The sequence below is a fragment of the Molothrus ater genome, chromosome 2, assembly GCF_012460135.2.
Source record: "Molothrus ater isolate BHLD 08-10-18 breed brown headed cowbird chromosome 2, BPBGC_Mater_1.1, whole genome shotgun sequence".
NCBI classification, from domain to species: Eukaryota; Metazoa; Chordata; class Aves; order Passeriformes; family Icteridae; genus Molothrus; species Molothrus ater.
The window spans coordinates 3221482-3365660 of record NC_050479.2 but is presented as its reverse complement, the minus strand read 5'-3'; the positions used below and the strand labels follow the sequence as shown (position 1 = coordinate 3365660).

Genomic DNA, 144179 nt, shown 5'->3' with positions numbered 1-144179 from the left:
GGGGAATCCTATATTTTCTGGTTTAAATTTGAAAGGTGTTTGGGATATGATGACATTTACAGCCAAAGCACATCACCTCTAATATTGTCTCCTTCTCTTGATGCAAGTCAGGTGATCTCAACAGGCAGGAAAAGGGAAGAAAAGCCCAGCAGGCCTGTGGGACACACAGGATTGTCGCTAACCCTGCACCGAATGGCCCTGGGGATGCTCCTCCCTGCTCAGCCCCACTTGTGTTGTCTGAAGGGAAACTTTAAACTCCAGTGTTTGAGTAGAGCTGGTTTAGAATTTTCTGTGCTACAGAAACACAGAATCATTAGGGTTGGAAACCTCCAAAATCATCAAGTCCAAACTGACTGATGCCCACCTTGTTACCAGCCCAGAGCTCTGAGTGCCACCTCCAGGGGACACCTCCAGGGATGGGCACTGCAAAGCTCCCTGGGCAGCCTCGTTCAATGCTTAACAACACTTTCCTTGTATAATATTTTCCTGATGTCCAAGCTGAGCCTGCCCTGGCCCAGCCTGAGGCTGTTCCCTCTGCTCCTGTCCCTGTTCCCTGGGAGCAGAGCCCGACCCCCCCGGCTGTGCCCTCCTGGCAGGGACTTGTGCAGAGCCACAAGGGCCCCCTGAGCCTCCTTTGCTCCAGCCTCAGCCCCTGCCCAGCTCCCTCAGCCCCTCCTGGGGCTCCAGCCCCTGCCCAGCTCCGTTCCCTGCCCTGGACACGCTCCAGCCCCTCCAGGGCTCTCCTGCAGGAGCAGAACTGGGCCCAGCCCTGAGGGGCTCTCAGAGCCAGCACAGAGGGACAATCCCTGCCCTGCTCCTGCTGGACACACAATTCCTCATCCAAGAACACAGGGAATGAATGAGGCACTTGGCTTCTAAGTGAACTAAATGTTACTATTGTAGTGCTGTAATTACAATGGTTTTGAATTAGGTATTGACAGCAGTTGAGAGCTGGTTCTCCACTGTGCTGCTGGCAAGCACTGAGATGTTTACCAGCTCCTAAGGGGAGCAGGCTGTGAGAATAATAACTCATTAACCAGTTACTCCACGGTGCTCTTACTCCACATATGGTGTGAGGGCTGCTGGGGGTCTGGAAGACATTAAGATGTGGTCTGAGAAAGGGCTGCACAGGAAAGGCAACAAATAACCCCAGAGAGGCAGATCCCCATTCCCACACCGCTGCCAGGTACGTGCCCGTGTCACCCTGAGCTGTGCTGGGATCCAATTCCCTCTCCCTCCTGGGGAGAGCCCAGACAGGTGAACTGTGAGTAATTGCAGCTGAGGGGAACCTTTGCTTGGCTCTTGTATTTGTGGGGTTCCCAGACAAAGGAAGGAATGATGAATCTGACTCCATGTTCTTAGAAGGCTAATTTATTATTTTAAGATACTATATTATATTAAAGAATACTAAGCTGAACTATACTAAAGAATACAGAAAGGATTCTTACAGAAGGCTAAAAAGATAATAATGAAAACTTGTGACTCTTTCCAGAGTCCAGACACGGCTTGGCACTGATTGGTCAATAAACAAAACAATTTACATGAAACCAATGAAACAATCACCTGTTGGATAAACAATCTCCAGACACATTCCTCCATGTGAGCACAACACAGGAGAAGCAAATGAGATAAGAATTTGTTTTCCTTTTTCTCTGAGGCTCCTCAGCTTCCCAGGAGAAAAATCCTGGACCAAGGGATTTTTCAGAAAATACGACTGCCACACTTGGCCACATGCACATGGAGCAAGTCCTTTAGTGTTCAGGAGGGTGAATATTTGCCTGTTCTCCCATGTGCTTTTGCTGCATGGGATGGGCTGAGGGATGCTGTTACACATCCGTGTTTCCAGAGGTAATGAATGCTACGGGGAAGCGGACGGCGGTGAGCCCATTTCCTTCTCAGTGGGAGGAAAGCAGTAATTCAGGAGACCATTAAACATTCAAAATACCTTCTGCAAGGTCCCTACAAAGACACACTCCATTTAGATTAAAGTCCCGTAGGGCCAATTACCTGGGAAGAACATAAGAACTTCAACAAAAGCTGAGTTAGGTATGCTGCCCACCAATGGCTTCGAGCAAGAATGGATGTAGTGAGGAAACGCTCGTGTGTGTTGTGAAAGTGAGAACACTGAGAGTAGGGCTGTGTAATAACCCACTTTTACTGTTCCCCCAGGATCAGCATGCACAGGAAATATCTGTGGCATGCTTGCTTTTCCTGGAGATGACAGCAACCCTTTGGCAACCACTTTGTTTGATACTTTTCGAAACGTTGGGCTGTTGTTTTATGAATGTGCTCTGATTTTTTGGATGCCAGAGCCTTTTGTGCTTGGCTTTCTACCCTTCCTAAAGTTGCCATTCTCATTCCAGCCCTGGATAATTCTCCATGAGTGCCCTTAGGTAGCTGTGACGATGCCTCTGTTTTTCTCCATGTTGGGATGGGGCTTGAAAAAAACAGGGAAGCCAACAAAAGTCCCTTATGATCCTTGTGTGAAAATAACCTGTCTCTGTGGATGGCTCTAGACTCCTGGAGATGGAGGGTTAAGGCAAATAATTTTGAAATTTCACTTTGTTTCTGTGAATGTTTTCTAAGAGTGGGCTGAGTATTTTGCACAAGGTTACAAGGCAGAGTTTGATCCCAACACTGGGGTTGAAACCTGCCTTTGCTTCAGGTGCTAGAACCTGATTTTTTTTGAACATTTAGCTAGTTAGATGCACTAGAATGCACTAACTAAATGCTAGTTAGTGCACCAGAATGCACTGATCCTTCAGGCAAGGGATTTTGAAACTGAGTCAGTTTTAAGACACTGGAGCAACATGTTCCTTAAAGTGTTTACTGATGCAAATTGCTGCCTGGTCTTGAAATGGCCTCCTCCCTTTAACATCATAAAAGAACTCTCTTAAGAGAAGACACAATAAACAGTCTGAGGTCTAATAAGTGAACAAGCAAGGCTGAAAGGTTTTAAAATACTGCTTGCTTAAATAAGAGTCATTAACATTGTAACTGATAATGAGAAAAATGCTCATGCCATTAGTGGTTTACCACTTTGGTTCTGAGAGGATAAAAACAGCTTCGTAACCGCAGACTGTCCATTTTCAGCCTCAGCGCAGGGCAAACGCTTCAGGAAAAATACAAACCCCATAATTTAAAACAATAATTCAGTATTTGTGTTTGGAAAGCGTGCTCAAAATGCCTTTTGAACGCAGGAGAGCGTGGTGGTGTGTGAGCCCCAGCACTGGGTGTCCTTGCCTTGGTGCCACGGTGGGACATTGGCTCATCCACCTGCTGGGAGCAGTGCAGGAGCAGCCTCTGCCTTCCTCTGCTATCCCCATCTCCATGGAGAAAGCTGAATTTGCATTTTGCACATAGTGGCCCTGGGCCCAGTAGGTACCTGAGGCCATCCTGGGATCCTTCCTGCTGTGGCCTTGCTGTTTCCTGCTGCAGGACTAGGGAATTTTTTGGCAAATGGTGAAATTCCAGCTTCCCAGCTTGGCTTGCTGGTGGAGGGAATGAAAAGTGCTGGGTGTGGGAGGCACTCGGTGCCTCAGGGCACTGCTGGGAGTTGGTGGCTGAGGAGCAGTGACAGTGGGATGTTGTTTAATTTGGCCACTGGAACAGGTGATCTCTTCTTTAAGGATGGTTCCTTCTTCTTCCGCACCTCTTCCTCCTCTGGGAATGGTTTGGGTTGGAAGGGACCTTAAAAATCATCCAGTTCCACCCTGTGCCATGACAGGGACCTGGGCCCTGTCTCCTGCTCAGTGTGTGGGGCCTTGTGATGACCTCAGCCAGGACTTTGACCATCACAGAATGAATGAGTTGAGTTGGAGGGAACCTTAGAGATCATCTTGTTCCAAACCCAAGGAAACCTGGTGTTTGGTCTGGGCAGAGCAAGGTCTGGGACTCAGCGTGCTGCACTCCTTGTCTTTAGTAAAGAACTAGAAAGGAGGCCAGGAGGAGGCTGCAGTGTGTTCTCAGACTATCTCTGGTTGTAAATCCAACTGCCCTGGGTTTTACTGCTGCCTCCTGCAGCCCCGCTGCATCGACCACAGGCTTTGCTCTTATGTAAGGATGGAAAGTTCCCCCAGCTCCCCCCATGGAAATGACTGCTGTGCCTTATTCAAAATGAGAACTCAATCAAGGCAGGAACACAGCTGGGCGAATGACAAGAGAAACAGAGCCCTGCCAGGGTGAATTTTTATGGAAATGCTCTCTGAATAGTATTTCCATGAAAAGGCAACTCACTTGCAGATGGAGGCTGCATTGCATGAGGGAGAGTGTGTTGTACCACACCCTGAATCTGTCAAGGTCTATAAACTTTTCACATATTTTAAGTTCAGGCAACAGAGAGGCAATATTTAAGACACAAAGGTTTTCTTCTTTATGTCAATGTAATTATGTTATCCCCAAAGGAAGAAAATGTAAGCCAGGGGAACATAAAAAGGGAAGTTTGTAGAAGGAACATTTCAAATATAAAGTAAAGGTCAAATATAATTTGAACTAGAAAGTAAATTGATCTATGAGAAAGGACACTTTTCAGGATCATGGAAAGATCCTAATTTGACATTTCAACAGCATCCTAGAGATAGCAATGATAGGTCTTTGTCAGGGGGTGTGGTGGTCCTTTTAGTGGAGGAGCATGAGTGGCTTAAAATCTGCAAAAACTTCTCCCTGTTGATGGCAATGGCACTTTTCTTATTTAAGTCACCAGAAAAAAAGATGAGAGGAACTGTATGAAAAGCAAGAAATGAAGGATGGTTGATATTCAAAAGGTGGAAGAGGGGGAAAAAACCTGAGCCCGATCTTGAAACTGCCACACTTGGATTTTTACTAAAACACCTTCTTTTTTGAGTTGTTGTAGTCTTCTCAGTGGGTTGGTTTCCAAACTGCCTGACTGATTTCACTGCAGATTAAGTGGCTATCAGCAGAGCTTCTCCAAAAGGTGATTTTTGAAATGAGTTTATTTTCCATTGTTTCTGGGACTTTTTCATGTCGTACCAATCAAGTTTGAAATGTGCTGAGAGAGAAGTTCTTGAGACAGCTTTGCTTTTTTTTTTCAGCCTTTTCCTGCGTGTAGCTTTCTGAAATAAATGGGAATGCATTTTTTAATTTATGATAGCTTATAACTTGATGTCAGGGCTGTTGTAAGAATAATAATCAAGGGTTGTTATACTGACTTGATTGTTTACATTTCCTTTTGGCACTGCCAGTGATATGCCAGAGGTAATAACACTAAACATACTCCTCTGTCATCCTCTCAGACTTGTCACCACGGATGAGAGGATGACTGTGCATGTGTTTTAAAGCTGCAGGCATTTGTCAGATCCCATAATGGCCTCATAAAGGTCTGCAGTGGAGATGCCATTACAAGGAAAACTTTGGAATGGGCAGGCCTTGGCTCTGGGAGTTGGGAGTAGAGATGAGTGACAGCCTTTCTAAAACTGCTGGATTTGAGACATGGAGAAAACAAACTAAGAATGAATCTCAGCAGGGGATGGTGAGTTTGTGGGTGGATTTGGTGGTGGCACTGCAGAGTCAGGAGATGGGCTCTGTCAGGGGTTGCTGGGGCTGCTGCTCCCTCATTCCCATGCCAGTCTGTTCCCTGCATCCCAGTCAGATATGGAGTTGGGCATCCACATTTTTTGAGGAATTGACAGTGAAATGACTGGGAATCACCTGCCAGCAGCACCTGGGAGTGCATCCCCCTTCCTCAGAGACAGTGGGACGTGTCCTTGCTGCTCTCCCTGAGCCCCCCCAAACCCATCCCATAAGTGATAAATACAACAAGCCAGGCACAGGCATCAGTAGCAAGAGCTGACACCCCTGGGGATGGAGCAGGGGATCCTGTTACCCCCGGTCCAGCTGCACAGAACGGATGTTAACCCTTTCAGAGCTCTCCTGGTGAACAGAGAAAGGCAGGAAAGTGCTGCTGACGTTCCTGAGGTTTGGCTTTAAAAGGTTTGTGTCAGCACAGAAGGGCCACAGGGGCTCAGCAGGTCTTGGGGGTGGCCAAGGGTGGTGAGGACAGGGCTGGGTTCAATCTGCCAAGGGCAAAAAGTGTTGGGGCTGTGCTTTCATGCCCTTGCAGCCTTGATTTCCAGCCTGCTCTTTATCTGGGGCTCTCCATCATCTCTCATGTCCTTACAGGCACATCTCTTTGCAAGAAGCAACCCAGTTCTGCTCCTAAAAAGAAGAAAAATCAGTTTGCATCAGTGCAGGACTGCCTTCTGTCTCTGCTGAACCCCACACACCCACAAACGTTGTCATGCACCACTTACTTTGCACAAGAAAAGGGGATATTACATCTCCAGGTTATTTCCCCAGTACTTTTTATTGTTCAGCCCACTACAGGAAGGGTTCAGGGAGTATATCCAGAAAGATGTTTTTGTTCCCCCACCATGGGTTTCAGTCCCAAGACTGCCAATTAAATTATCCCATAAATCCTCCATTATAGGTAGTAAAACCTAATTTTAGATTTCCTGCCCGCTCTAGTGTCCTGCCTGATTGCTACCAGTTGGAGAGAGGCTCAACTTGTTAAGCAGACAATTGCAGTGAATTGGCTGTTTCTTTCTGTGCCACATGTGGAGAACTTTTTAATATCTGGCATTTGGTCATAATTCTCCCTGGTTATTTTCTACCTTTTAGTAGCTCAAATGTTGGAGGTTTTTTTTGTTGGGTCGTTTTTTCTGCTTTTTGGGGATTTTTTTGGGTTGAAAAATCGACATCTGCAATTTATTCTTTGGTCAAAATGTTTGTGAGAGAAAAGCTTGCTATGCTGTAGATAAGGAACAATGTTATTCTGATTTCACCACTAAAATATTAATAGTTTAAAATAATTTTTTATGTAATTCTGTCTAAAAGCACTGTGTTAATAGAACTAACACACTTCTGTAAGCTGAAAATGTCCCAGATTATCTGAATATTTTTTCATTCTTGTTCAAATACAAATACATTATTTAGTTGCGGTGCTGATTTTCTTGAGGGCAACTTCTGCTAATCAAATTCTTATGAAAGAGCATTCATTTTAAATACAGTCTTACTAAAAATTCCTGTTTTATTCTGTGTATAAATGACCTCTTCTCTTGGTATTTTTCTTCCTAAGATTTACTGAGGGCACCTGATAGATAAATTTGTCACAAAAAGTGGATTTATCTTGTGAATAACGAGTAGGTGCCTTGGTCTTTGGACAGAGAGATATTTGTGTTTGAAATCCCTTTGTCTTTGAGATTGAAATAGATTGACGAATCTGTGAGGAAAGCTGGAGCCTAAAACAGTACAAGAAATTTAAAAAGTTTTTTTTTTTTTTTTTTGTTGTTTCTTTGCTAGACTTGTTGTTCTTAACCTGGCAAAATTCCTGGCCAAATCACAGATTTGGATACTGTGGAGGCACCTGTGGATATCTTGTACCTACACAAAGCACTGGCTGTGTTTCCCGCTTGGATAACCTGGTGATGTTTTACCAATTCTGTGTCAGACCAGGAAGGTGTGTGACAGTCAGGAAGGGACCTTTCCACCTCCCGAGCATGGTGGCAGGAAGATTATTGACAATACTGGGTGTGTATAATCTTAGAGGTATTTGCAAAAGGGAAAAGTGCTGCTAAGAGACATCATAAGAGCAAATGCTGCTTCTCATGGAATCATGGAATGGTTTGGGTTGGAAGGGACCTTTAAAATCCTCCAATTCCACCCCTGCCATGGCAGGGACACCTCCCACTGTCCCAGGCTGCTCCAGCCCCAGTGTCCAACCTGGCCTTGGGCACTGCCAGGGATCCAGGGGCAGCCCCAGCTGCTCTGGGCATCCTGTGCCTCCTCACCCTCACAGGCACAATTTTTTCCTAATATCCAAAGTAACCCTACTCTCTGTCAGCTTAAAGCCATTAATACAATCTCACACTAAAGTAACAGAGAGGCTGGACCAGGAATTCGCTTGAGATCCAGCTTTATTGGTCCATCAGCCTTAGAATCATAGGATAATTAAGGTTGGATAAGATCTCCAAGATCAAGTCCAGCACCTCAAAGCCAAGTGCCACCTCCACTACCTTGCTGAACACTTCTAAGGATAGTTGTTCCACCATCCATGCCTGACAACCTTTTCAGTGAAGAATTTTATTTCCTAATATCCAGTCTAAACCTTTGCAGTGCAACTTGAGGCCTTTTCCTCTTGTCCTGCTTAAGTCCTTGCCTTGCCCAAGTAAATTTCAGCTGAACCTGCTGGTGACAGCCCCAGCATGTGGTGGTGGTGTCACCCTGTTCTTCTAAGTTCTTCTAAGCCTTCTGATGTTTACATTCTTGTAATGGAGTTTCTCACACACTTTTATGTAAATAATTATCGTTTTTACATTCCTCTCTGGAGGATGAGAAATTTAATGGACTGTTGGTTTGTCCAGTGTCATTAGAGAGGTAGCACTTTTCATCCTCCAATCCACTGTCACTTTTACAAGTCTATAAATGTTAGAGTCAAAAAATAAACTTCCCTTCTTCTTACCTTGCAATTCCAGCGTCTGCATCGTTTTATTTCGTGTCCTATTGCGACAGTGGTGGTGCTCAGAGGGTGGCAGGGACTTGTCACTTAGGAAGTGTCTGTCCTTGCTGATGGGCAGGACTGGGGTCACTGACAGGGTTTTGTTCAGATGTTTTCTAGTGATTTGTGAGCTGCAAAAGGAATCAGCCCCTTTCAGCAGTGCTGCCCTGTGTGGATTCTCTGATGTGCTTCATTTTAGTTTGCCCCTCAGCAGGGCACCGACTCTATTTCCTCGCCTCACCCAGCTTTTTGCTCCCCTCAGTCTTGATGGAATATAATCTTTTCAAGTGTGTATTAAACCCTGTTAAATTTGGGCAAAACCAGGCAATGATTCCTAAGCTGGTCGAAGAAAAGGTCGAGGAACACTCCTTTGTGCACAGTGTGGTATCTCAAGTCCCATTCCTTGAAGAATTGAGGCTAAAAATGGAACCCTTGTGTTCTCCTTGCTAAAGGGATCTTCTCCACCTCACTTTGTTTACTGTGCTGTGTCTCAGTGTGGGGAGATTATCATTTCTTGAGTGGTGCCTGAAGCACTGTATAAAAAATAAAACAGACACAAAACCAACAAAGAATGGAAGAAAGGAATTTAGGCCTCCCAGTCACAGCACTGTGCTTTAATGGTTGATGAAATATTACATGCATGTTTTCAGTTGTGTTATTTGTCCAGTTTAGGAATCTGGAAATATGAGGAAGGATCACATCAGTGCTCAGGATGGAGATGAGGCAGAAAGTAGGAAATAATCTGTTTTCTGTACAAGTTAAGTGCAAGAGTGACAGGCAGGGCCTTTTGGGGTGCAGAAATGCTGCTAGGTTGGTTGTAGTTGACTTTAGGAATCAGCAGAATTGTGCTGAATAATTAAAATTTCAGATCCCCAAAGACAGTGACTATAAAAGAAGCCTTGAAATGTAATCCAGTGACTTCAATGCTTGTTTGTTGTACTCTAAAATTCCAATTTAGACGCAGCAAGAACTCTAGGATCATGGAATGGTTAGGGTTGGAAGAAACCTTATAGACCATCTCATCCTACCCCTTCATGGGGTAGGGACATGGCAGGGACACTTCCCACTGTCCCAGGCTGCTCCAGCCCCAGTGTCCAACCTGGCCTTGGGCACTGCCAGGGATCCAGGGGCAGCCCCAGCTGCTCTGGGAATTCCATCCCAGCCCCTGCTCACCCTGACAGGGAGGAATTCCTCCCAATATCTGACCCAAATTTCCCCTGTTTCAGTTTGAAGCCATTTCCCCTTGTCCTTTCATTCCAGTTCCTGATGAATTGTCCCTCTCCAGCTTCCCCGTGGCCCCTTCAGACCCTGGAGGTTGCTCTGAGGTCTCCACACAACCTTCTCTTCTCCAGGATGAGCAGCCCCAACTTTCCCATCCTGTCTCCATAGGGGAGCTGCTCCTTATCAGCCCCTTATCAACCTCATGGCCCTTTTTAGGATTTGTTCCAACAGTTCCATGTCCTTATGAAGGACACAAGAATGACCCTTCTTATGAAAGACATGGAAAAAATGAACACAATTTGATACCCGTCCCAGTAAGGCTGAGAGCTCTCCACTGATTGATTGCACTGGGCACTTTCCTACTTATCTCATTTAAAAATATTTGCTTTTTACACCGAGCTGAGAATTTTGCTGAATATCCAATATCATGCACGGGAATGCTCTTAATTCCAGGTATCCGGCTTCAGAATTTGAACAAGGCTTGTGTCAAGCCTGTGCTGTCTTGAATATGCTACTGTTACCAGAAAAAAAGTCTCTCTGGTATGCTAAGAACAGGGGGACGTGCTGGGGTTTGCAATTTTAGCATTACAGGTTCTTTATTATTAATAGATTAGCAGGGATTTTTCCAAAGACTCCTATGAGTCAGAAGAGTTCCTGTTACTAAATTTCATATATTCATTTATTTATACAACTATACATGAGGTCTTATGGTCTTTTCAGCCCCGAAAGAGCCAATGTACTGTAAGTGTAAATGCAGTTTATTGAGTCCTGGAAATCATAAATATCTACTTTAACATCTGATTTATCTTGAACTATGTGCATTGAAAGAAGTGTCTCAGCGTTAGCAAAGAAGGGGCATTTGCTGCTCTTTTGGACAAACCTGTGTATTCATACCCAGAGCAGAACTTTGGCAGAGAGTGGTTAGAATTAAGCTGTCACCACCAGGCCAATTTTGCTTTATATTCTGTGAGGTTATATGAGTTTTATGGGTTCATTTATTTTCCTGATTAACAGTCTAGTCCTGCTCCTGACAACGTCTCCCATTTTTTTTCCCATTCCTGTGGCTTCCCCAAGATGAGCAGAAGAGATAAAGCCTTGGGCAGAGGGAAATGTGAGGAGAGGAATTTCAAGGGAGGAAATTTGCTCTCCCAGCATAAATTTGTCTGGACTTTTTGACAACGTTCTGGGTTTGTACCACGGAGAAATCATCCAGACAGATCTCAGCAATGCAAGACCTCAATGTACAAGGGAGCCAGCTCCAGATATTGCCTTGTGGAGCCTCTGCCATGCTGGTAAATCATGGAATTATGGAAAGGGTTGGGTTGGAAGGACCTTCAAGATCCTCCAGTTCCACCCCCTTTGCCAAGGCCAGGGGCACCTTCACTAGACCAGGTTGCTCAGAGCCTCATGCAACCAGTATTATACTGAAAAAATCAGTATAATACTGATATTATCTTTGCCTTTCCTTGCTGTCTCACCACTGCTGAAGCAGAATAACTGGTAGATACTGTTTTCTTGGAAACTAAAGCTGATTAGAGAATGCCTCTATTTTATTTCCTTCAACAACAATAAAATAGAGAGAATTGAGAACATTTTCTCAATAATTGAATGACTGTAATAGAGTGTTCTCAACAAAATTATATGCTGTGCTTCATTTTCCAGAAATGAAGGTGGTACGTCAAGACATGCAGGTGATGGGGATACAGCTGAGGAGAATTGTACCATAAAAGTGCAAAATGCAATGACAATATTAAAAAAAATCAGATGAAAAAATATTTTGGGTTAAAATTATCAACTAGCCTGGGCCTGCCATAAAATATTCCAAGATCAGAGAGGATTTAAAAGGTCATAGTGGTCATAATACCTTTGGGTAACCTGGGCATCCCAGACTGTGTTTGCTGCTGTTACTTTATTCCCAAGGCTGCAGTAAACTGAAGACTGGAACAAAGCAGGATATTAGTTATACTCCTTGATTTTCTGACAAAACATAATGCTTTATTCTGCTTTATTTTTGCCTTTTTCTCTTATTCTTTCCCGTAGAAAGCAGCATTTCAGAAACAAGCTCTGTTCTTGCCTGTGCATTCCTTCATATATATACCTATATATAATTTATATATATAATTTATATATTCATATTCATATTTATATTTATATTTTCCTTCTTTTTGCCTTTTACCTGATGACTGTGTTATAGGGAATGTGTCCTGAGGGAATGTTAGATGAGCAGGGAATCTGCCTATGAAATTAGGCTCCCAGAATGACTTTTTTCCCTCAGTGATTATGGAAAATAACATCTTTGCATGCTGGATGCACTGATTACCTGTTAATTTGTATGAGTGTGTGCAGGAAGAGCTTTTTTGGCTGGTGGGGCATCACCTATGCTGGTTTGCAACAAGGTTATGGCACCCCAGGTCTTGCTTTAGACCTGGAGTTCTGAATATTTTGACACTCAGTTACCACAAGTGTCCCATTTTTCCATAGTTGAGATGAGAAGGGGGAATATTTACAAGTGGAAGGGATTCTTTGTAAATAGTCCTTACTCCTAAGCCCAAATTATTATTTTTAAATCACTTTCATTTGTTTCACAGACACTGTGGTATCCACAATTGTGCTTTAAAACACTTAGAGTAGTAGGTTTTTGGGGTTGTTTTTTTTTTTGGTTTTTTGTTTGTTTGTTTGTTTGTTTGTTTTTATTTTTGGGGGTTGTTTTTGTTTGTTTGTGTGTGTTTGGTTTTTGGTGGTTTTTTTGTTTTGTTTTGTTTTCTTTGTTTGTTTTTTTAATAAAGCCTTTAATCATAAGTTGGAAAAATCTGTAGCTCCATGGTGGAAATAGCTGTGAAACAGGATGCATCCATTCTAATCTCTGCCAGGATTTTAACATCATCTGCTTCCATCTTGCTCACTTTTGATTTCAGAGGATGGGAGTGTGCTTGCAGTTTTTAGGTAAATATCTTTGGTTGGATTGTCCTGCCTCAAAGCCAAACCCCAGCAAGAATTCCTTGGGCTCTGCAGGAGTGATCCCACAGCTTGCAATGGAAGATTTGCTGTTTATCCCCATGGAAGGGGTTTTAAGCTAAGGCAATGCAAACTAAGCTGCAGAACAATTGCAGCTCCCAAGAAACTTTTATGTTGAGGCCAGTGCCCATTTTCAGCCCTGGTGTGAGGAACAAAAGGCATCAATTAAATTAACTTTACTTAGGGCTGAAAGTTCATGTGCAGACCTTTCCTCTAGTTAACAGCATGACTGGGGAGAAGAAAGTATACTTTGCAGCTATACATTAAATATTTATCTCCTTAAATGCCACTTCATTTTTCCCTTATATTCCATGGCAAGAATTCCACGGGGAGAGAGTTTTCTACATTAGGGAGAGAAGCTGCCCAAATGCAGCTATGAAGATGCCTGATCCAAGCTGGGGATTTGGTTACTGTTTTAAAATTCTTTTTCTCCCCCCGTTGAGTAGCTGTGATCCTGGCAGGGCCGTGGGGTTTTGTGGCAGATGGTTGTTATACACACTGGAAGGACTGTATACTTCCAATATGCTCCATAAGCCATTAAACGCTGGAAAAGCCTGGCAGACTTTATAGTTTGCATCCTGCCATTAGAGTTCCCTCTGAAGTCTGTCAGAGGGATGTAATTCCACTCTAATTAAAGCTATTCCCCTTTTCCAAATGTGAAGCTGGCCTAATTAATGACTAATTGTTCCACAAATATAAATGAGGCCTAATTGTTCCTTACCCCCGACTACCTGCCCTGCTTGCTCCCAGAGCTGCTGTGAAGGGTGTTTTATCTCCATTAAACCCCCTCTGTGGCCAGTGCAAAAGGGAAGATATTTGGGGCACGTTATGTTTCTGTGGATGGTGACCCTCATGGTGTCCTTGAGGGGGGGATTTTTGTGGGTCCCCAGCTGCCCTGCAGGCCTCAGAAGCGGGATGGAGATTGTCAAATCCTTTGTTTTGTGCAATTCTGGAAATACCAGCTCATCTCCTCCCACCTTTCTGCAAGGAGAGGGGGGAAGAGGATGTTGGGAGCAGCAAGATGGAATTAATGGAGGGTCTGTATATCTGACTCAGGTGCCTGCTCAAGCAGTTCTGTCAGGTGAGAGCTGCTTGGAGAGGAAGCACATGAATTATACACTCTTACAAGTGAACTTCGAACTTCCTTTGTAACAAAATGATGCCACATTGCAACTGCAATCATCAGGCAGTGAGTGGAAGTGACAGTGCTGATTTGTTCTTATCATCCCAACTCTATTTCATTAGCACAAGGACAAGTCAAAGCTTGGAGTGCTGAGGACAGTTAATTTACTTTTTTGTTTCTACTGAAAAGGTAGTCAGTGCTGTTAGAGATTGGGGACTGACTTTTATACACACCTGGAACATAAAAAAGTGGGAGAAATTTGATCTGCATTTAAAGGAAATATTTTGCATCACTGAGTTAAATTGTTTGAACTTGGAGCTTGCTTTATTCCTTCTTTTAGGGTTATATTTGTTTAAGGGACAGCAAGAATGATGTAAAAGAAAACATAAATCTTTATCTACATGCTAACATGCCTAATAAAAGATCTTTAATACTGACATACCTGAGTTTCTCTAATAGTTAATAACTTCAGGGAACCCAAAATGAAGTTTTAGAGCTGCACCAGGGCTTTGAATCTGCTAAAGCTGTGATCATACAGCTTTGACATGTCAAGGCAGTGGTGTGAAGAATTGATGAGGCCACCATGGCTATGTGCCAGTTTATTTTAATGTACTGGTGGATGGCAAAAAGATATTTTAACATGTAGTCAATAGGAGTGCCTGTTTGGGCCTCAGAAATGGAACAGAGCCTAATTATCTATTAGGCTATTATATTATCAATTATCTATTTTAATGGTTCATATGCACTTGAAATAATGTTCACTTGTAACACCCCACACACATGCAGATGTACCCACAGAGAGGGACATTCAATCTCTTTTTTAGCTGTGCTCAATTTCTACAATAGTCAGGTAGTAGCCAGTGTAGCAGTGAGGAAAGAGGTCAAAAGCATGAATGAAAAAAGTCCAAAGATTGCCGAATAGACAAAAAAAATTACAATTATTACCATCCTGGCTATGTAATGGGGAGGTGCAGAGAAGACAGAGCTACACTTCTCTCAGAGGAGTGCAGCAAAGTCCAGAGGGTTGCAGTTTAACTTACAACAGTGGAAACTGTGACTAAGAATAAGAATAAAAACCAGATTGCTCTGAGGGTGGCCACAAGTGGAACAGGTGGCCAGAGCAGTGGTGTAATTCATGGAATCATCATAAAATCATGGAATGGTTTGGGTTGGAAGAGACCTTAAAAATCATCCAGTGCCACCCCTGCCATGGCAGGGACACCTTCCACTGTGCCAGGCTGCTCCAAGCTCCAGTGTCCAACCTGGCCTTGGAATTCCACTCCAGGGTCTCCCAACCCTCCCAGGGAGGAATTTCTTCCTAATTACCCATCCAACCTCCCTTTCTGTCAGCTTGAAGCCATTCCCCCTTGTTCTATCACTACCATTTTGGAATGAGCACAGAGGGTGTGGGTTTGTAGGAGCTTTCATTCCAATAAGAAGGGTTTTGGAATAAAAAAAATGCCGAATCATTTTTGGGTGAAACATTCCAGTTTGGGTGAAACATTCCAGTGAGACCTGGAAATTGAGAATCAAAAGTGAAAAAAAACAAGTAAGCAGTTCCTAGGTAACAATGGGAACTGGGGAAATCTCCTTCCTAGGTGTAGTGGGAGCTGGGGAAATAGCCAAGTGAGGGCAACAGGAAAAAAGAATGAGTTACTTGTAGTATTAAAACATACTGATTGATCTTGCTTACAGTTGCATCTTTGGGGAAGAGGGGCTGAAACACAACAACAAAAAAAATGTATGGAAGTATACATAAAAATTTATTCTGAACTCAGACTCTGCAGTCAGGTTTAGAAGCACCATAAAATCTCATTATTATGTGTCTATGTCTCATATTTTTTTTAGCAGGAGAATTTGAGATGGGATCTGTGGCTTTGGAGGGAGAGAACAAAGGAAACATGTTGATTATGAAAGTACTGGAAGAATCTAAACAATTTCAGGTTGGGTCTCTTGTGACAAGGAATCCAATATATGGCTGGACCAAAAAAAAGGGTGGATGGCCAGCTTGGGGTGCAGTGTCTTACATTCCTTTGGCAAAATTCCCTCAGTGTCACAGCCCTCAAACACCATCCCAAATACACCAGTTTAATGGGGCAAGGCATTAATTGTCTTTCCCCTGCTAAAGGAACAATTGGAATTATTCCTGTCTCTAAAACACCCTCTATTTCTGCTGGTCCTGGGAATTAGAGATTTCCTGCAGCTGAACTCCTGGCTGGAAGAATTTCTACTTCCTTCCAGGCATGAGCCCCTTCAGAAGTGGGTGAAACACATGTGTGTGCCCGTGCAGTGGTTGGAGCCTTAGTGGCTGAAATCTGTGCTAGTTTTGGTCTTGGACAGCAGTGGGATGGAGCCTTGTGCTTGTTGGGTGTTTTTGAGAGCCCTCATGGAAGGCATTTATTGTCATAAATGGAGAAAGACCATAAACTCTGGCCCTGTTTCTGCAGCAATGGATCAGCCCATCTGTAGGCCTTATGTCAATAAAAACAACTAATTACAGAATAACTAAAATTAAAAGGCCCCACTGCTTAAGAAAACCCTCCTGTACCCCATTCCTGAGCTTCCTATTACATCTATGGAAAGTCTGGATAGTATTTGTTCCATTAAACCCTGATTTTGAATGCAAGCTAAGCAAGAAGGAAACTGCAGCTTTTTCCTTGAAGTTCTGTTCATTCTTGCACAGAGAATTTGGAGAAGCTGTGGATATTCCATCCCTGGTAGTGCCCAAGGCCAGGTTGGACAGGGCTTGGAGCAGCCTGGGACAGTGGAAGGTGTCCCTGCCATGGCAGGGGTGGAATGGGATGAACTTTAAGGTCCTTCCAGCCCAAACCTGTGGCATTCACATTCTCTGAAGAAATCCGCTTGCCCAGGATTTTTCTCCTGGGAAGCTGAGAAGCCTCAGAGAAAAGAAAATCAATTCTTATCTCATTTGCTTCTCCTGTGTTGTGCTCACATGTGGAATGTAGTTGGAGATTGTTTACCCACAGGTGATTGTTCCATTGGATTCTGCTGTGAGTTGTTTTCACTCTTTGGCCGATCAGGGCCAAGCTGTGTCAGGACTCTGGACGAGAGTCAGAGTTTTCATTATTATCTTTTTAGCCTTCTGTAAGCATCTTTTCTGTATTCTTTAGTATAGTATAGTATTCTTTAATATAATATAGTATAATAAAGTAATAAATTAGCCTCTGAGAACATGTAGTGAAATTCACCATTCCTTACTTAGTCAGGGCTTTCCTTGCAAATACAATACAAACCATTCTGGGATTCTGTGATGATTCCATGTCTTTAGACTTTACAGCTATTTCTATTTTTTGGGGGGGAACTGCTTCCAAAGTGGTTACATCTATATCTCTTTTCGATGCTGGGGCCTTCCCAGGTTCTGCTGGAAAAGGGGGACTGAAATCTGCCTTAACCCTGGAATTACTTTTCTTTTTGGATCAACTTTAAGGTCCTTCCAGCCTAAACCATTGTGGGATTCTGTGATGATTCCGTGTTTTTAGACATTACAACTATTCCCATTATTTTGGGGGAGAACTGCTTCCAAAGTGGTTGCATATTGTATTTGTGGGGTTCCCAGACTAAGGAAGAAATGATGAATCTGACTCCATGTTCTCAGAAGGCTAATTTATTATTTTATGATACTATATTATATTAAAGAATGCTATACTAAATGATACTAAAGAATACAGAAAGGATTCTTACAGAAGGCTAAAAAGATAATAATGAAAACTCGTGACTCTCCAGAGTCCTGACACAGCTTGGACTGATTGGCCAATAAGTGAAAACAATTCACATGAAACCAATGAAACAACCACGTGTTGGTAAATAATCTCCAAGCACATTCCAAAGCAGCAAAACACAGGAGAAGCAAATGAGATAATTATTGTTTTTCTTTTTCTCTGAGGCTGCTCAGCTTCCCAGGAGCAAAATCCTGGGCAAAGAGATCTTTCCAGGAAACATGAATGTGACAGTTGCATCTATATCTCTTTTCCATGCTGGGACCTTCCCGGGTTCTGCTGGAAAAGAGGGACTGAAGCCTGCCTTAACCCTGGAATCACTTTTCTCCTCCAGCTGGAAATAAAACACATAGAAATTATAGTTAATAAAAGTTAATATTTCTTTTTCACTTATCCACGTGCAAAACCTTCCGTGCTGGTTTTGCTGCCGTATTTTTTTTGCTTCACTTTTTTTGCCTGCTGTCAATTCAGGTTGGGTGAACTAAATACATTCCTCTTCCTTCTTTTTTTAGTTTCTGAGGAGGAACAAAGGCATTTCCCTTGTCATATATATAGAAATAATGAGGGGTTTTTTCCATGTGAAATTAGTTTCTTTGAATTTCTAAGTCAAACTTGCATTTTTGCTTAAAAACTTGCTTCTCAGGTTCCGTAATGTATTATGATTTTAATACTACTGCTTTACACTCACTGTTAGCAAATACATTTAGATCCTTAAAATATTATTTTTCCAAACACTGGACTTTACAGTTTCACAGATGACAGATCCATGTTTCATCTAGCAAAGTACTTCAAAACCCATATGCTGAAAAAATGAACCTAAAATTATGCATTCAATCAGTATAAGCTATTTATTGACATTCTTCAAATGCATTTGAAATAAAAAAAGTATAAACAAATCTGTGAAGATCACAAATCAAAGCATTATTTGGGATGATTTATATCCTTCCAAGGTACTTTCTTGCTAAGGATGTGGCATATTTCCATTTCTGTAAAGCATTAACATTTCTATTGATAAAGTGAGATTCAAGCTGCAGTGGAGGTGCCAGTCTTTCTGATCTGTGTATTTCAACAGTTTTTGCACTGCAGGTCAACACTTAATGGAAGTCACTCATTTCTTAAATACCTTGTGTTTATACAGCTGTTTTGGTTTTTTTTTTCCTTCTGCTTTACAGCATCAGAACTGAAAGTGCCACAAGTAGAAAGATAAATTTAAAAAAAAAGTATTTTGTGCCAAAGATGTACAAAAGGAGTAAAAAAGCATTTAGTAATAGAAAGGAGGATTAGTCTGAAGAACTTCAGAGGGTGTTTAGTTTTGTTCTGTGGTCAGATGATTATTTCCACTGGAAGCTGGCTGTATTTACCAATATTCTGAAGAAGGATCACCACAAGTATTTACACTTCATCTTAAGAATACTTTAAGGGAAAAAAAAATGGTGTTGCCAGTCATGTTGTTTGTGTTGATGTTCCCTGTGAAGGGTGGAGCTTCAAAGCAACAGAAGAACCCTGCAGAGGGATTGTGAAGGCACCTTCCAGGCTTCTTGTCTTGTTAATCCTTCCACAGAGGACTCTTCATCCCTCCTGATACCCCACAAACCATCCCCATCCTTCTGCCAGTGCAGGGGACACCCTGGAGAAGGGAATCAGGTGCCACAAAATAAAGCTGTGCTGGAGGACACTCCAGTTGAGAGTTGTTCCACTGAGTGTCCTCAGCTGTGCTGATGCCTCAGGTTTTGGCTTTTCTGTTTTTCAGAGTCTGTGCTGCTTTAGTGTGTGGGTCTGAGCTTCATATTATGGGATGGTGAGCTCTGTGCACAGAGCAGAGAGACAAAATAATTCCTTCTCTTGCTGGGGACTGTGGTATTTTCTGGGTACCCTGTCGTTGGGAGGAATGCTGAATCTGACTCCATGTTCTTAGAAGGCTAATTTATTATTTTATGATACTATATTATATTAAAGAATGCTATACTAAACTGTACTAAAGAATAGAGAAAGGATACAGACAGAAGGCTAAAAGGTAATAATGAAAAACTTGTGACTCTCTCCAGAGTCCTGACACAGCTTGGCTGTCATTGGCCAATACGTAAAAACAATTCACCTGTTGGATAAACAATCTCCAACCACATTCCAAAGCAGCAAAACACAGGAGAAGCAATTGCGATAATATTGTTTTCCTTTTTCTTTGAGGCTTCTCAGCTTCCCAGGAGAGAAATCCTGGGCAAAGAGATTTTTCAAAAAAAATGATGGTGACAGGGGACCAAGGACAAATGATCCAAATCTCAGCCCCAGAGCACAAACCCCGTGGGCTGGAGAGAGAAAAACAAGCAGGGTGGGACTGCAGGGGCTAAAGCTGGAATGGGACAATGAACTGCAAGATGCAAATGGAGCAGAACTGATCCCAGGGACAGACCCCGTGCCCGGCCGTGCATTTTGGGGCCATTTTGGTTCATCTTGGGTGCAGCCCTGGCTGGGCTCTGGTGCTGCCCAAGGTGCATCCATGGAGGCCATTTAACAAATCCCTGCTTTATTCTGTAACTCTGCTCTAGGTCAGCCTGCACAAAGCATCAGTGCCAGGATTCTTTTTGGGCAAGTTTCCTTTTTTGGGTCAATTTTCACACTCCCTGGAGCACCTTAAGTCCTGCTTAATTTTTTTTCATTTAGGTCATGGCTGAGGTGTGCAGGTCAAGGCTGGGAAACAACATCAGTTTATCATGGAACCTTGGAAAGGTGTGGGTTGGAAGGGACCTTAAAGATCACCCTGTTCCAACACCCTGCCATGGGCAGGCTCCAAGCCCCTGGCCTTGAACACTTTCAGAAATGGACTTTTTTTGGGATAGATTCCATGGTGTTCACTGGAGCTGCCTCATGGGTCACTCCCCCAGGACAGGCTCTGCACTTTGCAGAGGGGAAAAAAAAAAATAATATATATATATATATATATATATATATAAATATATATATTTTCATTAAAACAGTGATTTTCCTCATTAGAATGAGAAGCATCCCCAGAAACCAGCGGGGAGAAAAAGGAGGACAACTTTCCAGGGCAGATTACAGAAACATTTGTTGCATCCCTAAAAGTGAGTGTGCTTGCATGCAACAGATTCAGTGCCAGTACATTCTGTTCCTGAACAACATATACGTTTCTAGAATATGACAATTGAAGAAATTTATTGAAAGCAGAGAAAATGTTAACTGGGTTTTTTTTTTCTTGCTCATGTATTTCTAAACTGTCATTATTCTTTAGATCTCCCTAAAATGAATTGAAGATTCTCCAATTTTTAGATGTTGTTTTTCATTGTAACAGCTCAGGACTTTTCTGGGTTTGACAGAACTGTTGGATGATCTGCAGTAAATAATATACAGTCTAGTGTACTCAGCAATTACTGAAAGTACATGGTGTATGTAAATTCTGATTATGCAGATTTAGTCAAGTAGTTATCCTTGAAAATGCTGTGAGGTGTTCACAAAGTTATTCATGACTTTTACTAATTACTACTGTTTGTTTATAAAGTCTGTGCCATCAATTTATACTCCATGCTTAAATGTGGTTGAAAGTATGAATTGCTGCATATGCTGAGAAAGTTGTCCTGATTCTGTACTCCCATTTTCCATGGGATTATTAGAAGCAGATCTCCTGAACAAAATTAAAACTAGAGGCAGAGGTATCTGACAGCTAGAGAGCCCCTAGAGGATCCAGTCCAATCCTCTGTACATCAGCTGTGTTTTGGGTTCACAGAGAAACCTTCCTGGTCTGGAAAATTCAGGAATCAGAAGTGAGTGCACAATGCCTGTGTTGGCCATTCTTTCTTTAAAAAATGGCCCTAAAGTCCAAGAAGCACAAGCCAAGGAAGTTTGAAGGAGCTGATAACACCCACCATGGGATGGAGATCAGAGACCCCACCTGCAGAGCTGCCCCAGGCCTGGGGTGTCCCAGCCCAGGGAGGAGCTGGAGCTGCTGCAGAGAGCCCAGAGGAGGCTCCAGGATGAGCAGAGGGATGGAGCAGCTCTGCTGGGAGGAAAGGCTGGCACAGCTGGGATTGTTCACCTGCACAGGAGAAGCTTTGGGCTGAGCTCAGGGTGGCCTTGCAGGGCCTGGAGGAGCCCCAGGAAAGCTGGAGAGAGACAATTTCCAGGGCATGCAGGGACAGCACCCAGGGAATGGCTTCACACTGAAAAATTACAGGTTCAGATCAGACACTAGGAAGAAATTCTTCCTTGTGAGGGTGGGCAGGCCCTGGCACAGGGTGCCCAGAGCAGCTGTGGCTGCCCCTGGATCCCTGGCAGTGCCCAAGGCCAGGTTGGACACTGGGGCTTGGAGCAGCCTGGGACAGTGGAAGGTGTCCCTGCCATGGTACGGAGTTGGAACTGGATGATTTTTCAGATCCCTTCCAACCCCAACCATTCTGTGATTCCATGAGTCTATCTGTAATTTGTTATTATTGAATTGGATCTTGTTTTTTCACTTTCTAAAACATTTTTATTTGCTTTTGTCTTTCAAAAGAAAGTATGAGTTTCCCTTATCTCAAGGTAGTCATTCATTATTTTGCAAACAGTTTGTGTATTTTTCCTCAGATGTGATTTTAAGTTAAAATGCTTGAAACAGCACCAGTTAAAATGTTTGAAACAGGCTTGGGCTTTAACCAGGGGAATGAATGTAAATTAGAAACTGCTCTTTGTCACTGTGTATCTCTCCTGATTTCATCCTGCTTTTCCACAATGCAGTAATTTTCTTTGCAAAGTTGTATTTCTGTAGAGAACCAAGGTCCATAATTAGAACCTGCAGTTAGTGGTGGTTACTCCATGGTCTGACTGGTGCACACCTTCAGCTAAGCTGGGACTTGAGCTGAGTTTGAATAATTAAACACAGAAATCTGCCAGGGCAGCTCTAGCATGGGACAGAAAGGTGGGAAATTTGATTGGATCTCACAACTTTGCTGGTGACTTCTGTGATTTTGCACTTGGAAGGGCACAAAATCTTGAATTCCTGCCTTAGCTCTCCCCTTGGCATCCCATGTGTGTGTCCAACCAAATATCCTGCAACAGGATAAGCATCAGGGAGTAATCATTATCAAACACCCCTGCCTGGAATTAAGACACACAGTCAAAAACCTTGAGCTGTGGAAAGTGCTTGGTGCAGTTAAATGTGTCAGACGTGACTCAAAAGTCTCCTTCCTTTCTGAAGATATTACTTCATTCATGTTAACCACATTTGTAAGTGGCCTGGGCTAAAGAGATAGTGTTTGGGGAATTCCAACCTCTTTTATATGCAGTTGGGAGTTTCAGGAATGGCTGCTCTGCATTCCACATTGATATATAATCCTCATTATGGCTTTGAATAAGAACATGGTAATTCGCCAGAAAAATAAATAAAACAAGTTATTGGTCAGAGGCGTACTATATAGGGAGTACTAATAAAACCAGATATTTTTGGCTGTAGTTTAAAGTTCCTACTGTAAATGAGCTAATTTAGGGCTGTATCCTCCCCTGAGATCATGGGCTGGAATGTGAGATAAGCAGTAGCTGCACAGACACTTTTGGGTGGCAGCACAGAAATGTGCCTTCTCCATCCTTCAAACGGGAGGAGAGGGAGTTTCTGTAGGAGAACTCACCCTTCCAAGGAAAATGTACCCAGGAGAAAATCCATGTTCAGTGTTGGTGAACTCCAGGAGGGCACAGCTGGCAGAGACATGTTCTAAGATTGCTGCATCCCTTTGTCCCCACAGATTCAGGGACATGGAGTAGTGCTGTGAGTCCAGAGCCAGCTAAACCCTGGAAAAACACCCTCTGTGCTTTTCCAGCAGGTGCTGACAGTGCTCCCTCAGTTACTGACGTGCTTAGGGTGATATTCCAGTTGTGGTGTCATGGTCAGCTTGAGCCCACGGCTGCTTCAACAGGGGCAGGTCTTACCTGCAGCACTGAGCTGGGACTGCCCCCTCCTGCCTTGTCCTGAGGTCTCCAGGGCCACCAGGAATCTCTGCATTCCAGCTGGAAGGGAATCCCATCAGAAAAGGAGGTTTGCTGCCAGTTAGACCAGCAATGGTGACCTGAGTGACAGAAATTAATATTAACCTTGTGGGAGGGAGAGAACTTGTCAGCATGGCCATGAAACCAAATCCTTGGGAGGCTTTGCAGGAGGAGGGCTGGGTGGGGGAGTTTTTCTTATTTCCAGAAAAAACAAATTTAAAAAAAATTAAAAAAGAAAAAAAAAAGGAAAAGGAGATTTAGAATCTCTCCTGTGAAGATGCACTGAGAAAGTTAGGGCTGTTCAGCCTGGAGAAGGGAAAACTCCAGGGCAGCCTTAAGAGCACTTAAAGGAGCTCCAGGAGAGATGCAGAGGGACTTTTCACAAGGGCATTGGAGGACAGGACACAGGGAATGGCTTCCCACTGCCAGAGAGCAGGGTTAGATGTGATATCAGGAAAAAATTCCTCCCTGGCAGGGTGGGCAGGCCCTGGCACAGGATGCCCAGAGCAGCTGGGGCTGCCTCTGGATCCCTGGCAGTGCCCAAGGTTGGACACTAGGGCTTGGAGCAGCCTGGGACAGTAGGAGGTGTCCCTGCCATGGCAGGGGTGGCACTGGATGATTTTTAGGGTCCCTTCCAACCCCAACCATTCTATAAGCCCATGATTAACTTCTGGAGGTGTTTTCTTGAAAGTGAAAAATCTGGCAATTTTTTTGCTGCCAGAATTGAGACCAGCCCCACTCAGCTTTTATGTCTCCCACTGTATTTTTTATAACAAATAATGCCATATAATAATAATAAAAAAACCAAACCTTATCTAAACTATCAGGAGATGTCATTAGAAAATTGTCAATGAGTTATACTTCTGTTTAAATTTCTCTTTAAGAACTAAGCACATCACACAGTGCACAACACAACCAGGGAGTTCTGTCCTGTGAGGTCAGGGTGAGTACAGAAAGTTATGGAAAACTGAAGAAACTTCCTGGCTTAGCACATCTTTTCTGTATTTTGGTTTTCTTGTCCTTTACTGTTTTATTTGTGGTATTCACCTGCAATCACATCTTACCCTAACAGCAAATGCTGACTGCACGTGAACAGCCTTGGCAATAGCATTTCTTGAGGGTGCAGATCTTTCCTCAAGGTTTTATTGTTGAGGCTCTTAAAACACTGAGAGGTTACAGTGAAACAAGAAATAAAAAAACAACCCCAAAACTGAAGCAGTTATACCCAACCACAAGTTAAACATAAAAGCTTTGAGCTCGTGTCATGCAGCTCTGCTGTATCATAACTCCCTGCCAGTGGAAGAGTTGTGGTGTTTCACACTTACCTGCTTTACAAATGTGAATTATAAACATTTCTGTGGCCTTTCTTCACTGGACACTGATGGAGTTTGCACTTGGAGCCATTTTCTCCAGAAATCCATGGAATTCTGCAGGCACCCAGGGGCTGGGGGCTGCCTCAGCCCCTCCTGGAGCACCCCTTGACTTCTTGGCAAGCCCCAGGTGCCAGCAGGAGCTGCAGCACCTTCTTCTAAACCTGGAAATATTAGAGAAGGGAAGGCACAAACTTACAGTACCATGCTGGGCATGGGAAAGTGATTTTGTTTGCTTAGCAGTTCCCAAATTGCAGGCTTGTAAGGATCTTCTGCTCCTGAGTTTTGCCCACATCAAGAAAGGCAGGGTGGGTGAGTTTCTGGGCTGGTTCAAACAGTTTACTACAGTAGATGAGGATTTCACCTCTTACTTCTTACTCCTGTTAAAGGACTTTATTTAAAAAAATTAATAACAATGTAATAATTTCAGTAAAGCCCTGTGGTATGAATAAAGCAGCAGCACAGGGGAATAAATGCACTCTGGTTTTCTCTCAGTGCATCTTGGATGTGTAGGCTGCTTCTAAAGTGCAGCAAACCTAAATTTGGCTTAAATTCACAACATGAGGGCTCCCATCATAACTGGAATTATTTTAGGGGTCCAGAAAGGCTGAAAATCACATGTAGCATATTTGTCTACCTAAAAAGTGCAGCTCTAACCTGCAGGAACAGGAGTTTAAGCTGTTTCTGCACATCACTGAGAGCAGGTTTATAGTGCTCTGCCTTTGGAATTTCCCAGCCTTTCCCTCTCGTACACACTGACCAGTGCTGGTGGGACCCAGGCACACAAATAGAGATTTCCTGGCAAAACAATCCAGCAAGGGCCATCTCAAAAGTTTTCCAACAGCTGAAAAACATCAGTTCTTTAAAAATATGTGACCAGTCCAGTTGCATGACAGTGAGGGGGTCTGAAAGTCCTGCTGGCACAGACTTGGGATATTCTGCATAGCTGCTCAGGGATTCACCTCCTGTGAGTAATGGTAAACATCCTGAGTCATGCTGGTAGAAATTTGGTGTGATACCAGTGTGGTTATTCACCACAGCAGAGTGTGCACCCCTCTGTGTGTGTGTGTGCCAGTGCTGGGTGCCTGCCACAGGAAAGGGGGGGCGGTTATGTTTAATTATTCTGTCAGTGCCATTCAGAGCTGTTCTGCTGTGTGATATGCACATCTCAGGCAGCAGGGACACAGGATTCCTTGGAGAGAGCCTGTAGGCAGAGCAGTTCTCCCAGGCAGCCTGTGCTTGGATCACCATTTCACATCATCCTTGCTTTCAGAGCACCAGGAGTCAGGCCCAGCCACTCTGGCACCTCCTTTGCTGTTGATTAAACATCAGCCAGAATTGGCTACAACTGTGGTTCTGTTCTGAATATTATTTCCTGTTGTCTTGATTTGTAAAGCCAGGTGTCTGCTAAGGAAGGCAGGAGCCTCCCTTGAAATGAAAATATAAACCCCCCCTTCCTCTGAATTATTATAATTTTGAAATTAAGAGGCTCTTGGGCAAAGATATGGGAGTAGGAATGACAGTTATTTATTAGGGAAGAAAATAAAAGTAAAATTAAAAAATGCCGTGATACAAACAAACCACTGCCAGAGTGAGAGCAGTCCCTGTTCCCCTGTGTGCCAGGGGGGTGGCACAGCCCCATCCCATGGGGGCTCAGCCCTCCTGCAGTGCCAGCTGTGGCTCTGCTGGAGCAGGGATCCTGCACAAGGGGGGAGTTTTCCTCTGCAGCTCCAGGGCTGCTGGAGATGGGCCTGGGCTCCCTCTGGCAATGCAGGGCAGCAGAAGCTGCTCCTCTGGCAATGCACTGGGCAAAGGCTGCTGGGCTGTCCCAGCACCTCAGATTGGATCCAGGTAGGAATGCTTGGCTCCTCCCCTGGGCGCAGCATCTCCCCATGGGATGATGGGATTGGATCAGCCCTGCAGGGACACTCAGTGGCCATGGACAGCAGAGATCTCCTGCAGGGAGGATTGGCTGTGGGAGAGAGAAAGAAAAAACTGCCCCATGGACAGCAGAGAACTGCTCCAGCTCTGACAGATGGAATAGAACACACAGCCCCAAACCACAGCTTGGAACCCAGGTCACCTGTGCAGACAAATCCTTTTAGCCTGGAGAAAAAAAGGCTAAATAGGGTAGAAAGAGGCTCATGGGAGTCTCTACAAGTCCCTGCCAGGAGGGTGCAGCCAGAGCAGGGTCGGGCTCTGCTCCCAGGGAACAGGGACAGGAGCAGAGGGAACGGCCTCAGGCTGGGCCAGGGCAGGCTCAGCTTGGACAGCAGCAGCAATTTGCCCATGGAAAGGGATGGTCAGACCTTGGAAAGAGCTGCCCAGGGAGCTTTGCAGTGCCCATCCCTGCAGGTGTCCCCTGCAGGAGGCACTGAGTGCTCTGGGCTGGGACAAGGTGCCCATGGGGCACAGCTTGGCCTCGATGACCTTGCAGGGCTTTTCCAGCCTCAGTGACCCTGTTAATTGTGCTTTGGGCCCTGTTCATTCCTGGCACAGAGCAGCACAGGCCCTGGTTCTGTTGGCTGCAGTCCCCTCTGCTCCCCGTGTGTGTCACCCTGCCACAGCTTGGCCTGGAGCCCTTTTGTGTCAGCCTCGCTCACTGCCTGGCCATGCTGCTCTGCAGCCCCTTGCTGCAGGGTCCAGGACACTTCAGGAGGAACCTGCTGGGCTTTGTAGGTGAGCACAGCATGCCAAGTTACTGAAAATGCACCTGAGGTGAGAAAATGCACAAGAGAGGTTTGTGTTCAGCCCCTGTATAAAGGGGATGTTCAGCCTCAGTAAGTTGGCAATACGTGTCCATTAAAAGTTTGATCCTCTTGATGCATCTACAGAAAAAAAAGATCAATGCAATCACATCTGGTGAGCTCTAGATGTGTACATGATTCACCACCCTTTGATGTACTTACATAACTCCCCAAATGTGTGCACAGAAACACAACAGGTCCCAGAGCTTATCTGTCTCCTCCTGCATGGGGTAGCACTGGCACACCCAGCTCTGGCTGGTCTTGTACAAGAACTTGTTTCTGTCTTGATATTTTAATCTCTCCTGAGCATCAGAGGGGAATTCAGATCTCCTGCCTCAAGTATTGCTGCTTCTCACTAGTGCCATCCTTCTGTGTGACACTTTGGATGTGACACAGGATGGAAACCAGTCCTAAAAACCTGTGCTGCTAAAGCTGGATTAGTAAATTAGTCAATTAGTCTTGACTCAGGATGCCAGGAAGTATAAGAAAACCTGCTCTGTGGCTACAAATTTATCCTTCTATAGAATCACAGAATGGTTTGGGTTGGAAGGGATCACCTCATTCCACCCCTGTTATGTGCAGGGACATCTCCTGCCTCAAGTATTGCTGCTTCTCACTAATGCCATCCTTCTGTGACACTTCGGATGTGACAGAGGAGGGATACCAGTCCCAAAAACCTGTGCAGCTAAAGCTGGATTAGTAAATGCTAGTGTGGACTCAGGATGGCAGGAAGAAAACCTGCTCTGTGGCTACGAATTTATCCTTTTATAGAATCACAGAAAGGTTTGGGTTGGAAGGGATCAACTCAACCCTGTCATGTGCAGGGACACCTTCCACTATCCCAGGTTGCTCAGAGGGTTATCCAGAATAACCAGAATATCCAGGATATCCTTCCAGGATAACCCTAAATCAGGAAGGCTGTTAAGCAAGTGTTTAACTTTCAGTTTGTATTATAATAACCTTGTTTCAGTTTCCTGGAGAGAGTTGTCTTGCTAAACCAGGTCTCAGTGTCAGTTTTGGCTCTGTCCTTAGAGTGCTGCTCATTTAGGGGATGCAGGGCAAACCCTGTAGGCACAAGCAGAGCCTGTCACAGACCATCAAGCACAGACCTGACCAGCATGAAATTTGGGCTGGGGGTGGAGGAGGGTCTGGCAATAGATACCATCTGCTTCAGAAAGTTAGTACCAAATGTCTGGAAGCTTCCAATTCCAGCCTGCAAACCTGTAAAGGTGGAGCTGAAATAATGAAAATTGTATTTCTGTTTGGGACAAGCAAGAAAAGCTGTCACAGCTTTTTTTTTTTTTTTTTTTTTTTTTTTTTTTTTTTTTTTTTCCCTAGCCATGATTTGCAGAGGTGAAAAGATAAAAATTGTGTATTTTGCAGACAAGGACTTGTCCCACTTTAGAGTAGCAAGACTGGAATATCCAGGTGACAAAGAAGAATACACTGCCAAAGGTTGAGTTTAAAGCAGAATTCTCACTTTTAAGTTCATAACAGTACAAGGGAAAAGTCAAATGTCCAGAACAGTTGCATGCTCATTTTTCCAAATCATATTGGACAGCATTTGCTTGTCTTTGATTCCCATTCCTTGTGGTGCAGAGTTGCCAACTGGTTTGCAAATGTTCTCTGTCATCTTCTCTTCCATAAAGGATCCATCATTTTGGGGAAAAGATGTGAAATGAGTGGCCTGGAATAGCTCAAACAACTTCTCTTTAACCCTGAGAGCTTCAAGACTGAGCTTTGAGAGGAAGATCTGGCTTGAGGGACACAGGGCATTTTTGGGGATTAGCTCAAGATGTATTTTCTAAGCTTAGGTGCTGTTGGAACTTGAGCAAAGGCTTTAGAGGGACCAAAATAAATCTGGGTGTGGCACAAATCCCCTTTCCTGGGTGGGCTTCTGTAACTGGGGGTGAGGTGCAGTGCTGGGAATATGAAAACACTGAAAACATGATCTAACACTGGATTCAAATATACTTTTCTGTCCACTTTATGTGAAACTTTGCAGTTTCCAGATCCTGTGTTGATGCTTCAAAAGCTTAAAATATGAATCCCATAAATCCAGTGAGGATGTGGCAAGCATGGATTTACTGGGGAAGGGAGGGAGGGAGGGAATTAAAAGCACATCAGTGCTGTTGGTGTTTCTGTCTGACTTCAATCTGAACAAAGTTGCTGGTGAAATTTTGCTTTTACTGAAAAAGCATCTCTTGCTTTTGAAGTTCTGTGGAAAGAAAAATCTTCCTTTAAAACCATGATGTCATTATGCCATTTGATCATCTACAGATAGCTGGGAAAAGTGGACAAAATGGGAATTTGGCTTGTTTAGGGGTTTCTTTAATAGGCCTTCAAATGAATTATTTTTGTGGATTTGAAGTGGGAAAGTTGGCTGCTTTAAGTAGTAAGGGGGAGGTGTGCAAAGATCTAAATGGTCATAACTTTAATTGCTCTTTTTAGTGCAATTTATGCAAATGAGGTTTGAATAGTTCATAGATGGTCCCCTCACTTCACTCTCTCTGGGGGAAGCTACAGCTCAGTGTTAGCCAGGCAATATTTACCTAAATCAATAGGTAGAAATGCAATTTGATTTTCAAGTTTGTGTAAATGTGAGAGCAGATAATGAAATTTTAAAAAAAGCTGATGCTGAGGAAAATTACTGTTTCCCTGATAGTGCCTTGCTGCTTTAAAAGATGAGTTCAAGATCATGGGCAGAAGGAAACCTCTTGTGTGAAAAATGGGCATTTCCAGTCTTTTAAGGGACAACTGAGAACAAGACAAGATTACTTTAAATCATGTCCATGTTCCCACATTTTTCCACATTTTCTAATTTTTTGTTTTATTTATCCCAATTTATGAGCAGTTATTTGGTGTTCAAGTTACTGAGTAGTACTCCACATTATTTACATTAAAAGCTGTTGTTATTTTAAAGAGCTTTAATGGTTTTCCACCCCCTACACATGCAGACAAATGCACCCCACCTGCCCCAGCCCCTCTGCACTCCATTACTGGACATGGATAAAGGATTCCAGAACATCCCTGCTCTGAAGTGCTGTTAATTGAGGGTCTGGACCAGATTTGCAGCTCTTGTAAAGGGGCACAGCTTCAGTGAAATGGTGCTTTTTTCCTATCAGCTGCAGATCTGTCCCAGTCCTGCTGTATGTTTCTAAATTGGGAAGAATGGCTTGTGGAAATCTCTGATATCTTGGGTGAATAATGGGGCTGGGCAGGGCAGAGCATGTCCCAAGTTCTTATTTTGGGAAAACTGTACATTGCAAATAAAAATCATTTTTTCCATGAAAATTTCAGGGCTGAGTGTTTTCTCCTGCATGAAATAAATCCTCAGCAGACCCTAAGGAGGCAGAAGTGTCTCAGAGGTTCAGCTGTGCTGAGCCTCGAGGAGGTCTGGGGAAGGAAAGATGCTTATCAGTCTATAAAAAGAGATTTCTATTGAAAATAAACATTTAAAGTATAATGATATGCCTTTTGTTTCTCTGGTTATGCAGCTGCCTTGGGATCTGAGCTCCTGGTAAACACGCTGGCCTGGTAAAGGACATGATTCAGACTGTCCCCGATCCAGCAGCTCACATCAAGGTTAGTTTCCTGTTTATTGTGAGTCCTCAGATGTTTGGAGAGCCATAAAATCAGAGAATATGTACACATACCACAGCTTTTCTTGCATGTTTACAAATTGTGCTACTGCCCAATATGGGCTTTTTTATTCCTCAATATTTACGTGCTCTTGTCTGAGTCAGCCCTGCAGTCTTTGTTGCTGACACCTGTGTGATCTGCTCTGAAGCACGTGGATATTTTAAAGATAACTTTTCCTAAAATTAACCCTCCTTGATCATCCTTTAATATTTGGTGTGTTTGATAAAATATACTTCCTTGAGAAACACTGGATTTCTATGGCCCTGATTCTGCTCCATGACATCCAGTGGCAAACAGAAGGAAAACGAACATAATGCAAAAATTCAGATCCAAACAAGCATCTCTTACATATTTTCATTGCAATGTTTAAAACACCTTAAAACCAGCGGTGGTTTGCTGTGTTTCAGAAGGAACTGTTTGTTTTTACTGTATTATGACTATTATTATTAATATTATTACTGGTGGTTTTCTTATCCTTCTGTATGGAATCTGTGGGACCTGGCAGATGCAGCTGTTGCAGAGAACAAGTAATTTTGGTGTATTGCACACAAATTTCATCAGGAACTGGAGTGATAGGACAAGTAGCAATTAATTCAGACTGAAAGAAAGGAAATTTAGGTTGGATTTTGGGAAGAAATTCCTTCCTGTGAAGGTGGGCAGGCCCTGGCACAGGTGCCCAGAGCAGCTGGGGCTGCCCCTGGATCCCTGGCAGTGCCCAAGGCCAGGTTGGACACTGGGGCTGGGAGCATGCTGGGACAGTGGAAGGTGTCCCTGCTGTGGCAGAGGAGGCACTGAATGAATTTTAAGGACTCTTTCATTCTTTCTGACTACTTTTCTATCTGTTTTTTTTTTTAAGTTATATTTTCTGCAAATTCTTTCATGGAGTTTCTCCTCAGCTGGCTGCCATCTACCAGTCAGCAGCTCTCTCTAGAAAAAGCTCCACTGTACAACTTATTTTTAACTGAAGCATAGAATAAAAATGAAATATTATTTTAAACAACTCCCTTTTTCTGTAAAACTCAGTGAATGAAAGAGTCTCTCTCTCTCTCTCTGTATCCCTCTGTGTTGTTTTTGGGTCGTGTTTAGTTACTAGGATGAGTTGCAGTAGTGGGAGAGCTTGTTCTTCCCCCCTCTCCAGGTTTTCCAGACCCAGCACTTCCACAGCTTTCTGGTCCTCAGTTGTTTTTATGGAAAGAGCAGAAAAACAAATCCTCCTCCCCTCAAAAAATTGAAGTTTTGCCTCAACATGGGTTACAACCAGTAAGACTCGAAAACATTGAAGGGGATTTAATACCTCTTCATGCTGTTTACAGCAGCAGAAATAACATAAAGAATAACTCAGTCCCGTGCTTTCTGCCAAAACTGGTGCCCAAAGAAGGTTTTTGTAACCACAGGAGTTAGTGGGAGAGGGCAAGGCTGGGTATGAAAGTATCTTATTACAGCAAGGGAGCTGCATAAAAATCTCTGTGATGGTGTGTTCAAGGGAATTGCAGGAGCCTGTTCTCAGCAGAGCATCACCCCAAAGTTGCTGTTTTATTGAAAAAGGGTGTGAGGAAGGCAATTACTTTAATGCTGTGTTTGGGGTAGGAAAGCTGGCCAACTCCACTTCAAATCCTTCTGATTTCTGTTTATGTCATTAGGGCCTGCTGTGGTCTAAACACATTCTTTGGAAAGCAGCCATGGATGCTCGGGTCATTTCGGCTTTAAAAGTGGACATAGCTGCATTCTTTAAAATAAAAAAGGGATTAAAGTGGTGTAGGGGATGTGGGAAAGCCTTTTTGGTGTGCTGGGCTTTTCTGTCTGCCCTGGTCACAGCTCTGGTGCCCCCAGCATGAGAAGGACATGGAGACAAGTCCAGAGAAGGTCACAAAGTTGATAACAGAGACTGGAGCACCTGTGGAGACAGGATGAGAGGGTTGGGATTTTCCAGCTTGGAGAAGAAAAGGTTTTGTGGAGCCTTCACTGCACCCTCCAGTGTCTGAAGGGGCTACAGGAATCCAGAGAGGGACAATTCATCACGAGCTGGAGTGACAGGACAAGGGGAACCGCTCCAAACTGGGCCAGAGGAAATTTGGGTGAAGATATTGGGAAAAAATCATCCCTGTGAGGGTGGGCAGGGGCTGGGATGGAATTCCCAGAGCAGCTGGGGCTGCCCCTGGATCCCTGGCAGTGCCCAAGGCCAGGTTGGACACTGGGGCTGGAGCAGCCTGGGACAGTGGGAGGTGTCCCTGCCATGGCAGGGTGGCACTGGGTGATTTTTAGGGTCCCTTCCAACCCAAACCATTCCATGATTTTGTGATTCTGTGATCTCTCATTGCTGTTGTAACACAGAAGAGACAAACTGGGTTCACTACAATCATCCTTGATAAGGTTTTGTTTAATTAACTGCATTCTGTCACATGATGGTGTTTCTTTACGAGCAGACACAGCCTCATCCATGCACATTTAGAGCTGGAACTTTGAAAATTCACCTTCTGGAAAGTGTCTGGATTCTTAAGATTTGGCAGATGGCAAAATTTAAGTTTTCTGCCTGAACATATGCAGAAAAAGAATGCAAAATATACAAGAATATGGCAAGATGAATACTTAGAGATTTCTTTCTTTCAGAAATGGGAATTTCATGTGCGTCGTGTGAGTTTCGTGTGTTCTGGTTTGAAATCAGCCTTTTCTGGTACCAGAAGGAAAATGTAACAAATCTCAGTGTTCATGTGCTCCATCCCTGAATGGGATAAGAGCTGGATTCTTACCCAGGATTACCCATTCTGCACCCAGGCAGATCCTGTCCAATTTTGGGAATGTTTGGAAAGCCTCAAAGTGTGTGTCCTCCTTCTGTTTGGGCAGCTTCATTCCAGAGATACTGAAGATTAAGCTTTACATTTTTCAGCTTGAATGAAGCATCTGACATTGATCTGGTCACCCTGTGGCTCCCTAATGTGTAATTTCACTTGAGTCATGACCTTGTGTTTGGTCCAAGCAGAAAGGAAAGAAACATTTGATGTGGACAAGGAAAAGGGTGGATGGTTTTGGATTTTCATTTCCAGTTCAGCAAAATCAGGGGAATTCTGACCCTGATATTTTTCACACATTGAGTGCCTGTAAGAGAAGTGAAATAAATAAACCTCCTCACACTGATAAAATTGTGGCTTTGTATAAGCAAGACTGCCATTTACACACACTTTCATGTGATATTTTTGTTGTTCTGTTACCATTAAACTCCAGTTCTTACAACCATAGTCACAGAAAAACTCCAAAATGCTGCCTGAGATTTACATATTTTGTTTTTTGGGATTTATGGTTTGTAAATACTGACCTTTAAATAAACCTTGTATTTTTTAAGGGTTAAATTCTGCTTTTGAAAGAGGTCAAATGTTTCTTTCACTTCAGTTAGCTTGTGCCGTCACTGTGAGGGGATTTTGTGGAACCAATTCTAAAAAAACCAAATTACTGCTCTTCCTTTGGGACTCACTGGTGTAGGTAAAAAAAATGACTGTATTTATCAGTGATGGTGTGTATCCTGGGATAATGGGTGTGATTTTCATTGGATCAAGACTGCTGGAAGATTTGGTCAGTTCACATTTATCTGGTCTGATTTTTCTGTTCCTTGGTGATGATTTTGAGATGTGGGATGAAGAGGTGGGCAGCAGCTTGTGGTGGCACACTCTGGTTTTTCATTGCAGAAGGTGAAGAATGGGAACAATTTATACCCCAGACAGCTTAATTAAAGAAGACATTCTTGATAAAAAATACTCCAAGGGCATCAAACATTTCAAGCCCAGCTCAGCTGGTCTGTGTCTGTATAACCTCATTTGTTCTGTGGATGTAACTGAGGTTGTTGCCTCTCAATCTGTCAGATTTGAGTTATCAAATCTGGAAGCTGTTCCTGATACCACAGTGAATGAAAACCTGGTTTCTTAGAAGGAATAAAAGAATTATTCCATAGCAGTTTCTGAAAACCTCTCCTGAATTTAGCGCTTCTCTGTCTGGGTTGTGGTGGTAAATCCACATTTCCAGGCACAGCATCCCATATTGTTGCTGGAAGTCTCACAAAACCTGACCTCAGAACTCCTTTTTTGGGCAAAGAATATTGGATTTCAAATTGTGGCAGTGTAGAGATGCTGCTGGATGTACCTAATCTCTTGTGTTATAGTTAAATCTGATTTTTAAAAAAAATTTATTTTTGAAGTGGTATTATTTGTTAAGGAGTATATTCTGGGTCTGATATAATCTGTTATTTTTCCTAGAATTGTAGAATAGGATCCAAGACTTTGTTATGCTGGGAGTTTTGGATGCACAATACAGTCTCTGCCTGAACAGGCAGGGGGACAAGAAGGGAAGGACAATAACAACAGCAACAACAACAACAACAACAACAACAACATCTTCTTCTTCTTCTTCTTCTTCTTCTTCTTCTTCTTCTTCTTCTTCTTCTTATTATTATTATTATTATTGTCCTTCAGGATAAGGAGGATAAAGCCAGGCTTTTACCCTCACCTCTTTTTGGGGCTTGCCTGAGCCAGAAGCTTGATCCTTGTGGATTCTTTGCATGGCTAAAGCACTTCTTTCACTGCTTATGAAGTGATATTTGGGCAGCTCAGCTGGGAGTGAGAGCATGGAAATCAGAGCCAAGGATACAAAGAGCTTGGCCCAAAGCCCCAGGTGAGGTAAACTGAGACCCACTGCAGCCTGGATGAGGAGGTGATCCATGTGGAGCAAGGAGTTCTGCTGGATCACAGCCTGCCACCAGGTGATAACATGCTCCTATCCCTTCCAGAAAATGTGGAATATCTGCTCCTGAGCAATGAGCCAGCCCTCCTGCAGGTATGAATGGGTGGTGAGCCCTTGGGCAGAAGTGCTGCAGTGGCCTCTCACTGGGAGAAGGTGCCTTTAGCCCCAGGGCATGGAGGTGAACGAGCTCCTGGACGTTTCCTGGGCTGCAGACTGGTGCCTGGCAGCTCAGGGGTAACTGCTGCCTGCTTCATGAGAGATGTGAAAAGGTTTTGGTATCAGCAGCCCCCAAAGCTGAACAGTTGTAGCTCCATTCCCTTTTCTTACCTCTCACTCTGGACTTTATTCATTATTCTGGTGAAACTTCAAAAGCTCTTCCCCTGTTGTAGTACTGACAGGGTAAAGCCACAGTTTGAGTTTCACTGTTCTTCTTTCTCATTGTGCTGGATTAGAGCCCCTAAATCTTGTTTGAATGATCACCACAGCTCACTCTGTGTCCTCAGAAAGTAAAGTTTGCCATGGATGAGTTTATAAAGAGAATTTACCATGGATGTGGGTGGCACTCCTCCCTCTCCTCCCGTGCTCATTCAGAGCTCCCACACTGCCAGGATTCAGATTTGCTGTTCCATTTCCCTCCTGTGTCAGCACACATCAGTTACCTGTAATAATGCCAGAATCACTACTGGATTTGAACTCTAGAATCCCCTCCTAGGCAGAAATTGTGATTCACTTCTCAGCAGCTTAAAATTCTGGATGGTAACCAAATGATTGCCATAGAGTTCCAGTGAGTAAATTCTTCCTGCTTTTTATTTTTTTTTTCTTTGCTCTTGACCCTCTACCTCTTCTGTCTGCCTGAGCAAATACCTCCTTGCTAAAGGAAAAGAGAGATAATGGCTTCTGTGTGCTATAATTGATGAACTTTCAGCAATTCGGAGCAAATCCAAGTTTGCTGCCAACAACCAGATGGAAAACAGTGTTAATGACATGTTCAAAGAGGAGTATGTTATTTTGATAGGGATGGTCTAGAGACTTTAATCTCTATTGTTATAGGGACTAATGGCATGGATAATTCCTTAAGTGGGGCCATTTTTAAACAAAAATTATCTTCTTCATAAGCAGGAAAGAGCAAACTAAAGAGTACCAAATGCATTTTCAGAGCTCTGGCTGATAGATGTGCTTTACACAAACCCTTTGTTACATGGAGTCAGACGTGTTTAAATCTCATTTCTGCAGTCTGCCAGACACTTAAAAGTCTGGACATTTCCACTGGTGATGGGTAGAGATCATAAAATGGATGGTTTTGGAAAGCAGAGCCAGGGTGGGAAGCTGAGGGTGGGGAGAAGCTACGAGAAGAAGTTGGGAAAGATGGACAAGACAAACTGGATCAGGGACAAAACCAGTTCTACTTTGGGGACACTGAGAAAGAAGAACCTCCTATTCCTATTGCTCTGCTCTGGAGTGGCACTGAGGGCTCCCAAATCTCAGCCTGTAAAGGTCTCTCAAGCCCACTGTCAGAATACTTGTCCCCTCTTCCTTAGGTCCTGCCCACGCTGGCATGTGGGGTCAGCAAATCCAAAATTCTCCAAGGGCATCAAACATTTCAAGCCAAGCTTGGCTGGTCTGTGACTGTACAACCTCATTTGTTCTGTGGATGTAACTGAGGTTGTTGCCTCTCAATCTGTCAGTTTTGGGTAATCAAATCTGCAAGCTGTTCTGATACCACAATGAATGAAAACCTGGTTTCTTAGAAGGAATAAAAGAATTATTCCATAGCAGTTTCTGAAAACCCAATGAGCCCAAGTGTCCAATGCTGTTTTGTGCCTCCAAGGCTGTCATTTTTGTGTGTGGCTTCATTGAGATCACTGAAGGGAAGGGGTGCAAGGAAGTCTGGCTCTGGAGCAGCCTCGGGACTCTCTAAAGGACTGTGTCCTTCTTCCTTGAAAACTGGTACAGAAACCACCTGCCCTGGACTATCCTCACACAGATCTGCAGGGCAAATGCTGAAGATGTGTGGGGATCATCTCTGAGCAAGTCAGAGATTATTTACTTATTTACAGAGATTACATACTTACTGTATGTTTAATATACACTGCATTTGTATTTTGCCTTCATCTGGCCACAAATATCCCAAGCAAGGGCTGATTTTTCACCTTTCCTGAGGGATGATTCCCCATGACTTGTTATTGTGAAGCATTTGCTCATATTCAGCTACTCAGTAGGGATTCAAACTCCTTAATTTCATACTGACTTTGCTCTTTCTCACCTTCCTAAAGAGGGAGATTTATAGGGGGAGCTGAGGGGAGGTTGCCAAGCACATCAGTTCTGCTCAGGTCTGTTTTGGGTGGTGGGGATCAGGCAGCTTCGCCCCTCAGCTCTGCATCCAGCCCTGCTTTCAGCTGTCCTGCTTGTTTGGTCACAAATGGGGTCATAAATGACCACTTTGTTACACTTCTGCTAATGCCTTGTAGGCCTGAAAGGCATTTTGCAGGAGCTGCTGCTCCAGCAGCCCAGACAGGGATAAATGATTCTCTTGGACTTGGTGATGTGCTTCATCTGTTCCAAAATTCATTTCTTCTCTCTCTCACTATCCCTGCTCCTCCTCTCTCTCTTCTCTCCCATTTTAGAAAATCTCATGTTTCAACTTGTTCTAAGCCCCATCCTCTTCAAATCTGAATTTTTACTTCATTATTTCCTCCCCTTGTTCTTATCTCCTCAAGACCCTTTTGGATTATTTCCCCAATCCTGTTGGTGTCCCAGAGTTGTCTTTGGGGTGCAGTATCTTTGGCTGATGTGTTGTTTTATCCCCTTCTTTAGATTATTAATACAGACATTACCTCATAAACAGTTATGGGCATTTGATTAGATACCTTTCACCAACTTGCTATTTTATCATTTGCCATAAGTCTTTCCCTGTTGTTCTGTGGGATATTTTCAGACTCCCAGTGTTCTTTCCCAAGAAAATTCAAATTCTTGTTGTGGAAAATCTTCCTTGGCTCAAGTCAGTAGGGAATATTTGGATATTTCCATACATGTTTAATTAGAAAGAGAAACTGATTCTGTACAATAAGTGTTTTCCTGGTGCAATTTTGTTTATTTATCAAAAAAGTATATATTTTGCTCACCTAGAAGAGCAGGAAGGGTAACTGCTGTGCCCCTAAAATTCCATGTCTGTGTGGCCAGTGAGTTCTGTTTCCCAGAGGCCCTATACTGCTTTCTTCACTACCACGTCCTCCTCAGAAATTCAGCTTTTTGCTGCCTAACAACCTGTAAACCCCAAATGTTGCCCTCCAGATTTACAGCAATATTTAAATTCAAATAATATGGTTGACTTTTACTGTGAGATATAAAATACCAGAATGTTTTGGGTTGGAAAGGACCTTAAAATTTATCCAGTGCCACCCCTGCCATGGCAGGGACACCTCCCACTGTCCCAGGCTGCTTCCAGCCCCAGTGTCCAACCTGGCCTTGGGCACTGCCAGGGATCCAGGGGCAGCCCCAGCTGCTCTGGGCACCCTGTGCCAGGGCCTGCCCATCCTCACAGGAAATTATTTTTTTCTAATATCCCATCTAACCCTACTCTTCTACACCTCTAGGCCCACGCTTCTGTTGCTTTCAGTGTTTTGGGTTATTTTTTTTGTGACATGGAAGGGATCAATTGTTTCTGCTGCTGAGGCTTAAAAGAGTGTTTGGCATGTGTGTTGTATATTCCATATCATCTGTGATTGCCTTGGATCAAAGAGATAAACTTGCTGGCAGTCATTATCACCTCCTGGAGCAGCAGTAAATGTTTGGTAGGACACTGTAACCTGCTATTGCAAATTCAAATTACATTGGGAAGGAGGGAGGTAAATCTGAGGTGTGCTGTGAGCCTTCCAGGGTGGGCTGACACTGGTTTCTGTCTTGGTCACATAGAGAGATTTTCCAAGATCCCAGAAAGCTGCCATGTCAAGACTGTGAATAATAGGGCAGAAACCCTGGCACAGCTTGCCCAGAGAAGCTGTGGCTGCCCAATTCTTGGACATATTCAATGCCAGGTTGGATCTTGGAGCAGCTGGGACAGTGAAACGTGTCCCTGCCCATGGTTGGAACTGAATGGGCTTCAAGGTCCCTTCCTCCCCAGGTAATTCAATTGCTTTCAGCACTATCTGGGATCCCTTTTAAAAAAAGGGGGAGACCTGTATTAGGAAGGGGTTAATTTTCCTTGGGAAGCACCTGTGTCCTTCCCCTCTTTCCATGAAGATTTGGTGTAGTTGCATTAAGCACAGGGGAGATTGGTGTTTAGCTCTTTGTTAGAGGGAGAGTTCAGCCTGGAGAGGAGCCTCAGCTGAGAGTGGCCCTGGTGTCCCTGTGCCTGTCCCTGTGTCTGTCCCTGGCTGTCCCTGTGTCTGTCCCTGTGCCTGTCCCTGTGTCTGTCCCTGGCTGTCCCTGTGGGTGTCCCTGGCTGTCCTCGGGTGTCCCTATCTGTCCCTGTGTCTGTCCCTGTGTCTGTCCCTGTGTGCAGAGGTCAGAGCAGGCCCAGGCTCTGCTCCAGGCCCAGCAATGGCCCCAGAGCCACGGGCAGGGCCTGAGCCCAGCAATTCCCCTGCACAGGAGGCACAACTTCTGCCCTGGGCAGTGCCCAGCCCTGAGCAGAGCCCAGAGGGGCTCTGGGGGCTCCTCCTGGGGACATTCCAGAGCCATCTGGACCCAGCCCTGTGCCCTGTGCTCTGGGATGGCCCTGCTGGAGCAGGGAGGTGGCACCAGGGACCCTCTGTGGTCCCTGCCATCCTCACCCATCCTGTGTGACAGAGCTGGCACACATGTCCATGTCTGGGACAACAGATCTTCCCTAAAAGGCTCTCAAAATGAACTGAGAATGAACAAAAAATTGTTTTAAAACCCCAAAAAATTGTTTAAAACCTCAGCTGAGGACTGAGTTAAGGGGAGCCACTGTCTCCTAAGTTAAAGCTTCAGAAAATCTCTCCAGTTCCCCCAGAGCTGTCCCAGAGCTGCAGGCAGCCAGCTCACAGCGCCTCAGCCATGGCAGAGATGTTATTAACTGAGACAGAGGAAAATATACTTTCAGTTATTACATGCTAATAAAGCAGAAACTAAACAAATTTAGGCAACGGGAGCAATTATGCCATTAAACATTTAACTGCAAGATTGATTTTTAAATGACTAATAATCTAAACCAAAGTGTGCACACACACAAAGAGGAGGGGGGAGGGAGGGGGAGGAAGGTAATTTTACCAATTGAATCTAATCAGGCCCTCAGTTCAAATGCATGGCTATAAATGTCAAAATACGTAAGATCTGATGCAAGAGCAGAAGTGGAACCAGGATGGATGAGCTTTCCTCACTTGACCAGATTCTTCTGGCTGGGAGGAAGTCTAACACATGGGGTGGGGAAAATTGGGGAGCTGGGTTATCTCCAGAGCTTCCTTTGGATACTGGTCTGTGTTCCTTTTGGAATGGGCAGGGAGCAGAAAACTGAGGCACAAACTGTGGGCTCAGCCTCGGGTTTGCCTGAGCCCTTCCACATTCTGTTGGATCACTCCTGAACTGGGAGGGAATGGAAAAATTCCCATCTTCACCTGAAAAAAACCCTGTTTTTTGTTCCTGGGCTGCAGCAGAAGGTGGGTTTGGAGATCAGGGTGGGACAGTCTCTCAGCTCCAGGGTTGTATTTGTTGTCAGAGTTTGTGGCAGGGCTGCTCCCTTCGAAAAAGTATAAATCTTAATCAAATAAAACTGATGTGCTGCCATATTTACCCAGTCTCACTGGTTGTCCTACATCATGTTTTAGCATATAAGTTACATGACAGAGTTATCCAGGGGTTGCCAGCTGACACAGAAACAAACCCTCATGTTAAATTGCCTGCAGATGTCCTCTTCTAACTCCTGTAAGGAACTTCTACCAGTTCTCTCTCTCCCCTCTCTCCCCCCCCCCCCTTTTTTTTTTTTGTGTGTGTGTTAAATAAAAGCAGCAGAAGAAGGGGAAAACAATCTCAGTTGAATCTCTGTGCTGGTGCCTCTGTTTGCAGGACAGGAAGCCTTTAGAAGACAATGCAATTTATAGGCAGGCACAACAAAAAATCCCTGTAAGGATTTCCATGAGCCTTAGTGGACCAAACAGTCGTGGCTCTTTTGAAGGCTGGAGCTGAGTGAATAATGCCAAGTCTAAGGCTGCCAAGGTGGGCTTTTCAGAAGATTCAAACCTGAGGAGGTGAGAAGATCTTTATGTTCTGTTGGCTGTAAATTATCTGATACTAGAATTTATGGTTAGAGTTTCAACCAGGCATGCCTTTTGTTTGGATATTAATCTAAAGAAATCAAGATTTTATCTGATGGATTTAAATTCTTGCTCCGTTTGGCAGAAATCCCCACGTAAGGTTGTGACATTCTTGAAAACATTCACTGTTTTCATCTGCATAATTAGGAATCTTTGTTTTGTTTTCATTGTATGAATTTAGTGGAGTTGGTGAACTTTTTGCCTGGCTGTCTCCCTTGGTCGGGGAAATCACAGAATGTTGTTTCTTCTCCCTGGCTGGAGGAGTATGGGCTATTTATGCTTAGTTTTAAAATAGACTTTTCTGTGAGTGCTTGCACCGCTCTTTGAGATATTTCTGGAGGATCAGCCTGGCCAAAAGCAATTGTGAAAGGTTAGTGGAGAGCAGGGCTTCCATTTAAACACCTACGTGGAGGAGCAGCCCTTCAAAAGCTGGGAGTGCCAAACAACTCCCACTTGGAACAATGGGATGCTGCTGAGTGCCGACAGCTTCTGAAAATCTGGCCTCATGTGGCTTCAAAAGGAGATTAATTAGCAAGTCCAGCAATTTTTTATTTTATTTTTTTAGTCTTGCTTAATTCTGCATGGTGAATATTGCATTGAAGTGTGGTCAGCAGTGGCAGGTGGTGGGAAGGTGGAGTTCCAGGTGGGTTAGGAGGCAGGCAGGGAGCTGGGCAGGTGTTTCCAGAGTTTTTTTCAGGAGAACTTCGGCCAGGATCATTGAATTTTGCTGGGCAGCTAGAAGGAAAGCCCTGGGGAGCTCCCTCTGTAACAACCCCACATGGATTTTTTTTTTTTTTTTGTAGTTTTCCCGTTTGTCTTAAACTGCTTCGGAAGTGAAATAAATGAAACCAGAAAAGGCCTCTCTGGCATTACTGAAATAGGGATGTCCAGATGGGAAATTACAGTAATATCACTTGTGCATTCAGACTTCACGTCCTGTGCAACTTCCATGTGTGGGCAAAGGAGATAAATTTGCTCTCTGGAGCTACACGTGCGCTTCTCTCTTTTGATTAAGCCTGAAACACATTTCTCTTCCCTTTCTGTGATCATGGAGTGAGGTCTGCAGGAAAAATAGGATTAGAAATTAATGTTTTGGGGGCTGTATTTCCAAACTAAGTTATCCTTGTGGCTTTCTGTAATGTCTTTTTTTTTTTTAATTCTATTTATCACAAATCACCAGCCATTTTTTTTCATTAATGCAGACCAAGAGCAGTAATACTGTGCTAAAATGAAGGAGGATTACTTCTGAAAATCAAATAATGAGTTGTGGTTATTGTTGCTTTTCAAACATGGCAAGCAGGTTGGCGACCAATATGTTTGCAAACGACCTAAGTCTTCCCTTCCAGTGGTAATCCTTATTCTTTTGAAAAGCTAATAAAAGTGGTGTATGAAAGAAATTCCTGGGGCACTGCAGAACTCACCCTCCTAGGGAGAGAGCCAGATGTGCTGGTTAATAACCTTGCAGGCATTCAAAGCCAGGGCAGTAACTTGGTATCACCTAAGCCAGACGTTGTGTGTTGGTGCAAGGCAATATCACATCCTGGTCACATTCGCAGCAGAGAGCTGCAAGACATGTGGAGCCTTATTAAAGGAAGGGTGAAAAAAAAATAAAAATGAGGGAAAGAAAAGGAGGGGACAGACAGAAGGAGAGGGAGACAATGTGTCTGTCCTGAGAAGCAGCAAAGGAGCAAACACTGCTCCACATGTGCGTTAGTCTGTCAGCCTGGATTCTGCTCTCCAGATGTTGGGGTGGATCCTATGGCAGGACTACGGAGGAAAAAAGGATTTAAAAAGAAATCACATTTCAGGGGTGAAATTAACCTCTCCAGGTTTTGCAAAATGCAGCCTCTCTGTGCGATTTTTCAGAATGCTTTAGCGAAATAACAAATTTTAGATTTAATGGTTTTTACAGGCTTGCTTGGCAGCGCCTCCTCCAAACATAAATGTTTGTGTGTGAAACTTGTCAGTGGCTTTTAGAACCAACATGCCTCAGAGTAAAAAGCACATTAAAGTTGTTCTCAGACCAGTCCTACTGAACTGAAAATTGTTTGTGGCGGGGGTCCCAAAATCTGATGGATCTCTCTCAATGCTCAATCTCTCTGAATCCAACCCTCTGAGAGCTTTGGCCATCACATCAAAACGGTGCTTGTGCATAACAAAAACATCTATATTTGCAGTGGCAATCAGAATACATCAGCGTCAACTTAAGATTTTTTAAAAAAATGCCAAATTTGCTTTCCCAGGCGCGGCAGAAAAATAAATCACTTATGGCATTTATGGTATATTTGTAACCCGAAACTGGTGGCTTCGTGTTACCGGGCACGACGTGTGCGGCACATAAACAAACACCGCACGAAAAAAAAAGACAAGTCCCAGCTTTGTCTGCCTGACACTTCACCTCTGTGACCAGCATCCCACAACCAGGGCCACATGTGCCTTTCTGCTGAGCTCGTGTTTGGGTTGAGGCTGGGCTGGTCCTTGTGGCTGGACTTGGGTGTTCCATGGGACACCGGGGATGAGGTTTGTGCCTGGCCAGCCCTGGCCGTTGTGAAGGGAAAGGGAGAATATCTGTGGATAGCTATTTATGGGAATGCATTAAACAATATGATTCTTCTTGCCTGAAGATCTTTCATGAGGCCCAGGAATGCAACACTGATGTGAAAAGATGGTGATACACAAATATTGCCAAATTTCACGTTCATGATCTGGAGTCACTGCTTTCAGCTGTTGCAGGAGTGTGGGTACATGAAAACTCCAATCATGGATTTGCAATCACATTGCAAATAGAAATGAGGCAATTTTATGTCAATATTAGGACAGAGCACTCTGGAAGCAGTCTGGATGTTTTCATACATAATCATGGCTTCAGTAAACTTGTACATTTACAGAGACAGCTGGTGTGCCTTTTCCTGAATTGGAATAGGATCAGCTGAGTAGGGCTTGTGAGAAATCTCAGTTTGTAGTTTTGGTAAAAGCCAGAATCACAGATAGAGATTTCTTAGTGGTATTTTGCTGTTGGATATGATCTTGACTCTGCTGGAAATCCCAAAAATGAGAGGACCTCTGCAGCCTTTTCTTGCATCTAATGCTCAAAGTGCATGGCGAGGTGCAGCACCATTTAACTAGTGAGAAAATAATCTTTTCCTTCCTGATTCAGCCAGGTGGCATCTCCAAGTGTGCCCCACACACCTCAGACAGGGTGAGGGCTGCTGGGGCTCCGTGGGTGAGAGCTTTCCAGGCTGAGCTTTCCATCATCACACACTGGAGTTTGTCAGAGGGAGAGCCTTGGAGCAGGCCGGGTGTGATTCATCCCTCCCGGCAAGGCCTCTGAGGCAATCTGACATTATTGGGACTGATATCATTAATTAATGAGGGCTGGATGTTATTCTTAGACACTGGATTGAGTTTTAGGTAGGGAAGCCTATGAAAGGGCTCTTTGATTGAGGAAAATTCCTACGACACTGTCAAATTTGCTAACAAAATTAAATCATCTGCCAACTTTCCAAGTTGAGGAGCACATCCCTTCTGAAATCTTGACTGAATCTCCTCAGTGCCTTCTTGGGATCAAGGGATTTTTGGATTTATATTCATGCCAAATGAAAATGATAGATAGCCTCTAAAACCCAGTCGTATTCAATCTACCAGGCAGGCTTTGGAGAAAGCATTTCTGTTGGTTTGCTGTAGCACAAATTTGATCCTCCCCCATCTTTGTTTTTGGCTGTGCTTGGTTTAATGTGCTCAAGGTAGAAAGGAACCAAATCCCAGAGTTTTTGTGGAACCTGGGAGTTGGTCACTGCTTCATGCCTGGGCCGTGTGACCTGCAGCCCCCCCACCATGGCATGTGCTCATACAGCTCAAACAAACCCCAAATTTAATGGGGTTTTTGTTTGGAATCAAAAAACATGCTCCAAAGCAAATGTAGGGAGCAGCTCTCCTTGCTCCCAGCACTCCTGTCTTCAGGGCTGGTGCTGCTCTTCTTCTTCCCAGTGCTTTTCCTGCTTCTTTTCCAGACTGGCTGCTCCCTGAATGGACCCTGCAGGTGTCCAGAATTAGCCCAGCCTTTGCAGGCCTCTGGCAGCAGATTTATAAATAAAATGCTGTCATTTCAGCCCAGCCCCGGCAGGGCTGGGAGCGCAGGAAGCGCCGTGCACATGTGGGGTGGTCACACATGGATCCCATTGCAGCCCTAATAATGCTGGGATGGAGGGAGAGGGCTGAGGGGCTGCTGCCAGGTCAGCTCCCTCCCTGGTTCATCTGTCTCCAGGCTGCTTCGTGTCAACAGAGGTGTCCAGGCATGGCCAGCTCCTCAGTTTGTTCTTACTGCCACAGTTTTGGGGTAAGGAAGTGGCAGATGTGGCCAGCAGTGCTGAGCCTGCTCTTTGGGGTTGAATTAAGGTTGAGTTAAGGTTGAATAGGTGCTTTTGGGATGATACCCTCTTAGTGATGGCAATTGTGTCCCCAAAAGTCCTTCTGGAACATGGTTTGGACCTGGGGGTGCTGGTGACAGGGGCTGGACACGAGCCCAGGGGTGCCCAGGTGGGCAAGAGGCCCCTGGCAGCTGGGCTGGATGAGGAATTGTGTGTGCAGCAGGAGCAGGGCAGGGATTGTCCCTCTGTGCTGGCTCTGAGAGCCCCTCCAGGGCTGGGCCCAGTTCTGCTCCTGCAGGAGAGCCCTGGAGGGGCTGGAGCGTGTCCAGGGCAGGGAACGGAGCTGGGCAGGGGCTGGAGCCCCAGGAGGGGCTGAGGGAGCTGGGCAGGGGCTGAGGCTGGAGCAAAGGAGGCTCAGGGGCCCTTGTGGCTCTGCACAAGTCCCTGCCAGGAGGGCACAGCCGGGGGGGTCGGGCTCTGCTCCCAGGGAACAGGGACAGGAGCAGAGGGAACGGCCTCAGGCTGGGCCAGGGCAGGCTCAGCTTGGACAGCAGCAACAATTTGCCCATGGAAAGGGAGCTCAGGCCTTGGCAGGGGCTGCCCAGGGAGCTTTGGAGACCCAAGGAACACCTAGACATGGCACTCAGAGCTCTATTTGCCAAGCTGGGGATGGTCACAGGTTGGGCTTGATTTTGGAGGTGTTTCCCACCGTGACTGATTCCATGATTCTGCGCTGTGGATCAGGTTTGTCTCTCAGCTGCAGCACATCGTGCTCAGCCTCTGGGATACGTGTGCCTGCACACACACACAGCTGGGAGCAGAGCAGCAGCCACCTCAGCTGAATAAAGCATGAGAATGTTTACAACTCGATAGAAAAAACAAATCTGTTATGAATTGTGCTAATTATACAGAGCCTTGACGTGGTAATGTACATTCAGCAGCAGAAAGACTTGAGTTATTTGGATCCCCCATTTGGTTTGGTGTGGCTCACATCCATGAACCAGGCTCTAATCTCCAATTCTGGCTGCTGGAAGGAGGAGTTTTTTTAGGGATGTGTGTGTGACTTCTCTTTAGATATCTGCTCTAGAGGCGCCCTTAAAGCATTTTGCTTCTGTTGCCAGGATCAACAGACGAGGTGCTGGAACACACTGATAAATTAAATAGCAACAAGTTACCCAGACCTAATGGTATTAATCCAGGAGTTTTTGAGAGGCCTGAAGAATGAAGTGCCTGAGCTGCTCACAACACAAATGTATGGACTCAGGGGAAGTGGGGAACTTAAGAGTGACAGTCTTTGTACTTACTTCTAAAAACAAACACGAGAGCAGAGCTGGGAAGCACCTCCAAGCCTTACTGCAGGGCAAAAATAACACCTAACCAGTCGTAATAATAAACAATGGCAAAGTTATAAATACACCTCCTCCATCAACCATATGAAGTGGGATGTGTTTTCTAAAGGAAAATTGGAAGTCTTTGTTGTAGCACAGTTTTTAGGTCACACAAAAAAAAAAGGGCAGATTTGAAAGAGCAAGTTTATTTTTTAAAAAATCAACTCAAAAAGCTTTCATGTCAAAAGAAAAAGGGACATTTGGTCAGCCATTAAAAATGGATAGGAAAGGAACAAGAAAAAATAACAAATATAACAAGGAAAAACCATGAAAAAAATTAGTCAAAATTAATTTTTCAGGCTGGCACTCAAGACCAGTAGCAGGGTATCTCAAATCACATCCTAAATCAGATGTTGTTAAATCCATTTGGTAATGAGCTGGAAAACAGGAAGTGAGACTCCAATCAGATTGGAAATTATATCCATGATCATGTATTTTATAGGTTATTCAGGACAAACTGAAGGAAATACAGAATGTTTCACCAAGCCAAGCAGAAAGCGCTGTGCTCTGACAAATCCATCTGAGAAAGTACTGTAAAAAAAATCTGTGCCATTGAATAACTATCACTGCAATTAAAAATCACTGAAAAACACTTTTGAGACACTGCATTAATCTTCTCCCATGCTGAAAACTGATCTCTGGCTCTCTGCTTATCAGGTTCTAATTTATAGTGAAATATGAACCTGCATCCTATGACAACCATTTCTCTTTGATAACCTTCTTAAAAGTTTTTCTACACAAAGTCCTAAGCTTGTGGTACACTTGTATTCTGTCTGGGCCAGGCAATGATCCATGTGGTGCAGTGGCTGACAAATGGCAGGGATCGTAATTAATACCATAATCAGCTTTTGGAGCTGCTCTGATGGAGTAAAAATGCTTTGGGGGGTTTGATTTGTATTAGAATCACACAGAAAGGGTAAAGGGACCACAGAGGGTCCCTGGTGCCACCTCCCTGCTCCAGCAGGGCCATCCCAGAGCACAGGGCACAGGGCTGGGTCCAGATGGCTCTGGAATGTCCCCAGGAGGAGCCCCCAGAGCCCCCCTGGGCTCTGCTCAGGGCTGGGCACTGCCCAGGGCAGAAGTTGTGCCTCCTGTGCAGGGGAATTGCTGGGCTCAGGCCCTGCCCGTGGCTCTGGGGCCATTGCTGGGCCTGGAGCAGAGCCTGGGCCTGCTCTGACCTCTGCACACAGGGACAGACACAGGGACAGACACAGGGACAGCCAGGGACAGACACAGGGACACCCAGGGGACAGCCATGGCTGAGGCCCCTCTCAGCTGGGGCTCCTCTCTAGACTGAGCAGATTCCAGAAAGAAAGAAATGAAATATAAAAACAAAACAAGAAGAGTAGGTCCCTCCTGGACAAGGAAATGTCACTTGTTCATTGGCTGTGACAATAAAGGTCTCTGGCCCTATCATCAGGTGGTGTCCTTGGAAAAATGCTTAGAGGAGCCTCAGGGTTGGCTGTGGCCTCTGCGAGTTGTTGTGTTAGGCAGTGACATTTCTGCTCAGGTTCAGTGGCTGCAATGGCTTGTGGAGTGGGCACTGGGAAGGGGCTGGTGATCCCTCTGGCCTGGGAGAGCAGTGTGGAACAGGAGGGATCTGTGTGAGCATCATTTCCATCACATCAGTGCCTTCAGGCACAGCCTCAGACATTCACTGCAGGGTGACAGAATGGTTTGGTCCCTGTCCCTCAAGGAAGCATTTTCCTTTCCTTTCCTGTCCTTGACAGCCAAGACATGGCTGTCACCCAGGGTGTGGACAACACTTTGTTTTCTGGGCTTAAACCCACTGCTAAATAAGCTCACCTGTCTGCTGAGCTGGATTTAAACTGGTGATGTGGATGTCCCAATTCCTGTTTTCAGCTTCCTCAGCTCTCAGATAAATCAGCACTTGGGGAGCTGCACAAAGCAGTGGCCACATGCTTCATTCAGAGTTTCCATCAGTACCAGGTGGCTCAGAGGGAGCCAAGTTGATTTCTCACTTCTGTCAGTGAGACCCCAGGGTGCTGTGAGTTCATCCAGATCAGGAGCTGCACTGCCTGCCCAGGGCTGTGTGCTTTGTAGGATTTTTTGGGTGTTTTCTGCTTCCCATCTCTGATGATTTCTGTTTCCTGATGTCCTGCAGATGAAGCCCTGCACTGAATTCCATGCCAGGACTGTCACAGAATCCCAAATTACATGAGGTTGGAAGGGATCTCTGGAGATCAACTGATGCCTTGTGCAGGCTGACCCAGAGCAGAGGCTGGGCAGAGCTACAGAATAAAGCAGGGATTGATTCAAAGCATCTCCTCCATGGATGCACCTTGGGCAGCACCAGAGCCCAGCCAGGGCTGCACCCAAGATGGACCAAAATGGCCCCAAAATGCACGGCCGGGCACGGGGTCTCTCCCTGGGATCAGTTCTGCTCCATTTGCATCTTGCAGTTCATTGTCCCATTCCAGCTTTAGCCCCTGCAGTCCCACCCTGCTTGTTTTTCTCTCTCCAACCCATGGTGTTTGTGCTCTTGGGGCTGAGATTTGGATCATTTGTCCTTTATTATTGGAAAGAGACTTCATGTCTTTAGTATCAAGATCTTTCTCCCCTAAGTCTGAGTGCTAAACCTGTCCTGAGAGCTCTTGGAAATATTGGCATATCCTGAGGGTATTTAATCCCATATCAAAATAGATTTCAAAGGAGCATAGGCAACAATTTTCATCTAGATGTTGAATTTTTAGGCTGCTAAGGTAAAGATAATCTCTCTAAAGGATTTGCATGCATTGCTGCTTCTTGATTCTATAGTGGAAAGGGGCATTCAGAGCCTTGAAGAATTCCCTTAAACTTAAAATAAAATCTGTATGCCAGCTTTATATCCATGGATCAGATGGAATAAAAGTTCTACCAAATATGTTTCAAACGGCTGTCTTGGGTACTTTTAGCATCCAGTTAAAGGTGTCAGAGGTACAGGGACTAGAAATTTGGATTTACAAATTACTACTATTTTTTTAATGTTTTCTGTGTGAGATAGGAGGGACAAAGTCTCTCGTGGGACTGTGATTTTTTAAAGTTTCATAATTCTCTTCTGTATGTTAATTTTCCTTTCACCAATACTTGTAGAATTACATATAATTTAAAAAATATATTTAATCCTGTCTCTTTATGATCTCAGTGAAATGTTTTGCTTTAACACTTTGTATCTGCTTGGCTCTCCCTAGAAATTAAATAATTTTATCTTTTTTTTTTCTCCATGACAAAAAATGTCCTTTAAAATAGGTCCAGGTGCCCAACCCTCCAACCAAGGCTGATGGTATCATTCCTAGCTAGGATCCCTGTGCCTCTGGCAGGTTTTAGCTTTTCCTGACAAGGAGGTGCTTTATTCCTGGCCATTTGCACCATATGGTGAGGAGCTGCAGCTTTTATCCTGAAGCAATCCCTGAGTGCTTTTCAGACAATTTTTATAGGAGTCCCTTCACTCCTGGCTGAAGCAGAGCCAGTGCTGGGGGAAGATGTGGCAACCACTCAGAGGAAATGGTGGCCATGTTCCTGCAGTGTCTGGAAAAGTCTTCAGCACTTCTGGAAAATGGGACCACTCTGCAAATTTTTGGTAATTGTGATGATATTGGTCATGGGAGGCCAGGCTAGTGTGAGTAAACCAGGTATGAACAAACTGCAGCCTGGGCAGGCTCCTCACCCTTCCCTCTCCAGGATGAGGGGAAGACAAAACAAGTTTGGTTTTGGCTTATCAGGGGGAGGTAACAACCCAGGTGGTCTCTGTTCCATAGAAATAAGGAATATTTTGAGTTGGAATGACCCACAGGGATCACCCAGTCCCACCCCTGCCCTACCCAGACCCCCAACAACCCCACCCTGGGCATCCCTGTCCAAAGGCTCCTGGAGCTCTGGCAGCCTCGGGGCCGTGCCCATTTCATGGGGAGCCTGGGCTGTGCCCAGCACCCTCTGGGGGAAGAACCATTCCCTAAATCCAACTTAAATCCCTCCAGCCCAGCTGCAGCTGCTCCCTGGGTGCTGTCCCTGTGCCAGAGCTCGGAGCTGTCCCTCAGGAGGAGCTGCAGATCCCTGAGTTCTGCCCTCAGTGTCCTCTGCTCCAGCTGGGCAGACCAAGTGCCCTCAGTCTCTCCTCTCCTCACTTGTAAATCTTCAGCCAGACACACATCTCTTCTCCATCCTCTGCCTCAGTCACCTTCTGTGCAGTGAGGAGATGGAACCTGGCCAGCAAAGGAGGCAGAAGTATTTTCCCAATTCATGCATCCTTTAGGAGGATGAATTTATCGTGGAAAGAGATGCCATGTAGATGCAGAAGTTAAAAACAAAGAAACACCAGATAATTTGCTGAGGTAAACAATACAAAATCGCTGGATGGGGGAGGTTGGGAGGGCCCACAGAGGGTCCCTGGTGCCACCTCCCTGCTCCAGCAGGGCCATCCCAGAGCACAGGGCACAGGGCTGTGTCCAGATGGCTCTGGAATGTCCCCAGGAGGAGCCCCCAGAGCCCCTCTGGGCACTGCTCAGGGCTGGGCACTGCCCAGGGCAGAAGTTGTGCCTCCTGTGCAGGGGAATTGCTGGGCTCAGGCCCTGCCCATGCCTCTTGTCCCATTGCTTGGCACCAGTAAGAGGAGCCTGGTGCATCCTCCTGACACCCTGTTGCGTGCCCAATGCTAGAGATAAAAGCTTCCTGACATCAAATCAAGTTAATAATTTTCCTTTGTGAAAGTTTCTGAAAGGAATTTCTTTTTTCATGCCCCTCTTAAAATCTATGGGATGTTCGAGTCAGAGCTGTAGGGTCAGGCCTGGTATCCATGGCCCTTCACAGCAGAGGGAAATCTCAAACTGAAGAAATGAACCAGCAGCTCCAAAATGATGGAATTTTGCCTTTAAAGGGTGCAAATTCTCCTGATCCTGTAAGTACATGCCTTAAGTAGAGGCTCTCCAAGACAGGTTTAATGGGAACACTGGGATCTGGTAGTGCAGGACTTCCCACAGCGTCAGCTGGGCTTTTCTGAAAAAATATGATAAAAATGAGGGCTGTGAGAGCCTGGGTGGAGCTGTGTGAGAGAGAGTGTGTGGCTGACAGCATTTTTCCAGGAAACTGGACAGTGGGCCTGTGATTTCAGATGCTTTGCTACTTCTGATGAGCAAACCAGGCTGGGTGAGGCTCAGATAATGCCCGTCCCCACTGTTACAGACTTTCATGTGGTTTAGATATAGAGCATTTAAATTGTTTTGGATGAGAGACTTTAACGAGATGGCAGTTTTGGAAGTGCTGGCTGTAATAGCAGCACTGTTAATATTACTGTTTTTGGCATGGCAGACATGAGAAAAGTATTTTTAGAGCCAGACATAAGAGAGGCTTGCCAGGGGGTAGCATCTCTTCTCTCTGTCTTGCTCTGCATGTGGCTTTAACTTGAAACCATTATTCCCTCTGGGCCAGCAAACCATTTTGGCTAAAAATTGCCTTGGATGTGGGAGACAAGGATCAGCTTCACACATGTGGGCAGAACCCACACATCTCATTCCTGCCTCTTCCAGAGATAAGCTGTGAGGGAGTTTCCTGAAATATTTCACTTGACAGAGCAGAGGAAACATTTTCTGAAGGGAGAGGTGCTTTAAAGAAAGGGAAAAATCTGTAATTACGTAACTTTCATTGCTGTCAGCCTGCATTTTAATGACTTTGATTTTCAGGTAGCAAATCAGTAGAAACCCACCCTCAAATAGTCTGTTGGCTGCTTTACTCCAAGGCATAAACATATTTTCTTATCCATTCTGTATATTTATATTTGAGAGCAAAACTCTCTAAGAAATATCTTAAAGTTTTGTTTTTGCTTTCCTAATAAGCAAAAAATTATAAATCCTTTAAAGAGACTGAGAATATGAAATTGATGTTTCAAAGGTAGACATTAATGAACCCACTGTCAGGAAAGCAATGCAAGATATTAAACTTCCCTGCTCTCAAGAGTTCTGCCCTTTGAAGGGAATAAAATTGAAGTAATGTAGGAGAATTACCTTGAAAGCTGGGAGTGGATGGTTCTGAAAGCCTCTTCCCACTTTGATGATGATGATGATGATGATGGTTGTTTCAGCTTCCATGGGTACCAGGTTTCAAAGGTGAAATTTTGCAGCACATTCCAGATGGACAGAGCTGCAGACGTTGTGGATGCGGCTTCTGGTTCAGAACTTTGCGATAAAGGTTTACCAACATGAAATGAGGAAAAAACATCCTTGTGTTAGAGCTGTGTGAGACCTCTTTTTTCTGCCTGAAACTAGATTTTATACTGATATATAGACACATGAATAGAAATAACTTCATTTTCTGAGTGAAGGTTGGTGGCCCCTTTTGAAATCTGGGCTAGCCTGAACTTCACATCTGAGTAGGTGGCTTCAGAAGGAGCCAGCCTGACCAGCCTGGAACTTTCAGATAACCAGCAAAAGCAGAAATATTTCCCCTAAACTCAGCTTTAGCCTGGTAGGCCAAAATATCTCCAAACTGACAGAAGTAGTTTAGTTTCGACACTGAGGCTGTTTTGCAATCTTCCCCTCCTCACACACACGTGCAGTTTGGCTGCTATTTATCACTTTAAATTGTCCCCTATCAAATATGAAAAGTGTTATGAGTAGCTGGGATGAAGTGCAGGCTCTGAGGAAGACAGTGATAGAACTCCCCTGGCTTTAACAGAGACAGGATTTAACCCTCACCCTCTTTTTTTTTGAGCTCTCTGTATATATTTCTGTTGGTGATGAACTGTATCACTCCTTGCTGTTTTATTTTGGCAGGCTTCAATGGAAGATAATAGCATGTATTTTTAAAAGTCAAGTTGCTAGCTTTGTAAAAGGAAATTAAATACTCACTTCTAATCATATTTAGTCTCCTGGAAAAAAAAAAAGAGATAATAGAGTAATCCAGAGGGAGATGACAAGATAAACTGGTGAGTGGAGCTCTTAAGACTAAGTGTTTGAGTATATTTTAACAAACTGTTTAAGTTCTAAATATTGTCCTTTTTTTCTTCCATAATTATCCATGGACATGGAGTTACTTCCTGCATATTTGTACAGATCTGTACAGATACTATTTTGAAGTAATTCACAGATTGCATCAGCCCCATTCATAGCTTGAGCAAGCCCCAGCCTGAATTCACAAAGTTGATTTAAAAACCTGTATTCAGACTGTGGGACTGGTGAGCTCCCTGTATTTCCTGTAGTAGATTTTGTTAATGGATGATTGAAATTGTCCAAGCTACAGGCCAGAAACAAATCCAGCAGGGCTCATTTTGGAATCATTCTGTGCAGAACTCCCACAAATAAATACTCAGTGAAAAGTCACTTGTATCCTCAGCCTCCAAAACATCACAGCCTTGCCATAATTTCACATCAGTCACTTCAAAACGTGCCACATCAAAAACTAGAAATATTTACTTTTTTTTTACAACAGTGGAATGTATGGATTGGCCATACTTATTTTGGAAGGTTGAGGTAGCACACAGGCTGGTAATTCCTCTTCTGTATGGAGTTATAAATACAGTCACTAATTGTGCCACATTTTAAGGAAGTTTGTAGAAAATTCTCCTGAATATTTACTAGCAGTGTTTATTTGCTCTTGAAGATAAGTGATTAAAAATGAGCTTGTGAAGTGTCAGAAATGCCAAACAGTAAATATTGTTTTTCAGTATGCAAATACTTGTCTGCATTGATTACTATATTTTGACACATAATGATAAAGCATTAATGTGAGGAATACATTATACAAAACCACAATAATCACCAAGGTTCTATAACATCTTTATGGCCTTCCAAAATCCACCATGTGTAAACTTTGTTAAATTAGTAGTGATGCAGTTTGACATATGGGAGGTTTGGGAGATTTGGATGAATAGCATTAACTGTGGCACTTGAAGTTTTTTTTGTTTGTTTTTTGAGGGTTTTTTGTTTGCTTTTTAAAAGAAAATGTATACACAAATTAATATATATTAAGGCTTTTTTGTTAGGTTCCATTTCACCTGCCTTCAGACATCTGTAATGTCTGCATTTAAACTTTTTATTTGAAGATCTTTTTGGAGAATCATAGAATCATTGAGGTGGAAAAGCCCTCCAGGACCATCCAGTGCCACCCCAGCCCCACCAGCATCACCCCAAACCCTGTCCCCAAGGCCACATCGAGATCCTATGGGACAATTCCAGTGACTCCAAACCTCCCTGGGCAGCTCAGCCCAAGGCCTGACCACTCTGCCAGGGAAATTTTCTTTCCCAATCTCCAACCTGTGCAATTTGAGGCCATTTCTTCTCATTTTTCCCTGCCCCTCCTGTCAGGAGTTGTGCAGAGCAGTGAGGTCCCCCCTGAGCCTCCTTTTCTCCAGGCTGAGCCCCTTCCCAGCTCCCTCAGCCTCCCCTCATCGGATTCATGTTCCACCCCTTCCCCAGCTCCATTCCCTTCTCTGGACATACTCCAACATCTCAGTGTCCTTTTTTTTGAAGTGAGGGAGTCAGTGTCCTTTATTTTGAAGTGAGGGACTTTCCTCCTCCAGTGGGGAGGGAACCTGACATTTTTAAGGGCAGAAATAACCTCAGCTGAAATCAGTTGCTGCAAACGACCCAGGAAACACAATTCCTACAGCACACACACTCCTGATTCCCTGCACAGATGCTCTGGCATTGCCTTTTCCCTGTTTTTTTTCCCACCTGCAGGGCTGGGAGGCCTCTGGGAGGAGGGCAGGGCTGTCCCGGGGCGGTGGCCCTGGAGCAGCGGAGCTGTCCAGCACCTCCAGCACCTCAGGGCAGGGCTGCTGCTCCAAGAGGGGACAGGAAAAAACAGGAGAAGCAGGAGAAACCTTCACCATTCTCCCAGCAAACACTTCCCTGCTCCACAGCTGCTCCCAGCATCTCTTTTGAAGCCTCCCTGCTGGCGGGGGCTCGGGGGGCACCGCGCGCGGCTGACATCATCCACAAATGTTCAGCACAAGTGGGGCTGGGCCAGAGGAAGCTCTGCTTTGGAAGATGCTCTTGGAAAGGCTGCAGCCTTCAAAGCTGGCTCCTGAGCCCTGCCCTGTGATACACGGCCTTTGTTTTGCATAAATGTTTGTTTTAATGAGGTAGCGCGATGCAGATTGTCCAAATCAGAAACATGTGATGCACCCTAGGCAAGAGAAAGGCAATAACTACACAGATTTTTGAGGGGGGCTAGTCATACCACAGGCTACCATTATAACTGAAAAAACAACAAGAATTTTAATATAGCTGTCTGGCCAAATATATTAATTTAAATTGAATGGCTTTTTCTGATATTATAGCTGTGAGGCACAATGTTCTACTGGCAGGCATCTTCAAAACCTTTTTTAGAAGATTTGCTTCAAATTATTTCTGTGCACCAGATCTTGATGGTATGTGCATTTGGGAGTCTGACCAAAAGGGAAAAAAAAAGCTTTTGATTAAATCAATGACCTTTCCTGGAGGTTGAGAGAAATGGAGATTGTAATACAAAAAGCTGCCTCCTCCAACAGTGTTTTCTTCAAAACATTTACTCTGAGCTCTCCTCCATTAACCTTGCCCTAAGTTTTTCCCAAATGTTTGTATCCTTGTGCCAGCACAGAAATATTCTTTCCCACCAGCAAATCCTTTAAAATAAATTTCAGTCATTTCCGTGATTATTTCCCCAAATAATTTCCTGACCACCAGTTTCCATTCTTTGCCAGAGAATCCTGTTGTGTTTCTCCAAAACCTGGCAAAACTGGTTTCCCTCAGTTAATTGGATGTCTTGGCAAACTAAAGACATTTTCCTGCTTGCTTGGAGATGAAAAGTGTGATCATTTCTTAATTATTTTCTGGATTGATTTCACTTGATAAAGAATAGCATCGACTCATCCTGGCAAATATCTTTGCACTTCGTAATTATTCCATGAAGCAAAGCTCTGGGAAGCCACCAAAGCTGAGAACAACATGGAACATCCTTCCTTAGAGGTTGATGTTCATGAAAGTTGAGTCTCACAAGGAGAACAATACCTTGCAGAATATTAGGTTGGCTATTATTAGATTAGACAACAAAACCATCACAAATTTCACGCAGGCTCCATTATGGCTCCTGTGTGGAGCTGCTGGGGGATAAACTTTGCTGTTGTGCTCACCTGGGTGGCTTCATTTTCACTTGGGTTGGGACAACCCACAGACAGCCCTGACACAGCTTGAAGGAGCCTCTCAGTGTTTCTTCTCACACTGTCAGGGGTGAATTTTGGTTCTCTGCAGCCCAAGATGTCTTTGAGAGCAAAAGAAATCTGAAGTGACCCTTTTAAGGGAACACACTTCTGTTCTGGGGTTTTTTGAGTTTTTTGGGGTTTTTTTTGGCTTGAGGATGTTTGATATACCATAAATCATAGAATCCCAGAATAGTTGGGGTTGGAAGGGACCCTAAAAATCACCCAGTGCCACCCGTGCCATGGCAGGGACACCTCCCACTGTCCCAGGCTGCTCCAGCCCCAGTGTCCAACCTGGCCTTGGGCACTGCCAGGGATCCAGGGGCAGCCACAGCTGCTCTGGGAATTCCATCCCAGCCCCTGCCCACCCTGCCAGGGAACAATTCCCAATTCCCAATATCCCATCCATCCCTGCCCTCCTTCATCTTAAGGCTATTCTCTATTACTAATTCCCTAATGACTATTTTCTGTTTTCATATCCAATTTTTGATGAATTTATCTACTTACCTTAATGTTTGTCTGAATTTCCAACTCTACTACTGGAGTGTTTGAAATTTTTTTTCTGAGTACATGCACTTGCTTACTTGAAGTTCAGAGTTTTGGAGGACTCAGTGCTATGGCTCAGCTGACAAGGTGGTGTTCAATCAAAGGTTGGACCTTATCACTGAGATTTTTTTCCCAGCCTTGATGATTCTTTGATTCCACATCCAAGCCTGCATTGAAGTTGAGCATTTCCCAGAAAAAAGTTTTAATTTATAAGCCTGGCTCTTATGAAACAGAGATGGATTTTTCTTTTATCTGTGCCCCCAGCTGTAATTCTCCAGGCCTGGATCTGGAGAGGTGCTGGTCCCCCAGGTCTTTGGGTGGGAGACTCCTTCTCCACTAGTCCTGCTCCTTGTTTTCTGGAAACTTTCTGTATAGTATTTAACATTTTATTACCTCCCCATCTAAGATTTTTGTTTCTTTTACCAATTCCTGCAGTTCCATATATTTCTACATGTATTTACCAAACAATCTTGGATTCAGGAAGCAGCCAAAGCATGTGCTTGACTTTGAGGATAAGCTTAAAATTCACCAAGTGTCTTGGTTTGAAAAGATAGTTGTCTGCTAAGGAAGGCAGGAGCCTCCCTTGAAATGGAAAATGTAAACCCCCTCCCTCTGAATTGTTATAATTCTGAAATTAAGGGGCTCTCAGGCAAAGATATGGGAATAGGAATAACAGTTCTTTACTAGGAAAATTAAAAATACAAATGCAATAGTACAAAAAAAGAAAACAAAAAAACACTGCCAGAGTGAGAGCAGTCCCTGTCCCCCTGTGTCAGGGTGGTGGCACAGCCCCATCCCATGGGGGCTCAGCCCTCCTGCAGTGCCAGCTGTGGCTCTGCTGGAGCAGGGATCCTGCACAAGGGGGGAGTTTTCCTCTGCAGCTCCAGGGCTGCTGGAGATGGGCCTGGGCTCCCTCTGGCAATGCAGGGCAGCAGAAGCTGTTCCTCTGGCAATGCACTGGGCAAAGGCTGCTGGGCTGTCCCAGCACCTCAGATTGGATCCAGGTAGGAATGCTTGGCTCCTCCCCTGGGCGCAGCATCTCCCCATGGGATGATGGGATTGGATCAGCCCTGCAGGGACACTCAGTGGCCATGGGCAGCAGAGATCTCCTGCAGGGAGGATTGGCTGTGGGAGAGAGAAAGAAAAAACTGCCCCATGGACAGCAGAGAACTGCCCCAGCTCTGGCAGATGGAATAGAACACACAGCCCCATTTCCAACCTAAGACACAAAGCGTAACGGGGTTTGAGCATCTGCTTAGAGTGAAATCTAAAATTAAATGTCCTTCCTGAATAAGGGTGTTCTCCTGAGTCAGCCCCTGCATGCAGTGCCTCAGCCTGAGCCCTGGCTGTCCCTGAGTGTGTCAGACACGCCGGATGCTCTCAGAAGTGGTTGATCTGATGAAAGAATTCATCTCCGAGTCATAAAGAAACCACAAGTTTCCTTCACTTTCAGTCTGCTGCTTTGATATACTTGGTCAGCAGTTCTCCTCAAAAACCATCCCCCAGTGAAGTCCCATCCCTCATGATCTGGTTTATGCAGCCTGATTTACCCACTGCATGAAGATGTTTGTCACCCTGCTGCATCCTCTGCTTTCTCTTCCTTGGATACTCTGAATATCTGGGCAAGGAGGCTCCTTCCATGTCTTCCATTTCCCTGAGATTCCATCCCAGGGAATCTCCATGCAATTGAAGCCTGAAATAACACAGTGATTAGAGCATGAATTTATGTGTATCATTTCCATAAGGTACTTTCATGCATGAGATTAAATTTAATCTCGCAGTGTTCCAATTTAAAAACAGTTTAATAACTTTAAACAAATAAATAAATAAATAAATTTTTAAAGTGTAGGAAAAAATGCTCCCCACTCAATGAAAAAATTAACCTGAGGGAGAGAATCCTTCCAAATGAGCCTTCACCTGTAGCAGCTGAACATTTTGTGAAGAGCTGAACACACGAAAATCATCTTTGTAATTGTAGAGTCAATTGTTTTGAGTTCTTTTGGACAGTATTTAGATTAATAACATAAAACACCACATATGATTTTGGATATTCATGGTGCACAAAGTTCTGTAGTATTCCAATTTAAAAATGGTTGAATAACTTAAAATAAATAAATAAATAAATAATTTTTTAAAGTGTAGGAAAAAGGCACCCCAGTCAATAAGAAAATTAAACTGAGGGAAAAAAAATCCCTCCAAATGAACCTTCACCTGTAGCAGCTGAACATTTTGTGAAGAACTGAACACATGAAAATCATCTTTGTACTTGAAGAGTCAATTGTTTTGAGTTCTTTTGGACAGTCTTTAAATTAATAACATAAATCACCACATATGATTTTGGATATTCATGGTGCACAAAGTTCTGTGGTATTCCAATTTAAAAATGGTTGAATAAATTTAGTTAAATAAATAAATAAATAAATAATTTTTAAAAGTGTAAGGAAAAGAGCACCTCAGTCAATAAGAAAATCAACCTGAGGGAGATAATCCCTCCAAATGAACCTTCACCTGTAGCAGCTGAACACACTAAAATCATCTTTGCAATTGAAGAGTCAATTGTTTTGAGTTCTTTTGGACAGTATTTAGATTAATACCATAAATCACCACATATGATTTTGGACATTCATGGTACATAAGAGTTCTGTGGTTTGATAAAGGAAGCTTGAAAAAGCAATGTTTACCAACCTTACTTGAACTGACTGGTATCATCTTATTTGTTATCTCCTGCAATTCCTTTTTTAAAGGACAATTTCTGGAATGACAGCTGAGTAACATCAGCCTTGCAGTAACTTTTTTGCATTTTTTTATATTCCTACTAGAAGCTCAGGCCAGAAAAAATACCCCAGTTATTGGCAGTTGATTAGAACTGCTGACTCTGATTTTTGACTCTGCATTACACGGTTCTGTGTCAAATAAGGCATTCCAAATTCTTTCCTCGTGGAGAGAGCTGTGTGGCTGGCAGTGTCTCCGTGGACTTGCCTGGATCCTGCCTGTGATGTTGGCAGTTGCTTTGCTTCTGCACATGCTTGGCTTGAACAAACCATGCACAAACACAGCTTGCAGAGAAATGCACCCCTTCATCCCTTCATCCCCGTGTGCTGTTGATATTCAATGGCAAAAAAAGCTTCCCTGACCCCCAGACCTGGGGCTGCTGATGTGCAGGACCTGGGGGAAGTTTGGGATTGAGGGTTCTGACTCAGGAAAGTGTCTGAGAAAGTGTCAAATTGTCCTTCTGGTGTTTGCAATTCCTTCTGTCCCACTTCTGCCAGGAGAATTGAGGAGCAAGTGGGAGGTTGAGCTCTGGAGGGAGGTTCTGGGTGGTGAATCTTCTCCTGGCACTGCTGTGTTGGGAGTTCAGGGATGCAGATGATCCCAGTGCTGAGCTGAGCATGTCTTGGGCTACTGTGGGCAAAGGATTGGGGGTTCCCTCCTTTAAAACCAGGAGAATCATCCTCTTTCCTTCCTTTGCTTTCACAAGTGCCCTGAAAACCAAGTGTGGAAACCACTTAAAAATACCAGCTCAGGGAATGCTTGGTGTTTTCAAAGCCTGTGTTATTTTTTTTTTCAGACCCAGCAAGTTTGTCCTGAGCTAACAAATGTCTTCAGCTGTCCCCAAAACCACATTCTTTGGCAAATAACTGCATTGCCCTTAAATAAATATGGTTTCACTGAGCTGTGATGGAAGAGATGCAGAGTGGTGAGAGGTCCTGGAAAGTCTGGAACCTTGGGGGGGAAGGAGCTCTGTGTTTGAGTGTTCAGGTGTTAAACCACCTGGCCACCCTAAATATCTGTGTTTAGTTGGCAGAATAGGCTGATCTGCTGAGAAACTCCTGAGGCTGCCCTGGCTCTATCAGCAGCTCAGGGTAGAAGGTTGATATTCCACATCAGGCAGGAAAATCTAAGTTTTCTGAAATTCTTCTGCATTTTTTCACCTGCTGTTTAAAATCACCTGAAGCTCTGATGGCAATGATAAATCTCACCCTGGGCATACAAATCAGTGGCTTCAATCATTTGTGCACGTGGGGTGTGAAGGAACCTAACCAGACTTAATAACAGCTACAATGAAACATCTCATAAAAAGTGAAAATTTAAAAAAATAACGCTCCAAACCTGTGAAACCACATCCATAAATTTATTCCTTACATTTTATTCACTGAACTCAGAGAGAACGTAGCCTTGTGTAAAGATAAGCCAGCTGTGAGTCTTTGCAGGACTGCAGTTCATGTCTGTGGTGTTATTTTCAAGCCCAAAATGAGATCATTAAGAAGAAATCCAGCAGTTACAGTCACCAAGTGACACATCACAGGTACCAGCAGTGTCCTTTGTTGAACCTAGGAACTGAAAAGCTATGAAATATTACCACTCAGCTAAAACATAAATCTTGGCTACTTTAAAGTCTAAGGAAAATTTTTCTACTTTTTCTTTCCTGTTCTCTTTTTCTTTTCCATTTTTTTTTAAATGCCAGATCATAAAAATAAAATGATGATGGCATGAGTAACATTTTTTCAGCCCTCCTACCATAACCTATTTGCTGCTTACAAACCAGAATGGGCTGGGTTGGGAGGGACCTTAAAGCCCATCCAGTGTGATCAGTATTTTAAATTTAATTTTTTAACTGCTATAAAACCATGTAGCCATGAGCAGGACACCTTCCACTGTGCCAGGCTGCTCCAAGCCCCAGTGTCCAACCTGGCCTTGGGCACTGCCAGGGATCCAGGGGCAGCCCCAGCTGCTCTGGGAATTCCATCCCAGCCCCTGCCCACCCTCCTAGGGCTGAATTTTTTCCCCAATATCCCACCTAACCCTACAATCTTTCTGTGTGAAGCCATTCCCTGGGTGCTGTCCCTGCATGCCCTGGAAATTGTCTCTCTCCAGCTTTCCTGGGGCTCCTTCAGGCCCTGCAAGGCCACCCTCAGCTCAGCCCAAAGCTTCTCCTGTGCAGGTGAACAATCCAAATTCTCCCAGGTTTTCCTCATGTCTTGATTGTTAAAATGGAATTGTGTAGGATGCTGGTTACAACTTCATGGGGAAAAAGAGGATCACCCCTCCGTCAAGATCCCCAAGTCTTGCTGGAGGCACAGACTTTCCTCAAGGACATCCTCTCCAGATTTCCACTGCTTCTCTTGGGGAAATGCAGTAGGAATTTAGATCCAAATGTTTTAAGCAGTCTCTTCTGCAGACCAGTCACCATCCTGCAGTGTGAGGAATTCTGGGAATTCAGAAGTGATTCAAAGTCAGATCCAAACAGGATCATTTAAAAATCCACCTTTCAGTTGAAACTAGAGATGCAGACACAGCATGCAGGTGACTGCCGTGAAGAGTCTGGCATTTTCTAGGACCAGCCCCAAACACAGATCCTGTCAGAGTAAGTGCCCCATTCCATGGAATAATGCTGCACACAGAATTTAATTCCTTTTCTACTGGATCCCAGCTAATTGTGAGTGGTTGTTGGGAAAGTCACAGACTACCAAGGTAATTCAGCACACATGCTGTAGCAAGCTTTTCACACATGTCTGGCAAGCCTCTCACAGTAGGAGAAGGCTTTAGGGGTTCTTTCCCCAGCCTTAAATCGTGCATTAAATCCTATCAATTATTGGTTCCCCTCCCTGTTTCAGCTTCTGCTCATTTTTTTGTTATTGGGCAGCATTTTTTGTGCCTTGTAACGTGATTAACTTAGAGCCCTCTGAAACCCAGAATTTCCAGTTTGCAGAAAACTGTCATATTGTGTCATTTGGTTGAATTCCCAGTGGGTTGAAACTTTACTCCCATTGGAGCAAAGGAAATTTTGCCATTCATGTTGGTGGAAGCAGGACATTGTCTTTATTTTCATTTATATCTATTTATTTCTTGATATTATATTCTTATTCTATATTTATGTCTTAAACCACTGTGTGACCTACAAAGTGCTTTAGATATGGGTAAAAAGGTTGTGATGATCATGACAAATCCCAGGTCTGTAAAAGCTCTGAGTTAGATTTAACTTGGCAATTAACTATATTCAGTGTTCTTTTTCTAAATGCCCATAGTTTTTATCCATTAAAGTAAATGAATAGTCCCCAGGAGAAAATATTTTGGTTTATCATTGCCAAGTCCTTTGATTTCACTGTAGTACTTTAAAGATAATAATCTCATTTTCTTATATGATGTTGGAAATGTCTTTCTCTATATGTACTGAGGTTTGAGAATACAGAAATCAGATCAGGTGGGACTTCAAGTGGAATTTCTTGTGTTTGGAATAGTTGGTATTTGACACCAGGCCTTACAGATCCAATGTGATCAGTATTTTAATTTAATTTTGTAAATGTTATAAAACCATGTAGCTAAGCAGTGTTAGTTAAAAGTATATTTTTAACTTTTTTTTACCTCACAGGCATGTGGTATTAGTGGGTCTTAGCAAAAGACAGAAATATCAGACAGTTTCAGAAATGTGTGAATTTTATCCTTTTTAAATCACACAGCCTGGTCTTGGGAATATTCCTAGAAGATGTAACATCTTCCAAAATGCTTAATTTCTAATGAGTTTATTGAATCCTATGGCAAAATAGAGAATTTCCCTTTGTTGGAGGACAGCTGTCTAAGTGGAAAAAGGCTGATTGAGACTGAGGAAAAAGATTGATGGGAAATCAAGTTTTTTTTTGTTGTTTTTCAAATATTTAAATTACACCTGAATTCATGATTAGTATTTCACATCCTGAGGGTTTCTGTTTGTGTCTGCTGGAGTGGGGATGGGCTGATCCCTGAGTGTGGGCATGGACCTCAAGGTGCTCCAAGAGTGGCAGATTTCAGTTTTTAAGAATGATCTGGATTAGCCCTGGTCTTTCAGGGTCACTGAGTTTCAAACACAGATATTCCACATCTGTTTCTTGTTCACAGCCACTAACAAAGAAGTACAATATCAAGAGAGTCCCAAACAGCAGAGTGTGAGAGACACTTTAATAGGTTCCATTCTTGATGAAAATCTTGGAGCAGCCTCACTAATACGGGGTAGAAATCCAATATTCCAGACATATTTGCTGTGTGAAGTGGCCATCAATCCAGGGATGGGAGGACTTTGAAGGACACTGACAAATAACCACTTCAAACCATGGTGTAGTTCAGTTAAAATTACCTAAAACATTTGGAAGAAAGTGAGGAAAAAATGTTGGCCTTTGCCCTAGAGGTTGCTTCTTTTTTCCATGCAGAGAAGTTGCTTTTTGAAAAAGTATTTTGGTTTGGTTTTTTGTCTTGTTTTGGGGATTTTTTTGTTTGCCCTGCATTATCATTACACTTAACCAGCTTTAAATTAGCATCAAACATTAAGGTTTTCAAATATATTTCATAAAGGTTTTTATCAAATCTAAAGGTTTTCATATCAGTGGCAACTTTGAGCTGAAAATTTCAGTGCACTTTAATTTATCAATTAATTAATCAATCCACAGAGCACCCCTTTGGCATTTGGTGGTACAACTTGATATTTCAGAGGTGGGAAATTAAGGAAGAATGGAAGGAAACTTTAGATGAGATTGATCTCATATAAGCAGAGTTTTCCAAAAGCTGGGAGTAGCAGATAGGGAAGAGAAGAGAAATAATTTAAAGGTGCAATTTATCTCATCTTTTTCAAGTAGCAGTTGTAGGTGAGATTGAACAAAATTATGAAGGTGGTTGTGTTGGGGATTGCAGAAATCTTGGAGAACTAGGGTAGTTCTGACACCTGCATTTAAAACCCTTCAAGGCTGATGAAGTGAAGCCCACTTCAGCAGAGGGGAATTCAATTCCCAATCTGCAGTGAGTGTCAGCACTTCCCTGTTTATGAAGGACATGAATTGATTGTTGAAAACAATTCCAGTGTCATCTAAACAGAACTTCTGCTTATTTTTTATTATTTATTAATTATTTTAATTTATTATTTATTTATTATTTATTTATTATTAAAATACTATTTCTTTATTATAAAAATTTTATTTATTTATTTATTTATTTATTTATTTATTTATTTATTTATTTATTTATTTATTATTTCCTAGCTCTGTGGTGTTTGTTTCATGTAGCCACTAAAGCTGGTCTCCAGTAAAAGTGGGCAAACAGTGCTGTAGCCACCAAAAATATTTTGGCTGGTAAAATTTTAGGTGGCTTGGGTCACAGATAAGGAGTTGGTAAATTAAGTATTTTGATTTTCACTCTGAAAACTTCTAGGGTTTCTTTTCTGTAAAGCTTTTTCCATGGGGAAACAGCCCATTCTTGAGTGCTGTTATTTCATGAAGTAATGCTGAATAAAAAAGGTGTCCCTAAATCAGGTTCTCTCTCATGTTTTCAGTTCTGCCAGCGAGTGAATTCATTGTGAGGAAGGAAGGAAGGTGGGGATGGGGGAAAAGTCATGGAGGGATTGATGGTCCACATGGTTTGAAGCAGCAAAAGGAAGGGAAGCAAAAGTGGGAATGCACTAAGGACAACCAGCCGTGAGTGCAGGGTGCAGAGTGATGGGGGGTGCCAGGGCAGCAGGAAAAATCCTTCTTTAAAGTATTCCCTTTACTGAAAGGCATCAGTGCTGACTTGGGAAAGAGCTGCTCGTTGCCTGGAGTGGAGGAAGTTCCTTTCCAGGGGCAGGGAGCACCATCTAGTGACCACAGGGCTGCCCACAGGGCAGGGAACAGGGAAAGGCGTGGGGACATTCCCTGCTCCTCCTCTGTGCTGGCAGGGAGGGAATTGAGAGGCACAAAAAGCTTGGAAGCAGTGCTGGAGGGGAAGATGCTTTTTGTGGGATGCAAGTTGTGTCATCCCTGTGATCAGGCAGGGATAATTATTTTAATTACTTGCCTTTATGGGCTGCTGACCTCCACGTGGTGTTTGGATTTTGGGGAATGCAAGTGCCTGGCTCCTGGAGCTGACCTCCATGTTTCCAGCCATGGGGCAGTGAGTGTGAGCCCATCCCACAGCTGTGTCACAGACTCATTTTCTGAAAAATACTTTTGCTAGGATTTTTCTCCTGAGAAGCCTCAGAAAGAAAATGTAAACAATGATTATCTGCTGCTGTGGAATGCAACAGGTGCATTGCTGTGATTGGTCTCATGTGGTTGTTTTTCATTAATGGCCAATCACAGTCCAGCTGTCTCGGACTCTCTGGTCAGTCACAAGATTTTATTACCATTCCATTCCTTTCATTTCTAGTCTTCTGATGAAATCCTTTCTTCTATTCTTTAGTATAATTTTCTTTTAATATAATATATATAATTTTCTTTTAATATAATATATATAATAAAATTAATATAATAGATATCATTTTAATATAATATATGATTTAATATAATATATATAATTTAATATAATAGATATATTTTGATATATATAATTTTCTTTTAATATAATATATATCAGAAAATAATAAATCAGCCTTTTGAAACATGGAGTCAAGATTCTCATCTCTTCCCTCATCCTGGGACCCCTGGGAGCACCACCACTGAGCTGGATCCCTTTTTCCCAGGATGGAGTTTGTCCTGTGCTCTCAGACCTGGTGCTGCATCAAAGCCACTCAGGCATGGAAGGAAAAGGTCCCTGCAGCAGCCCCAGGGGCACAACATTCCCAGGGCCAGGGGTTCCAGGGGGTCTGGGGAGCAGAGCCCATCACCCCATAGCTGCTGGTCCTGCAGCCCCTTACTGGAATTCCTTTCTCTCCTGGGCACATGTTTGTTTCATTGTTAAAACCCTGACTGTGAGACCTTTCTTTGTGCTGAGGGGAGATTTTAACCCTCTGTGAGGAGAATCACTGATATTTTCATCAGAGCTCATGGAAAACTGGGAATTAAAGGGACACAATCCAGCTGAAGTGCTTGGTAAGAGTGTACTTGACCCTCACACACCAGACTGGATATGGCCAAACTGCAGCTGCAATTTGGCAAAATGCTGACTTCTTTTGAGAGAATTGAGACCTTTACAAATGTGTCTTCATGTGCCATGAAGTAGCAGTAATTTGCTTGGACTTCTTAAAACTTGCTTCCAAAAACTGCAGTGCAAATTCTTTTATTGTGCTCCAGTTTTTTGATTTGTAGCCTGGTTCTACCTAAAGGAGAGTCTCCTTTTTACCTGGAAGGTTGGTGAGAGGAACAAAACTCATTTCTTCTCTCTGCTGTCTTTTCTTTTAATAGCCACATCTGCAGACACTGTATGTACCCATACCAAGCACAACAGAAAGGTGAATGTATCTCCAGTTTTTGAACGATTTACCCGGAGATTTTAGTGCAGTTCACGGGATGAAAGTCACCTTTTTACCATAGCAGAGTGTGTCTCTAATCTCTTGGTCAGCCCAGAGCAGAGTTCTTTCTTTACCTCCCACACAGCAAGAGGGATTACAGATCTATTTACACAGGGAATACTGCAATGTGTTTCTTTGATATTTCATAGAATCCTGGAATTCTATAATTCATAGAATGGTTTGGATTGGAAAGGATCTTAAAGATCTTCTGATTCCAACCCCCTGCCATGGCAGGGACACCTTCCACTGTCCCAGGCTGCTCCAGCCCCGGTGTCCAACCTGGCCTTGGGCACTGCCAGGGATCCAGGGGCAGCCACAGCTGCTCTGGGAATTCCATCCCAGCCCTGCCCACCCTGCCAGGGAACAATTCCTCATTGCCAAGATCCCATCTAAACCTGCTCTCAGTTTGAAGCCATTCCCTGTGTCCTGTCCCTCCATGCCCATGTGACAAGTCACTCTCAGCTGAACCCATGTAAAATGCATTTTAGGTGTTCAGGTGAGTACACACATACTGAGCATATTTCTAGTACATCCTAGAAAGTTGTTTTGCAGCAAGCAAAACAACTTTTCTATTTGGAATTTCATCTTCTTAATTTAGGACTCAATCTGATTGGGTTTTTTTTGCATAATCAAACCAAATCTTCAGGTCTGTCCAGGGCCCTGTTGGTTAAAGCAGGCTTAGATCAGCATAGATCGGATCCTTCATCTCCAGTTTGGAGAGATTTTCTCTTAAGAGGGAACTCTTGAGTCCTAAAGGTAGAAAGCACTTCAAGCAGATTTTAAGGGTGTTCAGGAAAGAGTTTAAGCACAGCTGTAACTCTAAAGCACGTGCAAGTGCCTGCTTTGATCAAGACACTTCAGCACATGTTCAGTGTTAACACATGCTGGGGAGTTTTGCTGCTCCATAGTTCCCAGATGCAGGCTGAAAGTAGGAGACTATTCCAGCTGAAAGGAGGCAGGACAAATTAGGGTGACAAGCTTCAGAGAGAAATTAGAGGGGGAGCATTAGGTGACTTGTGTGGATTTTTTTTTCCTGTTTTTATTCTATTTGTTGACCAGGTTTTTCAAACACGCAACCATTGTTTCAGACAATAACGCAGAGTTGCCCAACATAACAAAAGCATTTTTTCTTTCTATTTAACCTTAAAAAAATCAGAAAAGAGAAAAATTACAGGAGTGTTTGTACTCTTTTTCTTTTGCAACTGGATGATGGTGATTTGATAACCCAATATTTTCCTTGCCTCACAGTACCAAAGCTCTGCTTGCAGTTGGATCAGCCTCAGCGTAAGCACTCAGAAATCTGCCCGTGGGTATTAGTTTGAAAGTCAAATAAACTTCCCTGGATTCTTTGGCACAGAATGTGTGCCAGCTTCAAATGGCAAAATCCTTACTGGGCTGTGGGCTCTGTAAAACTTATATAATAATAATAGAGCTCAGCAGTGCTCATTATGCTTCCAAAATCCTTGTGTAAACCAAGAGGAGGTTTGTGTATATGGAGGTGGGATGGAGAAGAACCATTACTAAAAACTGCTTGTGAATCAATTTGTTAGATCCTCTCCACTGGGGAGCTGGAACTGATACTTGCAACCTCTTGATATATTGGAGGAAAAACCAAAATATCAGGGGCTTAACTGGAGTGGAAGTCACCCAACTGAAACATTATACAATGCTTTGAAATTTCAAGAGAAAGGTTCTAATCTCTTGGCTGTCTTGCTCATTGTTTGGAGATGAAAAGGGAGGAAATCAACATCCCCATGAAATACAATTACTATAAATTGCTTTCTTTTCATACTGTTCATAATGAAAATAGGAAAGTTACCTACTCTGCAGGAGCACTGTAATTTGGTGGATGTAGACTGCAAGAGCACATTCAGCAGTGCAACACTGCATTTCTACATCAACCAACTGATGGAGAATATAAAATATTGTATAGCAGTGCTGACTCCAGATTGCTCTGAAGCCATGAAAAATAATCTCTGCAGTGGAAGAATAGAGAGCTCCTTAAAGTGAACTCCAAAACTGAGCTGATCTTGTGCAGAGAGTTGATCCTGAGTCCCAGAGATTGGGTTCTACCATCTTGGAGCTCTTTTCCACCTTAGTGATTGTTTGTCACTGCTGCATCCAGGGATTCCCAGCTCTGTGGTCTCCATGGGACACCTGGAAATGAGAATTTCCTGGATCTGGCAGAGCCATTCCCACAAGCACGGGAGGTGGATGAGCTTTTGCTCTGCCCTGCTTTGGGGGAGATGGAGCAGCACCTGCAGGACAAACCAGTGAGGGACTCTGTGTGCACCTCTGGAAAAATGCATTTCATCTTTCTTGGGTTGGGATAGGAGGAGAGAAGTGAACTGGGACTTTCTGCTGTCTTTGTGTGGAAAAACTGTGTGTTGAATGCCAGCAATCATTACCAGCTACAGAACAAACCTCCCATTTCCTTTTTTTTTTTTTCCTAAGGTTGGGAGAAGGCGGCATTGGGAGAGGGTGAGGTCATCTGCTTCCACTGAATAATGCTGCAATGAGCCATTCACTATTTCTTGTTCTTTTTATTGTACCAGAGTCCCTGGTCAGAGGGCAGGACCTTACTACAGCTGGAATCATCTTCCAGGCAACCTGTGCATGGTTGGGTGTTGTCATAGGGAGCAATGAGAAATTATAAACCTGTCAGAGCAGGACCAGCTTTTTAAAATTGGGTTTTTTTTTAAAGGAATGAATTCTGACTTGTTCTAATTTTTCCTTCCATTTTTACGGGTTGTATTTTTAAGCTTTTCTCTTCAGGCTGAAAGCTCAGAATCTCTTGACACCAGGAATTGTATCTTTTGTGAAAATATAGAAAACTGTGAGGCTCCTAAGTGTGAAAGGGTTGTGCCAGCACTGGATCCTGAGTGGAATACCCTGGCTGGTACTGTGGAAGCACTCTGCCTTTCTTACATATTTTTTTTTTAACGTTCAGGTCTCTTATACAAAGGCCTGGGACAGGGACAGTGTTTTGTTTGCACAGCTGGGAATTCTGGGGTGCCCCATGACTGCCAAGTGCTCCAAAAGGACAAATAAAAATATAACACTGAATAAAAAATGGCCATCACACTCTAACCAGGAAGGGACCTGCCAGTGAAACCATCTCATTTCCATTCATGGATAGGGCTGTGAATTAAGGGAAGAACATGGAAGATTTAAGACTGTTTATGGCATTCAGACATCTGCTTTTGAAGTTTTATGTCATTTTGTGACTTCCTCTCCTCAGTAAGAAAGAGACATCAAAAAGAAATTATTGTCTCCAACCTATCTGCTTCTTCTCTAATGAAAAAAAAAACGCTAAATCAGATAGGCTGGAAAGTGTCAATAGCTCAGGAATGCAGGAATGAGGTTAATGGACAAATATAGACGTGGTGTAAGCAGGGCCAGACCTCATTAACATATTTGGAGTTACACCCATTTATACCCAGCCTGGCTTTGGCCCTGGATCAGCAATTCCCCAGTGACCAGCCTGCATCAAACCACTGCTGAATTTGGCCCATTTCATCTGACATCTGCATCCTGCCTCGAAGTGGCCTGTCACACTTACTGCACATCACATCACACCTGCCCAGGCGGCCAGGGGCAATTGACTTTTTTGTTTAAAAAAACCACCAAAAAAACAACAAAAATTTAAAAAAAAAAAAAATCAGTCACATATCATCAAGAAAAACAACATTGTTTTAGGACTCTTATCTCTTCACTCCCAAATATCCTGTTTCTTCGAGCTGCGGTGGCCAGGACCAATAGAAACCTCTTCCTGCCATTGGCTGACTTCATTTCCCAGAGTTAGCACAATCTCATCCGCTCTAAACAACCTCATCAAAACTTCTTTCTGGTCAGAGCGAAGCAATAATTATTATTAGCAATTATTAGCGATCAATAATCTTGATCACATTATGGCAAGCACTATTAAGGTAAGGAGGGGGTACCTTTTTTTGGTTGGAATTTTTTTCTCACTGCCGTGTTCTTTGGTTTCCTTTATCAACCTAGATAAGTTAGAATTGGGCAACACCCCCACTGCCACAATAGAGGACAACAAGATTTCCTTTGTACTGCCTAGTAAATTTCCTTTTTCCTACTCCAACCATCCGCAAGGCTTAAAAACTTCAAACTCGGAAAAAAAATTGGGTTTTTTAAATTCACTGTTCAGTGGTGTGGATTGCATAGACGAAGCCCTTTTGTGAGAGCTTCAGAAATTTCTTGTAGGTATCCCTCGGACAACTTGGATGTGTTTGTGGACTGCCATGAGGGGAGAGGGTGCGCACTGGAAGGAAAAACCGGGCTCCTAAGGGCGCTAAACTTTTGGATACTTTGAAATGTTTCTCTTGCGGATGGGGACACAAATGGGAAGGAGAGGCGCCAGCTCTTGTTTCTCTCTCTCATGCAGGTGTTAATTATGTGCTTTTCTAGAAATTCTTAGCCTTAAACTCGGGACTTTTCTGAATGTTATTTTAATGGTGGTGGGAAGATCTCACGGGCGTGTTCGTTTTTTATTGTTTTAATTTTTTGGACAATAAAAATCTCCTCTTGTTGCATAATTTGATCTCGGTGCATGGTTTGTTGGCTTTGGGTTTGTTTTTTTTTTAAGAATGGCTTTGCTGAGTTGTTTTGGGCTGTGTCACTTAGAAAGTTGAGTAAATCTGTCTGTCTATCTAGTTTTTGTTTCTCTGGACAGCAGTTACCAATAGAGCAATAGCTGTGATTAATTGCAGAATGTAATTAAGCGATTTGTGATAGTGAAACTAATTTTACATAAAGAGCACGGACAGTGAGGACTCTGCTGTGTTGTTTTATCAGGTTTGGGATCAAGGTATTGTCGGATTCAGGTCTGAGGTATTTGTTTTCTTCATGGCATTGTCTGTTTCTGTACTTTTCTGATTATCTCAGAGATTTAATGAGGGGTTTGGAATAGCCTGGCTGTTGGATAAGCAGGGCTGCATTTGGATTTTTCAGTAAATTCTGCTCCAGTGTTTACATTTCAGAGATCATTTGATGCTTTTTGTTACGGTTTTGGGAAGCCGACAGCAGTGCCCGAGGGCAGTGTGATTGAAAAGTCGAATGAACCTTTTGTTTTTGTAATCACTGATGTTTTCATGGGGCTATCAATAGAGACATAGATCTGACTCTCCTCTGCACTGCTGGCCAGCATCTGTTAAATGCTAAATAGCTCCTGAAACTGAATTCCCTTTGGTTTTGCCGTGCATTTGAGAGCATGCAGGACATGACAGGCATTTAATGAAAATCTTGAGTTTCAGGGAGTCAAGTTTTGGCTAAAAGGAGGGCTGTGTACTGAGGTTTTAATGGTGGGTTTGCTTCTGTTAATCAGAATATTGATGCAAAATTTATTTTCAAAAATGATGGCACCCATGGATGCCGTTTGCGTTTTAGGTAACTTCTATTATTTATTTCCTTTATGTTTCATATTGACTGAATTTTAATAGGCTAGAAGATTGTTAAATGATACCTAATGGTTGTTATTTAATCTCCACCTTACACTTAGAGAACTGTTTTATACAGCCTGGTAATGCAATGTACTCAGCAAAATGGAAAAATGTACAATTCGCTGCCCTTGTCTGGAGTGTGAATCTTGCAGGAGGTCTCAGGCAACCCAAAATGTTGAGGATTTTGCTGCCCAGGCTGCTGGGAAGACCTTACATGCTGTAGCAAGAATTAAAATTTTATTTATGCAAGTGCAAAATGTGAAATGACTGGAAAGAAATGACAGGTGCTTTGTATTCGAGGTGCAGGAAATGTGCTCTGACATGAGGCTGAGACAGTCCAAAGATTTTCAATTCCTCTTCTATGGGGAGTGGATAAAGAAGCCTTTTAACTGAAGGATTTCTGAAATAAAGACATTCCCTTTGAAGGCCAGGCAGGTGTTTGTTTAGCTTTTGCTAAACTGTTACACACATACATATATTTAATCATACAAATATTGAATATAATGGCTTGTGTTGTCTGCTGGCAGTGGGGAGCCCAGCTCTCCCAGTGTGGAGAGCCTCATCTGGGAATTCACTGACTTCTTTGGGCAAGCTGTGGAGTCACTAAATTTCAGAATTAGGATGGGAATGGTTCTGTATTTGTTCACAACGGGGCAGAGACTTCTCGGAACCTGCAAAGGTGACATTCCAGTCAGGGTGTCTGATTCATCCTTTCCCTCTCACCGCCCTGCAGATGGACCCGTGGGACACTGGGGCTCAGCAGGAACCCTGCTGGTTTCACTGGGGCTCACTGGGCTCTGGGCAGGCAAACCCGGCTGTGAGTTTCTGGGGCTGTGAGTTTTTGGGGGCTATGAGTTTTTGAGGACTGTGAGTTTTTGGGGGCTGTGAGTTTTTGAGGACTGTGAGTTTTTGGGGGCTGTGAGTTTTTGGGTGCTGTGAGTGAGTTTTTGGGTGCTGCGTTTGACATCCTGAGCATGATTTTCCCAGGGGATCACTCTCTCCTCACCTCATGCCTTCCTCCTGCTGCCCTGCTGTTCCTTTTTCCCAGGAAGGTGAAAAGGTGGAGGATGAGGCAGCAGCTTTTTCCCAAGCTCTGACATGGATAAATAATATTAATCCTGACTTCTCCATTGGACCATCCTTGCCCAGGGCTCAGCAGGAACCCACCTGGTTCCACTGGGGCTCCCTGGGGTCTGGGCAGGCAAACCCTGCTGGGAGATTTTGGGGGCTGTGAGATTTTGGGGGCTGTGAGATTTTGGGTGCTGTGAGTGAGTTTTTGGGTGCTGCGTTTGACATCCTGAGCATGATTTTCCCAGGGGATCACTCTCTCCTCACCCGTGCCCTCCTCCGGCTGCCCCCTGTTCCTTTTTCCCAGGAAGGTGAAAAGGTGGAAAGTTTGTCCTGAAGAGGAGGAGGAGGAGGAGGATGAGGCAGCAGCTTTTTCCCAAGCTCTGCTGTGGATAAATAATATTAATCCTGACTTCTCCATTGGACCATCCTTGCCCAGGGCTCAGCAGGAACCCACCTGGTTCCACTGGGGCTCACTGGGGTCTGGGCAGGCAAACCCTGCTGGGAGTTTTTGGGGACTGTGAGATTTTGAATGCTATGAGTGAGTTTTTGGGTGCTGTGTTTGACATCCTGAGCATGGTTTTCCCAGGGGATCACTCTCTTCTCACCCCGTGCCCTCCTCCTGCTGCCCCGCTGTTCCTTTTTCCCTGGGAAGGGGAAAGCGCCGTGGTAGAAGGTTTGTCCTGAAGAGGAGGAGGAGGAGGAGGATGAGGCAGCAGCTTTTTCCCAAGCTCTGACAGGGATAAATAATATTAATCCTGACTTCCCCACTGAACCATCCTTGCCCAGGCCAGGGATCTCTCCCTTGGATGGGGAGAGGTCAGTGCAAGAAGCTGTGGAGAGGAAGGTGGTGCAAGAAGGTTCCTGCCCAGCCAGGATTTTGGGTTGATACTTCATATCCCAATACCTGGTGCATACTCAGCTGAGGTCTCTGTTATATTTTTTTGGCATTTTGAAGGATGAAATGTGGTTTTTCAAGTGGAAAAAGTCTCCTTAGAGTGAAGAGTTCAGTGCTGACAGGTTTCCCTCTGGCTCAGGTGGTGTCTGACAGCTCTGCGGTGGCACAGCAGTGCAGAGCACTGAAGCTGAACATTATCAAATAAATGCAATTATTTATATTTATTAGTCACACTAATTATTGTAAATACAATTTTAGAACATATCTGAATTGGGCATCAGTCTTTTGTTTGTGTTTTGCCTTTTTTTAATAGAATGGAGCAAAAATTAGTTAAAGTCACCTTGAGGTGCAGTAAAAATAGTTATCCTGGAGGTCATTTTGGTGTTTTTTCCCATTAAGTAGAAAAGTACAACTAGAATTCTAATTTCTTGTCATGTTCAAGCCTTGCTCTGTTTCTCTCTTTGCCTGCCAGTGCCATTATACTTATTCTTAGAAAAACTCTTCAGTACGTTGACTTTATAATGATATATTTGTTATACTTGTGGATATTTCTTTAACTTGCACCTAAATATGCTCACATCCACTCTTCATTGTTATTTGCTGAAGTGATAGAATGAATTTGTATGGAATCTGTGATTTCAGGGAGAAGAAGTCTGTGTGTTTGATAAAGGACAGGAGAGAATATTTGTGGTTTCTGAGGCTTGAGGGTGTGGATGCACTGATTAAAGCAGAATATAGGAGGCAGGATTAATTTTTTTTTTTGAGGAATTTTGTTCTGTGCTTGTCTCTATACCATCAGATTTTTCTCACTTTCTTTAGAAACTCCAAGTAGTCACTGAAATGCTTCTGAAAGCTGGAGACAGTTAAGAAATAAATCTGTTCTTGGCATATGGAAATGTTTAGGGCTTTGTTTAGAGGATTGCATCTGCACTGAGTCCAGCAGAGCTGACACAGTAATTTGTACTTTTGTTCCTTGCATTACAACAATTATAAAGATTATTATCTTTTTTTTTCCCCCCCATCTCAGTTAGCAGCTGATCCAATGGCATATTTAACTTGTTTAACTTTTTAACATATTTAAGTTTGTTAACTTTATCAAAGCTTGTAAATCCTTCTGTTGGCTTTGGTGATGTTGAACATTTAAATTTTGCTGAGCACACACCTGAGTGCTCTGGTGAACCAGAGACAGCAACAGAGCCTTAAAGCACTTACCCTGATCCTCCACTCCTCAATCCAAACTTCCACCAATTTCATGAAGGTTTTATCCCAATAAAGGCAGCAGAATCAGAGCTATAATTATTTCCAGGTAAAGCACTATTTCTGACTCAAATACAAATGTGCAATTTCAAGGCAGAAATGAACAGAAGTTATTCTGGGGGGATTTTTGTGTTGTTTTCTTTTGCTTTTAATCAGCAGTCATTTAACTCAATTTGGTTTGTGTCTTCATATGCCAAAACCAAGTGAAATATAAGGATTTTGCTTTCTAGAATTAAGTCCCCAGGCAAGGAACAACAGCTGGAAAATGCATATGTTTGACTGTCTGAGCTTGTTGGTTTGTTTGTTTTTCCTGAACAAGAACTACATTATCCCTTAACAAAATGTTTTTCAGCAAGTTCCCCGTGTTACAAAAGGCCTTTCAGAAATAATGTTCAAAGAAACAAGTGCTCTTGGAGAATGACTTGCTGGAACATAAACACAGAAGCAGTTTTGCAAAATATCAATGCCAAAAAAAAGATATTTATTTTCCAAGCAACGCTTTATAATTCAATAAAAATATATAATGCTGTTTACTCAGGAAGAAGTAGCCTTTGTAATGCAACTTTCTGAATCAAGCCAAGAGAATTATTTAGAAAATTGGGAAAAGAAAAAGAAAAAAAAGAAAAAAAGAAAATTTTGCTTTGCATCACTCATATTATGAATTGTAGCAAAATAAGGGTGATACAGTAGAAAATATCACAGTGCCAAACCTTGTCAGGGTAACTAATTCATTGACTGCAATGGGATTTTTATCATACCTATCTTTGAAAAATTAATTTCTTTGGATAGGTAATTATACAGCCACCTTGCTGTCTTTGATATACATATATTTGTTTTAATTTATATTTGTGTATTGCAGAAGAAATTTTTGCATGGAAAACATCAACAAAGATAGGAAAACTTTGAAGCACTTATGTGAAAAAGGCATCAGTCGTTTGCTCAAGGAATGGATGTGTCTTTGTGGTTGGAGGGGTTGTTTTGAATTTTGTAACCAAGTCTGTCTGAGCTTGGAGAATGCTGTGTCCCTCAGTTTATTCCTGCTCCCTTAGAAGGACTGTATAATCCTGTAAATAATTTATAACTATGAACAGAGAGATTATAGGAAATCTAGTGAGATTGGCTTGCAAATATTACCTTTCTCCTTGAATTGCATCTTTAGGCACTGGGTTACCAATTTTTACTATGCACAGAGAAAGACTGGACATTTCTTTCAGGAAAGGGGTATTAGTGGTTAATAAATACAATTCACTGTGGTTTTTAATAAGTGTTGTGTATGAACCAGCAATTACCTCTTCTGGTAATTATCATTATCAAACTTGTTTCAAAGTAAAATCAATGAATTGACAATTATTCGTCACGAGAATGCCATCGAACATTAAAAGTTAAAAAAGAATGATGACTAATAGTGAATTTTTTTTTTTAAGGGCTAGGCTGAGGGACTCAGAGTGGCCAAGGGAAATGGTTTTTTGGGAGTAGTGAGTGGAAGGCATGCCTAGGATGTGATGTGTTCCCCTTGCAGGGCTGTTTGTGGGTGGGAAGTGGTGTCACCAGGCTGGCGTGACCTCGTCACCCTGAGAGAGGAGCTGACTTGCTTAGTCAAAGGTGTGTGCTGCCAACACATGACAGGGACTGGCTTTATGCAAATACCTGCAGGAAGGGGTGGATCCCAGTTTTCGGGAAGTGGCAGGACTCTTTAAAGGTACCTGCCTGATTGGACAGGGGTGACAGAGTGGCAGACCAAGACACACGGTGCCACAAGTGGAGAAAAACCCCCCCAGGAGCCTGGAAATGCTTTGTTTGACAAATCCCTCATTGCAGCAAGTTAATTCTACGTGGAAGGTTTTGCATAACTGCAGGAGTTTTTTTTTAAACTTCATTCTTCAGAGCTGAAAAACATCTTTTTTTAGACTCTCTGTTTATTACCTTGATAAACAGCAAAATGCTGCCACAGCAATTACCTTGATGATAAAGGGTCTGTAGACAGATACTTCCTGCATTCATTTCCTACCCAGATAAGCTGCCAAAATCAGGGACTACCAATACAGGAAATGCTTTCAATAGGAACTTCCTATCTGTTAATATCTAATTCACTGGAAAGATCTGAGTCCTTCTTGTTTCATATAAAGGTAATGCTCTACCTGATGCTTTTTAAATACTCAAGCCCCAGCACAATGCATCTGTTGCTGTAATAAATTTCAAACCAATGCTGTTATCCTGGACTATGAAATACCAGCATTTTTCTCTGCAGGGGTAGGAAAAGTGCCCCTGCATTTTATAATAATTGGGAATCAGGATGCTTCAAAATGCGCTGTCATTCTGTCAGATGAAAAATAATCCTCCTTCAAACTCCTTGTTGCTTGAATCCTTTGCTCATTTCTGTACATCTCCAAGTAAAATACACATTTCAGTAGCACTTTAGGTGGACTTCTCCAACAAATAGTTCAGAGCATGTTCTGGAGATCTTGGAGAATTTTTTTTTTGCAATCCACAGTGCCGTACATATTCATCCAAAATGACTGAAACAGAAATTTTGCCTCACAGTGCTGGGAAGTAAAAAAATGACTAACCTGTGTGTTTGAACCTCTGCTAAGGAAAAGAGAAAAGAGCAAAGGAAATAAAGACAGAAAACCTCCACTGCTAATCGTAACTTCAGGGTAATTTGTTTCAGGCACATGAACAGCAGGATGAATGAGGATTTATGAAACCTGGAGTGAAATTGGCCAAAATGAAGTCAACAGTATGACTTGACTGGGGCCAGGCTTTCACTCAATTTATTCAGGAGTTCAGCCCAAAATTTCTGTGTTGTTTTGCCAGTGATTCCGCTGGTGTCATTCCAGGTTTCTGCCACTGTGAATGAGATGGGTATTTTGGCCTTTCCCTGCAGAACTGAGAAGTCTTTTGCTGCTGTGGCTTCGTTTATATCCCACCTTCTCATCTGGGAAGAGCAGTCCCACATTCAGTTATCTCCTCAGGTTGCTAAATTCATGTAGTGCTCTGGACCTGGGGTCTGAGGATCTGGTTGGGTTTACTGAGGCTGGGAATCTGAGGCTGGATTCACAGGCCTTTCCAGACACCATGGTGAACACATCCCTTGGAGATTTCTTGGCTGTGGGACAGGAGGGCACCTGACCCAAAACCCCAGGTACTACAGAGGGGTTCTGCAAGCTGGAGGTCGATTATGACAAGTGGCTTTCCCAAGGCCATGGGTGAAGAAGCTTTAGGAAGCTGCCCCTTGGCTTTGGGCTCACAGGGGTGCTGGAGAGATGCACACTTTGTCCTGAAAGCAATGTTCCTCAGATGTGGTTTAGTCAACTCTTATCTGCTGACATAAATTTTTATAATTTTTAATCTTTGGCGTGCTCACAGCAGCTTTCCTCATGCGTCAGGTATTCCTTTGGAAGTGCTCAAAACTGTTGCTTTTTACTAATCAGATCAACTCACTAAAGTGGTGGCCAGAGACATTTTTCACATTATTTCCATGCAGGCATTACCTTTTAAAATATTTCCCCACCATTTGTCATCGAGGCATCGTTACCTCTGCTGTTTTCATGGAATTCAGAATCCGATTGTTTAGTCTACGTCAAGGGGGGAAAACGAGGGGGGTCCTGTGCCTTTAATGTTGTTTATAACAGTTGGACAGAGCTTGTCAGGTGAAGGTTAATTGCTCTCCAGTTAAAGCAGTTCTCTGCACAGATGGGTTATCAGGGCTGAACACTCGTTACAAGATTAATCTCGTTTCCGACAAGACTTCCCTTTCCTCCAACTGATTTTTGCTCAGCCATTGGACCTGTCAGCAGCCGTTAGGAGAAGGGTGGGTTACCTCTGGGATATTAATGCCTGTGAGCAGCCAAACAATGCAGAGCGTGTGTCATATCGGCGGGGAACATCTTTAGGAGACAGCACATTTCAGAACTCCTCTGAAGGTCGAGATTCATAAACAACAGAAACAATCAGGAGTGTTTGTGTTAACCCTCCTTGTGGACACAAGCTCGTAGGCTCCTTTTTTGTGTCCCTCCTCATCTCTTTGGACTTGTTTTTTAAGGTCCAAGGGTGTGTTTTTGGAGAAAATTTTAGCCAGCAAAGCAGCCCTGGTGAGATGTGGAACCCAAGATGCTTCTGTCTGGTCGATTGGTGGACAAGGCCTTCAGTTTATGCTTAAATGAGAGGCAATAAACCTCTCATGGTGAGTGGTGACCACTCCCACACCACTGGAGAATGGTGACCACTCAAAAAACCTCAAACTTTGGGAGTTCTGTCATGGTCTCTAAGCCAAGACAGGTTTTTTTGGGGTTTTTAAAATCAGGTTAAAATGAAAGGGGGAGGAAAGGGAGCATGACTTTCATTAGAATCTATCTGTACTTAGCTGTGTAACCTAGGAGCCTTGCTTGAATTGTGGTCAGTGGAGAGAAAAGGGTGTCTGTAGGATGACTCAGGACTCCTGCATGTCAAGGTCTTACCAACATTTTTCAGATACTCTCTGAGGCATTTATTTTTCTCCATAGACGTAACATTGGGAAATAGAGGCTATTAATTGATGGACCTAACTTAGGCCCATCACTTAAACCATTAAACCTGTTGAACTTTCCTCTTTTTTCCAAGCTGGAGCCATTCAGAGGTGGATCCACTGGGCTGCAGAGGTATGAGATGGATGTGAAGTGTGAGGAGAAGCAGGCACATCATGTTCTTAGCCCAGTTTTGCCTTTCTAGCCAAGGCTGCAGCAGCTCTGCCAGTCCAGGCTCATCCCGAGCCTTTGCATGGACTGAGTTCAAGGAGGCTGAGGCACGAACACAAAAGTCTCCCTCAAGTTTTTGGGTGTATTTCAGGAGTTCTGATACAACCAAAATAACACAACTTGGCAGAAGGCTCTGGCTGCCAGCTCTCTGCCACGCAGCTTTAGTCAGTAAATTCTGAAACACTAAACAAATATTCAAGGCAACAAACAGGGTGGCTCTGATGTTTCCTTTGAGTTTCCTGTCCTGGCTTGGGATCAGCTCCATCCTGTCGATGGTGCTGAGTCTCTTCATTGACTTCTGTGAACTTTGAGTCGGGCTGGGTCGTCCCAGCCAAGAAATGCAGCTCTGTGGAGGGTCCTGGGCTGCATAGCATTCACTGGATGATTTATTTCCAGTTTGTTTTATAAACATGCAACAAAACTAATAAATTATACAAAACTCAAGTTTTCTTCTAAAAAAAATCTATCCGCAAGTTACTGACAATTCTCTAATTTTCTTTTTTTAATTTTCTTTTAATCATCAAGTAGTTTAATAACATTACTGCTGAATTCTTAGGGTTTCTCATACTAGCGAGATTAAAAATGCATTTTCCGTTGATTTAGAATCCACAGGGTTTAGGGAAATTTACTTGCTCCAGTTACAAAGCTGAAATGAAAGGTAGACAGGAATGTAACCTCTGGATGTCATCCTCTTCAGCTCTGTGCATTCAGAGCCAAAGCAATTCAAGAGAGTGAATTCCATTACTGGTTCTAATAAGATAGGAAAATTGTATAGTAAATCTTTACAATGCCAACCAAATCACTGCTGCTTTATGCCAAAGGAGGCAAGTTTAGTAGAAAGTTTTTTAATGGGCCAGGTTGAATTATTTTTAAAAGAAGAGAGTCCCTAAGAGGTTGTTAAATCTCTGCTTAGAGCCCTGAATAGGGATCTTGTTTTTCAAGATGCTGATCGAGTTGAGAGTTCCTGCTGCCTGTGCTCAGTGAGAATTCAGATGGTTTTGAAGAGGGAAGCTTACACACAAATAGGAATTGTTGTTGTGCCACTTACCTGATGCGAGAAAACCCCTCCTTGTCAATACCACCTTTCTAGAAAAAGGAAATTGAAAGTGGATTTTCCAAGGAAAGGTCTTTTTTTAGCAAAACAATGAAATCTTTAATGTGAGGGCAGCGAGGCTCTGGCACAGGGTGCCCAGAGCAGCTGTGGCTGCCCCTGGATCCCGGGAAGTGTCCAAGAACAGGCTGGACACTGGGGCTGGGAGCACCTGGGACAGTGGAAGGTGTCAGGAGTGGCACTGGATGGGCTTTAATGTCTCTTCCAGCCCAAAACATTCCATGATTCTGAGATGATTTGGCTTTCTCACTTAGAATGGGAAGCTTTAGATCCAGGCATTCAAAATGAACGACAAACTCCAAAGTTGTTTGGTGGGCAAGTGGGTTGCAGATTTGACAACTGGAACATCCTTAAAAAAAAAATCATTTTAATAGATGTTGGAAATATTTTGAGCTAAAGCACAATCTGTGAAATGTGCATGTAAATTACTGACTTTAAACTCATTCTTCGTGAATTTTCTCTCTGCAATGGTGCCCAGATCCTTTTCAGTCAGCATGAATGTGAAGTCTTATAGAATCACAGAATCATTGAGGTTGGACAGGACCTCCAAAACAACCAAGTCCCAGCTGTGCCCCATGGGCACCTTGTCCCCAGCCCAGAGCACTCAGTGCCACCTGCAGGGGACACCTGCAGGGCTGGGCACTGCAAAGCTCCCTGGGCAGCCCCTGCCAAGGCCTGAGCTCCCTTTCCATGGGCAAATTGCTGCTGCTGTCCAAGCTGAGCCTGCCCTGGCCCAGCCTGAGGCCGTTCCCTCTGCTCCTGTCCCTGTTCCCTGGGAGCAGAGCCCGACCCCCCCGGCTGTGCCCTCCTGGCAGGGACTTGTGCAGAGCCACAAGGGCCCCCCTTATTTGCTGTCTTCAAATTTACTTCTTTTTCTCCACATCACATCCTTAATGTAACCTTTTAGGACTCAGACCACACCAAATTCCGTTTCAAGTATGTTTCTCTTCCGAGCTTGGGTCTTCATAGAACTGTTTTCCTCTTTTGTAGAATTTTTATTCAGCCTCTATCCATCTCAGTGCTTCTTGGAAGATGCAATTCTCACCAGCTCTCAGCATTTTTATTGGGCATCTTGTGATATTTAGCAGCTAAGGGTCACTTTCTTGAATTATGTGAACATTTGAAATCTTCAGTGTTCACTGACAAAATGCTCTAGTTCTAAAAATTTTATCTTAAAAGCCAAGATACAGACCCAAAGTACATTGGGTTAAGTACTTTTTTTTCCAAAGCCTGATCCAAAACTCTCTGGTCATGTTTCTGGTTTGTAAGCTGGGATTCAGATGTTTTCTTGTCATCAGGTTAAATATTATTCCTGCAAATGTCAAGAAATAAAGCTGGAAGTTCAGCCTCTTGGAGAAATGTGTTTGCTGTGTAGTAACTGCCAAAAGCTTCAGTTTATATTTAAAAAAATTGAAAATATTCAAATTTTGCATCACAAAATTGTGATTATATAAGCCCAAGTAAAGAAAATGCATTTCTATTTATATATTCATAGAAATTTTCCCTCCAAATATTGCAACTTAGGGAGCTTTAAGGCTTTTATTACACTATAGAGGACCAATTAAAGATGCTCTAGGTTGCTTGAGAAAGGTCAGCATTAAATGGGGTGTCTAAGACCCAAGGCATTGCTTTGCTTTTTTTCCCCTCCTGATTCTGTGTTTCTTTCCTTAGTGAAAAGAAGAGAATTTCAGAAGGTTGAGTAAGAAGCTGAGTTAAAATGTTGCAAAAAGTTTTATATGAAAGTCTCAAGGTAGAGGTAGAAAGCAGTAGGATGTGATATTGAAATTTAGGTGACGAGAAAAAATGTTAAATTTTCTGTGAAAATATTCAGAATTCACAATGACATGACCTTAAAAATAATGAAATTTCAGGGGTAAACATATATATATTGCTCATCTTATCTGCCTTCTAATTCACAAATATTTTACTGAAAATGAAAACCAACAGTGTTCTTAGCTGACTCCAGAATTTAGGTTCAGAGGAACCTAAGGTTCAGTAAGATCATGAAAGTTGGCAGCCACCATTGTTAAAAAGGAAGCTTGATAAATCCTCAGACTTAACTCTTTTGAAATCCTAGCTAAATAGGATTGGGATGATGCTGAAATAAAATTTCTAAGCTTGATAAGGACATTAAAGCTAGACTCTCAGAAGGAGAAATTTTATTTAAATTTTATTTTAAAATAATTTTCCTTCTATTCCATGAACAACTGAAGCCATAATTATCAGTGCCAGTCAGTGCTGCTAAAAAAACCAAACCAAAGTGAAAGGTGAGAAAACAAAATCTGTTGAGGAAGTGCTTTGAGTCATGAAGTGTCCTAGGGAGGACAAAGTTTTCAATTTTTTTTGAAGATGTCAGCTTGGTATTGGAGAGACTCTGTCAGAAAAAAAAAAGCAAAGTCATTATACTGTGAATTTTCATGGCAGTGAGCATAAATCTGTAATCTCCAGTGTTCCAGAGACCATTTACAGTCACCAGCCTTGTTTAAATGAATGAGAAGGCGTCCAAGCAAAGGCGAACAGAGGCCCAAACCTCCAAAAAAAAGTCTGGATTTGCAAACAGAGAAGGGCTATACAAAATATTGCCTCAGTTAGCCCTGGCTTTCCCAGATTCCCAAGTCCCATTCCCAGATTCCCTGGCTGACTCTTGTATTCCACACCTTCCCCATGCTCCAGCCACCAGCAGAACCTCTGGCACCACAGACTTCAGCCTGGTTTTCATCATCCATGGTCTTTCTTCACCAGCTTTCTTCCATCTCATTTTGCACTTCTTCATCTCTTTCTCTGTGTTCTTTTTCACTCGGATTTCAATCACTTTGCTTTATTCAGTCCTCAGTTCCCCTCGACTTCTAAACACGTATTTCTGAAGGACAGGGATGGTTTTACACTGTTTGCCTCTCTTGGGAGGGACTTTTCACAAGGGATGCAGGGACAGCACCCAGGGAATGGCTGCCAGTGCCAGAGGGCAGGGCTGGGTGGGATCTTGGCAATGAGGAATTGTTCCCTGGCAGGGTGGGCAGGGCTGGGATGGAATTCCAGCCCTGGATCCCTGGCAGTGCCCAAGGCCAGGCTGGACACTGGGGCTGGAGCAGCCTGGGACAGTGGGAGGTGTCCCTGCCATGGCAGGGGTGGAATGGGATGATCTTTAAGGTCCCTTCCAACCCAAACCATTCCATAATTCTGTGATCTTCACACAACCATCTAACATCCCTTTCCAGCAGAGACACAGTTCACCCAACTCATCAAATCCAGGTCTTGTTGAAATGTTTCTAACAGTAGTTTGTTCGTGCGGGAAAATCTTTCCCTCTGAATAATGAAAATAAGGGAGGGAAACAGTCCAAAATGTATCATGAGCAGCCTCTTGTTTATTCCTGTTGTTGCTGGATGGGGCATTTTGACTTGTTTGATTCCATGTGATGGGTGCTGGCTCTGGCAGAGGACGGGGAGAGAGAATTTTCAGTTGCATCCACAGATCCTCACTGTGATGTGAAAAAAATCACTCTGTATTTTAAGAAACAGCTGGTTTATTTTCATGTCTTCATCTGAGACACTTTAATTGCGATTTTCAGAGCTTTTCTATTTCCCACTGAATTTTCATTAATAGCCTTTAAGAGCTTTTCATCTGCCTTGAAATGGGATATTATTCTGCTCAGCTGCTAAAATTGCATGGGCTGCCACCAAGCTCAGTTAATGCTGAAGTTCTTTTAGTGCTCTGAAAAATATCTATTAATTAGATACTCTTAGCTCTTATTTGCAAATAGTTCTATTTATGGCTCATATAAAAGATAAATTTGGAATGCAGATTTTTTAGCTACCAAGTTTTAAAATGAGCAGTGTGGTTTTTGTTGCAAGGAATGATGATTTTACTGACACTTCAAAAATTCTGTAAACTTAGAAAAATATCCTGAGAGATGTTCCTAGAAATACAGAATCAGGAGCTCTGGACTTTGATATAAATAAGAATTAATTTTTCAAATAGCTAAATTAAAAATATTCTTTGTACATATTACTGAAGTGGTTTTTTGTTATATATTGGCACAGTCACCAATATAATATTTAATGTACTCAGTATATAAAACCTGTCTGTAGAAAAAAGTAGAATATAAGATGTGGCAGGAATTTTAAATGTTTCTAGAAAATGTTTTCTCCACAGTTTTGTCTGAAGCCTGAAGCTTCAGAGGGTCATAAACAGCTTTAAAACACGAGTGGTCAGTGATGAAATACTCCACATGAGGAAACAAAAAGTTTTACTGAAGCTTTAGATCTGTTTTCCATATTCTTACAAAAGAGTTGGTTTCTAAAGATCTGTTTTAGATTTAAGTCTCACTGGAAGTATCTTTAAGAAAGCTTTTAAATACTTAAAAATGTTCTGAAGAATCAGAGTTCCCCTGATTACACCAGTGAAGTGTTTCTGTTTACTCTGATGGAGCAAAATGAATTTGCTAATTGTTTAGGTAAAATTGGTGTGTGAAATCCTCAACAATCTGGGTTTGGCTGGCTGAAAAATTGTGGTCTTGAGAAATGGATGCTTTGAACAGATGCTCAGTTCAGACCCAGATACCAACAAGAAAGATGGAGAGGGACTATACTAAGGCAGGACAAGGGGGAATGGCTTCCAACTGCCAGAGGGCAGGGATGGATGAGATTCTGGGAATTAGGAATTGTTCCCAGAGCAGCTGTGGAGCCCCTGGATCCCTGGCAGTGCCCAAGGCCAGGTTGGACACTGGGGCTTGGAGCAGCCTGGCACAGTGGAAGGTGTCCCTGCCATGGCAGGGGTGGGATGAGATGAACTTTAAAGTCCTTTTTTAACCCAAACCATTCTGGGATTCTCTGGTACCTGAGGCTGGACACCTCCATGTGCATCATCATTAACTCCTTGCCTTGCCAGTGTATCAATCACACCCAATTACAGAAACCTCATTAACTGCATGTGTTCCAGGTGAGCTGAATGATGTATTAATAAAAGAATAAGTCTTTTCTTGGTCAAAGTCCAATCTTCAGATGTAAAATAAAACATGAAAAGCCCCCCTTCCTGCTGTCATGTCAAGAGAGCACAGGGTGCCCAGAGCAGCTGTGGCTGCCACATCCCTTTCAGTGTCCAAGGTTGGACAGGGCTTGGAGCACCCTGCCACAGTGGAAGGTGTCCCAGCCCACATCAGGGGTTGGAATTAGAAGTTCTTTAAGATCCCTTCCAACCTGAAACTTTGTTTTTCCTCCCCCTTTTACCAAGCTTTTCTCTTTACCTTCATTCCACATCTTGCCTGCATGTGTAGTAGCCTTTCATTATTTATTATTTTCTACTCATTCAATTGAGAAAATAACCTCTGGCACAGCTGTGACAGTCACACTGCTCACACTTTAACTTCTGCTTTGTATCTATTTCCCCTCAGCTTGTGTCTCTTCTGTTTTAGCTGTAAGCATTTTCTGACAAGGTCTGCCTAATCCTTTGCCCTATTTCTGTGCCCAAGACAGCAGAACCCATTTATTTCTTGCATTTAGCGCTGCGTAAAATTCATGGTTAGTAAATACTTTTGAGGCACTGGAAATGTCCTTTTTGCTGCAGAATTACAGCAAGTTTAAGTAAAAGTGCACAGTAGGAAGTGAGCACATTGTGACATGAGTGTTGCCCCACATCTCCCTCTCTGCAGAGTGCACCTTTCATGGTCATGCCAGGTCCCTCTGACAAATGGTTGTGTTTGGGTTTTCACTGCACTGACTCCAACATCTGTGGGTTTGCATCTTTTATCAACAGAAGAAAAGAAAGGAGCCACATTTTTCTCTTTCATTACAGAAGATGTATCTCCCTACCCAAAGATTTCAAAGCTGGTCAGATTCTTGATGTCACGGATTCATAGAATAGTTTGGGATGGAAGGAACCTTAATGATCACCCAGTTCCAACTCTCTGTCATGGGCAGGGACACCTTCCACTGTCCCAGGCTGCTCCAAGCCCAATGTCCAACCTGGCCTTGGGCACTTCCAGGGATGCAGGGGCAGCCACAGCTACTCTGGGAACCCTCCCAGGAAACAATTCCTTCCCAATCTATCCTAACTTTACCCTCTTTCAGTTTGAAGCCATTCCCGCTTGTCCTATCACTACATATCTTCATCTTCCAGCTTTCCTGGAGCCCCTTCAGGCCCTGGAAGGGGCTCTGGGCTCTCCCTGGAGCCTTCTCTTCTCCAGCTGAACACCCCCAGCTCTCCCAGCCTGGCTCCAGAGCAGAGGGGATCCAGCCCTGGGATCAACTCCATGACTTCCTCTGGTCTCTCTGCAGCAGCTCCAGCTCCTCCCTGGGCTGGCCCCAGGCCTGGGGCAGCTCTGCAGGTGGGAAATCATCTGTGGAACACAGGGACAGAATTCCCCCTTTCCTGCTGCCCAGGCTGGGGGGTCAACCCAAGACACAGTTTGAGGAAATCATTCCAATTGTGTTGATTCTACGCTAGTTTTTTTCTTGAATAGTCCTTATGGCCAGAAAGGTTGGAATGATTTGTTCCTTCCTTACTTTTATTCCTTCAAATACAGAGACGGGATTTTAAAATGTCATGGTAACATTTATCATGTTCTTTTATCACACATGTCTCAATGAATGGTTTTTATTCCTGTGGGAGTTCAGCCCGTAGGTTTTCTTGGTCTTTTGAACATCAGGAGCATTGGAGACTGCTCAGGTCAGCCAGGAGCTAAATGAACAAGCTCATCTGGTTTTCCCTTCTTACCCAACAACATCTATCATTTCTCTTTATTTAGTCCATGCTTTCATTTTATTGCATTGCAGAGAAGCATAAATGGTGTCTGTTTACATTCCTTACTGATTCAGCTTGAAATGCTGACCAAGTATGGCTTGAGGAGTCTATAAAAAGATGGGGTAGTTTCTGCCTCTCAGACATGTAAAGGTGTTCCTGGAAGCTCCAGACCCAGAGTGCAAATCAGTTAAGCCTCCTCGATGATTTTGAAACCTCAAATCCTTTGAAATAGTTGGCAACCTGCCTGTTGCATATTTACAGTTGCACAACTCACAACTCTTCCCCTCTGTGACTTCGAAAAGTTCCTCCTTCCTTTTTTTCTCTAGGTCCCTTGGCAGCATCACAGCAGCTCCTCTGCCTCCCTCCAGCTCTTCCCCCAGCTCTCCTCTCCTTTATCTCTCTCTCTCTCCTTAGTGTGGCACATTGTTCTGGGGAAATGGCTTGTTTGGAGTTCACACTTTGTTTTCCTGCTGTTTTTCTGGGAAGCTGGACGTGGCACGAAAGATATGGGAACAGCTTGTAGGAAATGGGTTTGTTTGGGGAAACAATAAAAGAGAAACAGCCTGCATACCTCTCCGCCTCTACTGCTTGTTGGAAGGCCTGGATTACAGTATGTAAAGACATTTTTTGGGTCATTTTTCAATCCAGCCCAAAACAAAGCAAATAAAAATACATTTTTTTAAGCGTATCTTAACCTTTCATCCACCCATCTTCATTTCTTGTAGCAATATGTGTAAAACACTTGTTAGTGAGGTGTGGGGTAAAACCACCTTAAAAAACCATCTTAAAGGTTTCTATTGCTGTGTTAAATGCAGACCTCACAGTTCTGGACAGGAGATCCTCATCATTTGCATTGACCTTCTCAGTTCACTTCTCCATCAATGGCAGCAGCTGATCTTTTTTGTCTTTCTGGAGCTGTGTTGGTGCTGTTGCAAAAACCAGTCAGTGTCAGAGCTGCAGGGTCTGGATTTTGACTGATAACTTTGGTAATCACTAGTTTGGAAGAAATATTGCCACAGGGAAAAGCTGCAGGATTTTTCTTGCCACCACATCAAAGATATTGCCCACGTGCATTTTCCTTTTCTTCTTTAGGTGTAAAATTAAAAATGGGGCACGACCTATTTCTGCTGAATATGAGAGAGTCACAAGCTCCTACAACCATAAAATGATTTGAGTTGGAAGCTACAGGTTAAATTTGTGAGGCAGATCTCCAAAAAAAAAAGGAAAAAGAATGAAACAGTTGACAATTTTCTGAAGTAATCGTTTATATTTTGTGATTTTGAAGATTTTATTTAGAAAGGCATTGCTTAAAGTAATAACTTAGTTTAAAAGCAAAAGCACAGGTGTAAATGGGGTTACATTTTTTTATACTGTCACAAAGCAATTTGTTTTGTGTGTGTGAGAGAGAGTTTATTTTTGGGATGGTTCTGTTTTGATTTGTCTGGGGACAAACAAAGAATGTTCACTTTGTCTGCCATAGGTATGAAACAACATTTTCTTCTGATCCATTGGTTTGACTGCTTCTCTAAATGCAATATATAAAAAATACCAGTCTCTTGGACTTATTTTAGCTAATGTTTGAGCTAAAACAACAATATCCTTACTTTACATTGGTTCCGCAGAGTAAATGAAATATCCTCAAAGTAAAGCAGGCACTTAACTTTATTGCTGTTTCACTAAACCCTCTCCTGTGTTTGCACCAAAAGAAATTACTTAATGCTGTGACATTCAACCCTGTCTTAATTTCATTAGTCATGTTTTGTGGCAGATGACTAAAATAATGTGTGCAGAAGTATGAATCAAGATATTCATTATAAACAATTATAGGAAGGTATGCTGGGCTATACACTGCAAAGGTTATCGTGACAGGAAGTCATATTTTACATACACAGTGGGCATATTTGGAAAGTTCATTCTGAATTTAGAAGGATTACCCATCTGAGCAATATTCCATATGCTCCTGAAATGGGGAATACCATGAGAGGCATGCAATCCTACATATGTAATTATCCAGTGTATACATGGGAGCTCCAGAGTAAAAGGTGTCTGAGGGAAAGGAAGGGAGAAAAATATAAACAAAAGATTTTCTGCTCCAATGCTGTGCAAAAATGGAGAGCACTGTTAACAGAGTAAAATTTTAAAAAGTAATGTAAATTTTGGTTTAATTCCAGTTGTCTAATGTGGAGAAAGTCAGTAAAATATACAGAATTATAGAATCATGGAATGGTTTGGGTTAGAAGGGACATTAAAAATCATCTTTTTCCCACCCTTTGCCATGGCAGGGACACCTTCCACTGTCCCAGGCTGCTCCAAGCCCCAGTGTCCAACCTTGGGCACTGCCAGGGATCCAGGGGCAGCCACAGCTGCTCTGGGAAACTGTACCAAGGCCTCCCCTTCCCCTTCCAGGGAAGAATTACATCAAGACAAAATACACGTGGAAGTGAATAAAAAACATCCATACAAACAAAGATGGCTTGGGAAGCATTTGTAGAAGCTTTCAAGCAAGGAGATTCACAAGATTTGAATGTGGTCAGTGCTCTCTAAATAGCAAAGTGAAAGTTTTAAACACGTTTGAAGGTAAACACAGATTTAGTTGAGGTGTTGGGGCTGGGTTGGACTCGATGATCTTTAAGATCTCTTCCAACCCAGTCATTCTGTGAATTCTGTGAACCCTCTGAGATTCACCAGCTGGCTGGACTTGCTCACCCACCCAGCAGACAGCCCTTTGTTTTCCTGTGGTTTCCTTGGGGTGGGGGATGTTTGAAGCTGAGACTGCCCTGTCAGGGCAGGTTCTGCAGCAGGAAGATGAGTGACCCCCTGGTGACACAGCCATGCTCACCCTCGTGTGCGCACGTGCGCAAACACCACGCACAGACCCTGCAGGGAAGTGATGGGTCACCAGGAGCTCAGCTCGTGGCCTCCATCCAAGTGTTATTTCCCTCATGCTCTCAGGCATTCCTAAAAAACGAGGCTTCACTGGAAAGGAAACTCGTTTAGAGGCATTTTTTTTCTGGTTTCCTCAGTGCGGTGACTGTAAAGATCTCTTCATTCCTTCCCATACATTTTTAATCACTTTGCTGATGAGCTTGTCCTTGGTACATGCTATGCTTTAAGGAAATGTATTTTAATGCCTGAGTTATTTTTCCTTTAAAATTTCCTTAGAGATTGAGGGTGGGATCCTCTAAAAATGTTCATGTGTACATATACTTAAGAGTGTATATAAATAAATAAATAAATAAATAAACATATACAGATATATATTTGTATACATATGTAATATGTATATATATACATATGTATATATATACACATATGTACATATATACATATATACATATATATGTAACATATATCTTACATATATATACATATATATATATTACATATGTATATACATACATATATATGTGTGTGATATGTTTATTTATTTATTTATTTATTACATATCTAAAATAGGAGTGTGTAATTATATATAAAATATATCTCTGGTGAGTCGACCCACCAAAGTGAACAAATATTAAATGTAGCAGAACAAATTATAAATGTAGTGTATAACCTTGTAGTTTTCCTTAGATAGAAAAGAGTTTCAAATGTTACCATAACACTGGGCAGATCTTTTGAGTAAGGCTAAAAAAATAATGTGAAAATTTTTCTCAGTAAAGTTTGCAAACTTTATTGAGGCTAGTTATTTTGTACAAGGAAATGCTTCAATTCTAGACAGAGAATAACTCTGATTAACACAGAGTAATTCTTGAAGGAAGCCCAGCTGAACTGCTGGGGCTGGCCAAGATGCAAAGGATTTTAAGAGGAATAAAAAATGGATAAGATTGATGGTCTAAAATGGGATCAGTGCCTTGTTTTGGGCACTAGTTGGTCTCAAGACTCTCTCCCAAGGTTCTTTCCCAATGTCATTTTGATCTGTTAGCTCCTAGCAGGTGTGTGCCGCCTCAGTTCCCTTCCTGTTGGGCTCTGGGCCACTTTACAAACCTGCAATCAGCTTTGCAAAACAAATTTTTTGCTGGAAAGGCTGCTGAAAAAACACTCAAGATGTTTGTACTTTTTAACAAAGTAGAATATTGGCTGCTCCTTCAGATTGATATCTGAAAAGCAAAGTAGCAGCAACAAGCTAGCCCTGGGCTGAGATAGAAATTAAAGGGTTCTACATCAAAGTTTTCCCAGTTTTCTAGGCATTTTGCAGGCCTAGAAATTAACAGCCAAGCATGAAGGAGCAAAAAACTTTCATCTTTCACAGTTTATAATTGACAATACTCTCAAGATGAAGAAAAGTCTATTGTATTGACTGGAAAAAAAGTCATTCAAACTTCACTTCTCGAGCTCTTTCCATGGATGGAAGTGCTAAAATAAGCATACAAAGCTCCAGTTTCTTTAAAAATGCAATATATTGTATGCAATATACAATCTGCAGGATATATTTGTATTGTTTCCAGCCCTGGTGATTTAAGGTTGACATAATCATTCAGAAACATTTATTCTGATCATTGTGCTGCTGCAACCCTGCACCCTCTTCATTCAGCTCATGGTGCAGCTGATAAAACCTGGTGCTGCCTCAGAGTTTTAAATAATTTTCCAGCACTTTGCTCATGCAGGAGGAGATTTTTGATGTCCACTTTCACTCAGGAGCCTGCTGCATTTCTCTGGTCATTGTGAATGGGCAGAGCTGCTTCCAAGCAGCTTGAAGCCCGCTCAGTGCAGGGTGGAAGTTTTCATCTCTATGGCATCTGTAAAAGAGTTTCCTACTTCCATGTATTAAATCTTGGCTTGCTGTTAAACTATTTATTTGCACTTTGCTGAGAGAGAAAAACTGCAGGTGAAATAATTGATTGTGAAATGGCAACTCTTTAATTCAGGTGCTCGTGCCTGCTCTGGAAAGGGCTCTACTCAGTCTGATAATTTTAATGTGTGAAATGCAGCACACAGGAGAGAGACATGTTTTCTAACACTGATTTTTAGTATTTTTGATCAAAGTTTCACCATCTACAATAACAAAATGGTAATTTTTTATTTTCTGAAGCCCTTGCAGACGTGGAGTTGAATGGCTCATGCTGCAAATATTACCTTATGGTTTGCTGACATTTCAGGAATGACAGTTTATTAGAAATTGTGATAAGGCACCAGGGCCTGCATTTGAATTTATATTATTTCAGAATTTGTTCATTAAGACACAAAATATTGAGCCTTTGGGCTTAGCCACGAGGCCTCTGCCCATGTTAGCGGTGAAGTCAGAGTTACGCAAAGAGGGCTGCAGGATCAGGCCTCAAACATCTGCTGCCGTTTCCCAGAAATTAATCCAGCCTGCAATTCCATAACATCACTTTGATGGATGCTTGATTATTCCTATTTTCAAGTGGGCCTCCAAACATCCTTGTATTTTTCTCAGCAAGAGGTGAGGAGAGCTGATAAGTGGCAGCACCGGGCCTGTGTTTGGATTAACACGGAGTCTCCAAGTGCTCCCTGAGAGGAGCTGGAGGATGTTGGCTGAGCTGGCAATCAGATTCTCATGGGTGGAGGTGAGGACAACATCTGTCTTTCCTATCTTGTACTTGCCAAGGCTTTTTGTTGTTCCTGAACTCTCCTCATGAATATAATATGTGGGTTTTTTGTCTGATCTAATGAATCCAAGACTCGGAGATTTAGAAGGAAAACATATTCCAGATGTGCCTTGCAATTCCTGACTCAGGTGACTGCATTTTAAGCAGTAACCTTTTCCAGTATGTTCCCCACGCCATATTGAATATCCTCCTCCTGCAAACAGTCAGGAGAGGCTTGTACAAGCATCATGATTAATAAGCTACAGCAAGGCTAAAACATCAATCATTTGCCTTTTGTTTCACCCGATTGCTGCTGGATGCAATGAATCCAAGGCTCAAAGGCTTGGCTTTGGAGCAGGGCTGCAAATTTTGGCTCTTGAAGCAGTTCAACCCCAGCTTGTTTCCTCGTGCAGTGGTGCCTGCTGCAGACGTGAGCAGAGCCTCACACTGGAAGGGTTCCCACTCCTTGGGGAGGTTCTGGTGTCCAGCCTCCCCGTGCTCTCTGCTCCAGCCTGGAAATGACATTCCTGGCCTGTTTGAAATTAGGTTTTCACTCCAGATGAGCAGCTTCCTAGAGCATCAGAAGATGCAGTCTGAGGGAGGATAGGATAGGAGAGCAGCAAGCAAGAAGAGTGACTTGCTCGAATCTTGTGCCCTGTGTACTCTCCTCCACATTCTCACCTGTCCTTTCTTTCAGTAACAGTTTGTAATAAAATTTACAAACAGTTTGTAATTCAAATTACAGTTTGTAATTCAAATTTACAAACCTTCAACAACCAATGTTAGTAGGTATACAAGGGATACCAAGAGCACCAAAGCATGGAAACACTTAAGGAGCTAATTGCACGGCCTTGATGGGAGCAATCTTCCCTCAGAAAATGCAGGTCCTCTCCAAATGTGACTGTTTATTAGAAAGTTCCAACATCTGCAAAACACACGCTGGTGTGTTACAATTAATCCTCATAATAAACAGTTTGGTGAAAGTTTTTGTATAACAGCTTTTGGTCTAATTTAGAATGAAAATAAGTTGCAGTATGTCAGAATTCTTTTTAGAACAGAGAGGTTTTTTCTGCCCAACTGTAGACATCTGAGAAGTGATAAGAAACAGCCAGTGTCTGAATGGATTGTGGCTGTGAGGAGGTCAAAGCTTGTGATTACTTATATATTATCATGAAATCAGATTAGAAAAGCAAAATATGTTTACATTGATGAGGAGAAATACTATGAAACTGGAGTCAAAAAATAGATTGTATAAATGCAATGCATATGGCAAAGTTAATTAAAAGTTCTTTATTGCAGTGTTATTGTAAGCCAAGGATAACAGGTCCTTTTAGGAGTCTGGGAATGCTGTCTGAAGAAGCAAAAAGTGCATTTTATTTCTCTAGCATCTCAATGTACAATGAGCAGTTTTGCTGTGCTTGTGTGCCCTCATTCATTGTCCTCCTTTGGTGCAGTTCTTGCCCTTCCCCATCCAACCTTGGACACTTCCAGGGATGGAGAATCCACAGTTTATCTGGGCAGCCTGTCCCAGGGCCTCACCACCCTCACAGCCAAGGATTTCTCCTTAAGATATAATACACACCTGCCCTCCTTCAGTTTAAAACCATTGCTCATGAATAAAAAAACAAACAAACCAAACAGGTCACAGTTTAAAACCTGTTCTAACCCCTGGGTTAGAGTGGCCTCCAAAGCACTTTAAAATCCTGCTGCTCTGTTTATTCCCCAGTATCCCTCATCCCAAGCAAATTCTGCTGCACAACCACACACCTTATTGTCTTGTGTAGCCATTTCTTGAGTCTGACCAAACTTTAGAGAAAAAAAAAAGTCTTTGTCCTTAGTTCCTGACATTGCATTTAAAGGAGGGGGCAGCTTGCATGTGCTTCTCATGATGGGAACTACTTCAATCACATTTCCTGTAACTTCATGTTTCTAGGCCAAGTAATCTTGCATTTGATTAAGTAAACACCTTTGTCCTAATGACTTTATGCCTACTTTAAAGGCGTTGCTGTACCTATTGTTCTACAGATTTGTCAGTCTGTTATTCTTTTTCTTTTTTTAAACTTATCAGTGAAGTGTAAGTCAAAACCAAATAGAGAAATCATTTTGTTCTTTTATCATTAGTACAGAAAGTCCAAGGGAGAAGCCAGGTTTGGCATAGTACAAGCAATTAAAATATAAAAAGAATGTAACGAAGGAGCATGGGTTTGTTTAGATTTTGTGGTTGTTTTTTTTTTTTCCTGTGATGTCATGAGAGGAAATATGTGGAGAAAGGAAGATGAAATAAAGAATATTCATATTCAATATTGACCTCAAATACCAACAGCTCTGCTTCACCGATTTGCATGAAAGACCCTTCCCACCTTCTCCTTTAAGCTCCATGTGTTCTTTTCTTCATATCCCTTTACTCCAGACATTAATTACTAGAAATTAAAGGCTTCATTTCTGAGATGTCATGAGAATATGTTGCATCATGTGAAATTCAGGAAGATGACCCATTCACTGCTAAAATTATTGTCAAAAAGGTACAAACCTTTGCAAAACTGAAAACCTGTAAGGCATCTATTTTGTAATAATTATTAATGTTTACATTTCTTAATCCCACTTATGGCTTGATGTTGCCAAACTGCTCCAGAGACAGCATTAATATGGATGAGAAAAAGAGATTAACATGTAAATGAGTAATGAAAAGCATTTACTAGGAATAGAACTGGCATCCATATGTAATAAAACCTTGCCAAACAATGTCAGTATTAATAGCTTTGTTTACATTTCTATGTGGCCAGACCACGCCACTATTTTTTTCATGATGGTGAGTTCTGACAATTTTTGTATTAGATTTGGTCCAGGAGCTTGCATTTGCAATTATAACACAAAGCAGATTTTAAAGTCCCTGTATTTAGGAAAGAAAAAACCCACACTGCTTTCTGTCAGCTATTCCAGGACAGCAGCTTACTGTTGGAGCCTTCCTTTCACAGCTCACACTCTGGGGACAGCAAGTCATGCCCATTATCAGAAATCCCTGTAGAACTGAGAGATGCTTCCTATTGCTGGCTGCTTTTCCCCAGGATGAGATTCAGGGGTGGTTCTGCCCACTTGGTTTCAGGTTGTTCAGCATCCCTGGGTCTTGCAGGGTCAGTGGATTCAGAAAAGCCTGGGACAGAAATCCTCACCTTTTAAGTGGATTAATTTGATCCCAAGGCTGGAACCCCTCTGCAGCCAGGCTGGAAGATCTGGAGGTGCTCACCTGGAGAGGAGAAGCTCCAGGGAGAGCTCAGAGCCCCTGCCAGGGCCTAAAGGGGCTCCAGGAGAGCTGGAGAGGGACTGGGGACAAGAGATGGAGGGACAGGAGCCAGGGAATGGCTGCCAGTGCCAGAGGGCAGGGCTGGATGGGATCTTGGCAATGAGGAATTGTTCCCTGGCAGGGTGGGCAGGGCTGGCAAAGGTGCCAAGAGAAGCTGCCCCATCCTTGGAAATGTCCAAGGCCAGGTTGGACATTGAGGCTTGGAGCAGCCTGGGACAGTGGAAGGTGTCCCAGGGAGATGGAATGAAGTGATCTTTTAGTTCCCTTCCTACCCAACCCATTCTTTGATTCACTGATTAAAGATCACTGAGAGGAAGAAGAGGCTGAAGAAGACCTGAGGCTGATTCCAGCATGGGCCACGTTTTTTAGTTGTGCTGACTCCTCAACATCTTGCACAGGCTTTGATGGCCAGGGCAGCTTTTGTCACCCAGGGAAGGGAGATCCCTGTCCTGCTGTCCTTCCACACAGGCCACCAAGACCAGGGAGCGTGAATGGCAGAGGATGTTGTGGGGTGCACATTAAGGAGCCTCCCACACAGGGCCTGAGCCACAGCACACAAAGCTGGCAGGAGCTCAGTGGTTCCTGCAGAGCCTTCCCAGACCTGTCAGTGAGCACCAGCTGATAGCCAGCAGGATGGATACAGATCAGTGCTATTAAACCACAGCTAAACTCAGGCTCAGCTTGCTTTCTCCAGGAATTTTCCTCTCAAATGTGAAGTTTAAGTCTGTCTCTTGGGTTCGTTTGTGTTTGTCTTGTTTTGTGCCCATAGCTGTAGATATTCACACAACCCTAGGTAATTTGGTTTGTATTTCCATTATTTACTGTGCTCATCAGGAAGTTTAAATGTTTGCATTTTCCCTCTTCAGGCAATATAATGGACACCCCTAGTACAAGCAGTGTTTGTTGTCATTAGTAATGCCAATAAATAGAAAACTATTTTTTCTTTGTTTTTCTTTATATTTATACTTACCCTAAATATCCATAAATTAACTTATATTAGGTGGAGTAATTTTTAATAGGAACCAGAAAAAATTTACTTTGTGTCACTTGTGTGGGGGAGGATGAGAAATAAATCCATTATATAGTGCTTGATGCCAGTTTTGAAAAGGTCCATGAGTAAACAGTTATAGTAGTAAATACAATACTCTAACAGTAGTATACTCTTTATACTCTTTACAGTAGTAAATACAATATTCTACTATTTACAATAGTAAATAGAGGTAAATAATGTTTTATTTGCAGTTTGTATCAGCTTTCTCCTGTATAATTCACACTTCAGTGTATTTACTGGAGCTCACTCTTTCAAAATTAACATTTTGTTTTGTGTTCTTAGTCTCATGGATTGGGGCAGAAAAGAGGGAACTGTGCATTCGGTAGTGTCAGGCATGAGATGCACTGTGATCAGCTGTGTTTGTGCACACATATATATTTAATTTTGGGGAGTTATTTCATGAAAAAATCTCATGGGCTGCTGAGAAAGAACTCTTTATTTTCCTTCCAGTGTAACATCTTCTTTCTTTAGTTCTTGTTACATCATCCCTGCTACTTCATTATCCAAGCACATCAAGTTCCCTGAGGTTTCTCAGTGGAGGCAGGGAAGAATCCTTGGGGAGCAAGGGACCAGTGGCCATCTCCCCCCACACCTCCTTGGTCTGCAGGTTTTCTTAGAAAAGGCTCTTCAGGAAAGTTTCAGACCACTAAAAGAAAAGATTTTTGGCATGACAAAAAGGGGAGGTGTATCCTGGCGTCCTTTTTGTCTCACAGAACCAAAGAGGCAGAGGTAGCTGGTTGCATTTTGGTGGGAAAGGAGGAGGGATGGTAACTGAGAAGTCACTGGTGGCAGCCTAGTGCTGATCTTTGCACTCTGGTGACATCTGAAAATCAGCAGTAAAAAGGTGCAGATCACTGCCTGAACTCTGTGTTAGTGTTAATTCAATCATGAGTCTCAGGGAGCTTGAAGGGCCTGAGATCCCACTCCCCAAGCCCTGGCATTAAGGGGTGATCTCAGTTTTCACAGGCAGTAAGAGGCTGGAAGTGATGTCCTCACCTTTGCAACTGCAGAGCAAACTATGAATATTAGCAGAGTGCACCCCAAGGGCTCACAAACCAGGTGGATAAAAAGGAGGAATGTAGAATCACAGAACAGAAACCCACAAGGATGAAGTCCAACTCTTCCCCCTGCATAGAACATCTGCAAGGATCACACCATGAGTCTTCAGATGAACAAACACTGATTTTTAGGGCAGCATGTGACTGCTGGAGCTCAGCAGAGTCCTATTCCAGCAGCCAGGGAGGGTGGGAACCTGCAGGCAGCCACCCACCCTCGCAGATCTGGGGAACTCCCATCCCTTTTCTCTCTCCCTTCTCCTCTGCCGAGAGGACCACGCATTTCTGGCCGTCAGCAGCAGATCTGGCAGGAGCACAGCCCACCCACACTGCCTCACAGAGCTCCCTGCCCTGAGTCTGGCTCAGAATTCCCCTCATTCCCTGATCCTTGGCCCCCAAACTCACAGCCATGGCCAGCTGGCCCAGCCTCCCCCTCAGCTTCCATCAGCCCCTGGGCTCACACGGAGCCTCCTCGCTGGCCCAGGGCTGGGGATTGTCCCCAAAATCCAGGGAGGAGGGGCTGGACTGCACCCCTGCTCCATTCCAGGCCAGGATGGAGTCACACAGTGGGGATTGTCCCCACAATCCAGGGAGGAGGTGCTGGGCTGCACCCCTGCTCCATTCCAGGCCAGGATGGAGTCACACAGTGGGGATTGTCCCCACAGTGGCAGGGAGGAAGTGCTGGGCTGCACCCCTGCTCCATTCCAGGCCAGGATGGAGTCATACAGTGGGGATTGTCCCCACAGTGGCAGGGAGGAGGGGCTGGACTGCACCCCTGCTCCATTCCAGGCCAGGATGGAGTCATACAGTGGGGATTGTCCCCACAATCCAGGGAGGAGGGGCTGGACTGCACCCCTGCTCCATTCCATGTCAGGATGGAGTCATACAGTGGGGATTGTCCCCACAATCCAGGGAGGAGGGGCTGGACTGCACCCCTGCTCCATTCCATGTCAGGATGGAGTCATACAGTGGGGATTGTCCCCACAATCCAGGGAGGAGGTGCTGGGCTGCACCCCTGCTCCATTCCATGCCACAGGATGGAGTCACACAGTGGGCCACTGTCCTTTCACAGAGTCCCTGAGGCTGGAAAAGCCCTCCCAGCCCATCGAGCCCAAGCTGTGCCCAGTGCCCACCTTGTCACTGAGTGCCACGTCCAGGTGCTCCTTGGACACCTTCAGGGATGGGGACTCCAGCACCTCACTGGGCAGCCCCTTCCCTTTCTCGAATTTGCACCCTTATGCACCTTGTCCCCCCAAAGTGACCCCTGGAGAACGTGGATTTCCTCAGAATTCTGCTTTTGGAGGGTGCCCCAAGCCTGTGCACTGCTGGAGGACAGAAGGAGTGTGGCAGCCTAGACCTGTTCTCATGCCTGGGGAGCCTCATCTCACGTGGGATTTGTCCCTTCAGGAGTTTCAGCCCTTCCCACATTTCCTGATGGATGTGGGGTAGCCACAGGCACTGCCTGACTCACAAGACTCAGCTCCAGATAGCTCAGGGAAGGAATTGGTGCCAGCAGGAATGCTTGGCAGTGGGAACAGAGGGTCACTGTCCCTCCCTCTGGTGTCTGTCTGGCCTCCAGACAGACGTGATGGCACTTGATGGGCCCTGCTGCCCTCAACAACCCCCATGCTGCCATGAGGAGGGTGGGAAGCACTTCCCACAGCTCCAGAGTGGGATTTCCACCAGGAGGAGTTGCCATGAGAGGGAGGGAAGTGGCTGGTGGGCATGGTGTCCCTGGATTAGAGGTTGTGCCCACATCTCTTGGCTCCTGGTCCAGAAGGGACTACTTGGCTGGGTCCCTGAGTAAGGAAAGGAGGATCCCAGCAGGTCAGCAGGGCCTGGCTTTCAGTTTCTCCTCTCAGGGGCAGCAATTTTTTTTGCTACATTCAGCAGATCTCACCCTCTGTACCTCTACTGAGACCCCACAGACCTGGGCTGTGCTGCCCACCCTGCCCTCTCCTCTGTTCCCAGTGTTTGGTAGTGTTTGTGCTTCTGCCCAGCTGCACTGGGAGAGTCTCCCCAGGGAGAGTTCCCCCATCAAGTCCATCTATTTTTAAAAAGAACTTAAATCTTATCCAAACCGCGTCAAAATAAGTGGAATTTTTTTTTTTTGTGGCCTTTGGTGGGGTTTGCAGCAGGCCTAGAGCCACAGCAGGACTTTGTTTGCCACTATGACCAGTGGCAAACCTCTAATGTCAAGGAAAGATCTAATCCAGTGAATTTTGCTATGAAACTCACTCAGAGTGAAAAATGAAATAAAATATGAAAGAAACATTGCTATCCAAGTTTTGTTTTCTTTTTCTTTCGCATTATCCTTTGTATTATCTTTTTCCTTTCTCATAGAGAATTGTTCTTTCTGGTCACTGTAGGTAACTAACACCCTCAGGCATGATCATGCAATATTCCAAACATCTTTTGTAGGGATATAAACCACATTATTATTTGTACCATTCCGTGCCATCCTCTGCTGCACAACTGTTACAACTGTCCTGTCATTCGCTGACAACATCTGTCCCCATGGTCCTCACCTTCAGTGCCAACAGTGCTGTGCCTAAAAACTAATAGAACAGAATCATTGGGTTGGAAGAGACCTTCAAGATCATCAAGTCCAACCCAGCCCCAACCGCTCAACTAAACCCTGGCACCCAGTGCCACATCCAGGCTTTGTTAAACACACCCAGGCATGGGGACTCCACCACCTCCCATCCAGAACTTTATCACCCTTTCTGTAAGACACTTATTCCCAACATCCAACCTAATTTTTCTTTGATGCATGAAACTGTTCACCTCCCTGTGAGATGAACAAGCCCTTTTTTCCCTGGGGAGCCCTGTGCTGGCTGCCCTGACCTGTCTCTGGTTTGCAGGAAGCGTTATCGGTGGTGAGCGAAGACCAGTCCCTGTTCGAGTGTGCCTACGGATCACCCCACCTCACCAAGACAGAGATGACAGCCTCCTCCTCCAGTGAATATGGGCAGACCTCCAAGATGAGCCCACGTGTCCCCCAGCAGGACTGGTTGTCACAGCCCCCAGCCAGAGTCACCATCAAGATGGAGTGCACCCCCAACCAGGTTAACGGGTCAAGGTAAGGAGGCTGGGGGCGGCTCAAGAACGGGGATTTTTGTGTTGGGTGTGGCTCAGTTGTCTCAACCTGTATCTTTAGCAGCATTTTAGGTGCCTCATTATCCCACCTGGCTACTGCTGCCATCCCTGGGTGCTCCAGGTTGCCCTACCTTGACCTGCCAGCCATGTTCAGGTGTTACAGAGGGTCTGAAATGGTGCTACAGGCACAGACTTCTCCTGAGCTCGTGCAATGCCTTTCCTCTGACTGCTGATAAATTTTGGATGTGAATTTGCTTTGCACACCAGGTGAAAGAGCACATACTGAAGTTAATAAAATGGGGATTTGCTGTAGCCTGGAGCAGCACCATTGATCCATCAAAGGGTGTGGTGTGTGTGATCTAACACTCCATGGAAGTTGTTAAATCCAGCAATTTGGGCAGTTGTTTTTGCTCCAAAGATAACCAAACAGGGAAACACTGGAATTAAAATCTTGTAATGGCAGAGGGTGTGAACTATTGATCTTTCCTTTTGTAGTCACTGTAAACATAATGCCAAAAAGTGAAGCTGGATTTAAGAACTCATGCTGAAAAAACAACATAAATATGGAGGCAGGCAGGGGAGTAGAAAGGAACAGAAAAATAAATAACTCAACAGGCAGTAGCCACAGAGTGTCTGTGTATTGACTGTTGTCTCAGGACATTTTTTGGGGCATGTCACTATAAAGAAGACTTGTTTCAATTAGTCTGCAAAGGTATTACAGTGGATTTTTGGATATTGACTGGTGCCTTTCCCAAGCTTAGGGCACCCTGTGGGACATCTGAAGAAACACAATGAAGATTTTTATTTTTTTTTAAGGAAGCTATCCAAACAAGTGCTTTCCTGTTTAAGATGCCTGACTGTCAAAACAGTTTTCCTTTGGTGTTGCTGAAGGGCAAAGGTCCAGAAGAGTCAGTTGCTGACAATTGTTGGTGATGAATCAGTGGAGCCTGTGCTTCACATCTCCCTGTCCCAAACACCTGTGTTGTGTTTTAATCTCATCTCCCAGGGTCAGTTGTTCAGGAAAACCTCAGCCCTGGGCTCTGTGGTTGCTGTTCACACTTGCTGTGCTGATGTGATGAGCACCACAAGCAGGGCAAAGTGGTCTGCCAGCTTATCACACCTCCCCTGTTCTGTGGTGAGGCTGGGAATTGTGCTGAAGTCAAATCAGGATTTCCAGTGAGCAGTCGAAGATTTGAGATACATAGAAATAAATGGTGAGCTGAAGTTACCAAGAATTAGAGGAAGTTTTCTTGTAAGGCTGCTTATTCAGAAGTTCTGGTGTCTTTAATCTATTCCAGTGTCTTTTTAATTTTTTTTGTGCTAAGCAAATGCACAGGTATAATCACAAATGGTGTTTGATTCAAAATCAGTCTTACCTGCTTCCTGAAATTGCCTCTGAAGTATTTGTGCTGGCATTTCTGTTAGAGAACTGATCACAGTTTCCTTCAGTGTAAATTCCATGAAGTGCACTAGAGTAGATAATCAGAGTTAATTGTTGCTGAGAGGTTTAGGTTGGATTTTAGGGAAAGGTTCTTCCCTCAGAGGGTGCTGGCACTGCCCAGGCTGCCCAGGGAATGGGCACAGCCCTGAGGCTGCCAGAGCTCCTTTGTACAGCACTGCCAGGGATGCCCAGGGTGGGATTCTGGGGGGTCTGGGCAGGGCCAGGGGTTGCACTGGATGATCCAACTCAGGATATTCCATGATTCTAAATTTTCTCCTTCTTTTTGCTATTTTCTATTAGCATGTGCACACACTGAAGCACTCAGGGTGATGCTGTGGCTCCCTGAACAGGAGGTGGCTGAGATTTCAGCTGCCAAAATTCCCCTTTGTGGATAGAGATGCCTGCATTTCCTTCAGAGCTGTCTGCGCTGTCCTCATTAAATGCTTTTGCTTGTGGGGAGGGACCCTTCACCAGGAACTGGAGGGACAGGACACAGGGAATGGCATCCAAACTGGATGGGATCTTAGGAATGAGGAATTGTTCCCTGGCAGGGTGGGCAGGGGCTGGGATGGAATTCCCAGAGAGCTGGGGCTGCCCCTGGATCCCTGGCGGTGCCCAAGGCCAGGTTGGACACTGGGGCTGGAGCAGCCTGGGACAGTGGGAGGTGTTTGTTTGTTAATCTTGAGGTTTTTTACAGCCTTCCCCGCTGAAAGATAAGTGCAGAGTTCCTAAATGGAGACAGCAAGGAAAATTCATACTTCAATACATTTCCTAAAGCATGATTTGCTGAAAAAGAAAAAAAAAAAAGAAAAAAAAAGGAAAAAAAAAAGGAAAAAAAAAAGAAAAAAATCTCTTAAAAGCTACCAAAGGAGAAAAAAAGAAAAAAAAAAAAAAGAAAAAAAATCACTTAAAAGCTACCAAAAAAAAAAGATTAGCAGAAGAACAAAAAAAAATATTGCATGCTCATACTATACACAAAAATTATATTTTTTAATTATTGTCATTAAAAACCACTGTTTATTTCATTAGAGATGTTTTATTTTATAGGCCCTAACTCAGGCCTGAAAAAATAGATCTTAACACTACACTTTTAATGGAGAAGTAACACTGCCAATCAACAAAAATAAATATGTTGTGGCATTTCTACATCTCACATACATGAGTGTAATATGTCGTGTTATTACACTCTGGGAATTGTGGTTTTCCTGCCAGTTTTAGGGAAAACAGAATGTGAATCAGATTGTGCTACCTTGCCTTTCTGTGAGTTACTTTGCATTTCCTTTTCTGCAGAAGCCTTCCCTAGTCTCTTCTTTTGCAATCCATAAAATTGTTTCCTTAAATGATAATAATAAATTATAATATTTCCTCACTTCTTAAAATGCTTTGTATGTTCAATATTACCACAAACAGTTCCTGGAGTGCTTGGAGCTGCATTTCATTTTTTATTAAAACTGTACCTGTTCTGTTTAGACCCATTCTAAAATCTGAGTTGTCCCAGAGGAGTCTAAAATACAACCCCACATCTCAGAGCTGTGCAAGTGCTGCCCTGAGGATCTCCAGGGCATCCTCTGCCCTCTCACGTGGGCACCTGGATCTGAATAATTCAGGATGCAAAGCAGGGAATGAGATCCCACAAAGTGGTGGACAGGGAGAAGTTAACACTGCAGTTTTTTGCTGTCCAGCTCTCCCTGTGTCAGAGCTTCCTGGCCATATATTCTGTGCTTTGGAGGGGGGTATAACATTTTGGGAGCATATTGAACCCCTCAGACATCCCCAGTTAAGCACCCACACAGAGAAGGAGTGTGCCCCCTCTGCCAGGACTTTCCCCAAACATTCTTTGGCTGTAATTGCCCTACATTAAATTCCAAAAGTTAACAGTCTCAGAGCTGGCATTCCTGTGAATACCAGAGAAATGCCATTAGAATGAAATTAAAGGGTTATTTTCAGTGTGCTGCACAGGGATTAGCTACACACTTTTCTTTAACAATAACAGTATTTTTCAAGATAAAACCTGCAGCCCAGCACCACAAAATACAGTTTGGGGGCTTACCTTAAATTAAATAAAGCAAGAAAAGTTTAAATTAAAGCTGTCATTTACCTGGCTGTTGTTGCATGTATAATACAGGTGGTACCAAATTGAGTTTCTCTAAGTACATTAATTCTGTTCCTTCCAGGTACATAAATCTAATGAGACCTTTTGTGCTACACTACAGTCAATCTTTCACCTGAATGTAACATTCCTGTTTCCTGCTATTTATTGCTCCTGGGTCAGGCCAAAAAGATTCACCCTGTAGTATAAATCTGGAGGTTGCATATGCCACACTGGTACTTTGCTGTTTATTGTTCTTTATGTATTCCATCAAATTAGGCATGAGCAATTCTACCACAATGAGTGCAATTCATGCCGTGCATTCAGGGAGAAATTCACTCTGTGGAAATGCTCTCATGAGGCTCTGGGTACTGCTTAAACAACATTTATAAATCCATGGATTTCCCAGTGGTCTTGGAATACACTCACTCACGGGGCTTTGCCGTGCCCATGGGTGGCACTACACAAAGGTAGCTTGGAATAATGACATTTACTGTAGGTAATCCATCTTTTTCAGGCAGGCTGAAGTGGAACACAGAGTCTTATTCAGGCCACAGATAAATTTCTCTTGCCATGAGCAGCGTGATGATTTCATTGAAGAAGTATTTTGAAAGTTAACTGCAGTGAAAGCACAGCAGAAGCTTTCCAACATCAGCTTGGCTGATAGAGAAGTTTTAAAGAAATGCCAGAAATAATTAGTTGTCCTTAGGATTTAATCATGTGCAAAATGTTGATTTAAGTGCTACCAGTTGTTGCTTGAAAACCATTTGAGAATGAAATTATCACTTAATACATCTTTTGTGCTGGCTCTTTTGGGAAGTACCATTTTTCTTTGCGTGTAACTGCCTGAATTTTCATCAAAGAGCCTCTGTACTCTCCAGGTTCAGAATGTCTGACACACTGGAGGACTTTTCAAGAGTCCAGGGTGAACTTGAGTTTCTTTGCTGGTGTTTTTTTTCTTTTTCTCTTGATGTAAAGTCTCCGAAGGAGTAGATTCTTTGTGCTATACAAGGCAGCAAATTGGAATGGGGAGCCCTTGAGGTGCCTTGTACCATCAGGATGTGTCACAGCTGCTGTGCCCAGGCATGGGCAGGGAGAATTCATCCACCCATGTGGAGCTCTGTATTCCAACAGATCCAGCCTGCTCCCAGGATCCAGGCTGGCAGGCTTTGAGCTGTAGGAAGCATCTCTGCATCATGGTGTGATACTGGTGGATTTAATTAGAGCATTTAAGCAGCTCCACAGAATCACTGAATTGTGGAATTGTGGGGTTTGGAAGGCACCTCTGGAGATCATTCTTGTTGCCAAGGCAGGGTCATCTTGAGCAGGAGACACAGGAACTCATCCAGGTGGGTTTGGAATGTCCCCAGAGAGGGAGACTCCTTGTTCTCCCCGAGCAGCAGTTCCAGAGCTCTGCCACCCACAAGGTAAAGAAATTCTTCCTCCCATTGAGGTGGAACTTCTTGTGGTTCCATTTACAGCCGCTGCTCCTCATCCTGACACAGAAAATTCTGTGCCCATCCTCTGGCCCCCACCTGGTGAGCATCCAGCCTGTGCAGGGGCAGGGCTGATGTGCACCCACCCCCCTGCCATCACTTGTTTGCCCAAGGCTTTTTCCAGCCCTGGAGCACAGCCCCATGGGGGAGGCATGGTGCCATGTCCCCTCCACATCTGGTGGCACACCACTGGCACCCAGCCTGGCATTCCTGGGGAACCTCAGCTCAGACTAAACAATAAGCCTGGCCCAAAGCCCCCAACAGGCCATGGGGTTGTGTCTCCAGTGATGCCATCATGATTTTTGTTACCTTTTTATCTACTTTTTATATATTCTCAATACCCTTAACATGCATACTTTTAATTCTTTAAAGCTAATATCTTAATCCTAATATTCTACTAAGCCAAAAAAACAAGCATCCTAATAACCTCACAATTAAAAACCAAAAAACCTTATGCTGTCTTAAAAAACCAAAGCCCCCTCTAAAACATATCATGTAAAGTAAAATTAAGCCTATATAAAAAAATTAAAATAGAAAAATGTCATTCAATGCTATTCATTTAAGCTTCTCATTAAAACATCTTTGTTAAATATGCTAATTTACAAAATCTGTAAAACTGTATATGCAATCTACGATATATATACATTTCAGCATATTCCACCTTAACAAATTATTACACCACAAAAATCCTTGTTAAATACCAAAATAAAAACCCTTTATCCTTTAACCATATCTAACTCTTAATACTAAAACCAAAGAAAAGGCATCACCAGCAGAGTCAGCCCCTACTGCAGCCCAGGGCAGAGCTGGGAGATGTGTCCTAAGAGGATGATTCTCCTTTTTGGAGCTGCCTGTGTAAAATATTATTAATTTTGGGTAATATTACACTGATTATCTCCGACTGATAATCCGTTTTCCCACTGACTGGGTGGTTGATGGGGTTGGCTGCCTACCAAGCTGGAAAAATGGCAAAGTCAGGATGTGTGACTGCTTCAAGAAGCTCCTCTTTGCCCTGAAAATCCACCAGCTTAACACGAGCACTTGCGTGTGTGTGTGGGCATGGTTTGGCTCTGTTCTTGAGGCAAACATGTTGCCAAGGGGAAAAACAAACTCGGCTCACTAATACTACAACTATTTTGGTTTTTTGGAAGCTTTTTGGGTTGGCAGGTGCTAAATAAGAAGCTTTCCAGTCCAGGATAATGGGGTCATTCATAATTATCACTGCTACGTTTGGGATTGACCACTGAATTCCCAGCAACCAAAGGCTTTCAGATGGGCGGTGAAATACAAAAATAATCTTCAAATAATGACATAGGACCCCACAAGAGTTGTGATCACTGTCATTATTTAAGACTATTGCCATCCTTGCTTTTTTATTTCCTGTTTACTGGGTCCAGAGCACTTACAGCTGATGGTGAGTTTTCTCTTCTGTCCTATCATTAGTGGGTGTTTTATTTTGATCAGGGCAGCATCAGTAGGGTTGTTCTGTATTTAAAGTTTAGGAGTAGCTTTTTAACAGAAACAGAAGGTAAGGAAAAGTCTTAAAAAAAAAAATTGGCACCCTCACAGCCCCTTAGTGCTAATCATGAAAATCAGCAGACATTCCACAGACATGGGGGATTATGGTTTCCATACAAGATGTCACTTCTGTTTATGCCTGGCATGCTCTATTTTCCTAACTTTCTATATGATCCCTGCCCACAAAAGAAGGCACGTGTGGTTTGGGAAGGGCCCCATCTCCTGGTATTTCATATTTCACAAAACCACAAATACAACAGCCTTAAAAGCTCTTGAAATGAAATACAATTTGAGAAATGTAATCCATTACCATCATAATAGAATTTCTATAAAAATAATAAAAGAAAAACAAGAGAAAATAGGTCCTGAAAGTTATAGGCCAACTGGGAAGTCGTTGTGGCTTTGGCCTAGCTATCACCATGTCAAACCTCAGCCTTGTCCCAGGCAGCAATCTAATTGTAAATTATGTATATACAGAACATCATTTCTTAGCTTTGGCTTTTCGTGACCCCCTTCCCTGCTTTCCCTTTCTTCACTCCAACCTGACACGTAAGAAATATTGAAGTGTTTGCACTAATGGAGAAATGACAACGTGCAGTCAAACTTAAACCAGCTGTTTCCCCACACTGGGAGCACAAAGAGCAAAGCTGGGAATATTTATAGCTTGACTGGCCTCTAGTGAGCCAGACTCTGACTGCCTGCAATTTGCCACCATGGCCGTGAGGCTGGAAGCAGCTGTGGGTTGCAGGATGGCTGGGGAAAGCTAAGGGGAAGAAAACAAAAAAGAAAATGAAAAGATTGGATTGGCCAAAGTTACTGTTTGATTGGAGATGAGTGGTTGCTGTGTGTACAGCTCAGTGAAAAGCACCTTGTGTTGTGTTTACAGGAAGCCAACAGCTCTGTCACAGGAGAAAGGAGCCAGAGGTGGCTCCAGGTGACATCTCTGAGTGACCCTGGGCCAGCCCCACGTAACCCTGAGCACCCACTGAGCCCAGGGCACCCCAAATAGGGGGGTTTCCCCAGGTGTGGGTGCTCTGTTTGAGGGGGATGCCCCATCCCATGGCCATGGCCTGCTGGGGCTGCTGCACCATGCAAAGCCCGACATGGAGCAGGGCAGTGCCATGACTGAGTGGCCATGGGGGGACTGCACTTCCCTTCTTTTTTTTTTGTCATCTTAGGACTGCTTTTGACACCTTATAGCAAAAATTAGCAGCCTGTCAACATGGTTTCACACCAGTCTAGGCAGCTTTAGCCAGTGGTGTGTTTCTGAGGGACTTCCCTGCCTTCCACAGACCTGGCAGCTTGTTCCCACCCTGGCCATCCCTTTTCCAATTACTTACTCACCCATTTTTTTACTTTTTTGTGTACAGCTCCCCAGCCCAAGGTCACTGTGTGGGAGCAGATATTTTGACCAGTGTGAGTTTTCTGGCATTTTCATGGCTCTGTTGTGCTGGAGTTCTCTGTGGGAAATTCTGCTCTCACAAGAAGTCTTGGAAGGGAATCCAGAGGAGGCTCCAGGATGGGCAGAGGGATGGAGCAGCTCTGCTGGGAGGAAAGGCTGGCACAGCTGGGATTGTTCACCTGCACAGGAGAAGCTTTGGGCTGAGCTCAGGGTGGCCTTGCAGGGCCTGAAGGAGCTGACAAGAAAGATGGAAAGAGAATATTCACAAGGGCCTGGAGGGACAGGACAAGGGAGAATGGCTTCAAACTAACAGAGAATAGGATTAGATGGGATCTTGGGAATGAGGAATCATTCCCTGGCAGGGTGGGCAGGCTCTGGGATGGAATTCCCAGAGCAGCTGGGGCTGCCCCTGGATCCCTGGCAGTGCCCAAGGCCAGGTTGGACACTGGGGCTGGGAGCAGCCTGGGACAGTGGAAGGTGTCCCTGCCATGGCAGGGGTGGCACTGGATGATCTTCAAGTTCCCTTCCAACCCAACCCATCCTGGGATTCTGTGATTCTCTGAGTGCTGAGGCCTCCAAAACCACCCTGGAAGTGCTTTTCAGAGTCTCAGCACAGGCTCCTTCTCACCTGGCACCATCTAGCTGTCCCCACTGCGCTTCAAAGTAATAAATTTTGGGGAAGTTTCAGGGTTTTTTTCTTCACAGGCCACTTTTTCAGTGACAAACTCCTTGGGGAGGAAGCGCTGACCAAATTCACCACAACCTGAGTGGCTGCAGTGAATGAAGATGAGGCTGAGCAAGCTTTGCACTGCCCTCACTATGAGCTGACCTTGTAGCAGCCTCTGTAATCCAGGCTGTGCTTATTAAACTTGTGAAGACATGTAGATATTTGGAGAATACATTTTTCCTCATTTATTTCACTCTGGAACTCAGAAATATTGAACAGAGGAGTTTATATTACAGGAATTATACACCCTACACATGTAGGGTTTTGCTGATTCCTAATCTGAATTTCTCTGACACCTTGCATTTCAGAAAGCACAACACAGGTGTTTTATGTCACCTGGGGAAAATAGTAGCATAGTGAAAAGGAAAAAATGTGCTTCATACACTATTTATGAATTTACATCTGCTTTCATCAGAGTCAATGACTGGCAAAACTCCAGTCAGCTTTGATAGGAATGGGTGATAAATTTAACTATCAAATCAACTTGATTTTAAGTAAAAAAAGGTAAACCCTGGTTTAAGGCGAGGCTTTCAGGTCTAAGGAGAAAATACTTTCTCAGCAGACATTTATCATCTCAAGACTGGACAAAGTGTTCTTGGGTACCATGACTGTGTGTAGTCTTACCTCTTTTTAATTTTTATTTTTTTTTCCTTTTTTGTAAATTCCAGGTGTAACACAGTATATTTACAAAGGGCAAAAATAACAGGCAGCCGTGAAGGAAAACATCTCTGGTTTCATTTCAGACCTGGAGCTGGGGATGAATCACTGCAGAGCTGCACCCTTCATTCTGGGTACACTTTCCAAAAGCTGCTTTTCCACCCTGCTGCGCTGGTGGTACAGAAATAAAGCAGACTCACAGAAAGTCCTAAAAAAACCCCTTTGTGGACAGTCACTCTCTTGTTGTTCTGGGCACTAGAAACACCATTTTCTAGCGTCTGCTTGCATTTTCAGTTTTGCTTTCTGTGCTGTAGAAGTTTGTTCCAGGCAGCTGAGTTAAGCCCTTGCTCAGTGGTTTAGGGCACTCTCTCAATTTGAAGTACCAGAGTAGTCCTGTTAAATCCCATGGAGTTGATTTCATGCCTGAAATTAAGCGTGGCCTTAGGAGATTTGATGGATGGGGGATTTGCTTGTCCACCCAGTGAGCTAAAGGGACAAAACTCTTGACCATCTGCTTCTGGATTTTAATGAAAAGTTATGACTTATTTATGATCTTCTTCCCCACCCCTGTGTGTTTATATTCAGCTCAAGAAAACCATCTCAGAAGCCCTGTCAGATTGCCAAAAGCTCTGTGCTACTGGATCTTCCACATCATTTACTGCTCAGTGTTTACAAGAGTGTTTTTAATGCACCATTGCTTGTAGAAGTGCTGTGGGCTGCTACTGATGGGATATTTCACTTTGGAGTCCCTTTAGCCCAAGTTTCTTCCCCCAGAAAAAAAACCAAAGAAACCCAAAATTAAATAACTGTGCCAGTAAAACTAAAGAATGTTGCTAGCTCTCTGTTTCCTAAAAATACAATGAATAAGCCAAATAGTCTTTGTAACAGAATTGCTTTTGGGAGCTGGGGTCCACATCTACACAGGTATAAGGGCAGGTGGCGGAGGATGTTTCCAAATGTCCATGATTTAAAGTGCAGGTTCACTCATGCCTTTATGCCATTTGTATTTGTGGAAGGGAAGCAGAAAAAGGCAACATTTCACTCACAAGGAATCATCACAAAAGCTCTCCTTCAGATTTTATGTCTGAAACAAAAAGCAGCTTTGTTTTGCTCTGTTTGGACAGAAATGGGCTGCATCCCAGGGTTATATTTAGTGGTGTGTGGTAGGAGAGCAGAACTAAACCTGAGAAAATATTGCCCAAGTGCTCTGGTTGTGAGAGGAAGGGCTGAATTCACCACCATGCAGTGGCAGGTGCTGACTGTGTTTTCCCTCGTGGTTGTTTTTCAGTCCTGGGGCTGACAGAGCAGTTGCAGGGCTTTTACACAGGGCAGATTTCATATGGGATGTCTTTAGAGGCATCCTGGAAAAAGTGTGTGAAGCCAACATTTTCCAGGCAACATTGGAGGCCCTCATCCTTCTCCTAAAGATGATGTTGCCAACCATTGAATGATCTCAAAAATAAAAAATATTTTATTTTTTAACTGAAAGTCAGCAGCAGCAGATTTTTTTCCTTAACACAGAAGGGTAAAATTAGTAGAAACACTGCATAGAAAAAATAATGCTATGCTTAATATTTTCTTTTAGTATTTAAGATGTACACTAATTTTTCAGCTTTCCGAGTGTTGGTTCTTTTTTTAAAACACTCATGTGAGAATTATAACTGGATTAGTTCCTGAAGCATGATAGTGCTGAGCAGTCAACACAACTGAGTCATAGGGCTTTGAAGGCCTCCAAGAGAGCTGGAGAGGGACTTTGGAAAGGGCCTGGAGTCACTGTACAGGGGGGAAAGGCCTTAAACTGAAGGAGGAAAGAGTTAGGTGGATATTGGGAATGAGGAATTGTTCCCTGAGAGGGTGGGCAGGGGCTGGGATGGAATTCCCAGAGCAGCTGGGGCTGCCCCTGGATCCCTGGCAGTGCCCAAGGCCAGGCTGGACACTGGGGCTGGAGCAGCTGGGACAGTGGGAGGTGTCCCTGCCATGGCAGAGGTGGAGCTGAGTGATTTTTAAATTCCCTTCCCACTCAACCCGTTCTGTAGTTCCATGATTCCATGAATCTATGACTTGCCTCTTGTTTAGTGAGACCACAGCACAATTTCAGGAGTTAAATGGCAAGACTAAAGGAAAGCTTGTTAGTAATGAGGTATTGCTGAAGAAACCAATCCCCAGCTAACACCCTTCTTCCCTTGCCAAACAAACTCTTTACATTTAAAGGTATTCCCCGTGGCCGAGTTCTTTATTTTGATTTTTGTAACAATTTTTCTCCCTCTGATGAAACACGTTGTAGACATTAAATTAAGGGACAAATAGGTCTGTGTCTGCCAGAAAGAAAACTGTGATGCAATTAAAATGCCATTAGGGAAGCCCCTGTGGGATGTTAAACCTAAAGACTCCATTCAGAAAGCAAAGCCAAAATTAAAGAGGTGTCTGGTTGCAGATCCTCTGCAGATTTCCCTGTCTTGACTACAGTACCATGGAGACTGAGCTAGTCAGGAGCTGAAAGGTTTTTCCAGTCATGCGTGTGGTATTTTAAATCATGGCTTTGGCAAATGTTCCCTTTTTTTTGTGAGGCTTACGTAGAAATGTGAATACATTGCATGACATGAAGTGCAACTGAGTGTGGAACAACGGTGGCCGTGGAGGTGGGCAGCTCTCCAAGCCTTGGACTGCTTGGACAATGGCAACTAAGAATAGTTTTCCCCCCAGAAAATATGCAATAAGTGCGTTTCTGTGTTTCTCAGTTGTCTGTGAGATGTTTGGAGAGGGAAATGCAGCTCCTTGCAGCCGCCAGGCTGAACAAGGTCATGACCAAGCCTCCATTCCATGTCTGGAATTAAATTATTAGTATTTATAATTTCTGGAGAGATATGAGAGCCTGATCTTTTGGCAATAGAAATAAATCTATGGTCCATTGAACCTGGTTGGTGTTTTTAGACAACTGAAGGAATCTGCAGAGTCACCGGGTGGGAGGTACTGGGCTTTCCAGTTTTCCATTTCATTCCAGGTGATTTTCTTCTGATGATATTAATAAGGACTGGAATAATAATGGAAGCACACCTTTCCTGTCTGCCTAGGAATTCTCCAGATGACTGCAGCGTGGCAAAAGGAGGGAAGATGGTCAGCAGCTCGGACAGTGTTGGGATGAACTATGGAAGCTACATGGAGGAGAAGCACGTTCCACCCCCAAACATGACGACCAACGAGCGAAGAGTCATTGTGCCGGCAGGTCAGACCCTCTGCACCAAACCTGCAAGCTAAAAAAAACTGCATTTCCCTCAAGCCCACTAAGATTATTTGAGAGGGTTTGGAGAGAAGTAGTGATGAGGAGGAAAAGAGCAGTAGTTTGTAGGGGTTATTGAGAGAATGAGCTGAGGAGGATCAGGGAGGACACCTCCTCAATCTGTTCTTCCCATTTCAGCAGCAGAATGGGCTGATAAGAGGCACTCCAGATCTTATCTGACTCCTGTAGCTCCTTCTTGGAGGATTTCACCCTAAAGTGAGCAAAAGGAAGAAGCACCTCCATTTCTTATCCCTTGGACAAGCTCTTGTGTGGGATAGAGAGAGAAAGGATCCCTGTAGCACAGGTTATCTTTGAAAATACCAAAAAGTAGCTTCTATCGGATCAAACAGGGCATGAAGAGCCTTTATGTGGGTTATTCTCTGAGTCTGGGCAGCATAAAATATTTAATAAGCAAACTGACAACTCCAGTGCAATGTAAGAGCACAATTGAGAAATTCTTGGTCAGCCTTGGCAGGCTTGGCTGTGGGATTCAACAGTTGATGGGACAAGAAGGCTGCTGCCTTCTTGTCACTTCTGGCTTCCTTGTTTTCCAAACAAACCTGGAATATTCTGCAGAATAATTAGCATGCCTGTTTCCAAGTCACAGCATCCTGGCATCTGTGGGTGTTCCTAAACCACAGGACGGGCACAGGGTAAACTCAACACCTGCAGCCAGGAGGGAATGTTTTGCTGCTGGTTCCTCTCCAGCAGAGAGGTGCTTGTGTGAAATATTTCTGCCTCTGCCATGTTGCTTAATATTATTACAGTTTTTCAGTTGCTTAGACATGCAAGAGTACTGACTGTGGCCAATTTTGCAAGCTGTGATTATTTCAGTTATTTGTCAAGAAAGGTGTGGACAAAGCTGTTGCAGTGTCCTCCTCTGCAATGGTGTTGTCAATTCTGTTCTGGAGACAGGAGAATGATGCTCTGAATAATAAATGTCCTGCCAACACTGAAATGCAGAACTTTTGAATGTTCCAAAACATTTCTCTCCCTAATGTTTGGCACTTTTTAAAAAAAGACCTTTAGTAATTCTTAGCATGGTTAGCTCAGCATGGGATTTTCTTATTTGGTATATTCCTGGAGGTGTGTTTGAGGTGGGTTTGAATGACTATCAAGGAGCAAGATGGTCACAGTCACAGTCTTGCCATTTTGAAGTCACTTGAAGAAATTAATGGGCAAAAATCAGTCGGTTTTAAGTGTTTTTTGGTGGAATTCAGGAGGTCTCCACCTCTTTCAGACCAGCCTTAACAGCAGTGAAAATAGAGGCATTGGCCCTGAAGTTAAGCCATAGAAAAGCTATTTAGGCTGCCATTCATGTCCCAGATTTTCATGGGATGAACCTTGGGACCCAATTGACCTCCACATGCTCCATTCTCAGCCTTGAAGATATCACAAAATCACAGAGTCATTAAGATGATAAGGAATAAAGTCTTGAAGAATTTTTTCCCCTTGGCTTTAATCTTTTCCCTGCAAAAAGTATAAATTCTTTGTGGTATGAGCTGAGGGACCGTTGTGTTGGTTCCTCACTCAGGAACAAGGAAAGATAGAATGGGAGAGAAATAGAGAATGAGGTGTTTAGAGGGAAAAATTAAAAAAAAAGCTTAAATTAAAATCAAGGATTAATTTAAAAACATTTTGCTAGAAATCTCAGCTGTTTGGGGTTCTTTTCCCCAGATGGTTTTGCCAATACTTCAGGTATTGAGTGCAAAACCACGCAGGTGTAGCAATGTATAACACAGCAGCCTGGGGAAAAAATGCAGAATATTTTAATATTCTAATATTATTAACTAGAGAGCCACTCTAGTTTGTGAAATAACTGCCTGAATCTGTGAGTGGTTATTTATCCTGTACCCAAGAAAGATTCTTTCAGACATGAGTGGAAATGTCACTTGAATAAAGATGAGGATTGAACAGAGAGTTTTGAAACTTGTTCAGCTCCAGCTTGCAGTGCTGTCAATGGGCCAGAAGCTCTGTTAAAAATAGCTAAAAACAATGGCGAAAAAGGCCTAAGAACAATGAGGCAGAAGAGCTGAGTGGGAGAAGGAACTCACTCACAGAATTCACAGAATCCCTGGGTTGGAAGAGACCTTCAAGACCATCGAGTCCAGCCCAGCCCCAACCCCTCAACTCAACCCTGGCACCCAGTGCCACATCCAGGCTTTGTTAAACACACCCAGGCATGGGGACTCCACCACCTCCCCGGGCAGCCATTCCAGAACTTTCTCACCCTTTCTGTAAAAAAAACTTTTTCCTGATATCCAGCCTATATCTCCCTTGACACAGATTTGTTCCCTTGGCAGGCTTTGTTGTTAGCACTCAGAGCTCTCAGCCCTCCACAGTTGCTCTCCCTTGCACTCAGCACACCAAATTAACTCCTCCAGCAGTCAGTGAAGAGGGGATTATTTTGCATGGATCCAGTGCCTCAGAATTGCCCTTCCCTGCCTGATATTTTGCTGTGTGGCCCTGCAGACCCCACGCTGTGGAGCACTGACCACGTGCGCCAGTGGCTGGAGTGGGCGGTGAAGGAGTACGGGCTGCCGGACGTGGACATCCTGCTCTTCCAGAACATCGACGGCAAGGAGCTCTGCAAAATGACCAAGGATGACTTCCAGAGGCTCACCCCCAGCTACAATGCAGACATCCTCCTGTCACACCTACACTACCTCAGAGAGAGTAAGCCAGCCCTGCGTCGTGCCTGCAGTCAGTCCCAGACTGATCGCTCTGGATAATTGGGTTTTCCAAGTGTCTGTTGCAAATGTTGCTGTTCCTAAGAGCATGACAGGGAGGCCAGCCCAAAGATTCCCATTAATTTCACTCATGTTTATCAAAGAGAAGAATTAGGGACTCTTTCTAGGTATCCATCTCAGAGAAAAATTGAGCTGAAGCATACTGAGCAGGAAGAAAAAAATTGAGTTGAAGCATATTGAGCGGGACGAAAAAATCACATGGGGTTCAGTGCTGATGTTTTTTCTGGTCACATACTCATTTCTTTCCATTTTAACTAAACAAGAGTGCAAACATTGATTCATAAAGTGAATTCCAGGCATGATTCTAAGGAATGGCAGGAGTTTGCTGTACTCTGGGTAGGATTGGGAAGATTCAACTGTATTGAATAAAAAAATTCTGTAAATTCATGGAAAAAAGGAATAGTCCCTGAAGTCCAAATGCAAATTGATTGTAGTGCATGGCTAGAATTTCAATGGGAAAAAAGGGATTATCTGGATTGAGGGCTTTCACCTAAGCTTGAGGAAAATTTGCCTCAGTTTAAAGAAGTTAAAATGAACATGGTTTTTAGAGGAAAAAAACACCAAGCATTGCAACACCAGTGCGGTGCAGTCTCCTCCACACGCACACTGTCAATAACCAGCCAGAAATTTTGTGCATTCATAACAATAAATTATGATATTGGACAAATGAATGCCCTAATTTACCCTGTAGCCCACACACCTCCCTCCAAACTGCAGGCTGTTGATAGATTCAAATTCAGGCAATCCTGTCAGGGGAAAATATGGTTTAAGAAGATAATTCACGATTTTTTTTACATTTTGGTGTTGCTTTTTGTTTTGTTTTGTAGCTCCTCTTCCACATTTGACTTCAGATGATGTTGATAAGGCCTTACAAAACTCTCCACGGTTAATGCATGCTAGAAACACAGGTAATGCTGGCACTGCTCCCACTGCTGTAGGTCATCATCTTCTAAAAGCACAGGATTCCTTTCCATGGGCTGCTTGCTAAAAAAATGGAAGTGGTAAATCAGGAGGGAGGCAAGAGAGTCCCCTCCCTGCTGTCTGTGTGTTTTCTGCACAGACACACTGAGAAAAGGTGAGATCGCGCAGGGCCAGGTGGCGCAAAAGTGGTGCAGAAATTTCTGGTGTCCTGCAAGAGGATGGGGTCCCTGACACAGCATAAAACTGCAGGTTTGGGGCCTTTCATCTGAGGATTTTTATGGTCCTTCTGTCCATTCTACTGTAAGATCTACTCCATGGATCCCTAGATGCTTCTTGGAGCTCAGAAGTGCTTTGGGCTCTGGGGAATGGGAATGTCTCCCCTCCCATGACCTAAATGTTGTGGGAATAAATCAATAAAATTGCTCTTTAGGCAGTTATCTCATCTCATCTCATTTTCTAGCTGCTGTGGGACTTGAGCTGGGAATTCCACTAAGTCTGATCTGAATTTAAAATTATTTTTGTTGATACTCACCCTTCTGTTAATTTGGCCCAGAAAAGTGTTGAGTGTAGGCAGGAGGAGAATGACACATGCCTCATCTGTCTTTCAGGATGCAAATTAAAGTATTTATGAAAATAATTCAGAATCTATTTTAACTTGCTGTAACAGTTGTGCAGCAGAGGATGGCACGGAATGGTACAAATAATAATGTGGTTTATATCCCTACAAAAGATGTTTGGAATATTGCATGATCATGCCTGAGGGTGTTAGTTACCTACAGTGACCAGAAAGAACAATTCTCTATGAGAAAGGAAAAAGATAATACAAAGGATAATGCAAAAGAAAAAGAAAACAAAACTTGGATAGCAATGTTTCTTTCATATTTTATTTCGGTTTTCACTCTGAGTGAGTTTCATAGCAAAATTCACTGGATTAGATCTTTCCCTGACATTAGAGGTTTGCCACTGGTCATAGTGGCAAACAAAGTCCTGCTGTGGGCTCTAGGCCTGCTGCACACCCCACCAAAGGCAACAACAAAAAATTTTCCATTTACTTTGATGTGGTTTGGATAAGATTGAAGTCCTTTTTAAAAATAGATGGACTTGATGGTCTTTTCCATCTCTGGCTTTAGAGATTCTCATTTGCCAAGCAGCTTCTACTTGTGGATATCCAAGTGTTGTTCAGCAGTTCTGTGTGTTATCTTTTTCTCTATGTGTGCACTGACAATGATATTCTGAAATTCATTTCACCAAAACGAGATTATCTGTCATTGGGGAGTGTGAATAATGGTGTGCTGGTCATCAGCATATGGGAAATCAGTTGTTCAATATTCAGTGGGCCACAAAAGAGTTAGAAAAAAAGTTCTTGAATTCAGCAGTAATTGACTTTTTTGATCTTCCTGGAGAGGGTCATGAGAAGTCCATTGGTGTAGTCAGAGCAATTTCAATGCCTGAGAAAAGGGAGATTCCATTTCCTACATCACGCTCAACATTTATCTTTTTTTTTTTTTTCACTCTGGGGAAGATTAATGAGCTATCTGAGGGTCTGACCCAAAAGTCTCTGTTGAAAATATGGACTTTTCTGGGAATGCACTAATGAAGGCAAAGAGGTTTTATTTCAGGGGGTACAAAGCCACCTTCCCAGGTGGAGGTGGTTGTGGTACAAGGGATTTCCTGAGCTTGACTGTCTCCTTCTTAAAACAGATTTTGCACAGACTTTTATCCAGTAATTTGAATGGATTTACACAGATGTAAAAGATTATTGGAATGAACTTTTGTTCATCTAACAGTCCAAAGGCAGAAATTAGTTATTCAGATTCCTCACTCATTCACTCTACAGGAGGGGAAAATATTGGTGGATTTAGGGACTGTGGAAATGAATCTTTAGGTGTTATGTCCTCTTCTTTCTCTTCAGGAGGTGCCACTTTTATTTTCCCAAACACATCAGTTTATCCAGAAGCAACACAAAGAATTGCAACCAGGCCAGGTATGAACAATGACCACTTGTTGTGTGCTGTGATCTTACTCATTTCATCTCTTGAAATATCTCATTCTTTTTCCTTTTCCTAAATATGAGACTCTATTTTGAACACACACATTATGTACTTATATCACATATATATGTGTCTATGTAATTGAGTAGAGTGAAATAATTAAGTAGAGTTTAATAAGTCCATTTCTTTCACAAATCTCTGTCTTTGAAGCAATTGTATCAACTTCTTAAAGCACCAGGGAATCAGAAACCTGAGCTCTGTTCTCTGGTTCTGTTGCACTGTCCCAGCACAGTCACCTGTCAATCCCCTTCAGCTCTCTGTTTGCAAAATGAGGATAAAATTCCCTTTTATTTGAAGTCTGTTGTGGAAAAACACCCTGAAAATGCAGAATGTATGCTTCTCCTGCTGTCTACATTTTATTTATATTTGAGGCAAGCAGAACCCACAACAATCTGATTGTGAGTTTAAGAGTGTTCAGTAAAATCAAAACATAAGGAAGTTCTTAAAGCTCAAAATTTTGAAACCTGTGAAAGTTTTGTGGATGTGCTGATTTGTGAAAGGCTGATGGGAATAATCAGAGAAGGTGAGGACATGGCTATGAAGGCAAAGATTTTCTTTTTATCACCCTTCACCACAAAAAATGCTGGAAAAATGCCTAAACTGGACATTTGCTTTTCCAAGAATGAGTGCAGAGTGCTAAGGGACATGAAGAGGAGTTGCAGCAAATACTGAATTTAAAGGAAACCCATTACTGAGCCAGAGGCAAAAATCCGAGTGCTCAGAAGGGGCATGCACTGGAATTGGCTGAGCTCTGGTGAAAAGAGATATTGGCACATTAAAAAAGGGAGTTTGAGTAGGAATTATTTTATTTGTGCTCTAGTGTAGAGTGCAGGAGGGTAGATACAGATATTATTTAATATAGCCTTGTATACATGTATATATGCATGTCTGTAGATTTGGTAATTGATAATTTGAAAAGAGAGAAAAGGAAACAACTACCAGGCCATTACATCAACAAATTCAACTTGTCTGGATCCTTGGAAATCAAACTCTGCTAGATTTGTTTGTTTATATTAATGGCTAAAAAGGGAACTGCTGATCAGTGCATACATTTGGCTTTCATAAGGCATTCACCAAAGCACCCCACAACTATTTACAATAGAAATTAAATCAGTGTATCATAAGAAACAAATTAAGAACTGGCTAATTATCCTGTCATCAGTAATGGACATCTTAAGTTATTTTGGGATTATTCAGCCTGGGAAAGAGAAGCTTTGGGGTGATGGAATTGTGGCCTGAAGGAGCCCCAGGAAACGTGGAGAGAGAGAATTTCCAAGGGATGCAGGGACAGGACCCAGGGAATGGCTTCCAACTGACAGAAAGTAGGATTAGATGGGATATTGGGAATTAGGAATTGTTCCCTGGCTGGGATGGAATTCCCACAGCAGCTGGGGCTGCCCCTGGATCCCTGGCAGTGCCCAAGGCCAGGTTGGACACTGGGGCTGGAGCAGCCTGGGACAGTGGGAGGTGTCCCTGCCATGGCAGGAGATGGAACAAAATGATCTTTAATGTCCCTTCCAACCCAACCCATTCCATGATTCTTTGATTTTGTTGTTACTTAAACCCAGAGATTCCTATCCAGGATTCCTGTCCAGGTACCCAGGAAGTTCATTAGGGAGAAACAACTTGGCAATCAATTAACAACTGAAAACACAAGCTGATAAAGCAGCCCAAGGCACAATTTATTTGCATATCTTACTGATTCCAAATTAGCCCCCTTCACTCATGAAGGAACAACTTAACAGAGTCATCTTTATTTATGGCACAGTGGCAGCCAAAGTGAAAGTGGTGAACAAATGAAGAACCACAGTGGAAAATCCCATGGGAAATGTGGCTGTGCCATTAAAGACCCCAGCAGTGTGGCCTTGCATGGAAAGCTGTGTCAATCATCCCTTATCAAAAAGGCTTTTTGCAGAGTTTGGAGGTGCTTAGAAACGCCTGGGAAAGCCATGGGAGTATGGAAAAAAAAATCTTTGGAGCATGTTGAGAGATACAGAGGTTTGAAATTGTTCAAATCACAGTCTGAGGTTGAGGAAACTTGATGTAATTATCAAAATAAAGAGAGTGACAGAGCACCTGCTTAGTGTCAGTATAAGAAGAAGTGATATTCTAAATAAATTAAACATTTTCATGGAGCATTAAAGAAGATTAGGGTACCCAGGAGCTCTCAGGGACACTGGGGAATGTCAGCACAAATAGGGATGAGAAAACAAAGCAGAATTACGGAAACAATCACCAAAGATAAATCCAGAGGCCCCAAACTCTCAGTATTTCCCAGCAGAAATGAAAATGTAACATAAGACCAGAGGGACCTGCTGTCCTGCAGGAAAAGCTGTTCCAATGGAGAGGATTTCAGGCAAAGGCTGGAATGAGTCTGTTTTCCACTGGACTTGAATAAAAATTGGGAATTTTTTTGTTTCCTGGCAAGGTCTATGATTTCCATATTTGTTTCATCCTATGTGTGATGGAAAAACAAATGTTGATTTTCTCTAGAGGAAAAGGTTCTAAACCACCTATCAGACATGGTGAGCCCCGTCATTTCAGCATTTTAATCTAACTCACATTTAAAATGACACTTAACAAAATGTTTTGTGTCAGCATCTTTCTGCATTCACACAATTACTTGTGGAATTGCAGTTTAGTTTTAGGGTTCTTCTGTGCAGAACTAAACATTTTCTCCAAAGAACTGTTGTGATTTTGGAAATACTGTTTTAATTTATCTTTTACAATTGAAAGCTGATGGACATCTTCAAAGTCAGAATTTTTATTCAGAGAAAAAGGGTTTTTTTTGCAGAAATTCAGTTTTCTTTCAGGAAACTGTTTTGTTGGCTTATTCTGTGGTTTTCCTTTGAGTTAAATGTCACATTTCAACCAGACTGCAAAGAAGCTTTCCCATAACAAAGCACTGTTCATGTGAGAGCAAAAGCAGACCCTGGGGACAGCCACTTGATGACATGAAAAAGGTCAAAAATGAGGAGCAGGGGGAATAAATAAAGTTCAGTGGGAATCAGCCAAATCCTGGGGTGCAATTCTGGAGAGATTAATTAAGCACTGCCATTGTTAAGGCACTACAATAGAAAATGGGAAATGAGCAGGGCTTCAGTGCAAGGGAGGATTTCTGCAGTCACCTTTACAACAGAACATGAGGTTTCAGTGACAATGAGGCTCTCAGGGACACCTGGCTGGGGTTTGTCTCACCAAACAGGAGCATTCCCATCAGGGATCTGTCCCAGATAAGGACATGTTGTGCTCATGTCTCATGGACAAGAACAGATCTGCTTATCTGCAATAACAACGTGTTTATCAAGGCTGAACCAAGCATGAAGCTGGAGCTTTGCTCTATTTCAAGAAAAGCTGATAATGTGATTTTTCTTTTCATGGAGAGGGCGTAGTCAAAAGATGATCTTGTGATGTGAGGAGTTCAAAGGCAAGGCAGTTTTCTCACAGTGCTGAATTTGTACCAAGTGTGGTTCAAGTGCCACCAAGTACAAACACACACAGCATCTGCCAGGGCTCTCAGGACACAGGTGTCTGATGGATTGGAGATCCAAAAATAGAGGAGAGGAGAGGAGAGGAGAGGAGAGGAGAGGAGAGGAGAGGAGAGGAGAGGAGAGGAGAGGAGAGAAGAGGAGAGGAGAGGAGAGGAGAGGAGAGGAGAGGAGAGGAGAGGAGAGGAGAGGAGAGGAGAGGAGAGGAGAGGAGAGGAGAGGAGAGGAGAGGAGAAAGGAAGAAAGGAAGAAAGGAAGAAAGAGAAAGAAAGAGAAAAAAAGAGCGATAGAAAGAGATAAAGAAAAGAGAAAGAAAGAGAAAGAAAGAAAGAGAGAGAGAAAGAGAGAAGAAAGAAAGAAAGAAAGAAAGAAAGAAAGAAAGAAAGAAAGAAAGAAAGAAAGAAGAAAGAAAGAAAGAAAGAAAGAAAGAAAGAAAGAAAGAAAGAAAGAAAGAAAGAAAGAAAGAAAGAAGAAAGAAAGAAAGAAAGAAAGAAAGAAAGAAAGAAAGAAAGAAAGAAAGAAAGAAAGAAAGAAAGAAAGAAAGAAAGAGAGAAAGGGTGGAATTTGCAATGTCTTTCTGGGCAGGGAATGGAAAAACTGGTGGGAGAAAATAGGTTCCTTATGTCACCAGAATCTGGCAAGGGAATCTAGAGAGGAGGTAGAGAAGCTGCCATGGAGCAGGGAACTGGCCAGGCCAGGCACAGGGTACCTGCAAACCCCCAGAGCTGAGCCCCCTCTGTACAGACAGAGCTCAGAACCCACTGGAATTACAACCAGAGCAATTCTGGATATTTTTTGCTAGATGGTAAAGTCTCTAATAAACAGCAGTGTTGGTCTCAGCCTGGGTAAGACATCTGCAGGTCACACTGATTCATCTTCACATTATTTTCTCTGAAGCTGTGGAATAGTCCTCGAGAAATCAGGGATACGAGGTTATTCATTATGAAAATGCAGTACAAAAATCAGTTGCAAATCTCAGCAAAAGCAAAGGTTTTGAAGTGTAGGATTCTTATTCAGACTAAATAAATTAAAGGCAATTTGGTTGTGCATTTTACATTACACTTAATTTCTATGCAATGCTTGGAAGTGGGCAGATACATCTGCCTTGCACAGAGCCAGGCTGGGGCTGTTTCTTTGCTTTCTGGTTTCATTTCCAAACATGAATTCTGAAATAAAGCACAAGTAGTGTTGAGAGTCAAGACATCTGCACCAACTTAGTTCCACCAGGTGGGCACTGCTACCTTCCTGAGGCCCTGGAAGTTACAGAAGTCTCTGATTTTGGCAGTAATTTTAGCTAATGTGTTAAAGTCAGCTGTGGAAAAGCACAGGAAACTGCCAAAGATTTCCAAGGGTAAACCAAACATTTGAATTTACTATATTTGCTTTATGAAGAAAGCTTTTATGGTTTCGTTTTTCCATTTTTTTAAATATGCTAAAGCACTGAAATAAAATGGAAGTAAGGAGCAAATGAAAGAAAAAGGGAAATGAAAATTTAGATGTGTAAATTTAAGGAGCTTGTCCCAAGAAGCAGAGAGGAATAAATTAACTAAAGCCTGTCTGTTTGAAAGGAAACACTGTTAAATGCTGAATTTGGGAGGGTTTATGCATAAAATGAGCTCTTGGGGGACTTCTCCTGCAAGATTCTAGCACAGATTATTCAAGATGTCAGTGTGTGCCGTTCCTTGGTGTGCTGGGCTGAGAAAGGGGACTAAAGGGAGTACCCTGAAGCTTTGGAAGTGATGAACTCTGTATGGTCTGTAAAGATTCCTTGCAGCACCTGTTTCAGTGCAGCTCAGACTTCTAACAACAACAGGCACCTCTGCAGAGCACAACTGTTGTTTTTATTGTTGTTTTTAGAGACAATGAAGATTATAAAGGTTTTCACAAAGAATTCCTTGCCTGTTAACAGTAATTTTCCAAATCCTGACTCCCCTCAAATGTGCCCTTTTTGGACATAAGCACTTTAGGCCATATCTGCATGAATAAATGTCTTTTTCTTTCACAGATTTGCCTTATGAGCAAGCCAGGAGATCAGCATGGACGAGTCACAGCCACCCCAGCCCTCAGTCAAAAGGTAAAAGCATCTGCACAGCTGGGGAAACATGGATTAGACTCCAAAGGGAATTACTGGAGCTCTGGAGAGGTTTTTATCTGTGCTTTTTTGGAAAGCCAATTGTATAGGCAATGCTGGGAGGTATCTCTGGGCAGACCACATCCTTCCTTAAACTCAAACTTCATCAAGTCCATCACCACAGAGCCTCAAAAAGCTTTTTCTGAGCTTTCAATCCTGTTGTGTCCATCCTGGAGCAGAGGGCAGCAGGAGCTCCAGGCCTGGGGACCTCTCAAAGGTTTGGTGAGCAACTTCCTAACTGGAAAAATAACTATATGGGATTTTTTTTTCCATTTTCAGCTACTCAGCCATCATCCTCAACAGTTCCCAAAACAGAAGACCAGCGTCCTCAGTTAGGTGGGTGTCACTTGGTTTGAAATTCTGCCTGGGTTTGTGGAATGTGATGAGAAGGGCACTCAAACTGCACAATCTGGTTCAGACCACTCCAGCTGGAGACCACCAAAACCCCAGATGTGAATGGGGTTTGCTCTGCAGCTGGATTTGGGATGAGTGTAATGTTTAAAGACAGTGACAACCTCCCAGAATAAAAATGCTCTTAAAAAAAATCCATCTACAGTTTGGGTACAAGGGTACAAGGGTACAAGGGTGGAAGGTGGAGATGTCAAAAAACCCCAGTGGTTGAGATGCTAGCAGCTGGAAAATGTGCATGAGCCAAAAAAAAAAAAAAGGGGAGTGGATTACAGCCTACAGAAACCCATCTGAATTTTGGCTCCTGAAACACAACAGGAATATTAGAGGGATTCTCAGTCTGGCTGGAAAACTGAGGAGAAAGCAGAAGCTTATGGGTTTGTGGAGTAGTGGTTTAGCAAAATGGGTGCCTTTTGTGTTTTCAGAGCAGCAAATCCATGGGGTGGGACCTAATCCCTTATTGCAAATTCAGCTGTATTTTGGACAGGTATCTGGAGAGCACTCCAAAGGTCCTGAGTCAGTCATGGCTTTTGTTAACAGCAAAAGGTTAGAAGGAGGAAATAAAAGAGATTTAGAGGATATTCTTAGCTCAGAAGACTCTGAGCCAGGTTTTATCACATGGATTTTAAATCATTATTCTGGTTTTTGTTAGAGCTAAACAAGACTGTGCATGACTAGGTCTCATTAACTCATGCACAGACTGCCTGGGAAGCATTACACTGAATTTTGCCCAAACAGTGTTTTATCTAATCTGGCCTTCCAACCATGAGAATCTTCCTAGAAATATACCAATGATTTATGTAAGTCCTGAGGACCTTTTAATAGCTGTGTGTGTGCTGCACAGATTATTTAAGTGTGTAAGGAATGTAAGCTGATTGTCTTCTTGGCTGTAAAAGCCACAGGGTCACTCAGTGCTTGCAGCCCCTCACTTTGGCTTTGGTCCTGCTGTCATATCCCTCCTTTTTTTCCCTGTTGGACTTCAGGCCAAAATAAGTTTTCATTTCCAGAGGGAATTCCTAGAGGGAAATACTGAGATGCTACAGGCATTGTAAGGCTGACAGAGGCTCTTCTGAAAACACCAGTTTCAGGGTTAATCCATGGTATCCTTCACTGGAATCCAGTGATAAAAGAGAATCCCGGAATCACTGAGGCTGGAAAAGACCTCCAAGGTCATTGAGTGCAAGCTGTGCCCCATTCCCACCTTGCTCCCAGCCCAGAGCACTGAGTGCCATATCCAGGCCTTCCTTGGACACCTCCAGAGATGGGGATTCCACCACCAGAATGCTTCATAGCAAAGCTTACATTCTGAATATATGCATCTGCACATTATTACAGTGCAAAAAGCAAATGTCTGTCCTTGCACACTGAGTTTGAAAGGAAAACATGCAAATATTGCCATGCAGAGGGAGAAAATTGCTCAGGTGTTGGACCTGCTGTCCCACCAGGCAGTGCACACCGCCCCTTACAAGGTTCACAAATGGTACCTGAAATATTTGACAATGCTGTTGCATGATTTTAAATCTTTCTTTCACAATTTTGTAGATCCATATCAGATTCTTGGACCGACCAGCAGCCGACTTGCAAATCCAGGTGAGAAGGGATTTTGCTGATTTAGGAGGCTTTCCTCTCTTTCACTGCTGAGTATCCCCACTTCAGCTGTAAGACCAGACCTGGAAGGGGATGTCCCTGATTTTCCCACTCCTCAGGAGGAGCTGATGATACCCCAGTGTTGCAGAATTTCTGAATTGCACAAGGGTGGGACTGAGGAATTTAGAATCAATAAGGTTGGAAAGGACCTCCAAAGAGTCCAACCTTTGAAGCTGGAGTTCACTTCAGTTTCCTGAACATCAGGATTTGGTTAAGGGGTGTAAGGGACCCCATCTGGTCTCCAGTTACCCCTCCAGAAGGGTACAAATCTCTTAACCACTCTTCATCAGCTGTGTCCCAGATTCTGTTAATCCACAACACAATATCATACTGGCCTTGATGAATACAAAATTTTGGGTTGAAATATATAGGAAAAAGAAAAGTATAATCTATTTGCAGGTAATAACTGGGTTAAACACTTCAAAAATATTCTCCCACCTCTAGAAGGCAACGGGTTGCATTGTGGATAGGGATGTGTAGCTTAGAACACAACCACAGACTCACAGAATCACTCAGGTTAGAAAACACTTCAAGGATCATTGAGTGCAACCTTGGATTATCATGTTTTTGCTAAAGACAAGGGACCCTCTGGGTGATTTAGTAGCTCTGCTTGGGAATTGTGCAGATTTCACTGCTCCAAGTCTGCAGGACACGCTGTGGCTGTACAGCACCATGATCAACAGCACAGCCCACCCCAATGGACTGGCACAGTGTGTTCCACTTCTGTCCCTTGCCTGGACAGTCCCAGGGCACAACATTCCTCGTTCCACACAGATCTCCTCAGCCTCCAGTGACAGTGGCTCTTTTTACAGCAGTCTCATGGCTTTTCAAGGCCTGAAATTGCCAAAATGCTGATCAGTTTCCTTTCGCTTTCTCCCAAGTGACATCGAGCGCAGTTCGAGATTAGCTGACTCTCTAAACAGTTTTGTGTGGCAGAGGAAAGTAATTAAATAAGTGTTAAGAATAGGATTTTCCAAATGGCCTGAGGTGGTGGAGGTTTCCAGGCAACACTGGTCTTGACTGGAGGTGGGGGCCTACATCCCTTTAATTTGGTCATAAATCATGGCTTGCCAAATTTTATCAAGTGTCCATTTGGTTGATTTCATTACTGTGAATGACATTAACACGATCTGGATTGGGATGCTTTTTTAACATTTGGGTATGGAATTCCTCCACGCCATCATTCCTGTGCTTTAACATGTTTTGTGTGTTTATAAATTGGTGGAATTACTCTCTCATTAAAAGGAAATTGACAGCAACCATTTATTTTCATAGGACTATACATTACATTTGGAAGGCAAGTGTTTATGTTAGAACATATGTTGGATTGCTTATTCAAAAATTTGTGTTTTGTCCAGTGCTGAACTGTTTATTGATTTTCAAAGCCTAATCCTCTTGTTATGTTCCGTGTATTAAAACTTGCATGCCTTGCTCATACCATGGATTCTTTTGTTTGTTTGTTTATTTAATGCATGTTAATGGAACAGAAGAAATTCATTAAGGCCAGTTTGGATAAATACAATTTAAATGAATATGGGTTTCAGTTGCACTGAAGTATAAACTGCTAATGGGTTTCAGATGCTGCTCTAGCTCGATATTGTAATTGCTACTATAAGCTTTCTAAAGAAAACCTTGTTTATTATGCCCACATAGCTGGTTTGGATAAGAAAAAAAGAGAGAAACCCAACCTATTCCTGGTCAGAGACATAGTTCAGAGTTAGCACATCCAGGCTGGTTGGCAAATTCTGCTGACACCGTGCTTGTGAAACAGATTGCATTGCAAGCTGCTTCAGCTGCATTTTGCATCATTTCAGTGTTGCTTTGTTAAGAAATGCTAAGCTTCTAACACGACTGTCAGTGGCAAGGCCCTTTGAAATGTACTTTCACTTGTCTAAAATGGACAAATTTTGTTGCCCTACCTCACTTTTGCAAAGTTCACAGCAGACTGTTTTCTTTTTGCGGTGGAATTGGCAGAGAGTGAGAAAAATACGACAGCAACATTTTATGTCTTAACGTAAAATAATCATTTTAACTCATTTGAAGCAGAATGATGACAAGGATGTATTTTATGGACCTTTTCACTGTTCTTGCAGTTGTTTTGCCCTCTGCTTGTATGCAGTGTAACAGCAAGTTAATAAGTTTCCGTTGTGCATTTCCCCAAATGCTGCAAAGGGATGATATGGTTTGGCACGGGCCCAGCTTGCTCTAAACTTCTCCATTTTGTGTGGGCTCATTCCATAGCAGGGAACATTTGGTTGCAACATAATGCTGTGAGAACAAGCCGAGTGTTACGCAAGTGAAAGCTGTTTGTGCTGAACTTTGGAGATTAGTTTCCTAAATGAGCCCTGTATTATTTCCCCATCAATTGTCTGCGCTGAATGACATTAGGTAACAATTAAACCTCCATGGAATGGCATTCTGCCACTCACATGAGGGAAAACACGACACATTACAATTATCCCTGCTCTTTAGGGTTTTGTGAGGCAGTCCTGGGAGAAGGGGGACAGCAATAGCTGCCTCCTTGAGCCAGGTCTCATAAGCTCTTGGAGGTCTATTACTCACCCAAGATAGCTCAGCTACCTTTGGAGACATAAAATCAGCAGGATTGCTTCTGTTGCAGAGTTGGAAAGAAAAAGGTTTAATAAAAGGCAAAATAAACAGAGAAAAACAAGCCAGGTGCAAGAGGTTTTTGCTCCCGGTAAAACACCTCAGAAAAGCGATTAGTTTCTTTGTTCTCTTCTTTTTCTAGTAAATTGCTCAGGACTTTTTGGCTCCTGTCCAATTGGCTATCCTTAAGTTTGAGGTGAAGTCTCCCAGGCCTATGAGGTGTCTTTTCACCTAATCAAGGAGAGAAACTTCTGGGCTTCTTTCTTTTTTGAGGGGGCAAAGGAGAGTTTTGTCTGTAGTTCTGTCACATTCCTATGTGGGGACCGGCTAATAGAAAGAATTAGGAGCCAACATCCCAACATTTCCTAATGGGGTCCTTGGGGATGAAGCAAAGTAGAAACCTGACACAAGAGTTCTTTCTGATAAAAAAGAATTAGTAACAAGTGTCATGGAAAATCAGTGGAATGAAAGGTGTATGAACCTATTGTGAAATTGCATGCATATATATTTAAGAAAAAGGTAAAAAGAGATCTAGAGTTCCCAGAGGTACACAGAAGAACAATTCCTACACATGCCCAGCACTGTAATAAACATACCAGCTTTACAACTTTCACAAAAGCTGCAAAGTTGTGTTTGTTTCCACAAATCGGGGCAAGCCTGCACAAGCGATCCCTTGACGTTACTGACGTTCCCGCTCTGTTCCTCCCCGCAGGCAGCGGGCAGATCCAGCTGTGGCAGTTCCTGCTGGAGCTGCTGTCGGACAGCTCCAACTCCAACTGCATCACCTGGGAGGGCACCAACGGCGAGTTCAAGATGACGGACCCCGACGAGGTGGCGCGGCGCTGGGGCGAGCGCAAGAGCAAGCCCAACATGAACTACGACAAGCTCAGCCGCGCCCTGCGCTACTACTACGACAAGAACATCATGACCAAGGTGCACGGCAAGCGCTACGCCTACAAATTCGACTTCCACGGCATCGCCCAGGCCCTGCAGCCTCACCCCCCGGAGTCGTCCATGTACAAGTACCCCTCGGAGCTGCCCTACATGAGCTCGTACCACGCGCACCCGCAGAAGATGAACTTTGTGGCTCCCCACCCCCCCGCCTTGCCCGTGACGTCCTCCAGCTTTTTTGCTGCCCCCAATCCCTACTGGAATTCGCCGACTGGAGGGATCTACCCCAACACCAGGCTGCCAGCTGCTCATATGCCTTCTCATCTTGGCACCTACTACTAAAGTGGGGTAGAGGGGGAGATAAACACCAGGCAAAGCAAAGGGGCTTCTCACTGGGGTTCGGTCCCAGAGGAGTCGCAATGAACTCTGTTGGAGTACTCGAATTAAAAGTGCCTAAAGAGACAAGTGAAGGTTTGGCTGGGAAAAACAAAAAACAAGCCCAAAACCACGTTAAAAATAGATGTCAAAAAGACTTTTTTGTAGTAGGGATTTAAAGGAAATATCCAAGAAGTATTAAGATACTAAAATGTAATGTATATGGGCATCGACTCTGTGGACCAAACAACAAAAGACTATTGTAGGTAGAAGCATGGAATGATAAGGAAAACCTACGGAAGCTGGTGGTCTTAAAAAGTTGATAAGCTTGTGTGTAAAGTTTGATATCATGCTAGTGCAAAACTGGGACTATACTACAGCAATATAAGGATAAGTCTATAGTGACCTAACATACAGTATATGGATCATTACAAAAGAGAGGGAAAAGGGAAAAAAAAAGGAAAAAAAAGCCTATCTGTATTTAAAAAATAGAAACATATCAGCAGAAGAGACTGGTTAGTGTGGAAGCTGATTTGGAATAGAGCAGCAGTGTTGTGGTTAAAGTCAAAGGAGATCCATTCATCAGAGCGAATCAGCTACTCAAACTGTGAAGAAAACCCAACTTTCAGATTCCTTGACACTTTTACAGGAACCCTGAGCCAAACGTGGGAAATGAGAATGTGCTGGAGGGCAAGTGTATGATTGTAGATCAGAGGCCTGCACCTGGCAGAGGAAGCAGGAAGGAGAAGGAGGAGGATGAAGGTGTTGAGAAGGGGAGGAAAGAAACTTCTTGACCAGTAGAGACTGAAAAGACTGAAAACTTTGTAGTGTTGGGACTATGAAGAAACACTTGTTTGGACTTGTGAAACATATTGCTCAGTATTATACCATTCCCAGTATTTCAGGAGGAACAGACTTGATTCAGTAGTAATAAAAAGTGGGAAAAGGGAAAAAGCAGAAGGAGGAGTGAGAAATCAGAATATGCATCTCTTTTTTTTTTTTTTTTTTTTTTTTTTAGGGAAAAAAAAACCAAAAGCAAAACTGGAATTGTGTCTGATATTTAAAAGTTACCAGTTGGAACCTCATCATTACTAAGGGAGTTTGTTTTCTATTGGTTAGAGCAAGAGACAACCCCTGACTGCCAGAATCAGAAATCACCTGAGTATTTTTGTTAGGCGGGCGCCAGTTTTTCTTACCGAGTCGCGAACGCTGTGCGTTTGTCAGAATGAAGTATACAAGTTCAATGTTATTTTTTTTTTCCTTTTTATATAATTATTATATAACTTATGCATTTATACACTACGAGTTGATCTCGGCCAACCAAAGACACACACACACAAAAAACAAACAAACAAACAAACAAAAAGGGACAATCCAAAAAAAAACCAAACTATCGTGGCCTTGAACTTTAACTCTGTATGCTTAATGTTTACATTATGAACATATTAGTCCTTAGATTGCAGAATGTATGTAATAAAATAAGCTTGGCCTAGCATGGCAATTTCAGATTGACACTGTGGTTTGCATTTGTGTTTGCATTTTTTGTGTGTGACACCCATGCCAGATCTGCTACTCACCAGGTTAAAATAGGCCAGGATTTTTGGGCTGTGAAAATGTAGGAGCAAACAGCCTGAGTTTAAAGTGCACAGGTGCTGTGCATCTTCTTTTCCAGACAGATCTGCTGAAACACTTCCAGCCCTTCTTCAACAGTGCCTTGCCATCCCTGTGCTGAGCTTCCCTGGCCCAGAGATTGCAACCATTCCCAATTAATTCACCAACAGCTCCACGCCCAAGGCTGGAAATGAAGCCTAAGGGAGGCCTCTAAGGAAGAGTATTTATGCTCAGAAATTATCTTTTGTTGTCATGAAGTTATGCTGCAAAATCTCAGCTGAGATGTATCTTCCTCCTGAATCGTGTGTTGAATTGCTTTGCCCCCTTGCCCTTAATACATTCTGTATCATTATTAGTAAATAAAGTGAATAATGAGTAATTTCCATTATTCCCCACTTTAGAATGGAGTGTATGGCAGCCTTGTTCATTTGTCACTGCAGCCCATCCTGGCTGTTTACAAAGGGCAGGGTTTTTAATTTTTCTCTTCTAGCTTTAGAGGCTTCCCACTCTGTACCCTGGGCCCCAAAACTGCATCTGGTGCCTACTGGCATAAATCCATTCTTTCCCAACACCATCTGAGGAACTGGTCTGGAAAATCATCCCTGACATTTATGAGTGTCTCTCCACAGTGTTTGCTGCAGGAATCCCAGACAGCTCAGCCCCCTGTATCCCTCCTTTTTTGTGTCCTTTTGTGTTCTTTTGTGTCCTTTTTCCTAGACAAAATGGGTGTGGTTTCAGGTTTTATAGATGTTCTGCATATCCATTTTTTGGGGAGCAATGGGAGCCAACTCACCGGGCTTTTTGTTAGGAGTGTCTTGGTGGCAGTTTATAAGCACAGGATTGTGTTACCAATGTGTGAGACCTGAGCAGGGAAATAAGAATAAGGACTCCTCTAAGTGTGTATTTCTAAAAAAAAAAAAAAAGAAAAATATTAACTGTTGGAAAAGGTCAGTTGTTATTTTAGAAAGTTGTGGAGTTATGGCAGGCACACCTACATGTGACTATAAAGGTAATAATTTGCCTTTCAATGGAAATAAATCCACAGATCCTCACTTTCTGCTTCATGTGTACTTCCAACCCAAAATGGTAAGTGTGTTTTTGAACCAGCTTTTAATTAAACACTAAAAATCCAGATTTAAAGAAGCTCTTTGTTTAGATGACCAAGGACATGCCTGGAGGCCTCCAAAGCATCCCCAGTGCTCCCGGGGCTGCCTGCAGGATTTCCAGATTGTGGTGCCTGGCTGCTGTCCTGTGCAATGGGAACAGCATCCTGGCATAGGGATCCAGATCCTGGGACAGGGGTGGAGCCAGAGCAGATGGAGCCTCCTCGTGTCAAGAGCAAAATCCTCGAGCTGGCCATCGTGGGAAGGTCACTGGTGACCCATTGTAGAGCTACACCTTCCTTCAGGACCTGCTCCCTGCCTTCCAGGAGCCTTGGAAAACACAGATTTGGCAAGAGGGGAGTGAAGGATGGAGAGACCCTGCTACTGCTGCCTTGGGGTTATTTGCAGGGTCTCCCTGTGGCCATGGCAAGGGATGAGTGCAGACGAGCTCCATGTCCACACCATGAGAGATGTTCAGTGAGGCTCAGACACACCCCAAAACCTTGGCTGGATCTTCTCTTTGCCATGTAGCACCTGGACAGCACAGCCCTGATTTGCAGAAACTGGTAATATTAATAACTTACTAATAACTATTAAGTGTCTTTCAGAGTCAGTTGTCAGCCGAGCTGCAAAGCTTACCCAGATTCCAGAGTCTGCACGTGGTACCCCAAATTACACAAGCCTTTTAAACTGCCCAGGGATCATCAGGGATTCAGACTTTCCTTCTGCAAAATTTTCTGCTTCAGACTATTTCTTGCCCCAGCTAAAATATAATTTTAAAATAAATTTTTCATTACATGTGCATTAAAGGTAGAAGAAACCGCTTTACCTATGTCATATGATTAGTCATCTCAGTATCTTTTTCTGTACCTTCTTCTCAAGTTCTGGTCACATTAGGAAAATAGTCTCTGATGATCTAAATTGCTGGTCAGTCAGAAGGGCACCTCATCCATCCAAAAGGTTTGGTTAATTCCTGAATTTTACCTCCTGATGCAACACAAATCCTTCATTCCCTCTGTGGGCAGTGGTGGGAACACTTTGATATCTTCACAGCAGATCCTGCCTGGCTCTGCTGCTGTCCCCTGGGTGCTGTGATCTCTCCTTGGAGGCCCTGGCAGCTGCAAGGACATCAAAGCATGACCCTGCATGAGCCCTGCCTGAGGAAAGGTTAATGAGAATATTTTGAGATGGTTTATGAGGATAGTTGGGCCAACTGGAATGCAGAAAATTATTTCAAAATTTAATTTTATGGTATCACAGAGTGGTTTGGGTTGGAAGGGAGATAAAGGTTCCAACAGGGACACCTTCAACTACCCCATGTTGCTCCAAGCCCCAGTGTCCAGCCTGGACTTGGACATTTCCAGGGATCCAGGGGCACTTTATGCTAGGGCCTCCCCACCCTCACAGGGAAGAATTTCTTCCTAATATCCCATTTAATCCTCCTTTCTGTCAGTTTGAAGCCATTCTTCTTGTCCTGGCACTCCAGGCTCTTGTAAAAAGTCCCTCTCCATCTTTCTTGTCAGCTCCCTCCCCAGCATCTTTTTAAAAGGGCACATATTTTCAAGAAAACTAACAAAACACCCAGAGTTCTTGGGCCAGGAATTGATGTGATGTCCTTTTAAATCACTGGATTGAGGACTTCTCAAAACCAGGCTCAGAAAATGTTGGGTTTGCATGCCAGAATATTGGTCCATATATATTTTATAAAAACCTAAGGGGCAGAATAATTTTCTGTGCCCAGTCCTAGAAGCAGTGAGGAATTCTGCTTGGGAAACCAAATCCATCCATTACAACATTATAACAAAACTATTATATCAAAACTATTATTATGATATTATTATAACAAAACTCAATATAACAAAACTATTTTCTACTGTACATTTACTGATGCTTCCTTAACCTTCTCCTTTGAAATGGTCTCAATTCCAGGGTATTTCTACCCATTCCCATTACACAGAGCCCAACACATCTCATTGTCAAGAGGAGGTGGGTAGTTTTGTGGTTTTTTTTTTTTTTCTGCCATTTCTGTATTTTGCAATTCCTCACCCTCCAGAGTTCTTTGCCTGCCTCAGTGTTTACAGCTTTCCAAATATTTGTGGTTTGTTATCGCGCTCCCTTTGACTGGGTGTTTGCCAAGCTTTGACATATTCCACTTCACAGACCTATCCCTCTTCTTCTCTGACAATTGTTAATGTGCCCTTTTCCTTTTTCTTTTTTTTTTTTGGTTTTTTGTCTTTGTCTCCCCTTCATATTTCCAGGCCTGATGTCTCCTCCTGAACCATTCCCATCTGGGAGTTTTTTGACTGCACCTCCATCCCACTGGGGTCTGTTCTTCCCATAAAGCAGCTGATGCACCTTTAGTCCCACCTGGATGAAAGGTGAGCAGCTGAAAGATGGAATTCCATGTTCTTTCTTTGGAGTTCCCTTCTCATGAGATAAAAAACCTCCTTTCCTCAGGTGTCTCCACCAGCAGACCACTGGGAAGCTTTTTCCAAACTCTGGGAGTGAAATTGCTGCACTGGTTCCACCAGCTCATCCTGCCCCAAAAATGTGCCTCTTCATTTCCAGTTTTCTTCCTGCTGAAGGTGTCATTTTTCTCCACGTAAAACTTAAAATCTGCTCTGCAGAGAATCACAGGATTGCAGATTCATCAAGGTTGGAAGAAACCATCACCCCAAAACTGTTTCCCAAAATTCCATATCCAGATACCAAATAGGATACAGGCTTCTAAAACAGGCACAAGAACTTGGATTAAATACTTCCCATGACACTTGTAGGCTTGCAAGGAGTTCTAAGAGGATGTGAAAGGCAGGTTTTAAGTTTTAGGCATACCTTTTACTCAATTCATAAATATATTTTTGCAAAATTCCCAATTCGTGTCACAAAACAGCCTTGTAGATCCCTTGGCCACCTGACACACGAGCCCAGGACTGCCAGGGATGAGAGAGGATTTCAAAAACCAATTTTTCTTCACCTCCATGGAGAAGAGCTGGAGGCCTTGTGAAGTTCTCCAGTATTTCTGCAACCACACTGACACTGAAATGGTCAATTTTAGAAATAATGTCCCTTTTCCCCTGTGGGCTGGGGAGGAGCATGTGTGCATTAGTGTACTCAAAATACAAGGTGAAAAAATGGAGAAAATCAAAATATCCATTGTTTTATGGTTGAAAAATGTCCTCATGCTGTCTAGTTCCCAGAAACTTGTCTGGTACATCCCCACATTTCAGTTTTCTGGGATGGGAATGATGACCCAGCCATGAGTCGGATCCCATTGTGCTGGAGAGGGTAAATACAGATCATGACTAACAGATGTTGCTTTGAAGTGCTCCTATCTTTAAATACACAAGGCTAATAAATGCTGGAAAATTCTGTATTTTCTACCAAGACTAGGCTGAACATTTTCCACTCTTTCTTCAAAGAGTTTGGGGGAGGGATGGAATTTTCTTTTTTTTTTTATTTCTTCCAGCATACGCTGAGGATAAATCCAGGAAATATGTGCAAGGTCTTTGGACATTGTGATGGGCTCATATCCTGGCACAGAGGCACAGCTCATAGCCTGGCTCCCCAAGGGGCTGGAGTGTCTGAAAGGCTGCTGGTTACAAATATGGAAAAATTCCAAGTGCCTTTGCATGGCTGCAAGCAAGCTGTAAACCTCCCACCACAGATTTCCTAGGAAAATACAGAAAATTAGGACCACAGCAAGTGGCACAGAGCCTTTGGAGGAGGTTTTGGGTCCCAAAACAGGTGTGCAAATTACCTTGGCTGTTCCAGGAGGTGACAGGGGAGGGACACACAGCCAAGGATGCAGAGAAATTAAAGAGTTTTTATCAGCAGGGCATGGGAAGAGGAAGGAAAAATAGGAGAAAGAGGCAAAAATGGAGATGTAAAGAAGAAGAAAAAGAGTTCTGAAGTGCTGTCAGAGGAGCAGCAAAATGCTGTGATACTGACACCCTTATTAACAATTTATGGAAGGGTATGGAAGTGGAGTTTAAGACATCCTTGCAGGGGTTACTTGGTGCTGTTGGACCCGATTTGATGGTGGTGAGATGAGGTCAGCTCAGAGCTGCCAGCAAGCAGGGAAACAACCAGAGTGCGGTATTTTCAGGAACTGCCGACGAAGGGAGGAAAATTATAAATCTGACTCCATGTTCTCAGAAGGCTAATTTATTATTTTATTATCTATTTTATATTAAAGAATGCTATACTAAACTATACTAAAGAATAGAGAAAGGATACAGACAGAAGGCTAAAAAGATAATAATGAAAAACTTGTGACTCTCTCCAGAGCCTCAGCACAGCTGGGCCATAATTGGCCAATGAGTAAAAACAATTCACATGAAACCAATGAAACAATCACCTGTTGGATAAACAATCTCCAACCACATTCCAAAGCAGCAAAACACAGGAGGAGCAAATCAGATAATTATTGTTTTCCTTTTTCTCTGAGGCTTCTCAGCTTCCCAGGCGAGAAATCCTGGAGAAGGGATTTTTCCAGAAAATATGACAGTGACACCAGAGCATCAAAACACGGGCTGACAACATGAGGGCAGCAACCAAAGGGGTTGGCTTAGCTCAAATTCCCTCACCCGTGGAAAAAGGGGAATTCCACAGGACAGGGGATGCCAGGGAGGCTCCAATGGCAAGGCAAACCCAAACAGTTCATTTTCCTGTCTAACCATGGACAGTGAGATGGATCTGAGGGATGTGGGGAAGGAAACAGCAACTGGATGTCGAGAGGTTTGCAGAAAGAGAGATGAAAGTGGAAGGAACAATGACTGTGAGCCCGAGGGAATTGAGAGGTTCAGGGTGTTCCAGACTGCAAGGCAAGATGTATTCCATTGCCATCTGCATGGCAGCTGTCTTCTGTTCACTGGGCAGTTTGCCTTATCTCTTCCACAATCACTCCTCCCTCTTGGGGGACATCTGCTGATAACAGCCATTGAATGTCCCTGCATGGCTGATAAGAACTGCAGCATCCCACTGGGAGATGTGAGCCCAGAGGGAGGAGCCAAGCATTCCTGCCTGGATATAATCTGGAGATTCTGGAACACCAGCACAGCTTCTCCACTGGATTCCCAGAGGAACAGCAGCTGCCTCTTCTCCTACTGGATCTTCAGAGGAAGAGACTGCACCTTTCTCCAGGATCCCTGCTCCAGCAGAGCCACCCCTGACACTGCAGGAGGGCTGAGCCACAATTCCAATGGGATGCTGTAGATCTTAGCAGCCATGCAGTGACATTGTTGTTTTAGTTTACTGCATTGTTTATTTTATCTTTTTATTTTCTTCTCTATTAAGGAACTGTTATTTCCTGCTCCCACATTTTTTGCCTGAGAGCCTCTTAATTTAAAATTTATAGCAATTCTTAAGGGTGAAGAGAGTTTATATTCTCCATTTCAGGGGAGGCTCCTGCCTTCCTTAGCAGACACCCGGCTTTCCAAACCGAGACACAGGGGAAGAAAAAGGAAGCTTAAAAATAAAATAAGGTCAGGTTTAGCTCAAAGGATGGGCTGCAGAGCAGCTGTGGTGTGCAATTGGGTAGGAGGAGGCAGGTCAGCACATCTGGGCTGAAGCAGCAGCCCAGAGAGGAGATGTTGGAGTGGGTAAATGTTGTACTTCATTTCTCTTTCTACACTCACCACTTTAATATATTTTCAGCTAACATTTCATTACAATTTCCACAAACATTTCATGTCATGACTTCATTACAATGCAGGCTGCAGAGGGAACAGCTGTAAAATAGCCCTGCCAATGCTGGTGATTTGCACTGGGAATGTAATATCCAGCTCCAGTCGCTGACGAGTGCTGTGCAAAATGAGCTAACTGGCATTTTTCATTTCTTTAACCACTCACCTCAACAATTAAATGTATTGCAATGCTAAATGGGGAGTATATAATCAGTCACTGCAGACTGTATAAAAGCATCAGGCCATACATCTCTCTTGTTTTGTCATGAACTGTACAAAGTGCTGGCTTAGCACTCTGCAAACGGCTTTGTTCACTCTTGTTACTTTAATTGTACACCAAAAAAAAAAAAAAAAAGGAAAGTTTCATTCATACTCTGTGTGTGTGTGTGTGTCTCCTGCTCTGTGCCAAATCCTATATTCTCTCCTTCTCCTACTCAGTGCAGATCACAGAGGAAGGTTTTAGCACATCAGGCTTTGAGGTGGGAAACCAGTCACTGCTTTAATATTTTTGATGTTCCACTGTCACTACTGGAACAGCTCTTGAGCTGGTGCTCCCAGTCACTGCTGGGTTTCTATTTCTCTACTTTGGACAAAAGCTGAGGTGTTTGGTTTGTCACTCAGTCACCTATTTCTCAAAAATGTCTGGTGGGCTTTACTCAGAATAGAGCCATGGAATGGTTTGGGTTGGAAGGGACCCTAAAGTTCATCTTGTTCCAACCCCCTGTCATGGCAGGGACACCTTCCACTGTCCCAGGCTGCTCCAGCCCCAGTGTCCAACCTGGCCTGGGCACTGCCAGGGATCCAGGGATGGAATTCCATGCCAGCCCCTGCCCACCCTGCCAGGGAACAATTCCTCATTGCCAAGATCCCACCCAGCCCTGCCCTCTGGCACTGGCAGCCATTCCCTGGGTGCTGTCCCTGCATGCCCTGGAAATTGTCTCTCTCCAGCTTTCCTGGGGCTCCTCCAGGCCCTGCAAGGCCACCCTGAGCTCAGCCCAAAGCTTCTCCTGTGCAGGTGAACAATCCCAGCTGTGCCAGCCTTTCCTCCCAGCAGAGCTGCTCCATCCCTCTGCCCATCCTGGAGCCTCCTCTGGGCTCTCTGCAGCAGCTCCAGCTCCTCCCTGGGCTGGGCCCAGGCCTGGGGCAGCTCTGCAGGTGGGGAAACCACCTGTGAGGGCACAGGGACAGCGTTATGCTACACAAAGTCATTGATTGTACCTTGCATTTCCCCCCTGTTTTGGCACAATGTAAAAGGAGAGAAATTGGAAGAAGTAAATCAGTTGTATTTAGTCAGAATACCTGGCAGAATGTGCTGAAGTGAATGTGAGCTGACTGATGATAAAGTTTCCAAAAGACCAAAAGCAATTTAGGGTCTCAAATCTGATAGGCTGATGGGATTTATGTTCCTGGGACATTCCAGAAATCCCTCCCTGGTGCTTTGTCATTTAAGAAATCACATTCCTTTGGAAGGCTGGGTTTGAAGCTGAGTGCAGAGCCCTGGAGTGACCCTCCCTCCAGCAAAGGCAGCCGTGGGGCTGGGGGGGAAATGCCACCATCAAAAGTCAATGA

At 43.4% G+C, this 144179-nt stretch overlaps 1 protein-coding gene across 2 annotated transcripts; it reads left to right on the top strand.

The window, feature by feature from the left end:
- Positions 1-31189: 31189 nt before the first annotated feature.
- ERG (ETS transcription factor ERG) lies at positions 31190-135191 on the top strand. 2 transcript variants are annotated; one of them, XM_054514061.1, is made up of 10 exons: positions 31190-31274; positions 104102-104319; positions 116738-116889; positions 119416-119619; positions 120521-120601; positions 122527-122598; positions 128159-128227; positions 128564-128620; positions 130235-130282; positions 133659-135191. In XM_054514061.1, the coding sequence occupies exons 1-10, from the start codon at positions 31236-31238 to the stop codon at positions 134177-134179; spliced, it is 1461 nt and encodes a 486-aa protein (XP_054370036.1). In that variant the 5' UTR covers positions 31190-31235; the 3' UTR covers positions 134180-135191. The 2 variants fall into 2 exon arrangements, with proteins under 2 accessions (XP_054370036.1, XP_036248157.1); XM_036392264.2 differs by lacking the exon at positions 31190-31274 and adding an exon at positions 72875-72951.
- The last annotated feature ends 8988 nt before the right edge of the window (positions 135192-144179 follow it).

What these genes read in the sequence shown, in the direction of transcription:
- ERG (XM_054514061.1), top strand. Translation starts at nt 31,236, where the DNA reads ATGATTCAGACTGTCCCCGATCCAGCAGCTCACATCAAG. An exon ending in ATCCAGCAGCTCACATCAAG is followed by an intron (nt 31,275 to 104,101) that starts GTTAGTTTCCTG and finishes TCTGGTTTGCAG; the next exon opens with GAAGCGTTATCGGTGGTGAG. An exon ending in AAGAATTGCAACCAGGCCAG is followed by an intron (nt 122,599 to 128,158) that starts GTATGAACAATG and finishes TTTCTTTCACAG; the next exon opens with ATTTGCCTTATGAGCAAGCC.